This window comes from Centrocercus urophasianus, unplaced genomic scaffold (assembly GCF_019232065.1).
Source record: "Centrocercus urophasianus isolate 14NV4802_14NV808 unplaced genomic scaffold, USGS_Curo_1.0 seq_17, whole genome shotgun sequence".
NCBI lineage: Eukaryota > Metazoa > Chordata > Aves > Galliformes > Phasianidae > Centrocercus > Centrocercus urophasianus.
In genome coordinates this window covers 11747484-11887553 of record NW_024884722.1, presented here as the reverse complement: position 1 = coordinate 11887553, position 140070 = coordinate 11747484, and the positions used below count along the sequence as shown (strand labels likewise).

General features: G+C 43.8%; 9 protein-coding genes across 20 annotated transcripts in view; 3 read left to right on the top strand and 6 right to left on the bottom strand.

Moving 5' to 3' along the window:
• NT5C2 (5'-nucleotidase, cytosolic II) overlaps positions 1 to 46175 on the bottom strand; it is a 54478-nt gene extending 8303 nt beyond the window's left edge. The window contains exons 1-9 of one of the 4 annotated variants that reach the window (XM_042818061.1): positions 38146 to 38269; positions 35832 to 36036; positions 28697 to 28817; positions 18132 to 18205; positions 3790 to 3907; positions 2291 to 2386; positions 1182 to 1273; positions 946 to 1003; positions 129 to 222 (exon numbers count right to left, since the gene is read on the bottom strand). In XM_042818061.1, coding sequence (XP_042673995.1) covers positions 129 to 222; positions 946 to 1003; positions 1182 to 1273; positions 2291 to 2386; positions 3790 to 3907; positions 18132 to 18205; positions 28697 to 28797 — 633 coding nt within the window. In that variant the 5' untranslated portion in view covers positions 28798 to 28817; positions 35832 to 36036; positions 38146 to 38269. Of the gene's footprint in view, positions 1 to 128; positions 223 to 945; positions 1004 to 1181; positions 1274 to 2290; positions 2387 to 3789; positions 3908 to 18131; positions 18206 to 28696; positions 28818 to 29235; positions 29333 to 35831; positions 36037 to 38145; positions 38270 to 46100 lie in introns of those variants that run through there. The other 3 variants (XM_042818062.1, XM_042818059.1, XM_042818060.1) reach the window with 3 other exon arrangements.
• A 3597-nt stretch (positions 46176 to 49772) lies between these two features.
• INA (internexin neuronal intermediate filament protein alpha) lies at positions 49773 to 53827 on the top strand. The gene is made up of 3 exons (XM_042818463.1): positions 49773 to 50654; positions 52359 to 52483; positions 52660 to 53827. Exons 1-3 carry the CDS (start codon positions 49773 to 49775, stop codon positions 52922 to 52924), a joined length of 1272 nt encoding a protein of 423 aa, XP_042674397.1. The 3' UTR covers positions 52925 to 53827.
• A 5196-nt stretch (positions 53828 to 59023) lies between these two features.
• PCGF6 (polycomb group ring finger 6) lies at positions 59024 to 81194 on the bottom strand. 2 transcript variants are annotated; one of them, XM_042818135.1, is made up of 10 exons: positions 80811 to 81122; positions 79677 to 79776; positions 78953 to 79049; positions 78348 to 78403; positions 77179 to 77238; positions 76478 to 76586; positions 72520 to 72547; positions 69120 to 69218; positions 65794 to 65880; positions 59024 to 60656 (listed from the first exon to the last, which is right to left on the bottom strand). In XM_042818135.1, exons 1-10 carry the CDS (start codon positions 81093 to 81095, stop codon positions 60600 to 60602), a joined length of 978 nt encoding a protein of 325 aa, XP_042674069.1. In that variant the 5' UTR covers positions 81096 to 81122; the 3' UTR covers positions 59024 to 60599. The 2 variants fall into 2 exon arrangements, with proteins under 2 accessions (XP_042674069.1, XP_042674070.1); XM_042818136.1 differs by lacking the exons at positions 59024 to 60656; positions 72520 to 72547 and having other exon boundaries at positions 65795 to 65880; positions 80811 to 81194.
• Positions 81195 to 81883: 689 nt separating this feature from the next.
• Positions 81884 to 93105, top strand: TAF5 (TATA-box binding protein associated factor 5). Its single transcript, XM_042818465.1, has 11 exons — positions 81884 to 82397; positions 83583 to 83823; positions 84884 to 85199; positions 85817 to 85980; positions 86419 to 86554; positions 87028 to 87148; positions 88164 to 88293; positions 88939 to 89103; positions 89523 to 89700; positions 89834 to 90011; positions 91267 to 93105. The coding sequence occupies exons 1-11, from the start codon at positions 81884 to 81886 to the stop codon at positions 91482 to 91484; spliced, it is 2361 nt and encodes a 786-aa protein (XP_042674399.1). The 3' UTR covers positions 91485 to 93105.
• A 1025-nt stretch (positions 93106 to 94130) lies between these two features.
• ATP5MK (ATP synthase membrane subunit k) lies at positions 94131 to 96805 on the bottom strand. 3 transcript variants are annotated; one of them, XM_042818467.1, is made up of 5 exons: positions 96704 to 96776; positions 96139 to 96172; positions 95262 to 95359; positions 95083 to 95178; positions 94131 to 94214 (listed from the first exon to the last, which is right to left on the bottom strand). In XM_042818467.1, exons 3-4 carry the CDS (start codon positions 95346 to 95348, stop codon positions 95086 to 95088), a joined length of 180 nt encoding a protein of 59 aa, XP_042674401.1. In that variant the 5' UTR covers positions 95349 to 95359; positions 96139 to 96172; positions 96704 to 96776; the 3' UTR covers positions 94131 to 94214; positions 95083 to 95085. The 3 variants fall into 3 exon arrangements, with proteins under 3 accessions (XP_042674401.1, XP_042674400.1, XP_042674402.1); XM_042818466.1 differs by lacking the exon at positions 96139 to 96172 and having other exon boundaries at positions 96704 to 96805; XM_042818468.1 differs by lacking the exons at positions 96139 to 96172; positions 96704 to 96776 and adding an exon at positions 96364 to 96463.
• Positions 96806 to 96895: 90 nt separating this feature from the next.
• On the top strand, positions 96896 to 120480 carry PDCD11 (programmed cell death 11). 5 transcript variants are annotated; one of them, XM_042818552.1, is made up of 36 exons: positions 96896 to 96936; positions 97366 to 97483; positions 98034 to 98165; positions 98340 to 98507; positions 99393 to 99554; positions 100187 to 100310; positions 100670 to 100851; positions 101398 to 101505; positions 101969 to 102175; positions 102503 to 102627; positions 103320 to 103380; positions 103893 to 104039; positions 104167 to 104418; positions 104684 to 104827; positions 105469 to 105669; positions 106229 to 106399; positions 106784 to 107003; positions 108106 to 108258; positions 108897 to 109012; positions 109174 to 109697; positions 110185 to 110247; positions 110643 to 110739; positions 111242 to 111331; positions 111652 to 111754; positions 112281 to 112458; positions 113151 to 113207; positions 114470 to 114592; positions 114872 to 114994; positions 115181 to 115376; positions 115787 to 115909; positions 116235 to 116381; positions 117426 to 117670; positions 118302 to 118470; positions 118755 to 118908; positions 119300 to 119465; positions 120038 to 120480. In XM_042818552.1, the coding sequence occupies exons 2-36, from the start codon at positions 97376 to 97378 to the stop codon at positions 120207 to 120209; spliced, it is 5511 nt and encodes a 1836-aa protein (XP_042674486.1). In that variant the 5' UTR covers positions 96896 to 96936; positions 97366 to 97375; the 3' UTR covers positions 120210 to 120480. The 5 variants fall into 5 exon arrangements, with proteins under 5 accessions (XP_042674486.1, XP_042674484.1, XP_042674483.1 ...); XM_042818550.1 differs by having other exon boundaries at positions 96903 to 97074; XM_042818549.1 differs by having other exon boundaries at positions 96903 to 97084.
• Positions 120481 to 122075: 1595 nt separating this feature from the next.
• Positions 122076 to 128176, bottom strand: CALHM2 (calcium homeostasis modulator family member 2). Of its 2 annotated transcripts, XR_006168735.1 has the most exons (4): positions 127920 to 128176; positions 125579 to 126547; positions 124968 to 125500; positions 122076 to 124071 (listed from the first exon to the last, which is right to left on the bottom strand). XR_006168735.1 is itself a non-coding variant. In XM_042818306.1 (3 exons), the coding sequence occupies exons 2-3, from the start codon at positions 126119 to 126121 to the stop codon at positions 125084 to 125086; spliced, it is 960 nt and encodes a 319-aa protein (XP_042674240.1). In that variant the 5' UTR covers positions 126122 to 126547; positions 127920 to 128176; the 3' UTR covers positions 122076 to 125083. The 2 variants fall into 2 exon arrangements, 1 of the variants encoding a protein (XP_042674240.1); XM_042818306.1 differs by having other exon boundaries at positions 122076 to 125500.
• Positions 128177 to 131079: 2903 nt separating this feature from the next.
• Positions 131080 to 132925, bottom strand: CALHM1 (calcium homeostasis modulator 1). Its single transcript, XM_042818773.1, has 2 exons — positions 132369 to 132925; positions 131080 to 131559 (listed from the first exon to the last, which is right to left on the bottom strand). The coding sequence occupies exons 1-2, from the start codon at positions 132915 to 132917 to the stop codon at positions 131080 to 131082; spliced, it is 1029 nt and encodes a 342-aa protein (XP_042674707.1). The 5' UTR covers positions 132918 to 132925.
• A 4029-nt stretch (positions 132926 to 136954) lies between these two features.
• Positions 136955 to 139175, bottom strand: CALHM3 (calcium homeostasis modulator 3). The gene is made up of 3 exons (XM_042818775.1): positions 138889 to 139175; positions 138194 to 138449; positions 136955 to 137404 (listed from the first exon to the last, which is right to left on the bottom strand). Exons 1-3 carry the CDS (start codon positions 139173 to 139175, stop codon positions 136955 to 136957), a joined length of 993 nt encoding a protein of 330 aa, XP_042674709.1.
• Between the last annotated feature and the right edge of the window lie 895 nt (positions 139176 to 140070).

Below are 140070 nucleotides of genomic sequence, written 5' to 3'. Positions count from 1 at the left end.
ATCACTTGCTCACTAGGTGGCAAAGCAAGGCTCTTGCCCAAAAGTGGAATATCTTAACTGAAGAGTTACAAACCAGTCCCTCTAACTCATTTATGACAACAAATGTCTCGAGGAGTTCTTGCAATCACCTTGTAATGAACCCAGTCAACAGCATCTCTGACATCTTGGAACATACTCCTGAATGACATGAAGAGGTCTCCGTCTTTAAACCCTGTTTCACAGCTGTGGAGAGAAAGAGGAGGCTGCAGCCAATTGCAGGGTTCAAAACATATGGAGCGTTTTTATCTTACCACACTCATTTCTTATTGACTCTTTCACTGCAGCAATGCATATATTACATGATTGAACTTTTCCCTTCCAGTCACAAAACACGAAAAAATGACCCATCACAGAAGTCAGCTGCACAGTAGCACTCTCAGACCTGCAGCTTGTTTTTATGTTTACATCTATTTGAAAGCTAGGAAAATACAAACATTGCTGAAACAGCCTTTTAAACTACACTGAATATCTGAATATTTCACTTTTGATTACACAAAGTCCTCAATTATAACTTGTGGTAACTGGCTGAGGAAACTTAGCCTCTCAGCTACCTGCTCAAACGTGGATTCAAAGGACATGGGTTGAAAATGAGCTGTGCAATGGCTGTAATCACTCTTTAATATGGATGTGGTCTGGCCCAAATACCAGTGTCAGCCAGTACAGTGACAGTGGCATGCCCTATGAAGGAGACCCACATAACCAGCCTTGGCTGCACACATAGAGCATCTCATCAGCACTAAATTCCCTTAATATCAGAAGAATAACAGGTCTGAACATTTCCCCACTGACACCACTTGAGAGGCATCAAGTGATACTAACAGCAGGTGCATCTCTATTATATATATTGCATTTTATAACAACAATCTTACAGTATTATCACTGTGTCTAACCAGAGAGGACACATACCTAGTGTACCGGTCACAATTAGTAAAGAAATCCACGAGGCAAGCCAACAGGTAGGTCTCTGTAAAGAAGAAAAGCAAGACTTTAAAACAAGGATAACACCACACAGCCAGCTAAATCTGGGCCCTGTGCCTGAAAGAAGAAAGTTCATGCAAAAATAAGCAAATCAAACAGCTGAGTAAGACACTGGCAAAGCTTTACAGGCTTCAAAGATACAGGGACAGTCACACGGGACTCACCTGGTAGATTGAACAATGTGTTCAGAATGTAAAACCTATCTGTGTCATCCCTCTGGATAAATTTGTTCGGATATTGATCCCGTGTTTCAGGCCTGAGAACAGATAAGGTGGAACAGAATGAAGCCACAAAACATACTGAGGATACAGTAGCTGACCTGCAGAACATAGCTTTAGTAGGGTCCATTAGCAAGTACTATCTGTCTGCTTTAATCAACACCTAGCTTTCCTGTGTGCACTAGCAAAACAGCACCCACTGCACGTCACTGTCACTGTGCTGGCTGCAGCACCACTGGGCACAGAGCCTTCATCCTGAGTCAGCAAAGGAGCCAAGCCCCCAGAGGAAAACTGTGGTCAGGAGTCCGCGACTCGACCTTAAGCCCCATGCTGCTGGCTATGGGTATGCCTTACATCATCTGCACTTTCATTGTTTGCTTATCTTAAACTTTCCCCCACTTTCCATGTGCTGTTGAACACCCCTCTGAGCAGCTTCCGCAGGGCAGTGCAGGGCTGCACTGCAGGAGTCTTGCCTGGGGCCTGCTGCAATTAACTGGCGGTGTGGTAACGACTAAAGTCACTAAATTGTTCTTGTTTCCTTCATTTCTGGAGCTTCTGAAGATCACCTTTGACTCGAGGAGGAACTCGACTGCATTCATAAAGCCTTTTATAAAATGTTGACCTCCTGCTACAGGGACTTACATGCCTGCAATGACAGGCTCATCACCTTGAGGCCCCGGAGCTGGCTCGTGCTTGCCTTCCATCCCTCTGCCTTGCAGGTAGGAGGGGATTTGCTGGGATACATCAAGCTCGCAGCACTGCAGCCCCCTCTGCTTCCCTAAGCACCTTCTCTGGGGCACAAGGAAAGTAAGCAGATGGAAAAGGGTGCAGGAAACGGCATGAGATGCATCACAGAACCATAGAATCACAGGGGGTTAGAAGTGACCTCTGGAGATCAGCAGAGGTTCCTTACAGCAGGTTGATCAGGAAAGCATCCAGGCAGGCCTTGCATAATTTTCTTAGACGCGGCATCAGAAGTCTTCACAAGTCCTTATGCAACGAGTGCCCTACAGATCACATTAAGTCAAAAAGAGCAGTCAAGAGCAAGCACTCACCCTCTGAGGAAATTAAAGCCATGCGCACACACCAAAAGGTTTCCATAGGCATCAACTTTCAGCAGGTTTCCATAGTGGGTATCAAACACCAGGCCTCTGTTAAGAAAGCAATTAACAGTGAAGAGAACAGTGAAAGCGGTGACCATTTCAGTACAAGCTCTTTTCAATGCCAGCTCTAGAGCAGCTGGCTTGCTTGGCAGGGGGCACCAGACCTAAGCTGCTTTTATTGTGCAGATGGGCGCTCACTTTTTACCTGGGTGCAGGTATGCAACAACAATGCCCTGCATTGCCAGGGTAGAAGATACAGCTGATCTGCTCTGCATGGACTTGAAAGTGGAGCCGTTTAACCTGGCACAGGCTTAGCTGTGCATTTACCAGGACCTCTTCTACAGGGTCACGAATCTGACACCCGTGCTTGTGATCACTGACAGCCTTGCAGGGAGGTGGGATAAGGGAATTTCTCCCCTCCTTTTCATCTGTCAGTCATAGACAAGCCAGATGGGACACAGAAGTATGGCACAGAATGCTTGGGACAATTTTTCCAAGTCCAGCAAAACTCCGTCTCACTTATTTAGTATCTTGCTCCTGAGAAAGCAGCTTTCCCACAGATAAAACCTTTCTGGCCCTTTCCTGGGATGAACGGGAGGGATTTAAGGAGTCTTCATGATGTGCTCATAATGTTTTGTTATGGGCATGGGAGCACAAAGCACCAGTCTCAATGCAAATCATGCAGGCAGGAAGGAAGGAGGCTGCCAGACTAAAACTGGAGCACCAGGCCTCTGCTCCAGTCTTCTGTAAAAAAAAAAAAAAAAAAAAGCCCCAGAGGAGCCAAAAGCAAAATCCAGCAAAGACACAAGTGGAAATGGCTTAAAGGCACTGAGCTAGATTAAATGCCTTTAAAACAAGCAATATCCTTTTAATTTCTGCCACCAACAGACAAAAATGTAAGAATTCAGTAGCTTTGCACCGCTAACTTGATTTTCCATGTTTGATTCATCTAAGCAAGTGGACTGGGTCAGTCCCACTTTTACTGCTGGTTACAATCAGCTTAATTTTTCAGGATGTCTTATGCACCAGGATGCTGCTGCATCTGGCTTGACAAAACCAAAGGAAAACACATTAATTCATTAAAATAATTATAGAAAAATGTTCTAAGACTTTCTGGCCTCACGGACATTAGCGGCTCCTTCTTCCCAAGCTTTGATTTTGATTTTGTTCCAGGTCCCATTGTGTCTCTGCTGTCTTTGCTTTGAAAGTTATTTTTGGATCGTGACTTCAGCAGCCTCTCCTGCTCTCCTTCTCCTTGCTAGCATGGACTTCAGTGCACAGAGGCCTTCCGTGCACCCAAGCAGTCCGCTCTCTTCCCCATGACCTGTGGGAAGCCACAGGCTTCAAAGGCACAACTCTGAACACCTGGCCACAGTGTGTCACCTCTGAACGTAACAGAACAAGTAATCAAGGCCTCAAGCAGGCTGGGTTGGTATCTGTGAGTCATTTACCTGGTAGGGAATGCAGGATCATACACAAAATTGAGCAGCTCATGAGGGTATCCAATGGAAACTAGTCTTTCTACGGTCAGGTCAAATCCAAGAGATTCGTATTCAGGGGATTTATACACTGTACCAAGATGAGATTTCAGTTAGAAAATTTGCACACAGCTAGGGGGTTAAACAAGAAGGCAGTCACAAGTCCCGTTCCCATTCGCCCTCCTCCCTCCTCCACCTTACACAGATGCACAAACGCTCCCTCTTCCACCTGCTCAGATCGGGTTTGGTTTGCTGTGATTTCACAAAGCTGGCGAAGAAACCAATACATTTTGGGAGCACATGTATTTGTGGTTAGAAAGCCTGAAATTCATTGCTGCTGTGCTACTGGATACAATCCCAAAGCTTAGCATTGTCTTCAGATTTCATCTCAGGGGAATTTATGTTTGCTGCAGACTAAGTTAGCTTGAAGGTAGAGCTGTCAACTTAACATACGGTTTGTTTGTTAATAATACCATATGGTACTGTACAAATCTGTTAGCTATTACTCTTGTACCAAAATGCTACTCTTTTAGGCAAGCTTGCTGCTCCCACATTTCTTACGAGCTGCTCATCTGTGACATACACATTTGCTCAATGCAAAATGAATGACTAGTTCAACCAAGTCATTCCTACCTTCAGGACTGTCTTCTTCCTGCAAATGACCTTCCCATGCACTGGAAATGTTGCTATTTAATTAGATCATTAAATGACCATTTAGAAGGAAATTGCTGTGTCTCTGTGACAGATGGCAATTGTTGTGTTTCTGTCACAGTGTGTTGACATTTGTTGTATGACACTATCTTAAATTGGTTCTAAGATATAATGAGGTCAAATATAACCTGTTATTTCAATGAGGCCTATGGGGGTCCAATGGGTCCAGCTGTGTCTCAGATTCTTGAATAAGCTGTGTTTTACTCAGTTAAGTTAGAAAACATGTAAGCAAGCTCTTTAGAAGACAGACTGCTTTTCCTGAGAGGTAGCTCACAAATCTGTGGGCATCACAATGCCTATCAATGCCCTTGTCTATACTGCCCAGGTAATCACCACCGTATGTATACTGTGGAATACAAAAGCCCAATCTGAAAGGAGAAAACAAATGCATAAAATACTACAGAAATACTAAAAAGGCAAGAACTGTCAAAGAAATAAGACTCACAGTAGCCACATGAGGAGGATCCCATACCTATTAACAATCCAGAAGTATTCTAAAAGTTCAGTTTTCTCATTAAATTCAACATCATTCAAATGCAAAAAGCAAACCAGTAATGTTCTTGAACAGATAACCAAAGCCAAACAATTACCAAGATCTTCAAGCATCATTAGACCAGTGGCAAACATCGTATATCAATAAGAAGATATAACACACAGTGCACGTAGCCTTTTCTGTCCTTTAGGAAAGGAAGGGTTGATTGAGCTACAGGTAGGAATAAGCAATCAAAAACTACAGCTAATGAAGGAAGCAGTGACTGACAAGGCAATCCTGGGGAGTGAGCTAGAGTTGGAGGGAGCAAGAGGCAGTTAGGTGATGAACATTGTGAGAGTGACACCAGAGCATCATCTGGAAAAAGGAACTCCTTTGATGCAGGACAGTAGAGATACCTCCCAGGGAAAACAGTGATAAATACACCTGCACGTACTCTCAGAGGGCGAGAGCACGACAACGATCCCCACGGTGTGAAGCAGCCTCTATTCCCCACTCTGTCCATGCAGCTCCCTGAGACCACATTGCCAATTTATCCATAAACCATCACTTCCCAACAAAACATCTCTCCCAGAAATCCCTGCCCCTTCCGAACTCACCAACCGCCGTGGCACGGCCGAGCCATAAACAAAGCTCAAGGAGCAAGCTGGCATCTCCTCTGGACAAACAGAGGTGGTTTGTGAGCTTCTCCAGCAGAACCCTTCCAGGCAAACCATAGAGCTTTCAGTCACACAGCCTGTGCATCTGCTCAGTGAACAGCTGACGTGTGGCTGATCGCTTATGCCCTCACTCAGCTTCTTCCCTTCTGTATTTCTCTTACCATCACATTTATCACTGCAAGCCTCCACTGAACTTTCTGAGCCTGCAGAAATGAGCTGACACACCAGTAGGAAAAAGGCTGAAGAACAGGTTTCATCATTCCAAGTCTCTGCTCAGACAGTACTACAACACGGCTAATCTGAATTTTAATTTCTGTGCAAAGTAATTATTCCCCTTTACCTCTAAGCTACAAATAGTGCCCCCCGATTCCTCTTTGAATAAAAGTAAGCTACCAGCTCATCCATACCTCATGTCCCTTCCCTATTTTTCTACCGTTCCACCATACCTGGAAAACGAGAGCCCTCTTGTTGATACACAAACTACATGGGGACACTGAGCTCTTGGGGATGGGAAAAGGACAACAAGTGCTTCCCAGTTACCACGATACTGTCCAAGATAAACTTTCCTTTAATTACACTCAACTGGGAACAGACTGAGAGATGACTGAGCCCCCCTAGACTGCACCACAGCACTGCACCACAGCCCGCGCTGCATCAGCTGGTACCAACCACAGCCCACGCTTCTTGTAAGCTTTGTGAACACCTGTTAAAGCAACGTGAGCTTTCAGGCAAACAAGCAACCCATCTCCTTGAGACCAAACACAAATAGGCTAACAGTACTGCAATGACAGCAGCACATCTGGGGACAATGCCCCCGCCACATGCATTAAGAGACTGCTTAGCCTAGATAAAAAATGTATTTTAGTGTTGTACTTAGGGCTGGCCCTGCTTTCTCATCTTATCTTCAGGCATCCAAGGAGATAAAGAGAGGGCACAGCAGTATTTTATTCTGCAGTTGGACGATGAAAAAAGTAGCTTAAATCTTTCTGGGAGCTTAAACTTCCCCGGCCCTGAGCTGAAACACAAAGGGAGGAAACTCACAGGATGTGGTGCTGCAAGAATTGGGCAGTTTGCCATGCAGTGAATCCTGTGCTCAGCTCTCCCCTCTGAGCAGCCCCATCCCAATGAAGGTGAAGCAGAACCACCACACCACAGCCCCCAGTGCCCTCGCCATCCCTCGGCCCAAAGCACGCAGGGTGAGAGTACAATCGAAGCATGAGTTGCAACTCACCCCAACCTCCTTTCTGCCTTTTCACTGCTCGATGGCTGTGTCCCTGCCACCGTGCCAAGTCCTCTCCTCCAACGGAAAAGTTATTAAAATCATTTGAGCTTGAACACGGACAGATGCTCCAATGGCTCAGGGTGATGGACACCCCGTGCTTGTGCATTATGTAATTGGGCTTGAGAGAAAACAACCAAATCTTTAAAAAACTGCAGCATTTCAGCTTCTCCTTCACATCATCACTTAAAATGACACTAGTGAAAGTTAAAAGCAGGACCCCGGGAGTGAACGCTGCAAGCCTCCGATCTGTGAGGAGTGTTAGGAGGGAGCCGAGCTGCAAGGAGCGGGGTTGTGCAGTAAGGTATGCCATTCTCATGCATTTTCGTGGTTGTTTTTACCTTTGCTGCCAAGACACATACAGTAACAATTTTATAGCTCTCCTGAAAAGGAAAAAAAAGGAAAAAAAAAAGATTTCTACAGAGGCTCCAGCTTATGCAAAATGCTGCTGCCAGGATTTTAACTCACATGAGGCAGATGCAGATTCAGAGTGTCACTCCAGTCTTGACGGAGTTACACTGGGCTCCCCTGTTAAAGAAAAAAATCAGACTGATTTTAAAACTGCAACAGCTCTGTGCCACGTGGGATGGTGTCGCTGGAGCCGTGTCCTCGAGTAAGCTCGGCAGCCGACCTGGCAGCTATTCCAAATGCACTTACAGCTGATTTATAGAGGAGGCACAGTTGGTAATCGTGCATCCTGCAGGCAAAATTCTGTCCTCATATCCACAAAGCAGCCTTAGATCATCAGCTCAGTGGTAATTAGAAGGATGAGGCTACACGTGCATTGCCTGAGTGACATAAAACCTTCAGGTTTCTCTTGGACATGGAGCAAGTGACTCAAGAAAGGGTCTTGTGCTCTTTTGGGGGCTTTGCCATTATTGCCCATCCCTCAATTGGTGACAGAACACTGCTGTCAGGGCGCTCCACTTCTTTCACAGGATGAAACACCTGCACATATCAGTGCAGGGGACCCGGGAGACTGAGTCAGGAGCTACTCTGGGAACCTGAGAAGAGAATTTTGCCCTCCCAGCAAGAGCCTCAAACATAGAGTCAGTCTGATGCAGTACATCCAAATTCAATAGCGCCCTTTAACACTTACGTTTACATTTGAGCTTCTAAGTGTAAAGCATTGAGGGATGAACCAGTATCAATCCTGCACATTGTTGCAGTCTACTGCAGTGCTCTGGTTCGCAAGCACGCACAGGAAGAAGACCTCTTTGTAACTTACAGGTATGCATGGAGTAATCAGAAACAGCTTTTGAGATCAAATTGGCACTAAATGCAAAGCTGGGCAAGTTGGAATAACGTTGCAAAAAGGACCCACAGAAGTATGCAGATCTCCTGGAAGGCTGCTCTGAAGATAAGTGTTTAAAGCTTGTACCTGGGGGAGATAGCAGTGGGCTACCAGTGAGCAGTGGCTCAGTTTAAGCTGTGGAGAAGAAAGCCCTTTAAGGGCTGCCCATTTCTTTCCTTGTTCCTCCTCCCCACATACAAGTTTTCAATTCACAAGCAGGGCAGCTTCTTGTGGTTCCTTGAAGAGTCACCCCTCCATCCCCTCAGCCAGCCCCTCCATGCTGAGAGCCCCAAACAGCCCCAGCTGCCCCCTGCATATGGTGCCCAACCTGCCTGCCCCAACACCTGAACATATTCTGCCTCACATGCAGGTGTTGTCACTGTTGTCACTGTCCAGGTGGGCTTCCCCGTCCTTGGCCCTGGTGGCTGAGATTTGGGATTTGAAACACTTTAGCCTTCCCTCACAGCTTTGGCTGGCAGATAGAAACTGCGAGACTTCCTCATTTCAGGTGTTCAGATAAAATCAGCATTTCTCAAACTACAGGTGGTGACCTCCTCTGATGACTTGCAAGAAGCTTAAGGCACGCTCAATCTTCAGAAATTCTACCCTCTATCTGGGTTCTCTGGAGATGACACGATAAGTCAAAAAGCAGACAGATAATGTGAAGGGTTGAGCCTTGTCTCTGAAGCACGGGAAATGCAGCCCAATTACTTTGTGTTAAGTCTTGAAGAACTGAAAGTGAAATAACTAGAAACAGGTTATTTCAGCTGCTGCTTATCCCCCAGTGGCCGGGGCATGCAAATCCGGCAGTTAGGACCTATATGGGCAGGAACAATAGCCAGGTTTCTGTACTTCTATACAGGCACAGCATGCATAATTAAGCTTGTGCAAACACATTTCTGATGTAAAGAGTAATGATGCATGTAAAGAGTAGGATCAAAGTCCTGCTGATCTGAAGAATCGATGGCATTCTGAATTGCATCACAAATACATATCAGTAAGGCATTGTTATCAGTGTTGTGCTGATGAAAAGTGCTTAGTTAAAGCCCTGAGAATCGAGATGTCCGTTCACAACCCATCCCTCGTGGCAGTAAAAATACCTATGGAACCTGCCCCACCACGGTCTACCAAATGGGATCTTGGGTGAGCATCCCAGACCAGGACAGATCTCTCCCCAGTGTTCTCCATCCGTCAGCACGTTTTCTGCACACAGCCCTGACACCGGGCACACAGCCCCACGTACCACTGTGCTGTACCACCAGATCTCTGGTGTTCCACAACACCACCACATGCTCTGGCACTTCCAATTGAGAATCCAGAAGGAAACTAAGCAACCAATCCCAGAGGTGCTTGGCACCGGACTTAATTAAAAAATAAACCCCACTGAAGCGACAATTCCAATTAAACACATTGAACAATTAAACGGACTGGGCAAGCGTTCTACAGAGCCATGGAAAGCCTGTCTCAGCTGTAGGCCCAGAGGTCTGAGGCTCCCCAGACATAACCAGATAACGATCTTAATTTACACACCAAACCCCTTCTTGGGAATCTCCTACCATCAGTTTGCACACACAATTATTAAAGAACAGGATTAAGGCTCTAGGATAAACATGACATCAGCTTGCGTTGTGGGGCTTTTTCTAACCAGGGTAGCTGCAGTCAGGTGCTGGTCCTCAAAATGAAGCCTGAGCTCTGTGCTACTTCTGCCACAGTAAATGCAGGCATTTCACCTCCCAGCATCCCCACTCCAGCACAGGGAGCACACAGATACAGACAGGAAGGCCTGGTTGTGCAGAGCATGGATCTCAGGCCACCTCTGCCCAGCACAGCATGAGGAGATGGGCCTGCTCTGCTCACGCTGCTGGGGGCCCACATCTGTGCTGTGCTGACCTGGGGGCTCATTGCCTGCAAACAAACTGGTAAATGTGCCTGGTCATAACCTCAAGAAATCCCAAGGGACAGCTCGTACCTTTTAAGCTAGGAACGTGGTGAATCACCCAACTGTCATTTGTTTATGGACTTGGCTGAACTGTGACCATAAGAGATTCGTCTGAGGTCAAAACAAGTTGAAAAACAGCCAGGAATAGAACCCAGCTCTCTTCAATCTCACTGTTTGATTTTAACTACTAGACCATAAATAAAACCACACTGTATTATGCAAAACAAAATTGTAATATTTCAGCTTCTTTTTAAATTGAGACTGAACAAACAAAATGGCTACGAGCAGCCAATTTTTCAATCTGAAATGGGAAGAAATCACTGTCATATCGATCATAATTTTCATTTATCCAAATAAACCCAATTAAGCACAGCTCTGTTGTGTGCAGCAAGACAAAGCTGAGCTTTTAGCATGTTTCAGTACTTAACGCACCGCTTCTATTTCACTAGAAATTACGTATTTGAGGTGATCAGCAAACAAGAACTCAACAACACCTCCAGCTGTACTTTTGTATGCTTCACACACAAGCTGCTCTCTGCGCACGAAGAGCCAATCTTGCACTGAGCCCTGTGCAGCCACAGATGTTTGATGGTGAATCTGGTAACAGGAAGCAAGGCAAGAGTCACCGCACATTGGAGGGCCAAATCTTTTAGATTCTGTACATCTGAGCTTCCCAGTGCCCTTTCGGACAGCCCAGCGCTGGTTTTGGGTGGTAATCAGAGCACACCTACAGAGGAGAACAAAGGCTCTGCAGTTCGCAATTGCAGCAGTGCCCATAAAGCAGCTCCGCACCCACTCTGCAGCCTCAGAGTGATGGAAAATTCCTTACCTCTAATGCTCCTGCACACATTCCCAAGTGCACAGCACAGCTTTCAGCTCTAAAACCTCTAACCTGGAACTGTATCAGCTCCTGTGCTCCCACTCTGCATGCTAAAAGGATCTGTAAAGACAGCATTTGTTGTTGCTCTGAAGACTGACCCACCATTGTATGATCGGCTTGGCTCTGAATTGCTGGATTTGTACACTTCTGATTGCTTTAGTGCTGTGTTTCTACTTGTTTAACATTAAAAAAAAAATGTTGTCAAGTATCATCAGCTTAAACTCTCCCCAAAGCAGGTTTGTTAGTGTTCTCATTGGTAAATGCTAGATATTTTTAGCTTTCTGCTGCTGCATTTTATTTGCCTTTGATGTAACAAAGATTGGGGCTGTTTGGATATGCCTCAGAGGCCAGCAAAACAGAGCTTCGTCTTGGAAACATTGCTTCTACTGAATAAAAATACATGGCTTGAGGTAACAACAGCACCGAGGTGACATTCTGCATGTAGAGAGAAACAATTCAGACGGACTCTGCACTTCAAGAAAATTCAATTTCTCAATTTTAATCATTGGCATAACATTCCTTTGCTCTGGAACAGTATTTTAAAGATGACTGCACAGTCACCTGTTCTTTAGGGAAATTTTTTTTACAGTTTCCCTGGCACAAGAGAATCTTTTTGTGCTTAATGAGTGGCCTTCATAATTCACCTCTCTCAGATACAGCCCACTGGGAGTCATAATCCCATAATGGAAATATCCCACCATTTCCATGGAAACAAACTACTGTGCCAAAATATGGGCTTAGTGCTCAATAAAGACTTCCTGAACAGGGAAGAAATAGTTGCATGGGCTTCATGTTGAAAAATAATTTGGTTGCATCTAGAAATAAAATGACTTAAAGGCACAGCAGCCATTTATAGTCTATATCTAAGGCATTATTCAGGCTTATCAGCACTCAAGCAGATGAGACTTGTTTCTTCTCTCCATATCGTTTCTACTTGCCTATTGATGGCCTTGCTCACTTTCCCTTTGGATATGATTTTTAAAACAGAAGGAAACAAAACTCAAGGTTGGTGTAGGAGTCTCAAAGTCAGGTGTTCTCCACATCCTCTCCCCCATCTCTATCACATTCAGTGCCTGACAATATTCACTTAAGAGAGTGGTCCTCTAAAGCTACACTTTCAATGTGTTTAACGGTGTGCACCTGGGCATACATGTAGCACAAATGCCCATGCCATCAATGAGCCACATACACAAGCTTTTCTGCCACGTGCTAAAATAAAGCATTCACAAAGCACTAGCACACGTGACCTCGGAGTTAAATCCTGTGCTCTCAGCTTTGGTTCCTCCTACAGAGAAAGCCATCTGCTTCATCACTGGGGTATTTGCAACTTAATAGTACTTCTATAGTGGTATAGAGATTACTAGATAAGGGCATCTATTATATTGAAAATACCTCCATGCTTCTATCTGTCTGGCAAAAGCAGGAACTGCTGACCCAGCCAGTGTTATTCCCATATTCCTGACAGCAAGAGAGCAGAGTATCACAGCTTTTGAAACCTTCCTTACACTGTGAGGACTTGTTCCTCTCACAGCTTCTGTTTAATGCTCCAATTTTTCAAGAATCCACTGACGGCTGATGAACAGTTTGTCAGGAGGTGATTTACACATGCTTCTTCCTCTCCTCATTCCCAATGCCTGCACACTGAAAAGCCACAGCTCCAGATCTCGGGTTTGGAGCAGTATGCACCTTTACATGGACAATCTTCTGCAAGCAGCCACCCAAGAAGAGCAGGGACAACAGTCACCCTTAGCACTGCATCAGTATGTAAAAAATATCCAGCTCAAAGCATACTAGGAACAACTTGACTTCTCCATCTGCCTTCAGCTTTAAAACGCTAATGGCCAAAACAGCTTCTGAAATCTGCAAAATCTGCACCTGTTAAGACTGACACATGCAAACATGAAAATGTAGACAGCAGATGTGCAAGAGTTAAAGCATCTCTCAATGTCTGCTGGGACAGCTTGAAGGCCACTGTTGTCACATCTACCACTCCCCCTCCCTAGTCACCACACTTCTAAATGACACATGGAGCTGAGTTACTCAGAGACCCGGGATAAAAGTAGAACTGATGAGCTTTCAAGCCCAGAGTCCTTACACTATGATGGAACTGATGACAAACCTTTAACCTAAGCAGGAGAGCTCTGTTAGAACATTTGTGTTTGAGTTAACAGTCAACATGCAGCAGTGGCATCTGAGCAGAAGAACAAATATTTCTTTGTACCTACTTACATTACAAGCTTTGTTAAGTGTTCAGCTCAACCTTTCATGCGTAAAACTCCCACGTTTATACTCTGTTTTTCATCTGCGTAATCCAGAAACTCTTACACGAGGAACAAATTCGTCAGTCCCATTTCTCAGTTATGGAAACCGAAACATACAAAGTGATACAACTTAACAGAGGTACAAACACTGGATGGACTCAAGAACTGGTTCTCAGCTGCCACCTTTTCTTGCAGATCTGCAGCCATTCCTACTGACTGGGTGGATCTTTTCCAGAGCCATTATGCAAAGTCAAATGTTTCCAAATAAGATGTAGGTGTGTAAAACTTCCCTCACCCCCAGACCGCGCAGTTGGCTTAGGCATGAACGTGAGGAAGGGGCCAAACCTGTTTACGCATGTTGCACTTTGGAGCAAGTTGGGAAAGGCAGCCACAAACAATGACTAAAGCTGCCTTTCCCATGTGATGAGAAGGGAAATGCTGCAGCTGAAAGCATAAGCAATTTTGCAATAAAACATTCTCAGTGCACCAAACCTTGGCATTACATTGGCAACGTTTCCAGGACACAAGCTACATTCCAGATTATGTTGAATTAATCATATTTGCACACAATAAAAACAGTATTTTTCAAGCTTCATTTCCCCTTCTTTTTAATTGAAACAGTTTGCAGTCGCTACTGATGATTTCATTATAGGTTTATAGAGAACATGGAAGCAGCAGTAATTTAAGTACAGGGAAGGCCTCCCAAATGAAAGCATCCTGCTTGCTGATCTCATGTCTTATCCACTTTGGAGATGGAAGATAAAATTTTCAGCATGGCTCTAACGTCTGGACAAGGGCGGTGGTCACAGAGGAATCTTTCCAAGCACAACCCAGTCTCTCATGCTTACTAACTCCATCTGCCCATGGTCCGGTGTGAAATTACAGCCAGTCCAAAAACCTTGCTGCTGTAACCCTGTGCCTGTCAAGGGACATCTATCCACAACCTCATTGTGCAACCCATCCCATGTAATACTCAGGAATGCTAAGGCCTTCTGCATTACTCAGATCCAGTCCTAATAATTACAAGCGTAGCTCACCCTGAGAAAGAAGCAGCCAAACAAAATTTCTCCTAAAAGCCATTTCTCTCAGCTGCATTTCTGAAGGGCCACAAGAGGCAGGTGGAAAGGTAGAACTGATGTCCAACAAAGATTTTGGAGCCTCTGGTATTAGAGCACCTTGCACAACAACTCAGGGAGCATTGTGAGCTTCCATATGCATAGGAAACCTCGTTCACCCCATAAGGACTAATCTTTGAGGGGAAAGGCAGAATCTAAAACCTGCAAGAGTCATTTCAATTTGCTTCAATTTTATTTTGAGCTCCTAGAGGCCAAATCATTTCCAGCTGTAACCACAGTTAAATTCAGCAATTTAATGTTCATAATTTCTCAGAAGAGGAGGCTAAAACCTTCAGGCTCTTTTCTTCAAGAAGACTTTACTTGCCTAACCCACCTCCATTAACAGTATTTCTCAACCCTATGCAGGGAAAGAGACAAACATGACAAAACATAAAAGTTATTAACAAGAATTTAAAGTTCAACTTAATTTTGACTAGCAAACAAAATCATTGTAGCAGTGCTGTATCAGCACTTGAATCTTTTTTGTTATCAAGTCAAGTGGTCCTTCAATTTAATAAGGTTAAGAAATACTACCCTGTAAAACAAATGTCTGGAATCATATTTTATTTGCACTGTAACATGATGATACTAACACTGTTGTCAGATGGCGGGCTGATGCTCTCAGTCATGCAAGTAGCAAAATGCATGATCGCTGCAGCATGTGTGTAGTAGGTGTTACTACATCCATATACACTTGCAAATGGAAATATCAGATTCCTACCAAAATCAGCTCATTTCAGACAGAAATCAGTGCTATTATGAATAGGTTTGTCTGCTTAAACTCATACAAGTACAAAACCATCTCCAGCTTCTAAAGTTCAGAACGATTCTGACTTCTTCAGTACTGAACCTCCTCCTGAGGAGGCTTTTGAGGCTATTGATTTGGGAGGAAAGAGAGTTACTGTGTTCTCTTTCATTGACACATCCTCTTCACAAGATGGGCAATTCAGGGTGTTCAAAAATAACCAATCTGCTCCTGAGCTGTCAAAATCTATGACTGGCAGCTACAGCATGAATGCCATCAGGTTATAGATGATGTGAAAGCTCATGAAAGAGCGCAGAGCAAAAACACCACACACAGTTTTAGGCAGGTCTAATGGCTCTGACTGCTGTCAATCACTGAATAAGAAGATTATGCTTGGGATACTTCTAAACAACTTTACAATGTCTCAAAGTACAAAGGTAGAAAATCAGATGAGGATACTGGGGGAGCTTCCATTCTTCTTCCTTTGTCTATTCACACAAGTCATGAACAGGCCTCCAAAATGCATCTGCTCACTATACATCATCTGGTATGCAGACACTATTTCCAAGTGTTAAACTGTGTATAAACTAGCTTTTGATAGATGTGTGTATAAATAAATATACATATACAAATCAAGACGGTAAATATACCCATGTGAAAGAGTCTGTGGGGGATAATTTGCCCAGACAGAAAACATGATGGTGTCTTATGAATGCACTACAACATATTAACGTAATACTTGACCACTTCTTCATTATAATTCCAATTAATTAATTGCAATAATATTTTAACACTGTGTTTTTTAAAGCCCCTGCAATTAATAAATGACTTTTCTTGTGTGCCACAGTTACACATAGCAAATAATGGTCAAATAACAAAAGCCCATGTGGAGAAGAAAGGATGATGGTGAGACAGTAACAAGATGAAGACGTAGTTGATAGTTTTAAGTTGATTAAAACAGAAAGGGGAACTAGGTCTTAGCAGGCACAAGGCTTTTCATCTGAAAAAGGCTACCCAGCCTAACTATATTCTTACAACTCCCTGTGAAACGACCTACAGCTCTTTGTTGTACCACAGGAGAAGGCACAACTTACCCAAGAGCATCCCAGATTTCCTGTTTTCTGCTCAGATCCCATCTTGTTTCTTTTTTTGCACCATATCCTGTCTCTCAGCTCCCCTGAATGCACCGACTGCCTGCTGAACTGTATGGCTGTGACCTTCCAGCCCTGGAAGCCTCATATTTCCACATCCCAAGGAACCGATCAAGGATGCTTGAAACATTTGCATCTTTCATCAAACTGAGCATCATTTTGTGGATAGCAACACATTTGCTCTGTGTTTACAGGAACATGCAACACTTGAGTAAAACGAACAGTCGGAGGAGTGAGGACAGCGCTGAAACTCTCCTTCTGTCTGTTAGCAACACGCTTCTTGTTCCACTGGGATCACCCGCGTCCTTGGAAATGCTGCCAGTTTGTCAAAGTAAGTTGTTTTTTCAGTACGGAAGTGAAACCCACAACTTCTTTTTCTGTTGTTGTTGTTTTTTGTTTTTTCTTTAAAGCATTTGTTCTTGAACTGTTTTGCACTCCCTAAAAGCCTGCCTATAAAGCTGCCACAGCTGGGAAATGCAAACACGGAAAGCGTGCGCCTGCAGTCGTATCTGAGCCCTCTTTGGAACTGTATCTGGAAAATCCAGCACAGATTAACTGTGATACACTTTATGACTTAAAAAGTGGCAGGAACTTTAAGCAGATTTATAAATAAGGTGTTGAATAACCAAACCTTTTACATATAACTAGCGCCTCATTGACAACTGCTTGAAAATAAATTGCATCAAAGCAAGTGACTGAAATCTGAACCACAATGACTTGCCATAGCCTCCAAACCTGCTTTTTGAGCACTGTGTCCAACCATGTGAGTACAGGGAGCTTCTCCAAACTTTTGCTTACCTCTTGCGCTGCCCACAGCATCTCTCACTTACACTCAGTAGACACAGTAACTAGGTGACCATACTCGACACTATATTAACCTAGTATTAGGTGACCCTCTTATTCTACTTAATGTATCTCAGTGTATCCTCAGTATTTTAAGTTGAAATATCAAGAGTGATAGAAACTTTCTATCCATAACCTTGGGAGTGGTAGTGAGAAGGTAGAATTCTGTGTGACAGCCTTAGTTACAACCTACTCTACCTGACACAGCCTAGGAAAGTGGAAGTGGGATTTTTATCTTTTCCTTCCTTAAACTATGTAACACTATGTAAGTTTGATTACACAGAAAACTGTAACTTTACCCTTTTCTCCAGCAGAAATCTCGGGGAAGTTGCCTGTTGAGTGTTAGTATTTGAAAGATGGAGAAGTCCTGCAGAAAATTTTATGAAACTATAAGTCTTATGCAACCTCCCAAAAACTATCTGCTATTAAGAATGGGCAGTACTTTCTTAATTAACTTGATCAGCCAATACACAGTGCTCCCCTGCCTTGCTGCTTCTCTACAAATGCATCGCTGATGTGGCCAAGAGAAGAGTAGGAAAAAAGAAAACTTATTCCAAAATGACCCTCCCAAGATGCAAGAACATCTGCTGACTAAAGGTATAGCCCATCACATGCTCTAAGGATAATAAAATCACACAGTTATTCAAAACCGAGCTTTCATCAGGGACAACAGCAAACTACAGTGGAATATAAGCAAGTAATTAAACTTTTCAAGTTTCAGTTTCCTTTAAACTGTACTAAAGCTATGTGGCTCATGACCAAGTACAACTTCCAGATAACAAATTAAAGAGAAACACCTGAAATGAAAGTGGAACGAACAGCGAGTTACATATTTGCTAACACAGGAAACACCTGCTCACTGGAATAGCCCAATCAATTACTGGTCTTCTCTCAACAAGAAGTAATATTCCAAACTAAGTCAGTGATAAAGAGCAAGAAGATACTCACCAGCAAGCGTATAATCCATATCAAAACCAAAGCACTTGATCTTTTCCATAGCTAAACTTCTGTTTACAAAGACCCTGTAAAAAGAGAAAAAACAAAGCCATTGCTTTGAGTATTTTCAACACAACCATATTTTAGAACAAATACATTCTGCCTGGTGTCAGAATTCAGGTCAGAACCAGAATATACCCGAAAACAGACCCAAGATTCATTTTTGGCCATGAGTTCTCCTGAAGCAAAGCCATGACTTGCAGGGTTATTCTAATTATTGGTATGCTGTCTAGAGACATACACGCATGCATGCACACACACATGGTTTTGCATGTGACCTGCAAAAATTCCTAAGAACAGAAGTGCAGAAGCTCCTGAAGCAGAATTCAGAGTTCAAGTGGAAACAGAAGATAGCAAGCAATACAGCTTGCGTGATTAAAATCAAAAAACACAAAGAGGTAAGAAGGGAAGGAAAACAAAACAACATTTCCGTGAATAAACTCACAGCATTCAAACCCTTTTTGGAACTCTATCTGGAAACTCAAAGCAAATACTCATTATCACATTTACATCAATATGATTAACAAACATTTAACAGATCTCTGAAAAACAGAGAAAGAAATTTTCACTCGTATTATTTCTATTGTGAAAAATGCTATTTTTATCTGTCATAAAATCTGCTGCTCCTCCACAAAAGAGACTCGCTTTTAATTCCATTTCTGCTGTCAATGCCTATTGCAATGAGAATCTAAGCTGCATACTTCCAGGCTCTTTTTGATCACAACATTTTAATACACTATATGCAATTTAAATTCGAGTAAATACCACAGTAAAGAAATAGGTCAGCGAACGCAACAAAAGCTTCTCTTGCTTTCTGCTCCAACTACTGCAGTAACTAAGCTGCTCATGTTTCCCCACAACTTTACAGCACAGCAGATCTGTAATTCAGCAGGGCTTCTCCCCACCGCCCGTTATCGGAACGCTGCGGATGAGTCTGAGCGGCACAGGCAGGAGTTCGGTGCGGGATGGAAGCTGAGCTGCTCAGCATGGAGCTCAGACAGAAATCCCTCATTCTGCTCGAGCCGTGACGCCGAGGGAAAGGTCTGTATGAGAACAGCCACGAGTCCTCCACCTGTACTTCGCTTTCAGTACATGAAAAATTTCCAAATATTTAACATCTCTAACGCTCTCAGCAGAGTAATTAAAAACCAAACTCGGCAGAGGAGGATTGGCACGGAGGGACCCGAGCAATGGAGATGGTACGTGCAAAGCCAAGTGCTCAGATATTCTGGAAAGCTCACGGAAAGCCCGGCTGCAGGCAGGAGGCACTCAGTGCCAGCTCGCTGCCGTGCCGACCCCCAAAGCTGGCGATTTCACCGCAAACTAACACCTAACTGTCACGCTTCTATGCAAGTTGCCTTACCTCATCTCTCACTGATGTGCTCCCTGTTCAGCGCGCAGCAGTCTGATTCATCTACTCGCCTGAATCATGTTACACAAGTCCTTAAAAGCTGTCCTAGTACAGATGCAGTTTTGCTTGGATCTGATTTGACTTCAGAAGATCATTATGCCTCAACCGAGCCTTAAAGTACTGAGTATCTTCTTGGACAGTGCTATAGAAAACACATCTGTGGCTAATTTAACTAGTCACTGGATATCGTTGTTGTTCCACACAAATCCACTCGGAATAGTTTCTCTGGCAATAGCATGCTTTGCCCCTAACCTTGCACACTCTCTCTGGGAGTCACAGTTTCCTGGCACATCGCCTGCCTTTGACAATGGGGCTTGTCACCGAGGGGCCACAGAGGTTAGCGATGACTATCTTTACTGATAGATTTATGGATTACCTAAATGAGACAAAATTATAGGGGAAAAGAAAAAACACCACCCTGTAAACTCATAAAGAAAGGCCTTCCGGAAATAAAAGACGGGATCATAAATCACTCAAATTCACTCTTGGGATGCAAAAATGCACTCTTGCTTTCGAGTAGGTGGAGCACATTACCCAAATCCACAGCTTGAATCAGTGTTTGTTTGCCTTAACATCTCGACAGCTCTGATTTAGCAGAGGCAATGCAAAATGTTATTCAGTACTAAAGAGTCTCATAGTTTGTATAATGAAGATGACTGTTCTATAGATGTTGGTGCCAGGAAGCACTATTTATTATTTAAACCCAGCACATGATTTCTGACCTAATCCCTGCGCAGTTTGTTTCAAAAAGAGATATTTAAGAAGGAATAACATACCTCTGGGAACCGCTAGCAATATTTTTTGTCCAACCTGCAGAGTCCCATTTTCTTCTCTCCTTTAGGCTCAGCCCCTGGAGCATAGCTCTCCGTCCAAGCAAAATGCCCAGACCGCCCGTCCCCCTCTGGACACAGCAGGAATAGGAAGGGAAATTTAAAGAAGCTCGGGAGTCTAAAGGGAGACTCAGAATTGCAACATTTGGGAACAGTTTCCCAAACGAGGACAGAAAACAAGCACTGCTGAGACAGAGCTGAAGGCACTTATAAAAAGGGCAATACGACGGTGCCTGGGAAAGATGAAAACAAGGGAGCTGTGACCCAAGAGATCGCTTCCAGTCCAGCATGCCTATGTTTAGATGATGACGACATCAAACAGACCAAAACCATGGAAAGATCTCTAAGCTTCAGACATTTTTTCATCACTTTCTTTTGGAATATTTACAAACTGAACCCTGGGACTAAATAAAACACACAGCACATGGCGATACCGATGATCTGGGAAAGTTTACTAAAGGCAACGAAAGGAACAACATCTATAAGCATATCTTCTGTTCCAAAACAGGTCTTTGAACTAAAACAAGAAATTCACTATACCGGTCCTGCCTTGGTATCAGCTGGTGAATGCAGATCTTTCTCCATCAACCTGTAAATATCCCCCATGACCTAGAAACCGTACGTGGCAAGGGCTGATCGTACCCTGACAGTCTGTGGGACCTGGCAGACTTCAAGGTATCCACCAACTCATTTGGGCAGGGTGATTGCTTCACTCACCATGCTGGAGTGAAACTGAACAAATGTCACACACACACACACACACACACACACACAAAAAAAAAAAAGCTATTGCACAACAAGTTCAGGAAATGAGAACACGCGAATTAATTTAAACTTGGATTCATGAAGGCAGATTAAATGGCAGACTAAACAGTGGCAGAGCAATTGGAACCAATCTCATCTCGTGCAGGCCCAGGCAAATGTTCCATTCCTTTGTAGGTGCACAGTTCTAAATTCCAATAAAGGAAGATATCTCCTATGAATGCAACCCCCCTACGCACAAGGGGCTAAGCAGATAGAGGGGAGATTAGGTTGCATATTAGGATGAAGTGATGGCGAGGCACTGGCACAGGTTGTCCAGAGAGCTGGTAGTGCTCCACCCCCGGAGACACTCAAGGCCAAGCTGCAGGGGCTCTGAGCACCTGATGGAGCTGTAGGTGTCCCTGTTCACTGCAGGGGAATGGGACCGGGTGGCATTTAAAGCTCCCTTCCAACTTAAAAGGTTCTATGGTTCTATGATACTTACAAAAATTTACTCCCAGAAGCAAGCCTGCTTAATTCTGGGCATTTACTCAAAGTACTAAGTATCTGTGGTATCCTAGAAACTAAAGATAAAAGTTGAAATCAAACCACCAGGACAATTTCTGGGAAGAGCCAGATGTTGGCAGAAGTTGCAGATGCAGCCCAGCCCCATGCTTAGAGCTTAGAGCTGACAGAGCATAGGCTCAGCTGATCTCAGTAATACTGATCAGGTGTGCAAAAAATGTAATGTCACCACAGCAGCTTAGGTGCAGGAAGAAGTGACAAGAGCTTGTAACCCTGCATATTAATAAAAGGTCTGCAGAAGGAGTCAAGAGTAAGATGAAAACTAATATCACCCAACCCTTTTAGGAAAGCACATTTTAACCTCAAGTCATTTTTCCAGTTGCCAGAATTAGAATTAAATCATGCTTTCGCTTCCCCAGATTTTGGTCTCTGCCATTCAGAAAATAATTGTTTTAGCTCAGAGCACTGGAGTTAAAAATTAAGCTGATTCGAACATTCACCAGCACTGGACGATATGAGCAGCCAAATGCAGGCACCACATGAGATCACCTCCTGCATCCTTGTGCTGGTGCTGTTCCCAGCTCCACATCCGTCAGCAGCCAGGCATCTCCTTCACCAGGACACCACTTTTCTTTTGCCTTCACCTGTCCTTCCCTTGTGAAAAATCAAGCATCACACTTCTGATTGGAGGAATACCCTTGTCACTGTGTCAGAGATCTGCATCTCTGGTGCAGCAACTCTGGCAGGCTGGGAGCAGGTGACTGCACCCACAACAGATCCACAGCCTTAAAAAGACTTCAGGTGCTGTTGCTGTGCTAATTTCTCTACTAATGAGCTCTTCCTCAAAGATTAAACCCTGCAGCTTGGCCACAGCAGAAGGTGCTCAGTGATGACAGTATTTATTTTTCTTTTAAGCTCTAAGAATTGCGCTGAACAAGAAAAAAACATGTTGTACGGCAAGGAAGAAGGAACTGCTGAGCACGCATAACAGGAGTCACAGAGCCGTCATATCCTCAACACTGCAATCCACAGTCCTTCGTACTTTTTGCAAGTGAACTGATCAGGGCTTTGTTACTGTTCTTGTCAATCAGCTCTGAGGTAGGAACCTAAATCCCATCTCTTCTCGAGTAACACAGGGGAGGAGCACAGGCGGAGAGGGAGAAATGTTTTTATTTTGTTTGTGCAAAATCTCAGAAGCACGCTGTACCCTGAGTGCAACTTGCACGTATAATATTGTGGTAATGTGACCAACAAAATAAACAAAATGCACCAGAATTACACAGCTACGGAGGAACATTGGCAGACGGCTCCTAACTCCTGAGAGGTCTCAGATTCCTGCTTCCTCATGGTTGAGGCACTCTGTTTAATCTTCACTTTATGGACAACTTCTGTGTTTTAATAAGCAGGAAGAGTTAAAAAGAAACACAGGGGAACTAAATGGATTAGCTTTTGATAGCTTCCCACGTCCAAGTTCCCCAAAGCCTTTTCAGAAGGATAATAATGAAGAAGTATATCACCACTGATAGAATGAGCAGATGCTCTCTCTTACTGCTTAGTCCCCAGATGTGTGCTTAGAGGAGAGGTCCCAGCATATGACATACAGCTCTGGCTGCAGGAGACTCCACCAGTAGTAGTGAGAGCTCAGATGAACCCTTCAATGTTTTCAATGCACACATTGTGTGAGATACCTCCAGGAGGATTAGTGACATTAAATTACACTGAATTTTCAGTTTCATTTTATTCCTTCTTCAACCAAAGAGGAACATTCAGACACATCACTATATTTGTAATTGTGTTAAGAGGGAGTGTTTGGGCCCGAGATTTATTTAGGCAGGTGAAACAGTTTCAGATAGGAGACAGAGAAAAAAAGGCAACTTGTAGTAAGATTCCCAACATAACACCCAGCAATTTCCCAAGACTAACCAACCATCCCTGCATAATTTCAGTGCCATAAAACTGAAAAATCAGATTACAGCTGGAAGTCCGATGAGGCTGTATCCAGAAACACATCCATGAGTGCTTCCCTCCAAAATCCAGCAGTGCTCAGAGGGAAGCAGACAGCCTTCACCACTTCTATTTCCATTGTTTGGATTTTCTTCCCAGGCAACAGCAAAGTGCCAAGGAGCTCACGTATGGATTCCATCCCAAAATAACACATGTCTGCTCCATGAAACTATTACAGGTCACGGGACATTTTCAACGTAATTTCTTTATTATTAATTTGGCAAGTGTTCTGCTTTCTCATAAGCCCATCCATTCCACCGCCTTAACAACCCTCTCCCCCCTCTCTCCAATGTCGAAAGCACTAAAGCAAAATAAATAGAGAGGCACACGCTGCCTGCAGCTCTACACATGCCACTGCACGAGCCCACGGAGGCTGCATAAAGACATATGAGGACAGACCGGAGCCAGCAGTGCCCACAGAGCTACGCCATCTGAAGTTACATTGGAAATATCACCCACTGCCTACTGGAACACGTCTGATGGGAAGAGGTACACAGCATTTTCAGACTAATAAGTGTTTTTTTTCTCGTTTGCCACCTGATCTGACTGATCATTATAAAGGGACCTTACATACAGCTGACCTAATAGACAAACAGTTTCAATCTCTTATCCTACGCTACGTAACATTTCCAGCTGTTTGCAACCACCAAATCAACCCAGCGTTCACAAATTTGAACATGCTGAAACACATCTTAAATACATCTTTAAATCTAGAAATGGAAACAATCGATTGGTAATCCTTTTGTATTTTAACAGTTTAAACTGCATAACTCACACTAACACCACAAGATGCTTTAAAAGCAAACTGGAGCATGTAGATATAAAGCAACTTAGTTGAACGTCTGTGATCAGTCAGCAGCAGAATTAGAAATTGTGATGCCACATCCCTGAGCTAGCCAGTAAACAACTCTGCGACAAAACAAAGCTACGACAGAAACCCCACGTTCAGGATGAGAAGTCTCAAACGATTTTGGTGCAAAACGGCAAAAGCATCCCAAAGCCCACATGTTTAACATAAACACCTATTCCAACCTTGCTGCAAAGCCAAAGCCACGGAATAAAAGTAAATGCAAATACCTGTTTCCTGGATCTTGGGAACTGTCAGTACCAAGAGTGGATGGAACACCAACTTTTTCCATTATTTGCTTTAACTAGATGCGGTTTCTATTTAAACCCCACAGAGCTATGCGAGGTAATCCAGAGGGTGCCTAGAAGTGCTCACTCCAAGTTAAAAAATAGACACTAGGGCAATTTGGTGGCTCAGAGTCAACCTAGTTCTTGGTTAATTACAATCACGTTAAATGACAGTACTCCTCCAGAACAAATGCCCTAGTGATTATCCTCTACCAGGAAAAGTCAACAAGCGCAGCACGAGGGAGGTGGCCTCACAACCACACACACGAAGGAAAAAGCACCTGGCAGCTATGCGTCCATTTTATTTCTGAATTAAAATGTATGTTGCTAATAGAGCAGTGATGCAGTATCCTCTTACCAGTGACCTCTGCTAGAGAATGAATAACATCTAGCTTGTATATTAATTCATCTTTAGACCTCACCTCCAACAGGCGCCAACAGCGTTGTATAACTAGGTTTGTGGCTTACAGCAACACTACCCAACTTGTAGTCTTACTTACAGTGATCAGAAATACTCTCACAACATTAAACCACCCCTTTTCCTTCCCTATGGATTTTTTAATTGTTGATGTTGCTTATATGGCCCTCTAGCACAACAGCACAGCATGCATTTTCATGTTCTCAAGCTCTGCTTGCTTCCTCAGTAACCTCAATACTCTAATTTCTCAAGATGCTATACCAATTGATTCAAACACCAAGCAAAAACCTGGAGAGGAAAGCAGCTGTAAGTATTGATTTTGAGCATTCTTGCCTATGGCACGCAGACATGATTACGATATAGTCATTACACCCTGAGTCAGTACGCACTACACCAGTTAAACCAGTCTCAAATGGGATTTCTGCCAACAGCATTACACGTTGAGGATCCATCCATCAATACGATACAGTGAGAAGAGAAATACCTGAAAAAATGCTCTAAGAAAGAAAAAAAAAATCACAGTAAAATATGAATATTAGAATGGTAACTTCAGAGCTCATTTTTTGAGAAAGTTTTCTAAAAGTTTAAAGCTCAGGAGAGCATTTTTAAGGTACATTATACTGCTTGGACTGGAAAACTTCCCCCTCGCTTTTTGTTGTCTCAACATTTACAATTCAAGGATACCAAATTTGCTCTACTTCATGAGAACCAGAAAGTGAAATCAATTGGTTTAAGTATCTCCACTGATAATTAATTAAGCATGAAATAAATGAGCTGTGTTTTTTTTTTAATTATTATTATTATTATTTCACATTTTACACTTCAGAAAAGCAGTAGCGGCAATCAGAAAATCCCACTGAATGACTTGAAGCCCAAATGGGCGTCCAGCACAGAGGTAAGCATAGCCCCAGCCATGCTTATATCACAGTGTGGCACCGCTGCCAAATCCTGCCAGCCTTCCAGATGGGACCCATAAAATCACTGGGACAAGCTTAGGTAAATAGTCTTAAATTTGTTATTTTTATTGTGTTCCTAAATCACTTTGGATTTGCATCCTCAAGGATTTTTATTTTTTTGGCTGCTAAGATAAGAAGAAAAAGAGACAGAAAAAACAGATTCAAAGAGGCTGAAACAGAAAGAAGAGAAAGGCTCAAACATTCACCATTCTTAGCCACTGGTCCTTCCTAATGCTCAACAAAGTAACCAGAGGTACATGAAAAAAAGAAATGTGAATCTCGATCCCTTCAGTTTTCCACCTCTCTTTTTTATAAAATTGAAAGCGCTACAGCAATAACCAACAGTCAAAGCAAACTGGGATCCTACTGAAACAGCTTCACATCCTAAAACAGATGGCTGTGACAAGCATACATATCCTACATCTGAACAATTAATGAAACACTAAAAAAAACAACAAAAAAAAAACTAACAAACCACTCTGTCATTTAAAGCCTGCATTCATCTTTTAAGCAACAACACATCTGTTAGTATCAAGACCACAAAAACTACCAGAAATAGAAGTCTGACAACACTGCCTCTGGAATGAAGTTGTTTCAGATTCTTACAATACTGGATTATTAAAATAACTCCCATGAAACTGGTACACCAAATCCAGTAATAGCACAGATTTATACTACAGCCATGGCACTGGGTTCTCTCATTCTCTCTCAACAAAGTAACCAGAGTCCTCTGAAGAGGACAGTAATTTCAAAAAGAAAATGTGCCTCTCCTTAATGTATTTCAAATGCCATGCTTTCCATGAAAACCAGGAGAGTAGCAACATTTCTGCTCAACAAGCTTTGAACAAGACATTTCTAGGTTCAATAACTAGATATTTAAACTGTGAAAGACACCGATTTCAGACTACCTGATCCCAGCTCCTTTGAGAAACCCTCCTATATATGAGTGCATCATTCTCATTTACCGTGGGGAAATTGATTCTGGAAATACAGATTTTTTTGCATGAGTAAGGGTTAACATGAAGAGTACTTGAATGTGTGAGCTCTTGAGGACAAGTACTGCCTCCCTCGGATCTTGTACTACATTTAACAACCTGTCAGCACCTAACTATAGTAAACGTTGAGCTAAGATTTAGGAAATAAATAAGCAGGCCTTACTCTTATTTCATTTACATCAGTCTAAATCACAACTAAAGTCCTAGGTAAAATTATCATGCAAACTTGTCAATGACTTCAAGGTTATGATTTTTGCAAGGGAGCAGTACAAAATCCATCTCTTTACATGCTATACACAGTTACATTAGGACTGTTCATATCTTGACAAGCCAGCTGACACAGAGACTTAAATAATGTCAACATTTAAGACATATACCCAAACATCCTTCAGTGGAAATTGGAAAGCTTCAGAAGAACATCACAGGATCCATTACTCAGCCTTTTACATTGCAACTTGCACAATCTGGCCTATCACATCATGTTAATGCATTTTTCTCTAATTAGATTCCATTTGGAGATTCAAAGATATCTAACACTTCTTAAGCATTTCCTCTGAAATACCACCATGTATGAATCACAAACGCAACATGGCATTTAAGCATCAGGTTGGGAAACTTGACATCTTTTTCTATTTCTGTATCAGATTTCCATCTCTCCAACTCCTGCTGAACATACTCTGATTATCATACTGCAGGACTCCTCAAATTAAACAAGCTAAAATTTGATGGTACACCACCCACAGTCAGAATACTGACAACTACTAGATACTGTTGTTTTTAATGCTGTAACAGTCCAGACATCTGATGAGGATACAGACTGCATCCATCTTATGCTCAAGGCCTTGGACCTTGGGAGCTGTGGGCTGAATACTTGGCTCAACCAAACATCCAATGTGATCTTGTGAAAACAATCTAGCCTCTGTACTTTGATTCCTAAGTGATAAAATGAGAGCAACAACATTTATTTTATTCTGTAATCTTGTTTTTTTAGGTTTGTTTTTTTTTTTTTAAACAACAAAGACAGTTTTAGGCACCTACCATAGAAAAGGAGGCCAGGAGGCCAATATGTGGAGATATGATTCTGAAACACTCAATTGCTGCCCTATTTAATTCTTCACTATTTTTATTTGTGCATTCCAGGATCTAAGCTTATGCTCTCTCACTCTGTAGTGCAATTACTACAACATTTCTGTCACCTAGTATTTCTTGACTTCAAAGCTTCTATCCCAAAACGTAACCTGGAATTAATCTTTTGGCTACATTCAAAAAGCACACCTTCACTTGCTCCAGCACACGTATCTCACCTCTACTGTCTGTACATTCCTGCAGGCAAATACTGTGTTATATCCTAAAACATTTTCTACTAACACTTCTGGATGGGAGGTGGGAATGACCTTTCAGTTTGTAACAGCTTGTAGGAAACAACAAGAAAGGTGGAGATTACATTTAGTTTATTTCCCTCTCTCTAAGCACTTCAGCTGTGGAGGTCCAGGAAGGACTTACCGGTGATAGGCTTCCCGGCGGTACTTTTTCAGAGCATGCCCATCCATGTTTGCAGGGAGATCTGCTGCATTCTGGAGTCGGTCACTCCATGAGGTTGTCATCTTCAAATCCTTCTTTATTTCTGAAAGAGCCAAAAGAGAAAATCTTTCTTAAATTCAGGATCTGTTTCACCAACAAGTTGTCTGTTTCCTGGTGCTAAGAGATGCAATGCTACTCAGGAAGTCTTGTGAAGTACCCAGTGGTACTTTGCCTTCCTGAAAGGTCAGATGAGATAGGGAGCCAAGGCAAGAGTTGGGAGGGTTCTTCCATATGGCTAGAACTTCTAAGATATTTCTACCCACTGTGGTGAAAATGCTTTTAGAAACAAAGATCTTGTCTTCATTGCTGAAGTCACTTTTTTTTTCCTTTTTAAATCTTAGACTTACAAATATGCATAAGCTATAACTGTTGGAAAAGTTACTCTTTACACACGAGATAAATCAGGCAAAGTAAACCCTATTAAACTCCAGCAGGACCAACATTTATGTGGTCACATTTACCACAGTAAAAATGCAGAGCCTTTTCTCTGGCTTTGTTTCTTATTTGACCTCTGGGCAAAGACAGTACTTCAGACTGACGCCAACTTAGCAGAAGAAACTGAAGGGAAGCATAAAGATTATCTTTTGTTCTCTGCAGGTCAGACCCATTATGGCAAAGCGAGAACCCACTCAAAACTGTACTGTACTCATGCTGATACTCACACACCTCCACAACCCCTCAAGAAGTGGTTGTCAAAACTAAACCTGCAGAAAGCTTCAGGAAGGCGGTGCGGTGAGGCTAGAGGGGTACACTCCCCCTGTGGTATTCACACACTGGTGGGAGATGTGCCCCACGGGAACATCAGATGAGGCACAACACAAAACCACAGCTCTGTGTAATTGTGCAGCCAGGCCGCAGGACTTGCCTTGTTTGCTCTTCCTTAAAAGAAACACAGCCACCCACAAGTTAGATGGGTAATGACACTGTAACCATCTCTGGACACCTTGAAAAGAAGCCTGCCCTTGTTCCACCGAAGGAAAACATGATTTCAGCAAAGCAGAGAGTACAGCATGCGGTCACGTTACGACTTGAAGCCATTGTGCTTGGGTGTGCTCGCTCTCCTAGAGGCAATCTGCATCATTTTTTAATTTTGATTAAAGACCAACAGCTGTGATAATCACAGCATCTGTTAGTGCATTCGCCTACTCTTTGTTGGTCATAAAAATCAAACAGGAGTCAAATAGCTTGGCTGTAAAGAATACGTTCCTCCCTCCCCCAGCATTCCCTACCCGTCTCTCAGTTACTATAAGCAACGTTTACAAACGCATCTGATGCCACATCCTAAAGGTCACCAAATTTAGGCCCTGGCAGGCAGCCACAGGGATGCATTCCTGTGCTGAGAGCTGCCTGCCACCAATTCCCCACAGCACCCCAGGGAGGAGGTCAGCGCAGCCGGAGGGACATGAACACGTCAGCCAACCACAGCTTCCACAGCAGGGCATGCAGGGAGACACAGCTTCTAAAATAGCCCAAACCCAGGCCACTAAGGGCTTATGAGCAATTACCAGCAATTTAAGTAGTGCCCAAAGGCAGTAAGGGAATGAACAGCCTGTGAGCATCAACCTGTTTCTCTTCAAAGCGGGGCACTGCGCCCACAGCACTGCCTGCCAGGGGCTTTCTGCAGCAGCCCTGCTGGAGGAGAGGATTTAGGGAGTGCAAGGCCCACACAGCGACAAGCCTCAGGATCTTGTGGGACCCCCAGACTGAAAGACACAGAAGACTTATGTCTTCAGAAAGTGGAAAATGGGCTACTCCATAAGCATTTGGGATGGTTTATGCCACCACCACTGTGGTCTTACCTGGAGCTATTGTAAAGCTAGTAACCTTGAACTATGGATTCAGATCTAAAAGATATACGTGTTTAAGGCCTGTAAAAGGAAAGTCAAATAGCTCTACAAAACTGCTGCATGGTTGGTTGTGAGATCTTGGTCTGCCAGCTGAATGTAAACTGTCCACCAAGATCTGAAGACTTACATCCATGGCCAAAATCAGAGCCTTTCCATTATGCTAGCTGCTTCCCACTTCATCTGCTTACCATCACTATCACATCACATTAAACAGAGATGCTGACACAGGCGCTAAGACAGGACTGTACCCAATGGCCATCCACGCCGGACATCTGATAGCTCCCCAACAGCATCCTACAAAGAATCCTAAAGCCCAGATGGTAGAAGACCATTAGCAGGTTACCTCTGTCAGTGGTATTTCTAAAATGAGGAATTGGTGAAGCAGTGTGAGCTCCCGTGTGAAACCCTCTTCCATGCAGGGGAGATCAGACAGAATCATACCGAGCGCTAGGATTCAAAAATCCAAGCCTTGAGGAAGCCACAAAAATCCGAGTTTCCACAGTTAAGCAAGAAAGACATGGATTATTTTAATGTTCCAGCAGTTATTTTCTGTAGCTGTGATGAATAGAGTTCAAAGGGAGGACAAGGTCTGTAGACAGAGGCAATATCTTTTATTAGACCAACTGGTATGGCTGGAAAAAATAGACAAGCTCTTGGGCATACAAGCTTGTCTAAATTTTCAAAGTCTATCAGTTACTCTAATAAAAGACATTACTTCTGCCCTCAGGCATTGCTGATTTATTTATTAAAATTGTTGTTTCAATGTCCACAAAGCGTAAAATAAAAAAACATATTGCTGAAGTTTTGCATTACATAAACTCAAAGGCACTCCTACAGCTCAGCAGGCTGCACCACCACTCCGATGATAGCTTACGGCTCTGAAATAAAACACCAATCACTTACAAATTACATTGTGATGCCTCTTCACCACCTAGAAACTCCACTCACACAGCAAGTTTTAGTGACTTGAATGAAATTGTTCCAGTGCTCCGAGGTACCAAAATCAGCCTACCTGAGTGGGTAAGAGGCATGGGACCTGATCCCTGAATACAAATATTCCTCTTTGCAATGGTGCCAAATACAGGGAGAAAAATAAGAAGGGGTGAATCACTCCATACACTCGTAAGCCACAGGAATAAACATCTAAGAGAGCAGGCAGCCAGCCAGGCAAGATCCTCAACTCCAAATAACTGAAATATGATGCATCTTTCTTTAGTTACAGATCTATTTTTGAAATCAATAATCTGTAAATAGCTTCACATAAAAATAGAAATCTTTACATAGATGAAGCATGTTAGAACACCTCCCTGTAATTTATTGCTAACATGCTCCTTGCTGTTGCAGTCTTAATTAAACACCTGATAGCATTTAAGGTGCAGGATTCATTTTGAAAAAGTATTTTAAAACCCCACGTCAGTGCTTTGGCACAGAGCTACTATCCATTACACATGCTTTTGTCCAAAAAAACATGAGATTTTCAACACATATTTTGTAAGAAATTAATTTGCTTCTTTTGTTAAACCTCAGCTGATTTTAAGAATCACACATAGTGCATTTCTTTCAAATACCCCTACAGGTTAAATAACATGCACAGAGGCATTGCCCTTCAAGGAGTTTCACGAGTTAATTTCCTCACCTTTTCCGGCCGATGGTTAGAAATTTCTGCACCTCATAATACCTGATGTGTTTGGGTTAAATATACCACTTGTATTTTTCTTCTTAGTTTGTTTTCAACACTTGGATGATGCAATGCCAAATCAGAGGCATACACACCAAAATGTAGGGATAAATAAAATAGAAGTGGCGAGTCAACTCTTTCCAGGATCCTGTCCAAGAGCTTATGGAGCAGAAAACAAACTCACAGCAAACCAATCCCAAGGCACCAATTTGCCACGCGCTACATCTGTCCTTTTCTCACACATGCTGCTTTAGGAATCCTTGGTATCTTGTCAGCACGACCCACACGCATACATGCACGTGGGCAAAGTGAACAGGGACATCAGTGATCACAGCTAAGGTTTGGTACATAAAAGCTCTGGCCGGAGGCATACACAGAGCTCCTGGTGCCTTGCCGAGCCTACAAGAGGTTCCTGACCCGTGGCTGCTAGGCTGCTCCATCCCAGGTGACCTGGGGATCTCAGCAAGGGGGGAGTTAATGGTCCTGAGAAAGGGGAAAAGGAAAGGAAAAAGGATTGAGGTTGGTTCAGTCAAAGCACAGTTCAAATTTCAGGCTCAGGTCATAGCACAGCCTCACAAATTGAGAATGAGAAGGGAAAGGCACTTGCCTGCTGTGGTTCAGAATGAGCAGCTTGTTTGCCAGGAGCATCCTTCTCCCTCCACTGTGCACAGAATTAACTCACATCTACGTCAAGCTTAGGCTATGCACTTTGGACAACTAGCATCAGAGGAGATGAAGCCCACTCAGGCTAGCACCATATCCCCTGGTCCTCGAGCATCTGACAACTCGGATTCCACAATCCCCCTAAGCGGCCCGGATTCCATAATCCCCCTAAGTGGCACCTCCTGCTTCACCATGAGGGCAGAGCCTCATGCCTGCCATCCCAGAGCTCTCTGCAAACTCTCTTCCACTGTAAACACGTTTAGGGACAGCCAAAGGTGCTTTCCCCATATCAGCTACAGATAGCAGGGCATAGAGAACAGCCCTCAGACTTTCCACAAGCTCCAGCTCAGGGCGTCACAAACACACTGAAGCCCTGGAGGTGTTCAAGGCCCGGCTAGATGGGGCCCTGGGCCCTGATCTGGTGCCTGATGCAGTGGCTGGCAACCCTACTTGTGACAGGGGGTTGGAACTAGATGATATTCAAGGTTCCTTCCAACCCAACCATTCTATCATCCTGTGTTGTAGCAAACTTCTGACACACCTCAGGGCTGACAGGAAGCAAAGTAACAAAGAATTTCTAGAAACAGAAGTGCCAACTAAGGAGAAAAAAATCCAGTGGGTGGCATTTCTGAAACTCAGGGGAACTATTCATGTGAGTTCAATTCTGAAATCTCTACTCACACTCTGCTTAGGAAGAACAATACAGAGAAGTGGGTGGAGATAAGGGAGGACTCCCCAGTACGTATTTTAATGCTCCTGATAACTCAGAACTAGCTGGTCCCAGATGTACAGAAGTCAGAATAATCACAGCACCCAGAAGTATCAACAAACCAAAATGGAGAATGGGACAAACAACTCCTTTACCTCCTACCAGTACAAAACAAAATAAAAGAAAAAATAATCTTGTGGGAAACTAATTTGCAGTTTGGTGGAGGTCTCACTTTGGGAGAGCTAAGGACAATGAAAAGTTTTTAAAGTATAATACAGAAAAGAAAAATGTATCAAGGGAGCAGATTTATTACGGACCAGAGAACAGGAATAATGTAAAAGGGGTAGAATTCTTCAGGAAATATCTCTAGTAGTGTATTAAAAAAGGATGACAGTGCATCAAACTCTTAATAATAACTAAGACTCATGAACTTTGCAACCAAAGAGCATTTTAAACAATACACAACAGAGAGATATTTTACAGCAGACTGATAAAGTCTCCCAAGGAATTCTAAAAGAATTAGCCAAATACATTTTAGGCTGTTAGCTTTACCTGACACCTAACCTATGAAATGTAGTGAAAAGGGCAATTCTTTGATTCATGTAGAATTAGATGACAGAAGTACAGTCAGTCTAGGTCAGGCCATCAATAACATTACGTATTTAGTTCAAATTCTTGAGGACTGGGAATTCTCTTACCCACACACAGCAAAGGTCCCAAAGCAGCAGGCCTGTGCACGGATGACATGGATGCTGAATGATGCTCCACTCCTCTGACCAGCAGCCCTATACACCAGCTCTGGCTGTGAGTTCGCACAGCTCCTTCCTGTCCCGACAGCTTGAGGACAATTGAACCCACCCTGTGTGCTACTGTCAGCATTTCAGCTTACAGCCAAAGGCAAACCACATTCAAAAGGTGTTTCTAAATGGTGTCGCTTTTAGAAGATTAGCATGCGTTAGACTTGAAATATCTGGCAACGCTGAAAAGCCCACAGTCTCTAAGCAGTGATGTTTGTAAGCAATATGAACCAGAAAATACACTTTTTATTTTTCTGTTTGTGTCTGTAGTTAAGTTATTCATTTGAAGAATGCAATGCATATGTGCATCTTTGACACTGTAACTTCAGGTCATGATGGCAGGAAAGGACAAGATAGGCTCTTCCTATTTGAATTCTAAATTACTTCTGAAACAAACCTCAAAGTTTACTCAAGTTTAACTGTACTTGAGATAGGCTTTCAGAATGGTAACTGTAAGGGCATGACAGGGTACTAAAGAGGTAGAGATCTACTGTTAAGAACCTATTAATAATAAATACAGATGCACTCACTTGCGGTTTATTAAAAAACCTATTATATCCCATTAGATTCATAATGCAGCCTTGCCCTGTGGATTGCACTGATCTTCCCATCCCTAGCTTTCCCCTTCAGAACCAGCTCCAAGTTTTCCCTCGGCAGGATATGTTTCCCCAGTGCTCTAACGCAGAACTGACTTCAATGATGCTGCATTTCCAAGAGAGCTTTTAGAGAAACTGGAAAAGCATTTCCACTTGTACATTTACCTGACTACAGTCTGACTGATAGATGACAGTATTTCATGGGTTATTTCTCCATGGGAAATGTATAAGAAGGCAGAATGCTGCTTGTGTGGCTTGTTAAAGGATTTTATTTAATTCCAGGCCGAATTTTATCATGATTCTACATGTTAAAGTAAAGGCTATGTAACAATGAAATGCAATATATCTAACAAACCTGTGTCTTATTTTACAGGAGTATTTTTATCAGACTATTTCTAGTGACAATCATCTCCACAGGGTGCCTGTGCCATGCTTAGAGCCTCAGTAATAATCCAGTAAGCAAAAATGTATTAGATGCAGTAAAAAACGTAGAACAGATAAATTGGGAAGTTTTTTAGGGTTACCATCCATTTCTAACCAAGCAGTTCTGCTCATTCAGGGACTTCAAAGAGCAAGAGTCATTTGAAATATTCTTATTATTTTAAATAGGACTTAATTATCACCAATTTCAGGGTTGATTAGAAAGGAGTTCGGAAAAATACTCTGAAATCCACAGTGCTCTGTGAGGAGCAAACCTCAAATCCGACCTTCTCTAACTATCAAGAGACCATCTATTCACGTGAATCATCTGTAATTGAGTTTACTACCTTAAAATGGATACCACAAATTCTCCAGTCAGCTAATGAGAACATCCTCCAGCTTCCACACAGCTCGTGCTTCTCAGCATCTCCTGCAGAGCTGCCATTTCAGTCAAGTTACTTTCAACATGCTGCTCATTATACCAGCAATTTGCCAGAGGTAGTGCCAGCTCTCCCACTCTCTAAGCCCAGCGTGGCCAGTATTGTCCCACCACTAGAAAAAAAGAAGGCAGAGTACACATAAGGAACACAAGAGTTGATCCAGAAGAGCAAGAGCCATGCCATGAAGAACAAAAAACTAACACGAACTCTCTAAGAAATTCTGGGACTGCAGATCAAATCTGATCCACAAGGCCACCAAGTAGGAATCTATGTGCCTATCTGTCACTGCGACAAACACTGCTGCTGTCTTCAGCCACTTGTCCCCATTTAAGAGCAATATATTATTCTGTGATTACACTGAGGAAGGAATAAAGCTATGAGAGAAAAACTGGAGTGGGATAAGAGGCTGAGACACCACCAATCTTGAGGGGAAACCTTCAAGGTTTCACCTGGAGAGAAGGTGAATGGACAAACAAAGGTTCTTCTTGGGCCACTCACTTCCTTAAGAGGCCTTCTGCAGGAAAAGAGCCCAGCAGCCCGCAGCAACTGCAGCTGCAGAGGTTCCCAAGCTGTTGTCCAATTGACCACCTGCCAACAGCAAGCACAGACCTGGATAATAACATCATGTTCTAACTGCTGCTTGTTTCCAGCTGTTACATTCCAGTAAGAAACCCAGAAGATAGTTCAAATACTTTGCTCGTGCTGTTTTTCTTGTAAGCAATTGCTCTAGTTGCACAAGATCTTAAAAGGTTGAAATCCAGAGGTGAATTTGATCTCTCTGCTGTGATGAAGTCTACCCTAAAGGAAATATTTAGGAATTCCCATGTGTATGCTTTAGCTTAAAACGGAGAAGTAAGCTTTGATGCAGATGCCCACTATAATGGGGATTCAGTGTCAGATATCTGCAGATCCTAATTTTATTACTACAAAGATGAAGCATACCAGAGTGCTAACTGAGCTGCAGGTTAACACAAATAGCACAGAAGGCAGAAATGTCAGCACAGAAATGAACATGCTGAATTCCACAAATCAAAAAGGAAAGCCAAAATAAACTTTTCTATTCTACCTCTACCGCTTTGCTTCTGAACAATCTGAAACACTGTATGTACAGCTATCTTTTTATTTATTAACAAGCACTACCTCTATGCAACACCCTTGGTGTTCAAACTTGTGAAAGAAGCTGCTACCAAATCATTGATGGCTCAACCATATGAGTTTGTGACTCGCAAAGAGAATGAGCAAGACGAGACGTGCCATCCCCAGTGGGAAAACTGGAAGCCATCACTTCACGTACCGATTTCAGACCAAGGAACAACTGCCACTCCAACCTGCTAACAGGGATTATACAACAGCAACTCCTTTGGCGGCAGATCACGGTATTTCAAGACAATGATGCTTTTCATTCGATTCTGCTGTGTCTCAGGAAGCAAGTACAGCCTTAATGAGCCCTTTCAGCAGCGTGGTGGTAAAAACAAAGTATTTGAGTTGCAAAGCTCAGATCAGGCACACAGTCATTCTGAAAGCATGCAACTGGGTCAGCTTGGATAACGCAAACACCAAAAGCCCTCTCTATCTTCTAAACGCGGAAGGTGAGGGAGGACAACATTTTTACTGGCTTCCCTTACTGACAACGCTTACTGGCATAAGTAAAACAAGACACCTCTTGTCTTTGAAGAGCGTGGTCCCGGCTTCATTAAAATGTTATAGAAAAAGCGAGGATCCTGAAAGCTTATTCTGACTTTTTTTCTAATCTTTCAAAGTGGAAGGGAAAACAAGGATGATTTTCTAAAAGACACTTGAACTCTCTTCCACTGTACATGTTTACAGGCTGCAAAAGCAGATGCAACAGCAAAATCAGCAGCTGAACCATCTCTGCAGACTGGAGACTGTTCCCATCTCTGCGGGCTGGAAGCTGTCCCTGCCCAGCCCAGGTGCAGGGAGCCAGCTGGCTGCTCCGCACCGGTCCCATGGGCACCGCATGCAGCCCTAGCCCAGGGACGTGCTGCTCAGCAAAGAAGCTGGCGAGCTCCAACTTTCTTTCATAAAGTTACTGAAAATAAACGCTGAGATCAACAGCTAAGATGACTTGGTAATCTCTAGAGTTGCCCTGTCAAAATCAGTTAGAACTCACTTTTTCCCACTGCTACCAGTTCTGTTTTCCAGTACCATTCCCTGCAACCCCACTTACACATAAATTTGGTCTCTCCTTTTGAGTTCTTACCTATCAATAACAGGCAGAGCAGCCACGAGGCAAGCAGCGTGAAGTCTGAAGGCGTTTCAAAGTTCTTCTAGCAGTGCACAGTTCCCCTCTGCATACAGAGAACACAATTTGTTCCTTTTTTGACCTGTTTTTTTAATCAGAGGGAAATGTAGTAATTATAGTCCGTGTGATTGCAAGTGAAATTACAAACCTATCCTTAGGGCACAATACTGTCCCCACCTACATGTTATCGGCCCCAAATCTCATTTAATCTTGACAGATATGTAGTACTGAGGCATCACTTCAGGAAACTCAGTGAGTAAATCAATTTTACGAACACCTTCTCTGCAGTATTCCTGTGCTCTTCCCAAAGTCTGCTAATTCATACAGCACTTCTTACGCAACCTATGTAACTCAATTCATCAGCAAAGTAACCCAACACTTCTGATGACTGAGCTTTTGCTCAGTCTCTGGCTTTCCTATGATAACCTAACTGTCTCAGCTTTATCAACTGATACCAAAGGCCTACATTATACTGTTCTCTAACAGCATCAACTTCTTTCTTTTCTTCACAAACTTTTTGTAACCCTGCCCAAGCACAACACAGAACACTACATTCATTTGGGGAAAACAAAACCGGACTTCCATGGACCCTTCAGTTCACTAGTTTTTAATACACCAAATCAATCCTGCTGACGCAGGAGATTGTTCCCTGGCAGGAGCTGAGGAGGGTACACACAATGTTCTCCCTGTACTTGTCCCAACACAGACTGCGCTCAGAGAGGACACGGATGAAGCAACAGATCCACTCCTGCAGCTGTAACCTGGAAGAAACATTCCAACCTGAAGGGTGAGAGAACATTAAAAAAAAGAACTAAAGCAGCACTAACAGCAGGTCCTTGTTACCCCAAAATCAGAGATGAGAGTTACCAACACTGAACTCTCCTTTGGACCGTGACTTCTCTCTTCGGGGAACATGAAGTAACTTGTTAGTGGAGACTAGAAGACCCACAACACCGGGCTTTGGGAAGACAGCTCTCTGCATGTCCCACCCTCACCAATTATTTGTTCTCAACACCAGAACACACACATTTATAAAGAACTGCAAGTGCTTTTTATTACTTTGTTAATATCTACCTGCTACAAGGCTGTGAAGAAAAATGAGCAGCAGACGAGTGAAACTTTGTTGAGTTTTATCATCCCTACGCTCATGATTGCTCAAGCACAGTTAGCAGACTTCTTGGCCTTGGTTCATCAAACTGTCAGTGCAGTATTGCAAGAGAAGTTACAATACATATAACAGAAGAGGTTAATAACCTGCCTATTCTATTGCCCAGGCAAAGGAAAATAGGGAAGGTTAGACCACAAATGTGTTTTTAAAAAACTCTTAGGAAGGCCACACTGCTATTTCTCTGAACCAGAACCGACAGAAATCCCCAGCTTACTGAACACTGCATACTGTAATTTCTCCTCAGATCACAGCAAGTAACACTCTCCCCAGCTTGTACACAAATTGCTCAGAAGTATCACACACATCTGCTAATGATTCCAGCACCAGACATTTTTCTGAACATACTCATGCTCTGTGAAACTGCTCCACTTCAGTGCTACCATCAGAAGATAGGAAGAAACACTGAAACATGCATAACACACATTCTACCCAGTATGACTGCAGTCACCAAGCAGATAACAGTCCAGGTAAGCTAAATTTCTTGACTGAAAAGGATTCAGTGGAAGATCTACTGGTACACCAGTCATTGCTTAGCACTGACACTTCGGGGCAGGGAAGCATTTTGAAGAACTGAGCAGAAGGATTCTGCATCTACTTACCTGTATCATCCACAGATTTAATTAGCAAACCTTCATTTTTATCGTTTTCTCCTTAACAGTCTCTACTTGCTGGCAGCCCTGCACTGGATTATAGGAAAAGAAATGCCTCTTGAGCACTCTTCCCTTCAGAGATACCCTGTTAACATGTATTTGGCTTTCAGCAAGTCTCTTTTTTTAAAAAAAAAATTTTTTTTTTTTTAAACAAAGGAAATGTGGACATGCAGTACCCAGCCCTAAGCACTCAAAGACACAGAACAGGTACTTTCCTGGTGCCCTTAAGCACCACTAGAGCACCAACTGACAGAGGCTTGCAATGTGAAGTGGAAACTGAAATCTGATTCCTGCCTCAGTTTCCAGACAGCAGAATGAACAGATGATTTACCAGCCTGGCTTGCTTCTATCTTCAATTCCTCTTTCCAACACCACTCAGCCACTTGGATTACAATGAGGGCAAAGCTATAGGAACTGAACTGGAAGGGTAGTTTCCAGGGTCAGCTTCAAGCAAACAGGTGCTCGGGGCACCTAAAATTTATGTTCAACTAATTGGTTTTCTTCAGGGAGAGAACTCATCCCAACCTAGCAGCACATACATAGAATAACATGAAATGACTTGAAATGAACAAGCAATGAAAAAGAAACAACTATGCAAATACTACAGGTATCTGTACTTAAAGACTCCCAGTGAACACTGTAACATGTCAGAAACCAGAACACTCAGGACTCATCCCCACAGTCATCTACTGTGACTTCAAAAGACACATCTTTGCACAGTCTTGAGACTGAATGGCTTTGTAATATCCAAGCGAGCGCTGCAAACATCAAACACACACAGCTCTTCCTTAGAAGAAAAAAGAAAAAAAAAAAAGGATGAAAACCTATCTCAGAGAAAACTAAGAACACCAACATCCTGAAAGACTATTTGCTTTTAACTGCAACTGGTTCTACTTAGCGACTTCCAAAATTACCTGCACTTACCCTTTAAAGCTACTACTGGTGATGGCTGTGTTATGTGTACAGAGCAGTGGCATACAGCTCACTCAGCACTTCTTCGGGTTTCTGAGGGCAGAACATTCACATGCTCTCCTCTGACCCCACGTTCCTAATCATTGCTGTCCATGTCTATATGCAACTCATCGCCAGCTGAACCAACCCAAACACCAGCTGAATTCAGCCGGTCTTGGGATTTTTGGCATGCTTTATACTGAGCCATCAGTCTTCTCTCTTTGGAATTTACCTTCTGTTATAGGTTATTTTAGAAGCTGAATAGAAATCTCATCTTGTTATATGCCATGGCCAGATGTGCTACATTTGATGGAAAGGCCAAGAAGAGCTCGGTCCAAGCAGTAACATGTGAGTTGATTCCACCCATTACTACTGTTCTGCAAAGGAGATGAAGAACACCAATTTAAGCTGCAAACCCTACTTCACCAGCAACCCACTTCCTCCTGAACCGGATGCACAACGCAGAGATGCAGCTGTTGCTACTGCAGCAGTGCAGAAAGTCGCTGCTGCCTGGGGAAAAGGCAGTACTTCACCCAAGGAAGGGGCAACCCACTCAGTGGGTCCCACAGTCCAGAGCTGCCTTGCACAGCTGCCAAAGCTGGACCATCCTGGCTGGAAAAAGATTTTTTGGAAATGCACCTTCACGGAGGGTTCAGCGAGAATTTGCTCCCTGAAAAATCCAGCAATAATGTGTCTCAAGTGTTTTATGTATTATGCCAATGTTAACACAGAGAAGTACAAGGCCTGGGTCAAAGCCAGTTAATCCAAAGGGCTGTTCTTAAGTAAACAGTGGAAAACCACTCTACTTCAGAGCCTCTCATAGAAACGCACACAGGAAGCCTCTCTTCCCCCTTCCGCTAAACCAAATGTGCCAAGTAAGTTAAATGATAATCTAGTAGTAAGCATATGCGCAAAATAGTAGGCCTTTGTTTGAAAATATCTGAACCACAGCTGGGAGTTGTGAATAGTCTGTAACTAAATTAAGCTAAGTTTAGAACTGCATAGTGACCTCCACCTTTGTTGAAGGAACCTTTATTTTTAAACAAATTGCAAGTGGTAAGATGAGAGGGAGTGGTAGTTTTAGACACTGAAACTTCTCAATTACAGTTTAAGTACATCACATCAGGGTACAGTGTCCCCGCATACCTGTCCAACTTACTTCACTTTGATGCCACCTTCCAATCTCTAAAGATTGACAACTGACCGGGCCTCCCTTTCTCCCTATTGCTCTACAGAAGCAGTGCATCCTTTATTTTCAAAAGAGAAATGAACAGACCATTCACGTCCCAGCATCACCACTACAAGTATTTCATTACAGCAATTCCTGCTCTCCACATTTAATGCACCTCACACCGCAGAATTTAAAGAGGTTTCCACTGGTAAGAGGCACAGGATAAGAACCCACCTGCCTTCTTTACTCGCACGTTAACAGAAAGCAGCATACAAACAAGCTCAGTGGGGTTTCCAACTTCCCTGACTCGGAACCCGATGAAACTACCAAAAAAGGGCTGGCCGTGCTGGTAAAGCCCGTAGCAGGTATTCACGCCCTGAGAATGATAACTGCAAGCAACAAGTTTACCTCTGCCATTCTGCACCAGACTTGAAAAAGCGGCAGGAGCGTGAGGGCTGGCATGCAGCCATCAGTGCTCACACACGTGGGGACCCAAGCGTTCAGGAAGTAAGAGCAGAGCGGCTCCTGGCCTTACCGTAAGGAGCACACACTGCTAGACGTTTGGGCAGTTGTCAGATTTGACAGATGGGGGTTTTTAGGCTGAATTACTCAGGCTCCCTTCTTGATCCTGCACCATCATACAAAATTAAGTACTTCCCCCATCACGGCTTTGCATGCCCAGGTCTCCCAGGCACCTTTTTAGCCGTGCAAAGTCATTCATAAGACTTAGTAACTACCCTCATGTAGCCAGGTTTCGATTAGCAATTGCTTACAGTGGCTACCTGAAATACCTACGCAATATTTTCCAGATGTTGCTTAAGGTCTATTTACTGTACATTAAGTTCTATTTATTGTGCACACTGGATTGTCTCTGCGGTTGTGTTAAGCAGAGTCATGTTATACGCACTCTCTATGCAGAGTACACAGTCCAAGGTTTTAGGAACCATTCCAGTAAACGAGTCATTGTGATTAAAAAGCAAAATACAGATCATTGCTACGAGCATCACAACATGACACATAACAGTAATTTCTTTAGAAGTATGAAACAGATGTTTTAGAAGAGACGTAAGAAACATTTATATGAATGCACAATTTGCAAATATGTGAAGATGTGCTTAAACACAGAACAGCCTTAGAGACTTAGACTGCAGCCATTCCAAATGTTTGTGCTGCTGACATAAGAAATAAAACTTAAAAAATAGATGGAGTACAGACAATAAGCAAAGAGTTCCCACGCGCTGACTTAGTAACATCTCATCTCAAAGAGCCAGACAAGACTTCCACTCCCGGCACATTCTGTTCAGTTTTCCATCCCATTATTCGTATTGCTAAAAAAACCACAGCTGTTTTCTATCAGGACACCCACGTTGGCAAGCCACCCCGAGGCAAGGACACGGCGCAGAGCAGGCTCTGTGAACTCGTCCCAAGGTGCACCACTTGCGCTGCCCTCAGCTTCCTTCGGGGTAGAGCCCACGTGCCTGTCCCCTCCATGGCTCTGTGCAGAGTGGCACACAGGCCCTTCTTGTCCCGAGATGATCAGTTACAGAGGTGAGCTTTTAGTGGACTGAAGACAAGGCACGGCCCTGCCAAACAGCAAGCCAGTTCCTATGACAACTTTCCACTGCAGCCTGGCTGGAGAGCATTAATCCACCTTCCTCAGGCGAAGTAGCTCCTACACAGAACCAGTTCTGTGGATCGTTACAGACTTCCGCAGGACTTCCAGCAGTGTTCAAGCAATGGCAGGTTGCACTGTACCGAGCTACCCCGATCCCACAGCATCCCCTCATTTTCAATTTATACGAAAGAAGAGGTTTGCTGAGCACACCCACTTCTGTCTCTCTCTCACCATTTTCTGGGCAGAGCTGCAGCCAGCCCTTCTTCCTGCGCCTCCTTGTGAGTCAGAATCCAGAATCCACAACCCATGCGGGACTGAAAGGCTGTGGGTCAGCTCACTTTGCCCCAGGGAACCAGCAGCCTACCTTACTGCCAGCCCCAGGCCATCTCCTGATAACAGCTCACTGCAAACTAACAAGCCACATTTCATTTTTTAACTGAAGCACTATTAAGCTGAACCACAAATCACAGGTAGGAGGCGAGCAAATAAGCCCATCTTCTTTTTCTATAAGCACCACTTGAACATCATATTTAAAGAGTTTGTTTCCTTTTTACTTTAGATACACAAATAACGTGTGTAATTTTTAAGGGAAATACAACATTCCTAAAAGAGTACAATACTGCAGTGTTTACCAGCAAACATCAAACTGAGGATTCTGGTTTTTTTTTTTCAAAAACAAACATACCCTGTGATGTTAAAAAAGCGTAGGACAAATATTTCTAGTTGTTTTAGGAAGGGTTTATCAACTTTCAACTTTGCAAATGGTAACAACTAAAGGGCTCCTCTTTTTGTTACTATTACGAGTTGCCTATAAACTGGAAACTTGCCTGAAAAAATTTCAGCTTGCATCTGATTTTTTTGCTAGCATATATCCTAGAAACAGCGTATAGAACACTAATGCAACCAAAGCAAATGTACTAACAGGCTCCAAATTTCAAACCTCAGCTGAAAACAGTTGTCCCATTCTTACAGTTTTTCTCCCCATTTGTCTCTGCAATTGTACTTCCCTCAATGGAGCATTTTAAAGGTAATTCAGCGGTGCATTTTGCAATACAGTTTGCTTGAATGACGCTATACAGAGTAAAGGTTGTATTGTACTATACAATGAAACAACGTCCATGCTTGAACAAACTCCAACTGCTGTTAATCAAACCAGCAAGTTCCTGAATGGTCTTTTGGAGTCAGGACTAATGGCAATAGATTATTTTAAATAGCGCCCCGCTTTAAAGTATGTTTAGGTTGATGCAGGCTGACGGGCAGTGACAGACCCCACAGCCAGGCTGACCAGCTTGCAGTTAAAACACAACGCTTTGCCCTCTGTGCCATCACGACAACTGCAGCATACAACCTGAAGATCAACACGTAGCTTTGAGTTTTGCTTCTGGTTTTCAGCAAAGCCACGCAGCACCTGAGAAGGCTTGCAAGTCTTCCTATCCCCCATTTGTTCACTAGTCACCACATTCTGCCCAGTTCTGAAAGCAAACAGCTGGATGGATCAATGGAATCTAGAATCGTTAGGGTCAGAACAGACCCCTGAGATCATCTGGTTCGATTGCCAACACGGCGTGTTTGAGCCAGCGATAAGGTGTTATTCTCAACCGAGGCAGACAGGTAAGACTACATCTTTATACACAGAAAAGCGCGTTGCAATCTTTGCGGTTTAGACCCTCCAGAACTAACAAAAAAATAAAAACTTTCCCAAAGTCATCATGCCTTGGGGGCAATGTTCTCAAGGCCGTTGCCGAGACGCTCCCGGGCATCACAGGCAGCCCGTGAAAGCCAGCACCGGAACGAACGTGAGCGTTCCACCATCCCACAGCCCAGGAACGCCTAAAACATCCTGCACGGCACGAAACCGCGCTGCCTGCTACGGCACCCAGAAAACGGAGGGAACCGCTTCCACCGTACGTTGTACGGCATTATCTCTGGCACAGAACAGAGGCACGAGCGCGGCTCGAGTCAAGCAGCCGCGCGCCGCTCGGGCTCCGCCGCCGCTACGGCCGCGGTCGGAGGGGCAGCGCGGGGCTCAGCCCGCCGCAGGGGGTCCCGCACTCGCGGGCCGAGGTGACTCAGAGCGGCTCGGGACGGGAAGGCGGCAGCGGGGCCGCCGAGTGCCTCTCTTCAAAGGCTGAAGGGGAAGTGCCTCAGGAGCGCCGCCGGAGCCCCGCTCTCGGCGCTCCCCCTCCACACGGAGCCCCCTCCCCGGCTGCGCGCCGGAGAGGAGCGGCTCCCCCCACCCGATTCCCCCCCAATTCCGAACGGCCGCTTCCAACGGTCCCCGCCACGCGCCCGGCGCGCGCGCGCGCACGCGCACCCGCACGCGCGCACTGCCCCCGCGCGCCCGGGGCCGCTCCTCACCTCCTGCCGCGCTCGGAAGAACTGCCCCGCACGACTGCCGCAGCGCCGAGGCGGCAGCATTGCGCATGCGCGGCTCCAGCCCCGCCCCCTCCGGGCGCCAGGGAGTGGGGAGAGTGTGCGAGGCCGGCGGCCGGGCGCAGGCGGCAAGGGAGCGTCGGCAAAGTGCCCGCACGCAGGGCAGCCGCACGTCCAGAACACGGGGACCCGCCCCAGGGAAGCGCCTGGGCCGCTACTTCGCTCTTTCCCAGAAAAACTCTCACTGTCCCAGGCAAACTCCTGAGTTGCTCCTCAGCTGGAGGCAGCCAGCAGAGCCAGCCTGACGTTTTCATCGGTGTTGGTGTGTGTGTGTGACCCACCTGTGCTGGAAGACTGATGGCAGGCACTCGGATCTGCCTTTTTCCCTCAGACTCCCTTGGTTCAGCAGCCAGCAACCGTTTCTCCCCCGGGCCACCAGTGAAGCAAAGCCAGGCAGTGAAACCCATACCCACAGCGTGATTCAATGGGCTGTGCTGGGAACCGGGCTGGAGGTGTGCATCCCAGTGCTGTGTGTGCACGGCTACAAGGACAGCTTTTTCCTTTCCACCACAATCCAAAGCTAAACGCAGCTTCTGAGATAAAACAATTAAGTCCCATCAGCAGGTGAGCACGGTGCAAAGTCACAAAGTTTTAAGGCATCCTCCTGCTGTCTCACAACAAAGACCTCAGTTTGGAAGCAGCTTCTTGCTCTTGCAGGAACCCAGAGTGCACCCTCACCCCCTTTGCCAAATGGATTCTCCAGGCCTTTACTGTACATTGAACAACAATGTACTATAGTACAGTGTGATATATAGAGATGCACAAAACAGTACAGTGATACCCCTCTTGCTCCCTCTTTGTTCTGGTAGGTTTAGGAAGTTTGTGCTCATAAGGACACACTAGACTTCTGGGACCCAGCTCCTTGAGAACATGGTCACAGTGAAACTCAGGTCAGCCCCCAGGATCTTTGCCGGGTATTAAGGGGCCTCAGAAGGGGCTTGTGTTGTTGTTGTTCGGGTGCCAACAACCTGGGATGGGTTTCGACTCAACTTGATGGGATCCCAAAGTCCCTGCTCCTCCTTCCTGCTCTGACAAAAGCAGTATCCGATGGGCTGGAGCCCAATCTTTGCTCTGTGGGAAAGAAGCAGTTGTTATCATTTATTGACTCAAACTCCTCTGAGTCAATAAATTCAGAGACATGCTCTCAGCAGTTGCACTGGCAGCTGGCTCAGATCCCACCTAATTCCTGTAGCCTCATTCCCTTCTGACTCAAGAAAATCACAGAATCACAGAAACACCAAGGTTGGAAAAGATCTACAGGATCATCCAGTCCAATCATCCACCCATCACCAATAGTTCCCACTAAACCACGTCCTTCAACACAACGTCCAAACGTTCCTTGAACACCTCCGGGTTTGGTGAATCCGCCACCTCCCTGGGCAGCTCATTCCACTGCCTGACCACTCTTTCAGAGAAGTAAATCTCATCTACTTGGAGGCAAAGGGATCTGTTCCTAGGATCTTTACTTATGGATGGTAGCAGTCCTTGCAGAGACCCTTGCAAATTTTTTTTTTTTTTTGTATTATTTTTTCTTTTATGTAGGAGAATGTGATACTCCCAACCGCTTTTAGAGCACATCTGTATGTCAGTACTAAATCAGCACAAGTGGGAAGGCCAGGAAAGGTTGCACTCTGCTTTACCAAGACAAAAGAAAGCCAGAGCAGCACTCAACATCATCAGTAATAAACACCATAGCAAAGTTGTAACAATGATACAACTTAACTAAGCAGAGCTGGTGACCTCCCAGTTACTCAAACAATTACTGCTGGTAGAAGAAACCTCACTTGCAATACGGTAATGCAAAACAACAGAGGTCAAGGAAGTGGTGAAACACATTTGTGTGTGAGGATGTGAAAGACCTGAAACAATCAAACCAGATCAAAGTGAAGATTTCTGCCTAGTGGGCATGGTGGGGCATAGACTGAGGCTGCAGGGTTTGCTCTACCATCAGAACATATGCACGTGGGTCACAGAATCACAGAATGGTTTGGGTTGGAAGGGAGCTTAGAGACCATACCATTCCAACTCTCTGTTATATCCAAGGACACCTTGCATTAGATCAGCTTGCCCAAAGCCCCTTTCCAATGCTGCCTTGAACATCTCCAGGGATAAGACAGGGCAGAGAAGGTACAGGTGTTGCAACCTCACAATGGCTGCTCTAAAACGGGCTTCAGGAAGACAGAATGCTTCTAGGAAAGCTAGCTGTGAGCAGATCAGAGTCCTGGAAAGCAGTGCACAAGCCAAGTCTCTTGTATTTATACTTCCTGGCTCTTTTCTTTGTCAGTTGGCTGACACTTCTTATTCCTCCCATACTCTGCAAGGCAGATGCACAAGACTTAGGCAGGATTTATATGTATGCATGTGCATCCCATTACCAATCCATGACAATATATCTGGACCAGCCTGCTGCAGCAGTAAGCAGTGGTGTGTGGTGCTGTACCCACCTGACTCACAAGGAAAAGGGATGTTTCTGCCTTGTAATCCCCTTCCAATTGTGCCAGCTGGGATGTGGGCTCCTGTACAAGCCACAGCTATTGCCATGATTGCAGGGCTTCCTCCAGACCAATCGTAGTGACAAGGTTCTGATCTTGAGGGGATTTGAATCCCAGTGCCATCCCTCCTGCTTTAGTTGATCCCTTTGAAACAGCAGCAGTTATTATGGAAGCAATGACTCTCTCCAGTCCTGGCTTGCTTGCCCTCTTGACTCACCAGCTGGACTTTGCTGACATGATCCTCTTGTCACCTGAGAGGACAAATGGGGACAGGCGGAGTGGGAGAAGTAGGCTCCATCTCATTGATCAATGCAGAAGGGATGTGCAGCAGGAAGTCCAGCTGCATGTTTCATCCTGTGCGAGGCAGGGACTAGCACCCAGGACACTGTCACCCTGGCACAAACACACAGTGTGGCTTCCCTTCAGAACTGGTGGTGATGAGTGCATGTACATGGTGTGTGCCCACCCGTCAGTTTGCATGTCTGCCTATGTTTCTCCACCTGCCCATTTCTAACCACTTCTTTATGCATTTCTGCCTCTCTTTGCCTGTGCGTCTATGCACGTTTCTTCGCACGTCTACTCTTCCCTTTGTCTGCCTCTCAGCATGTATACGTGTGTGTGAATGTGTTCATGTCTTTCTGTGTGCCTGTGCAACCACCTGGCTCTTTGTGTGCATTTGATCGTACCTATCTTTCTGCCCGTATGTCCGTCTCCACTCCTACACCCACTCATCTATCCACTTATCTGTTCATCCACCCACCCACCCATCCATCCATCAACCCAACGTTCTACCCCCGCACCCGCCCGCCCCAACCTTTCAGCACCACGCCTGGTGGACAGCTCCTCCTCCTCCCTCCGCGGCGGCTCCGCCGCAGCTCCGCGCCCCACTCCGCCCCGCATCCCACCGCCCCTCCCCGCATCCCACCTCTCCGCTCCGCTCCGCTCCGCACCCCCCCGCCCCTCCCCGCATCCCACCGTCCCTCCTCGCATCCCATCGCTCAGCTCCGCACCCCCCCGCCGGAGCTTTCCGCGCTCCGCCCCGCCCCGCACCGCAGTACATAAGCGCTCCGCCGCCGCCCGCCTCGCTTCGCCTCTCTCCGCCGCAATGAGCTACAGGGTGGAACAGCCGGCGCTGGCCGCCTCCTCCCGCCGCCTGCTCGCCCAGGCCCCGCGGCGCACCGACGGCGTCGAGCAGCGCCGTGCCAGCGAGAAGGAGCAGCTGCGAGGCCTCAACGAGCGCTTCGCCGGTTACATTGAGCGTGTGCGGGCGCTGGAAGAGCGCAACCGGGCGCTGGCCGGCGAGCTGGCGGAGCTAAGGCGACTGCCGCCCGAGCCGCGCCGGCTGGGGCAGCTGCTGGGAGGGGAGCTGCGGGCCCTGCGCGCCCGTCTGGAGGAGGCACACGGCGAGCGGGCGCAGGCCGCGCTGGAGCGGGCGCGGCTGGCCGAGGAGACGCAGCGGCTGCGGGCGCGCTGCGAGGAGGAGGCGCGGGGTCGCGCCGAGGCGGAGCAGGCGTTGCGCGCCCGGCAGCAGGCGGCCGACGGGGCGGCCCGAGACCGCGCCGATCTGGAACGGCGGGCGGAGGCGCTGCGGGAGGAGCTGGCGGAGCTGCGGCGCGCCCACGCCGAACAGCTGGCCCAGCTGGGAGCCGCGCTCCGCGCCTCCGCTCCCCCGGCCTCTGGGCCCCCGACGGCGCGGCCTGACCTGGCGGCTGCGCTGCGAGAGCTGCGCGCTCAGTACGAGGCGCTGCCGGCCCGCAACCTGCAGGCGGCCGAGGACTGGTACCGCGCCCGCTGCGCCAGCCTCCACGAGCGGGCGGCCCGCAGCCAGGAGGCCGTCCGGGCCAGCCGCCGCGAGGCGGGCGAATGCCGCCGGCAGCTGCAGGCCCGGGTGGTGGAGATGGAAAGCCTGCGCGGAGCCCACGAGTCCCTCGAGCGGCAGCTGCAGGAGCTGGAGGAAAGGCACAGCGCCGAGGCCGCCGGGCTGCAGGTGAGCGGGTCCCCTCCGTCCCTCACTGCCCTCCCCAAGGATCTCCCCCATCGCGGCTCCTCGTACGGCACCGCCCCGCCCCGGCACCGGTGCCTTGCGCCCGCTCCTCGCGACTGCGGTGCCCCCCCGCTCTGCGCAGCGCCTCCATCCCTGCAGCCTCCTCCCGGTATAGGGCTTCCATCTGCCCTGCTTGGGTATTGCCTGCTGCCTTCATCCTTCCTCCGTACTCGGCGCCCTGGGAAGCAGGAAAGACCTTTCGGAAGGGACAGGCATGGACACCTCTCTACAAAGCCGATTGTCGCAGGGACAAAGACCTCTGTGCACACAGCAGTGCTGCTTGGAGATATCACCCCATCCCTGTCCCCAAAGTCCGCTGTCACTCCCCATCACTGTGGGTAATTCCTCGAAGCCCACAGTTGGCACCTCGCTCCGGGGCCTGGCTCTTGGCACCGGCACTGCAGAATTTGGAGCTCTGCAGATGTGAAGGCAGCCAGATCCCAGCATCTCAGTGGACACTGTGCACATTGTATCTTTTATTCCATTAATACAATATGACTCCTTTTTCTTAGTACAGGGAAAACATCTGTGGTTTAGAATGAAATAAATCCAGAGATTGTTGTATTATATGGCTACTAAGTGATCTCTGATTTCCAAATCAAGCCATTTCGCTATTGATAATGAAACAACAGCCTTACATCATACCTGAGGACTGCTGTTGTTCCTCTGCCAAGTACTGCTGTGTCATGGAGCCCACATCCAGACTGGGTCTCTAGAAAGCTGGTTTGCAGCTCTGTGCTGCTTGCAGTCTTGCTGGGTCCTTCAACAAATATTGTGGAAATGGACAATATGCAACATTTCCTGCAGTGGATGAAAGGATTACATGTAATAATGTTCCTGAATAGCCTTAATGCTGAGTGAAAAGGATAATTCCGGGAGCAACCTATCTTCGGAATAAGATTGGAATTAAAAAAACAGTAACAATGCAGCTGGGTTAAACAGCACTGTATTTCAAACTGATTTAGCTGCAGAACAATGGTTTCTTTCTATGTGACTCACAGGCTCTGTTGTGAGTGTGACAGTGCATGGGAGTTTGTTGCACGGTGTTCCTGATTAGGAGCTAAATGATGCTCAGTGCTACGGCAGAGGCAGTGGAAAAGGCTGGCTGTAGGAGATGGGAGCTGGCATTTGCAGTGGCCACCACAGGTTCTGCAGGCACTTGCTGCAAACTGCTTACTCATTGCCTGTGCACATCATGCAGCCTCAGTGGCACAGCAGAGCGACCAACATGGGAAAGCATTTGGCCTAGAAAGATCCCCCACGGGAGTGAGTTTTGCTGCTTTCAGGCCTGCAGCTCAGGGGATTTGCCAGGGCGGATTGAAACTTGCCCTTCTGGTGCAAGCTTTTCCCTCCCATTGCCCTGCAGCTGTGTCCCAGCCACCCGCTCGGTGCTCTGTCTGGTCCCACTGAACCCCATACTTGCTCTGGTGCTGTTTAAACCTACTGAAGAATATATAAAACCATCAGTGTTTAAAGCCCCATCCCACTGCATGCTGTTATGAGCTGTACCCAGCACTCCGCCTGCTTCAACCATCCCTGTTAGCACCCAAGCCCCTGTTTGGGATGTGCAGAGCAGAACAGCTGTGGGGAAAAAAACAACAAAACCAAAACACAGTCCTGGGAGCCCTTATCATTGCCTCTCTGCAGGACACCATTGGGCAGCTGGAGGCTGACCTGCGCAACACTAAAACCGAGATGGCTCGGCACCTGAGGGAGTACCAGGACCTGCTGAATGTCAAGATGGCCCTGGATATCGAGATTGCTGCCTACAGGTAGGCTGCTCTGGCCCTGTCTGAGCCCAATCCAACACCCTTCCCCATGCTGCCAAGCCTGGCACCAAAATCGGACCTGGGTCTGTTTTCATCCAAATCAGCTGCATCCTGGTGCTGTGATGGTGTCTTGTGAGGTGACCCCCACCTGAACTCCTTTGCTTGTGCTGTGCTTGCAGGAAGCTGCTGGAGGGAGAGGAAAACCTGTTCAGCATGGGGAGCGTTGGCCTTCCAGCCATGAACCCCCTCCCCAACCCCACCTACTCTTTCCAGCCACGCTCCTCCACTCCATCCTTCAAGAAAGAGGAGCAAAGAGAGGCGGTTAGAGCAACCTCCAAGATACCGTCCGGTCAGGCTGGGATGCTTGACAGGAGCATAACCACTGCCAAGAAAACAGAGAGATTCAGCGTGCGTGGAGGAATCATTGCAAATGCTAAAGTGTAATGGTGGGGATCCCATCCCTTTTGCATTTGGGAGGGAGCAGTCTTCAGTTGGCCCTTTAATTGCCTCTTGGGCACTGGGTTGTGCTCAGCAGCTCCGATTACAAGGACTCCTGTAGGGTCAGGGCTCAGCAGCCTCTGGCAAAGTAAGGGCCGAGCTCAGCACACTGCTCCCTCTCAAGTCAGGTGGCGGCCACACGGGTCGCTGGGTGCATGCTGGTGGGTGTTGTGGGTGCACGGGAATTTGTGGCAGCGAGGAGAGGACTCACTGCAATGAGGGGGTGGGGGTGGCGAGGTCAATGGAACTCAACTACAACTAGGGTTAAGGCCCTTTACCTACTGTCCAAATCCATGTGTAGCTAAAGTGTTTCCTCTTCTTCAAGGTGTAGCCATCCACTTTTAACTCAGAAGCACAGAAATAGCCATAAACACACCTTGCTTCTGGTCTGTGAGCCACTTATATTTTAAACTATAAGGAATGTCTTTTTTTTTAGTTCTGACAACTCTTTCTGTTTCTCGGTAGCGTTAGTCTGGCCACATGCATGGGGTTTGTTGGTTGGGAACCAACACCCAGTGCCCGTCTCCATGTACAGCAGGGAGGGCTGGGTGCTGCCAAATGCCACATCCACACTTGAGCTCCAGCCTTCCAACATGTGCCAAATCTGATGTAGGATTTACAACTGTAGTTTTCTTTCAATGCCTTAAAATTTCCAGCTTCTGCAAGAGCCAGAGACTGCGTGTGTGTGTGCTACATGTCAGTGCCCGGGCGAGGTTGCCATCACAAGACCTTACTGCCCTCTCAATGTTGCCAGAGTAGTTCCTGGAACCAGCAAACTGTTCGCTCACACTCTTTCCTCTTCTACCGTAAGGCACAAGTTAATAATTAAAAAGAAAGAAAGAGTTACATGAACCAAACAAAGCTCTTCTGTCTTCTTTCCTCCTACTTCACATGGTGTGCAGCACCATTAATCATAGAAACATTAAGGTTGCAAAAGACCACTAAGATCATCCAGTCCAGCCCCAGCCCATCCCCACCATGCCCACTGACCACATCCCTCAGTGCCACATCTCCACTGTTCCTGAACACCCCCATGAATGGTGACCCCACCACCTCCCTGGGCAGCCTGTGCCAATGCCTCTACAGTCTTTCTGAGCAAAAATCTTTCCTATCAACCAATCTGAACCTCCCTGGCACAGTTTCAGGCCATTCCCTGTTCCCAGGGAGATAGTACCCCAGGAGATAGTCATGATCAAGGATATCCTGTCCATGATGGTTTCAGTGATGGACCCCACGGCCAAGGTCTCATAAAGGCTGGCAGATGAGAAAGAACTTCATGACAGGGAAAACCCCATAAAGCTGCTCCTGTCATTGGGTTGCAGCTCTCTGGAGGCAGCACCGGCACTGCTGAAGCCATGGGATATGTACTGATCTCATCTCAAGGTGTCCACCGCAGTAGCCACACTTTGTGGAGTTTGTGGCAGCCCAGTCAGGGAGAAAGGCCTCCCATGGCAGGGATTGCCCTTGCTTTCCCCAAAAATGAACACTGAGGCTGTAGATTATATCACAAGATGGCTGGTTGCGCCTCCTACATGCACTCAGGGGTTACAAACAGCTTGTGTTTGCACGGCCAATTGAAGGTGACACAATCTATGCCTTAGCAAAGTTAACAGAAGAGCAGAGGGTGCACCCGTCTCCCAAACAAACCCCGTGAGAGCAGGGACAGAGCTGCCAGCAGGGCCTTGCAGGTAGCAGCACAGGAGGCAGTGTCCCACTGGTGGCGCTGCCATAGCAGGGTTTCCCAGCTCTTTCACTTCCTGCCACCTTACCAAAGCCTGCCTCAGCCATCCCAGAGACACTGGGATGTCTGATGGTCACCAGCATCCCCATGGGCCAGCAGGCATAGGGAGAAGAGAAGGCAGATGGGATCAGGCAGCTGATACAACAAAAATCTGAAACTCAGATGTCCTTCAGCGCAGCTTTGTGTCTGCCCCTTGAGTACAAAGGGCCTGACCTGTCCTTTATTCTAAGCCTCAGTCCGGTTCCCTGCCCGCTCAGCTGGCTGCATGCTCCCAGCAAAGCTGGGATTTGCTTTGGTAGTAACGATGTGGAGGGTCTGCATTCATGGAGGAGAACAAAGGAGCCTGGGGGAGGACAAGGCATTGCTTTGGAACCAGATGCAGCTCTTTGTAAAGGGGCTGCAGCGGAGATTTCTTGCATTTCCAGATCTCTGAGGAGGTTGTGGTGCTGGAATAGGGCTTCTGCTGCAGCCCAGTGTTTTATTGGGTTAAACTCTCAGGCTGCTGGAAGAACACTGCAGCTGCTTAAAAGATTTATACCTCTGCAAAGCCACGACCTCTCAATAAAAGGCGGCTGCAGACACTGACTGTACCATCAGCCTGGGAAGCAGCACTGAGTGGCTGTTCTTCTGTCACGCTGCCTTGCCTTTATATTTATGCTGGGGAGAACGTCAGCCCCCATGCAGGGGTGCAAGCTCCTGCCGCATGCCTGGGTGAACTGCATTTTCCTGGAAGAAAACACTGGCCCTGCAGCTGCATTTTGTGGCTTACTGTCTCATTTCATTTCCATGAGGATGAGACGGGACAGTTCATGCAGCCTGGGATAGGCCTGGGTCATATTCCTGCTGCTTCAGTGATGGAAGAGATTGTTTCCATCAGGATCTTGGATTCAGGATCCCTTCAGCACCACTGGACGTTGTGCAGTAACTGTGCTGAGATGTACAGCACCTTAAACGCTGGGAGAACCACTATGCACAAGGAACAGTTTTGTCAGTTACACTTGTTTAGATGCTGGAATCCATTAAGGATTAAGCCAAAGGAAAACAAGCCAAGGAAAACCCAATAAGCATTTGCATTCCTACAAAGGGAAAACACCTCATTTTGAGGCTTTGGGGAAGAAGCCTGTTATTCCACAAGAAGGAATCAATGGCAATTTAGAGAAAAGCCTCTTCTGGCACCTAGGGCTCGATCTGTCCCATTCTCTTCTTGCCAGCTCTTAGCAGAGACCTCTGCAAAAAAAGCTTCATCCTCAAGTGAGCTACCTATGTACAGCCCTTAATGCCAGCAGCCAGAGTGATCAGATGTCTGCATCGTGGGACCTGACTCTTTGAATTCAAGTTAGTATTCTAACAGCATGAGCAATGCAAGTCTAGCTAAAGCAGAGAGGAACATGAAATAGGATTTTAAAAAACCAAAAACCAAAAAACAAACAAACAAGCCCTCCTAACTACTCATTTCGTCAATGCAGCTGATTGCTTTTGATGAAACTCTCCACAGATGGATCTACTTACAGCTGGAACAACTGGTAGCCAGAACAAATTCAGCGCCTATGTTTATCATTTGACAAAATTTTGAACACAACTTCAGAAGGAAAATACTTAGTTTGGTAATAGGTACTGTTACCAGTGCTGCTATACGTGCATTTACAAAGAGGACCACAGCAGCACCCTGCCAACTGCCTGCCCTTACGTACCCTGCAGAGCACGGAGGATGTTAGGATTCCCACCCAGGGAATTCTTACCTCAGTCCTCATTGTACACAAGAAAGGACCACCTCCAGAAAGGCATACTGCAAGCAGCAGGCTCTGAGCATGTTGTGGAACTGCTTGGTGCCTTCTCAGCAACACATGGGAAGAGTTGCAAAGGAACTCACCCAAGAACATGTTATTTTCTTCATAATCTCTGCCAAATCCTCACCATTCCCTTTTCTAGTGGTAATGCTTCCCTTGGAAGAAAACAGATGTTCTAAGACTCACATTTCCAAATTGATTGTTTTATCAAGCAAGTAGAAAATATAGAATCTCCCTTCCACTTGGGGAAATGTTTCTTTTGCAGATCACTACTGCTTTGACACAAATATATCATCATACTAAATCAAAACACAATAAAGATGGCGATACAGCCTCACAGGAATTCTGCAGCCACAAAGCAGCACATCAGTATCACATTTCACAGCAGGAATTACTATTCATCTCAAAAAACAACAGAATTTGACCAGCTGACCTGCATGTATGGTCCCTTTCTGAAACTTAAGCAAATGTAAGATTTGCTGGCTCATTTCTCATTTCAAGAGAGATTCCAAAGATGACGTGCAAAATTCAACTTACAACCACCTTTCTTCTCTTTGTGTTGAAATGGTTACAGAAAAATGTAATAGGGAAAAAAAAAAAAAAAAGCTAGTGATGGGAAGGTACTGTTTGCAACATTCTCCATTTCTCAGAAGTATCCATCACAGCAGTACAACAGCATTTTAAACATAAACATTCAGGTTGGCACCTGGTAACCTCTCTCTGTTGAGACTTGTGTGGATAATCTGTCCCTCCTCCCTGCAAAGCAAAAGATAATACACAGTAACAGACAGCTGGAAGGATTTTTTAGTGAAACTCGTTGGCTGCTCTGTATCTTTGGAAACTTGGAAATAAGTGTTAAGGCACTTCCTGGCTTCCTTTTTGCTCGTCTTGTGGCAGCACAATTCAGGTCCAAGCATAACAGCAATATTAAGAAAATAAATAATATTTACGCATCACCATCACACTCTCTCCAGCTGCAAGTTTTATTAGTCTCCTGAAACTTACCATATTACACTAAATCCAGATTAAACACAAGGAAAACAGAACCTACATGGCTCAGTGCTCATGACTCGACCACAGCTTGACTGTGCGTTTATGAGAGCTCCTGACATCACAGCTCATAGTCTTCTCCTGCTAGGAGTCAGCAGAACTGTAAGCTCAGCATCAGCCATGTCATCTCTAAATAGGTAACCATAAAATAAGACCAGAACTATTTCATCACGCAATGAAATGATACAGTGTCTGTAAATCGACGCACAAGTCCAAGCCCACATTCTCTCACCTCCTGAGCACGAGGCTGGCTCATCTCCCACAAGGGCAGAGACGCCATCCCATAGGCGGCCTGTTGTTACAGAAGCAATTCTATCATCAGAACCACAAGCGGCTGGAGGAAAGCCAAGGTTAAAAGGAGACCAACAGAAATAAAACAGCAGCAGCAGAGCTGCAAGAAGATTGGCACATTTTTAAGCAAGCGGGCTGATTATGTGGGGAACTGCACAGCCCACGTTTCAGCCTCGACAATTGCCAAAGGTCAGCCCCACTGCACACTGGTGTGTCACAGCAGAACCCCAGGGGGTGCAGCAGGAGCTGGAGAGCAGGTAAAGCATCAGTGCCTTGAGGGTACACTTTAAGGTAGAAGAAAGCAAAACGTTCAGCCAAGACAACTTTGCAAAGAATATGCTGTATGGAGGCAGCTGAGGAAGGGAAAGAAAGAAGCAGACAATAAATTATTGGGAAATAAAATGTCACTAAGGGCTCATACAAAATATTCCAGGCAACACTCCTGTTTCTGAATGCAGTTTTATGCACTCTACCTGTAGATCTTCTATCATTAAGTGACTGGAAGATTGGAAAGTCTTGACTTTTTCATTTCAAATGGTACATGGTTTACTCTATGGATAAACTCAGTAAAGATAGTGCAGAGACCTCTGATACTGTTACTGCTTCAGTCGGAACAGTACCAATTTAGCAGATGGTTTAGCTAGATTATGCAAAAGTCAGCATTATCCTAGACAGACATAAATTTGAATTAACTATCAGCTTCTGTATGCCTGTTAAACTCTGCAAAGCCCTTTGATAGGCATGATGTTTGAGCCCAGACTAGGGAAGAATTTGCAACATAAAACACAACTATAATAGAGCTACAGATAGAAAACAAAACAGTAAGTAGTGATGAAACAAGAAGTGGCAGTATTGTCAAGCCAGACACCTTGTGTACAGCTGGGATCAGAGTGGCAGAGAAAGACCTGGTTCACAGGGGGCTTGATGATGCCTCCATTACAGGATTATTTGTCCTGTATCTGTGTTGATAATTCATCTGAGATTTCATTTTATTCCAGGTAATGATACCAGTTAGCTCCAGTAGACATTCTGATATTAAACCATCTTTCATAGTTAAGCTTTCTCACTGAAATGTGTGATTCTAGCAACACCAGGGCACATCCAGCACTTTCAATGTTGAACTGCTACAACTTAGAGGCTGACAAAAGGGAAGACGAAATGGAAACAAGTGTTCAATTTAAAATTGGCTAAAATAAATTTTATTTTACCATTACAATATATAGTCTCTTATCAACACAACTCACAAAGTCTTTACAAAATAATTCAATCAATTTTCTAATGTATTTTAAACACTACTTTTGTACAAACTTCGAAGGGAAAATAGGCAATTATAGTTAGACATGTCTTTGTTCTTTTTTTTTAGAAGCATCACAAGAACTACTTCAAATAAGACTTTTTTTTTTGTGGTGTTGCCTTCACAGGCAAAACTTAACACTTTCTGTAAAGAGCTGAAGAAGGATTCATGAAAGCTTTCTTTAGACAAGAAATGCCAGTATTAGTATGCTGACAGCACTGCAGCAAATAGGACAGTAAGCAAACACATTTGAGCTAACTTAAGTGCTCTAAAATGCCTCACTAAGGAATCTTCTTCCCTTCACTACGCTGACTATAGAGGCAGCCTGGTTCTTAACAGTGGCTTTCATGAATCCCCACACATAAGACAGAACGTGCAGCAAGAGCATTGCACAGAAAGCTCTGTTCCTTAATGCTGCACAAGAGACCATGAAAAACTTCAACAGGACAGAACTGGAATACTACAGCTGTCCCAAAACCTAGTAATTTAATACGTTGAAACAAATGAACAAAAATGTTACCTACTACCCTCCATAAAGGCGGTATGAAGAGGCACACACTATGCTATTTAACCCTTCAGACCCACTCTCCACTACAATTCACTAACACATACTGGGAAGAGTGGAAAAAGCTACCATTTTTCACTACTGCTAGAAAGCTGTGTGCTGGAATGAAGGAAACTGTGCTCCTGCTAGTCAAGTCATATGACAGATTTTACACGACAGCAGAATTAGGCTATTTTAAAATACAGCAAGCAGGTAGAACGAGGTGATGCTTTTTTTTCCCCCTCCATGCATAGTTTAACCAGCTTACAGCCAGCTCACCTCCATTCAGACTAGAGATGCGTGACCCACAACTTGATGTAAGTCAAACTACCAGCAAATATTTTTCAAGTGCAATCAAAATTGTTTTTCTTCAAGAAAAACAACCGAATAAAGTTTGTGAGACATCATTTCCTACCTATTTTGGTCTCCATTTGAAGAGTCTCCTTCCTCTCCTGAATCACATCTGAAGTCAGATGATCGCTACAAGCTTTTCTGCACCCTATGACTGTTTCCACCCCAGAATACAGTGTACTGCCCACTGAAGATCATCCCTGAGAATACTGTTCTAGCTAGACACTTAGGAAGTAAGCAAAATCCCATAGCTTAAGGAAAAAGCCTGTTTACCCTGTGAGATCTTGTGGTTTTAAGAATTATTTAAAGAAATGCAGCAACTCTGAGCATTTAAAGTCCCTGAGCTAAGTGAAAATTGATAGCTGTATGTACTGAACACTTAAAAAACAAACAAACAAAAAATAGTGCTAAAGTCAGATGTAAGTTACAAGCATACAGCAGTCAGTGATAGTTTCTTCTACTTGCTTCCTGTCACAGAAAACATGATGGCGTTCTTTGGTGAGAAACAGCAGTGAAGGAGCTTCATGACTTTGGATTCTTTCACATCCTGATAGCGTAGCAATCTAAGGAATGGTGAGGGGAGATACCACCAGGCCATAGTGCAGCACAAGCAAGCCATCCTAGAGAGAGGAGAGAAACTGTGTTATCGGATCACTCTGCCTTCTCCACAAGGCATTCCCATCACTGCCTGGTGTGGCAGTCACGGCGTGGTTTCAATCTCACTCATTCCATTGCACTCCCCCTCTCGTAACAGGGATACAAGTTTTATAAAATACCAAAGCAGATAAAAAACTTCCCCCTCTCACTTTACTTTTATACCTCATTTCCCATATGACACAGCAAGGCAGAATAAATAACTTCATTAAATAGTTCTAGAAGCAGCTACCAAATTCTGGCCATTAACTCTAGGCACCAAAAGTCAAACAGACATTTGAGGAAGAAGAAGGAAACGTTGTTGCCTGTTGCACAGAACTTGGATTCCAACTCCTAATGCTAATTTCAGTACCTTTACTGGCTGCTGCAGCTTACTGTTCAGTGGCTCTGTCACTGTTGACAATTGGGATTAAGATAGAAAGACAACAAAAAAGATCAAGTCACTTTTTCTCTCTTTTTTTTTTTGAAGTACAAAAGCACTGTCTTTACATTTCTACAAGTTAGCTGGAGTCCTGCATATGTCAGTAATACATTCAAATAATTCCACCAGCTTCGTTAAGCCACACTGCCAGCTTACCATGACATCCTACTTCTTGATGAACAACACTGTTTAAATCCCTGTGCTTCTGCTGAAGTTAATAAAAAACCATTTCACCTGCAAGACAATACTTCCTGACTCATTACAATAAATCTTACTTATGTAACTTAAGTTGCACAGCTGGTGAAAGATCTAGTAGTTAGTCTTCTTCCACCTCTGAAACCTGTTCCCACTCCTGATCCCCCAGGGATCTGACTTGCATTAGAACTAATTATGTGGACAGGCTTTAATAAATGTTTTCTTTTGAAGAGAGAAACACATTAATCACAGACAACATATTAACATTTCCTACCATATTTTACTTTTGATGTTTTTAGCCATTAACCTTAGGACTTAATATATGTTCCAGAGAAGTCATGTAATTCAGTGCGAGGGGGCACATTTTTAAAAACAAACAAACCATCACAGCAACACAAACTTTAAAGATCTAAAGGCCACATAAAGACCATTCCAATTATATTAAAAAAAGTACCAAGACTGTCTTCACTTTATGCCACCGCTGCATTATACTACAGGACACATGAAGTATGACAGTGGTCTAACCAGTGTTTTGGGAGAATATTTAATATTTAAAAGCTCATTCACTGTATAAAAATGTTTTTGACAAGTTGGTATCCTTTGCTACCCAAAACTCTCCGAGACACTTTGCACTGCAGGAAATCTAACATCAGGAAATCGATCTCAGATGCAGGTGAGTAGATGCCCTTGTCCACATCTCCATGAAATATTCTTTTTCTTCCCTTAGGAATTATTATCAGACAGCCCCTACCAACACCCTGATGTTCTGTCTAAAAGATGTCTGCTTATTAGAAAATAGCTTTGTTTTGCTTCCACTGCCACAAAGAAAAAAATAGCAGCTGCAGCTGAGCGTGTTTAACTCTCTCTTCTACTCTTATTTTCTTTAGTTCTGGCAGGTAACTGCATAACAACAGGTGATAAAAACAGCTTCAAAGCAACAACAAATACGCACTGAATTTCATGCAGCCATTTTACTTTTCTTTAAAGGATGCTGACAAAAGAGGGCCTTAGTGCAGGGCAGTGGCCAACCAATCTTAACTTTAAGGAATGAGAATGCAAGAAACCTCCTATTTCACTGCTGTTTTTAGTACTGCCAGGTTATTTTCCTTCATCTTTTCATTCTGTTAGTAAATGGAAATTCATTACTAATTCAAATAGATATGGGAGGAAGAACGAGCTTCCATTGCCTCATTTACTCAGTGCCTAACAAAGTGGGATGACTATGTTGTAACGTGGAGACAAGATCCTGTTTGTCTTCACTTTTTGTTAGATACTTCAAAGTCACTTATCAACCTCTTGGCACGGAGTGTCATTATACCTTCACAGAGGTAATGTTTGCTGCTCGTTGGCTACTTCCACAGGGAAAATGGAAGACTAACTTCCTTTTTTTTTTTTTGGAAAACTGTGATCAACACAGCTTTTCCTCTATGGAAACTTTTCTTAAAGTAAAGAAATACAAGACAGAAATGCTACAGTGTGTTTTTTGATTAATGACTTACTTACATGGGAAATACCATTCTCAAATCAAATGCCAAACCCACTGCAACTACTTCTGCACAAAGAGAAGCTGAGATATGGCCCAACAGTGGCGCTGCTTACCCTGTACTTATTCACTTTCTAGGTATTATACATTTCTGTGTCTGTTCAACTGCTTTCTCTAGAGATAGAATAACAAAGAGAAGGAGACCTCACTGCTTATTACAGATCTCAAATCAGAGTACTCAGATGTGTCCATCAGAAAAGGAAAGTACGAGCTCTTCTGACAGCAGCTCCTGCCCCTAGGGCTTTTTGCCACACATTTGTGAACCTGACCTAAATTGGAAAGGATTCCACCTGTTAAACCCAAATATAAGTGTTAGAGTGAGTTGACTGACAGAAACATCATGGCATATGCACCTTTTGAAGTTGTAAGAGCAGCAGTAACAAGAAGTGCCCCACTTTCCACATTCAATATTCCCACAAAAAAAAGAGTAAAAGAAAAAAAAAAAACTTCCATGGCAGATGTGTGCTAGAGGGTCACACTAATTAAATTAGATCACAGCTCTTACAGCCCAGTTCAGAAAACACTGGCTAAGAATGCTTGTTTAAATTTCTGCCTTTGGCAAAGTGAAACTTACCTGCATTTTTTAAACCCCTTTTCCTCAGCAAAAAGAGTAACTGCTGACATGAATGAACATGCACATGAAAAAAAAATGGGACTCAAAACAGTTACTTTTCTCCTCTCACAGTAACTGTACTTAATAAATCAAACCCCAAGTTTACTCCCTGAAAGGACTACTCTGTTTAAGTAACTATGGAAGCTATTTTCTCAGTGTGAATAATCTACAATGAATATCAGAACGTGGTCAATGACAATGGCAGTTTTGAAAAACATCCTAGTGAAAGCTGTTAGGAACAATTCCAGCAATACTGGTTTGCTGAGGCAGGAAGGTTATGATGATGCCCCAAGCTTAATTAGAAAAAAACATAAAAAACCTGCCAAACATTCCTGTGTACTTGCAGTCTCACTGGACCTAGAAAACCATTGAATTTTAGGTCTAGTGAAAACACAGGACTTTGCAGAAAGCAAAGATCTTCCTTCTGTTTTCCCCAAGAGAGCAGGCTTGCTAGAAATCATTACTAGCATACTTATTTTGTAATAATGAGATTTGATATACCCTTCGAGAACAGATCCTTAGACAACTGTACTCTTTGTGGAGTTGCTGACTGGTGCTTAGCACTGAACATCAATCAGGAAGACCCTATTTTGACATGAAAGCACAGAATTGCCAGGCTTGGAAGGGATCACAAGGATCAATGAATCTCCAACCCCCCTGCCACATGCAGGACCACCAACCTCTCCATTTAATACTAGACCAGGCTGCCCAGGGCCCCATCTAATCTGGCCTTGAACACCTCCAGGGACGGGGCATCCACAACCTCTCTGGGCAGCCTGTTCCAGCACCTCACCACTCTCTCTGTGAAGAACTTCCCCCTGACATCCAACCTAAATCTTCCCTCCCTCAACTTAAAACCATTTCCCCATGTCCATGACAAACACAGAACTTCAATCAGGAAGATCCACTTCTGATAAGAAATGAAAACAAAACAGTTTTCATTACAGTCATTTCCCAAGAGCACTTTCATACATAAAAAGATTTTGTGCAATGACAAAGTAAATAACTACATACATTTAATAATTCCCCTGCTATTTCCTGAAGCTTTTTAGTATAGAGTATTTCCATCACTATTTTTGTTGATTGCTCCATGTTGTACTTACCATAAACTCATTATGTCAGAAGTGTGTTTGTTACTAGTGGTTTCTTCCTCCCAGTTTCTATACTCCCTAATGTGGGTTAGGTTAAATCTTAAGTTTTTCTTCATATTATTAGATGAACAGCCAAGACATCAAGTTTGACATAACTTCCTTTGGCTGCAGAAGCCATAATACACACCACAAGCCTTAAAGACTTTCCCTTTCTGCCAGTAGCATGATCTGTACCATCCGCCCTGACTATGGGATCTCTCCTGGTTAGTCAAATTAGGTACAGGTGCTGCATTACCCAGGACACCTTGAAACTGGCTTTCCACCCATTGCCCCTGACACGGAATCCCTCTTATAGCATAAAAGGGCTCAACATGAAATTTAAGTGTTCTGGATTGTGAGTGCACACAGACATACAAGTCATGAGAACTGAATTTGCTAATTTAACTTCTGTGTCATCTACTTAAGTTGCTTTCCAAATACAATACCAACCTAAACCCCATTCATCCCCACTGTAGTTGATGAACCAGTAAAATTTGTTCAAACTGCCAGGTTAGGATTAATATGCTATTTACACAACATGGTTTTACTTCTATATCCTACTAAGCACTGCGGAGATTATTTCATTGGCTTTGTTGTACTTATGAAATGGTGTGACCCTTGCCATTATAAAGATGTTTGGAGAGATTCCCAAGGAAATAAAAGGTTTTCTTACTTACAGAGCCAGCAGCATTTAACATAGTAAATTACTGATAAAAAAAATAGTTGGCTACCCTCAAGCTCTGATCAGGACCTGTATAATATGCATCAAGGACATTAACTGCACTTACTATCATGCATCTTTGGTTTGTGCTTTTATGAGCAACTGTTCCCCTGATAATCCCTTGTACAGACTCAAGGTTATCCTTGGCCTTATGTGGGATACTTCAGCACTCTGATAATCTGCAGCAGAGATGCAATCACCAGGAAGAAAAACAAGAAATGTTACTTAAAAGAACGGCTGTATCACTGGTAAGACAGCAGCTTGTTTCAGAATAGAACAATTTTGTACCCAGAACATCCTCAAACCGTCGAGAACACTTCTGTTACCTGATATATTTCTCAACTACATTTACAATATAAAGAACAATTTGCATAAGATGAAAGTTTTTGTAAGTAACTTCTTCTGCTAAGTTGGTGTTACCTGATAGAATATTTCTTAACCTATTTTAAAACAGCACAAAGCCCCAGCTGCCACACATACCTGTACAGCACTCTCTCCTATGACTTGCCGGATCTCCCTCAGTGTCTGGTAGTGCTCTAGCAGGTGATCACCACATATTATGTCTACCTGTGGAAGAAAACAAACATTGTCAAGTTTAACTTGACTTTGGACTAGCAGGACAATATCTAAGCCATTTAAATTTGATAGTTCATAAAGTAAAACTAAAGCTGCTTAGAATTCCACCATAGCATGTCTGACCCTACAGAAATCTGTAACTTTGCTGTCAAAATGCCTTTAGCATGCACAACACTATGCTTTGCCCTAAAGCTCCCTTCCATCCCCCAAGTTGGGGCTTAATTCTGGAATGGAGGAGATAGTTTGCTTCACTTTCACTTGGGTGAGCCCACTGTAAAAAAGAAACAAACCCAAACCATTTAGGAATAGCTGTGACGGATAAAATAGGAAGTTATATTTAAACATTAAAGTGATCACACAAACACCCAGAGTCATTCATTATCTGCAAAAAAGGGCAAGTTGTCAGTGCTTATGGCAAGTAACGGGCCAGTACTACCCTCACTCCTATTCTGAGCAACAAAACACATGAGTAAGTTTGCTTAAGACTGCTTGGAAGAAAGATATGAATAAAAAACATTAAGCTCACTGTATACCACTAGTATACTAGTATTGTCAGCAAGTACTTCTCACACTGTCCTTCTTTAAAATGTAATCAATGTTTCTGTGATGGAAGAAACAGGGATACTCAGCAATCCTAAATAACATCCTCAACTGCAGCTTAACTACATCAACAATGTCTGCAATTCCAGAGAAAGCACTTTTGTTAAGTAGCTGTGCACAAGAAGTGTTACTCTGGGGGAAAAAAAAAAGAGATTCATAGTGAGGCACTCCAGATTCCTTTCACCTTGTCTATTACAAAAAAATAAGCTTCTCTATTAGAAGCAACCAATCCAGCACTGTTTCCTCTCACAACTGCAGCTTTATTCTATTCTCATTCTCAGCAATTCCTAGAGAGGGCTTTCATTTGTATTACAATGATCAAACCTCAAAGATAAAAGCATTGTCAGCATGTTGTTACGTAGCTTTAGGGAGGGACAAGTTTTTGCTTTGCCACTACAGTGGTCAGGGAGTATATACTGCAATATTGTTACCTGTCCTCTTACATGGTTTTACAGCCACTTCCCACTACACTTTGTGCTTCAGCTGCTCAGTCTGTCTGTACATACACTCCTTTGCACACTGACATCTCTCTCCTACTCTTCATGAAAAAAATTTAGAAACATTTGTGTCTCATGCTTGCAGACTGTATTGTTCTTAGCTTTGGGAACAACAGAATTCTAATCCTCAGAGATAAATTCATTTATATACTATGAGAATGTTGTGAAATACTCCATTTCTAATAGAATAAATCTTAAATATTGGTTCCAGAAAGCACACATGATATAAACTGCTTAGTATTATTTCTGCTTTTAGCTTCCAGGAAGAAGCCAGCAAGTAAACATCAATCTGGACGTAACATTAAATGTTGATATCATATATATAAAAAATACATACACAGTTGGATATGTTTGTTAAATACCTCGAATCTTGTTTTGCTTTTTTTTTTTTAGTGGTTTTCAGTTATTTCTCCAGTTTCCCTGGCATTCTAGACTCTACAGTTATTACTATAGGAGGAGAGACTTGCCTGCCTTGTTTTCCAGTGATGTATGAATTTAATGACTTCTCCTTTAAAAGCTATGTTCACAATTTTCATACTCTAAATGAAAATTCAATCTTGTTCTCACTGATATAAATATTTACATGCACACTTTATATTTTCTGTAGAAAGAGAAAAAAATATTTATTTTCTCAATGTAGGATGTAAACAAGGTGGCAACTGCTGACTGTCTTTCAAAACAGAATGAGAATTCTTGATTCAAAATATCCCATAGTTGACCCTCTTGCTGCCCCAGTTTCAAGTAGCAGTTATTAAAGATTCAGTGTCTTCTAACAGATTTTTTTTCCCCCACATTCACCTCCTCATATGCTCTTATTGTTATTTCCTAATCCTCTCACTCTAGCACCAAAGCCAGAATTCCTGCCTGCTAATTGTTACACCGATTCATTCTGTAATGACAAAAAAAAAAGCCACAAAAGAAAAATCCGAGGTCAGTGTGGAGATCAGTTGCAAAATCCATGTCTCTAAGGAATCCTTGTGCCTTAGAGAAATTACTATATTCTGTTATGAAAGAGGCACCAGCAACACAAGTGATGTGAGTCTACTTTAGTCTTGACGAGCTGGTAAAACTGTTGTCAGTACTGTTAGCTGACAAGTGAGACAGCACTGAATACAGCTTGGCCTTTTGCTTAAGGGAAAAATGAACGGGCAGCTAGTTAACTCAAACACAACTTCAAAAATCTGATTAAAACAAAGTAGTCTTTATGGGCATCTGTTAGGTGACATGTTTTCTGCACTCAAGAGCCATTTCCCCCACAAGAACATGGTAACAGGCAATTACAAATTAATACTCACCAAGTAAGATGAAGTTAAAAAGGAAAATGGTCGTATAAGGGACAACCCCAAGAGAAAATTTGGCCTAGAAAGCACTAGATCTCAATCAATGGTTTCTATGACAACCCAGGGAAGGACAAAGAAAACAGTTTTGGAGGTCACCATGAGTATTTGGGAGAGTTGTTCAAAACCTGTGATTTGCCTTTCTAAGGTACCAGAAACATCTGTTCCAAGGGATAAGACTGGCACTAAGAGGCTGCATCAGCAACGACACTGTATGAGAACAGACTTTCTTCCAATCTTACCCCACAGGCTGCAGTTCACACACATACCTGCAGGAATGCAAATATGATGCAGGATGACTTCAAAAGAAAAAACCACGTTAAAATAAACCTCATTTTCTCCTAACTCAAAGTAATGAACAGAAAAAAATATATCTCAAGTTTAGTGTATTAGATGGGCTCAAAATCTAAATGATTTGCCTACCTTTGTATTCATATTTTTCATTCTAACACGTCCATTCACAACTTTCAAACCCTGTTTGCTTCCTTCAAAGTACAGTTTGATTTTACTGACATTTTGCTCCTCTCTCAGTTTCTGCCTTCATATCCTCTCACACTCATACACTTCCCCATCTACCTACTCAATTTTATCTTTGAAACAGCAGGTTATTCTTTGCTTTGAATTTCACCTGCTGAAATCTTACATGACACTATAGAAACTTCATACACAAAATAATGATAATTTAAACACATTGCAAATTGATTGGGAAAGTTCCTCCTACTTCTGCATTAACAAACAACAGAGGCATAGGCATTAGATTACAGTGAACTAGCAAGTGCCCCTGTAAGTGCCGTACCTGACAAGCAGGATCCAGATCCATCTTCCTTCTGAGGAATTTCTCCACGTGTCCAATCGTTGCCTCCCCTGAAACACGCACAAACTTCTTTTCCAAAGGCTGCAAAGAATAAACGCATGATCTTAAGACCCTGTATATTTCCAGCCATCATTCCTGGCAATCCCCAACCTAACTGAAGGCCCACTAATTGCAGAAGACAGCTCATGTTTTGGAATTCTCTTGGATCTATTTCCAGATTACCCCACAGGGAAAGGACTGTGTATTAACAGATTCTGCACTCAAACTTCCTGCTGTTTGAAACAACTCTTAAAAGTAACTATTGACTTCAGCCCTATTTCACTACTGAAATAAAGGAGAATGGGATTTCCTATTAATTCACATAAATTGGTATTACAGAGCATTTCAAGAACTCTTCCCTTCAACCCCTCTCCGCTTCTAAAAATCATTTATTCAGAAGCACGAGAGATTTCCTAAGATTTGCTTTTCTCCATGTTGTGCTTGCACATCAGACATGAATTTAAACAGTTAAATGCTATCATTTTGTAATGCAAGGAACTTAACTTGCTTAACATGTTAGAAGTATTGTGGATTGGGTTGGAATTAACAGTCCATAAAATACCAGAACACTTAAAATACTATGCAGAACACAAGGACCAAAATAGTAGAATGGGCTTTTCGTATAATTTCCATATACTTTCTTAGCAAGGACTTCAACAAGAGTACATTTATCATGTCAGCCTCAAAGATTTTAATGGGCTTCTTGTCTGTGGATAAAATTTTGAACAGCTGACTGATAATATGGGCAGCTAAGCAAATGGGCACAAAGGCAGAGCAGATGACTGCATTCAGTATGATAAATGGATTCCATTTGTGTCATTTAATTGAATTTACGTTAGCTTCTGAACAGTTGTGGTTTACTATTTAGCTTCATCATATTCTTTCAATGTGAAAAACAAGTCAGAACAGAGGGTCAAAGAGTACCCCTTAATTAATCGATGAATTAAAATAAACACTTGATAGAAAGCTCAGAGAGGTCTAAAGACTACCCTTGAATTCAATCATGAATTAAAATATCTATCCATGATAACTGTATCCATGATAATTGTACTTTTGGAGCAACAGTTTGATTTATTCATGTGTAAGAGCTAGAAATGCCAATAGGACCAGAGTAGGAGCCTAAGCTGGCTGAAAGCTTGACGATACCAGGTTTACACTTAGTGCACAAAGGTTTATGGCCATGAGCCTTATAACTTGTTCTCTCAATCCACCCCAGGGAAAAAAACTAAACAACAACAAAAACCACTTTCATCCATTAATTTCATGTCTAATCTAACTTTTTTTTCTGAATAAGTAATTGAGGAAAGAGTAATACCAAGAAGCAATTAGAGTATGTTTTGTGAGAAATGGATAAGAGACGGACTTGGAAGGTAGATGAGTAAACCTCTCGATCGTGAAACAGAAATAGAGAACAGGAAGATACAAAAAGAAAAAAAAAATACATTGAAGCAGGGAGGTAATATGCAGGAAAAAAAAAATTGGAAATGCCGTAGAAGATACCTGTTAGAAGATGTGATATTTCTATAAAGAACATACAGGAATCTAAATAGGCACTTGTGCAGAATGGCACTTCAGTCTATGGATGGTGGCATTATGAGCAGCACACAATGATTCCCTGAGAGATCAGGTGGGCAGCCTGTGGCCTTCAACATCCTCACAGAACTAGAATTAAACTGAGTAGAAATGCACTATTTATTACTTAAAAGGGAAGAATACGCATAAAATCCCTTTTCTGAGTCACTAATTCATTTTTTTAATTATGTTAAGAGCTAAACATGTTTTAAAAGGCAAAACAATTCCTACTGGAACAGCATGAGGAATATCAGATAGAATAAATGCCTGACACAGATTTTATAAATGGAAAACACTGGTTAATAAAACATTTGAATTGCCCTACAGTCATTTGTGGCAGGCCCAAAATGGAGAAGACAAAAATCAAACAAAAAAAAAACAACAGAAAAAAAGACAAATAGGAGACATGAAGGATTGGAGGTGATGTAAAAACAAGAACATTAAAAAAAAAAATAAAATAGTGTGATAGATAAGGAGAAAAAAGAACATACAAAATGCTGGCTGGTGCTTGGAAAAACAAGTGAATAAAATTGGCAGGTACATTTTTAGAAATACTGCTTCTGTTCTATAGAAAAACTTCTATTTGTGAAACTGGACTTAAGTTTTCACACTTTGTGCACATGAAATCTTATTTACCTAACACTTTGAGATTGCCTCCCAAGTTCTCTCATACCAAGTGTCATTAGTATTTAAAAGTACCAGAAATAACTGCTGTCATATCCAACACTTCAGATTTGTGCTTGAAAATATATTGATTAGAAATCAACTGAGCTGAGAACAAAGGAAATCAGTAAAAAAAAAAAAAAATAGGACAATCCATATTTCAGTTAGCAATACGATTCTATTGAAATCACTATAGAGCAAAATTGGAGTTTTACTGGTGCTGCTAGCAGCAAAACATCTCATTGTTATTCTGTGCCATTCCATCTTTTGATTCCTACAAGCCCCAAAACAATGAAATGCAAAATACACTGTGTTGTTTTGAATTACATCTCCTCCTTGCCCTGAACAGACTTTTCTTTTCTAGATGTTTAGCCAAAATAGTGGAAGAGCATACTCTGCAAATCTCTAGTTACAGCCTATGAAATAACACAGGCATTAAACAGCGAGCAGTGCATCCACAGATGTCAACCAATTCAGTTCAGTATAACGATGCACAGCAGAAAAGATACCCTTCAGGATGGTAGGAATGCTATTTCTTACTCATCAGAACTGCCACTGTTGAGACAACTAGCTTTGTTAGTGAAGGGATGCAGGAAAGCCGTTTGCTGCAAGCTATGGAAGTGCTGTCTAGAAAATTTGCATTGTTTTTTGTTGCAATTTCAACCATGTAGAAAAAGTTACCATTTTTTATACCTTGGGTAATGCTTCCTCTGAGTAACCTGGCCAAGCTTTGAAGTATGTCTAGCTGTGAAAAAACTTTTTTAGAGAAGGACTGCACTTCTGCCTAGTATTCCAAGAAAAGCCATAGTAATGCACCTTTTGGTAGGAAATGCAAGAATAATAACCTAGAATTACTCAAGTGAAGTTTCATTGACATCATTCCCACTCTCCTGCCATATCTAATTCCTCAGCCTTGGAAGCATTCACTTTCTACTCTGTGATGCTATACAACAACAGGTTTGAACATATGTTGTATTCCATTATGCTGCTAAAAGTTCAGGCCGTACTCAACGTAAGAAAAATAAAGACAAACTAAATTAAATACATTCAGGTTGTACATATTTCTGAAGTAAATCATGTAAGAGAAAAGTTCAAATCACATCTGCACCTTAAAATTCCCTGTGCCTTCGTTAGCTCTGAAAAACAAGAGAAAACACAATCAATATTGCTAAGGTTAACAATTAGTAACACCCTCAAGCTCTTTATTGTAATGACTATTAAATTGTAAGCCTGGCATATTAAGCTCATGTTTAAAATCAGACTTTTCCTTCCATTAAAATCAAGTATATGAAACAACATTAGCCAAAAGTTATTCATCTTCTTCTCCCAGCCTTCACTTGGTACCCCATTTCTTTCTTTTGAATTCAGTTACTTAGGACTTTGATAAACTTTATCTACGTGAAATGAAAAAAAGCAATACTCACTAAAGCCATATTTTACATGCAATATAAGTTTTCATAGAATAAGTTGTAATATCAATGCTGTTTTAATATCCATACTTCATCATCCTCAACAGTTGGAACCTTAATGTACAGTTCCTAGAAGCTACTGACAGAACACACTCAAACACCAAAGAGGCTTTCAGTGCTTTCCAGACCATAATTACAAGATTACTGGTAATGCTGTCTAGGAACTCAGGAAAGCTGCAGGAACTTCTCTGGCAGGTCAAACATACACAGAGGTGGAAAATGACCAAATTCCCAGCTGCCCACAATGGAGGTTCATTGATTTGCACTGCCTGAGCATGTGAGCTCCCACTTATCTACATACAGCATCCCCATCTCGTAGCACAGTATACAAATTTCTCAGTGAATTAAGCTCAATACATGACGTTTCACTACTCTTGCATTACTTTAGCAAGTGCATATGTATGACAGAGGTAAAATACAGTATTTCACTGTGCTGGAGAGAGCTAAGAAGAAATGTCACTATAAATTGACAATATTTCTCCTGACCATTTAATAGAGCAAACAAATGTGCAATGCTTGTGCAGACCACAAATTAGCATGGCACTTCAGATTACTGTAATTAGCTATCAAACAGATTTAAGTAGAAGCATTACCAATTTTTGCCCCTGAATTGAAATGTAAAGTTACCAGGAAGCAAACAGACAAGCTTTTCCACTCTTGCTATTTTGATACAGTTACACTGTTTCAGGAGATGGTTTAACACATCTAAATACATGCATAGTTTAAAGCTTACAAAGTAACAATTACTGCTGGATTGTTTCATCTATTCCAAGTTTCCCTTCTCCAAAGAGCTTTTTTAACATCTCACTGCCAAGATAAGCTCTTTGATTTTGATCTTTGAAGAAAACAGATTAAGCCTTAAACATTAAAATAAGATCAAACATTTAAAAAAAAAAACCAAAACTTTAACATAAATTGCAAAACAGACATTAAGTCAATATCCTTCTGAATCTTTCTGGGCATCACTCCATCTAAGTAATGAAAGCAGAGGAGAGTTCTGCATACTGTAGATTGTATTTGCACAATTGCACTTGCCTTGGTGCTAGACTACAATAGAAACTTGACCTAAACCTGCCAGAATAACAAATGCAACACAGATTCAAAAGCCATCTTGTTCTACACACAGGCATGTAAATGTTTAATTCATTTTGAGGTATAAATTGCCCTTCTATTTCTTCTTACTCTGCAAAAAAGAAAAATGTACCTGCTGAGAATCACCAAGGGCCACAGTGGGAGTAACCAGGAACCATGACAGTGGAGCTCTAAATCACAGTACTTTCACCACAATTAATTCAAACTGTATCTGATCCTGCAGACAAGATAACGTAACAAAGCTTTCCACACAGTGATCAAGAAACAGCGTCCCAACCTGAAAGGGACATAACTGGAATCCAATTTCAGTTATTTGAAGTCATTTTACATGGTAACTGGCAATAGGACACCTTTAAGTGAAGGCACTGTTGGTGTGAGCAAGTTCCTTCTGCCACCTGGTGGGCCAGCACAGCACTGGCTGCTACCTGACAGGTCCCAGAACAAGCTGCTTTCTATACAACACACGTCCAACAATCATGTCTTTGCTTCACTCTCCTTGTACAATACATGACTCTTGGTTTACTTGTAATGATCCTGCTCATAACAGAAAACCATTGATTTCCTCCTCATCTCGCTTCTTCCAACTCAGGGATGTGTTCCACACCATCCTACTCAACAAAATAGCAATGTAATACATTGTTTAAAAAGAGGAATCTAAGACAGAGACTGCGTTGAAACATAACAAAGGACTGCACGTGCTCAATCTGAGACATCTGAAACTGAATGTGTTTGCAGAACACTTCATAGTACAGCCTTAGTCATGACTCTCACTGCTTTAAAATGTACATGTGAGCACAAAGTGCTCCTGATAGTCAAGCAGGTAGAAAACTAAAACGGAATTCAACTAAGTGGAGATAAAAGCATATTCTATAGCAGTGGCACGGATTCTTCTGCAGACATTTAGCTCAAAAACTTCTCTTACTGCGATCTCCTGTCTGAGCTATCCAAAGGATTTAAAAAAAACAAAACAAAACAACAAAACCCACATGATGGGCAACACAAATAATAAACAAGCCAGAACAGCTACATCAAAGTTCTGCACTCTGAATTCAAGAAAACACAGTAGAAACACTGGACATAAGAAGCAAAAAGGCAAGGACACAATCTCGACAAAAAGTAAGCTCAAATCAGGTTGGTATGCTTTGCTGCTAGAGTTTCCCAAGTTCTGAACACTTCACCTCATTTGTACAAATTTGCAACAATTATGTGTGCAAGTTCTCAGAACACTGTGTCAACAATCAGGCCAAAAGCAGAGGCCACCTGCATGTGTTGTACAAGAATCAAGTCACTTCCTCCCATCAATTCAAGTTCTGTGCAGTGCTCTCAGTTGTTACAGCTTTTATTCCACGCATAACAATTTCTCAGTCGCTGTTGTGAAAATTTGCAGATAGGCAAAGCAATATAATTCCTGCTTCCCATGTTCCTGAAAACAGCTCCAATGTTTGGGCTGGAATTTCCCCTTCCTGAGCTATGACTAAAGTTGATGTCCCATAAAAAAAGCTTCAGCTATAAGTCATTCAACTCTGAGAAACTGTCAGGCAGACTTGACAGCAGACTACATTATTAGTCCCACCTAAAACATTTAGGGGAATGCCACTCTTGCTGCTCAGGTTTCCTACCTTGTCTTGGCCAGATACATTTAGAATAAAATTTCCTGTGAATTGTCTAACTGCCACTGATTGCATTTAACAAACTCATTGTAGGTCTCAAGTTCCCAGCACGCTGTCAGAGATGCTCTTAACCCCTAAATGTTGGAAAACATCCCATCAAGAACACATTTCTTTTACTGAAGCAGCACCGTGGCTTTGTGCACACTGTCTGCAAATACTGAACTGCTAAAACTTAGCTACAGTGAGCTCTATATTACTCGGCAAAGCAGAAACAGGACTCCCCAGGCACATGTCAGAGTTACTCTACAATTTGTAACCAGGACCAGTGTTCTGGTCACTCATCTGCATGTGCTGTTACCCTTTAGGAAATGTAATGCCCAAACACTAATACTGTAACCACAGTGATTTCAGAGATGTTTCTTTGCTTCCCTTTCCCCACACCCCTGCCTGGTGAGCCATCCTTAGAATACAGTTTTTTGTGGCTATAACAGAATGTCATGTACAACTGCAGTCCCCTAGTTACATGACCAAGACCTAGTACAGTCATCACTAACAGTACTGCCACCACCTACAGGGTGGAAGGAACCATAAGAGACAGGAATTTTGGTTATTCCATTTACCAAGACTACACTACTTTAAAAAAAAAAATAAAAGGAATGCAAATTTTAAGGCTCTAAGCTTTTTTGAAATCTATTTTCATAAAAAGACATTTTAAATATCTGCATCATCTAGATATGCAAAACTGACTACTGCTATTATACAGTAAGCTGAAAACTCCCATCTGCTACTTGAGATGAAAGTAGTAAACACTTGAAAACAAAGAGCCCAAAACAGTTCAAGACGTGAGCAGAAGCCTTGCATCAGCAATTTGCCCATACATTTGTCCACAACTTACCCAATGAATTCGAGCAGTATTGAGATGTCAAGTTCTGGTGGGATCCGGAACACGGAGCCCAGAACTTTTCGAGGTCTTCCTCTGCTTGCTGGAACTGGCTGTGGGACAGCTACAATATTCAAACAGCCAAAATGCAAACACAGCTTGAAATAAAAACAGAATAAGATGCTAACATGTGCCAACCAAAACGGATGAGCTCAAAGGGAAAAAGTGCCCATGACACTCATCCTATTTTTTTTTTTTTAAATAAACTAAATCAGCTCTGTGTACATTTCTTGCTGTGTATGTGAGCCAGCATTTTGTTAGCTTTCAGCACAGCAATTCTCAAAAGAGATGTTTTTTGTCTTTCTATCAAACAAACAACTAAGATAATCCCTCACCTGTCAACGGACATTCAAGTTCTTATCCTATTAGACTTCCTTAACTCATAATATTTATTAGGGGCTAGAAAATACAATTAGCACATTCTTAACAAATTTTCCTGGGCAAAAGTAAAATATAAACTGTAAAAACACCCAAACACAACCTTGGTTTAAGTGTTGCTATTTTCCACGTTCTACTTTAGTAACTTGAATCTCACATTCCCTACGAACACTACAAATTTACTTTAGTTGTGAGCTAATATTTCAAGGAAAACTACTAAAAATAAATGGGATAGTAAGTATCTCCTTAATGACATCCTCTAAATGATTATAGCTCACCTGGTTTGGGCACTTCTAATCCTCTTTCTTTATAGAAGTCATGCATTTGTTTTTTTTCTCCTGAAAAAAACAAGAAACAAAAACCACAGAATAGATTGAAATATTATTTCAGATGCTGAGAACATACAGTTTCCAATGGTTAGAACTGAAACTGTTTCCAAGTGCCAACAAGTGTTCATTATCATTAGTATTCCATTCAAAGTTCAGCTGCTTAAAACACCCACACTTAGCAAAAAACTTGAAGTTGGACAAAACTCATACTGAACTATGTGCACAAAGCAGTATCCTTCTGACTGTTACTCCTCTTACATCTATACCACTTACAGTCCATACACACAGTCCCCCTGAGCAGACAGCATAGATTCAATGGCTCCCCAAGCACAAGTTAATGGACAGTGAATGTACATAATCAGAAGGAAAAAAAAATAAAAATCATAGCTTTGATGATTAAAAAAAAAAAAATAAATAAAAACATCAAACAATAAAAAACGATTTCAGAGAATCTGTCAGTCCCAGCAGTTTTTTTTTCCCTCCTGAGACAAATGAACTCACAATTAGACAAAATAATATTTTCTTTATTTGCTTGAAGCGTGACTGTGGAAAATGATCTGAGTGTGTACCCAGAAACAGTCACAGCTGCTTCACATGAGATAGAAAACAAACCAAAACGTCTTCAGCACAACTGCAGTGTCCAGCATCTGAATTGAGGCTTTTTCCTGCTGTGATGTTTTTCAGGAAAAAAAAAAAACAACAACAAAACAAAACAAAAAAAAACCCACAAAAAAATGAAGTTGCTATTTTAAAAACAAAATGCACATTAGCTTGCAAATAACCAGACCTAGAATAGGAATTTAGGACCATTAACAAGGCTTACTTAAGCACCACAACTGTTTTATTGTAGTGATTAAAAACAGAACTTCCAGATCACTGCTGTATATGTGTAAAATGTAACACGATATAGACCTGTCCAGGGTACACACAGCCATGTGTAACAGAACTTAGCAGCCAGAAAAATGCCAGTTTGCACAGATTATTCATTAGGATTGATAACCAAATGTTGTGAAACTGTTTCTAAGGAGCTCAGAGTTAAAATGGGACTTTGAATTACTGCCCTTTCTGCTTACTCGTTCCAATCTCTAGATGGCAATAAAATAAAGAAATGGACTTACTTTCCTCCAAATTGACAACTAATTTATAGACTATGTCTTGTAGTTGCCTGTCCAGTCTATCAAAGAGAAAAAAAGAAGTCTTTAATGTAAAGTATTCTCTATTTCACCAAACTGCAACAAAACTGCTAAATACACTGTTGAAATGATGTATGTAAGAGACAGAGCAGCAACTCCACCTGCCTAAATTCATGTCCTGCCAAGAGAGCTCTGATAGAAGAAGCCATGTTTAAAAAAAAAAAAAAAAAAAAGCAGCAACACCCTGCAAGAACAGTTCAGTAAATTGAAACTCCATTTTCAGAATTAGTAAATACTAATGCCGTGCCAACAAAGATGGGTCTATCCAAAGCAAATAGCTTGAGATCTTTCTCTCATAATCTACAACACTGTACAAATACACAACATTACCCAGGGTGGAAGGGTAAACAAACCCTGGAAAAGAGAAAGAAACTGAATAATTTTATTTTCACTATTGAGATGAAACTTACAAAAACAAATGTCTTCCTTGTAACTGTATCTTCACTCTAAACTGGAAAGCACTACAGGCAGTAAAATCATACTTTCAAAAGCAAATGCAAAACATGATGTTATGCCTACAGAGTTATTACCTGATGTTATAGAGGGGCTGTGTCTGATGTACAACTATATTGCATTTTGGACATCTGTTGCTATAGTAGAAGTGTCTCACTATGCAGCTTTTACAAACTGTAAAAGAATAAAATAAAATCCTGTTAAGTCACATGTCCATTCTACAATGACATCTGCTTAAGCAAGAGAAGCATTCACATTTGTCAAATAGTTTGTTAGAAATAAAATGAAGTATTTCAGCAGCACTAACAAACACTAACAAACTGCCTGTACCGTTCACAGGATACAACACGTAGGTTTATAATCCTACTGGTACAAAGGTAGCTGTTTAATGTTCTAAGTGCAATACCCAGGACAAAAGCAGAGTTAAGTCAACAGACTGACTGCTACAGATAAAAGGTTTGCTGAAAAGCATCCTACAAACAATTTCAGACGAACAACCAAGGTAAGAAATAATTCTGCAATGTGTTTTATGTATACCTAACATATGTAGCAGTTCTATTTTCATTTTACTTGGGCTTCATCCTTCCCTACACTTTCTTCCCTACCTCCCTCCTAACCTAGTAAGCAGACTTCATCTTTGAGTTAATGATTTTCTGATGTTTGATATAAGCATCAACATGTTTTCCTTAAGGACAGTTAGCTTCAAATAGCAGATTATCTTTGTGAAGTCAGAACACCTGAATATCTGTTTTTTGGTCGCACTTGCAGCTAGGTTCTTAGAACGGAAGCACTGGTACTTACAGGTGTGCAGACACTCTGTAATAGTTGTAGCATCAATAAAGTAACCTTTGCAGATGGAACACAGGATGTAAGGGGTCAACTCTGCCAGGTTTATCATACGCTACAAACAAAAACAGTTGACAAGAATTTAAAAATAGAGGTAAAGCCATGAAGTTACACAATTTCAGCTTCCAAAATATCGCAAACTGAAATAATGAACAATTAAAAAAAAAGAGGACTAACACCTTGGATGTCTCATCCCTGAAGGTATTTAAGGCCAGGCTGGAGAAGGTTCAGATCTGGTGTGCAGTAATCCAGCCCACACAGCAGGGGGCCGGAGCTCAATGATCTTTGAAGTCCCTTCCAACCTAAGCCATTCTATGATGCTAAAGACTTTCGTCTAGTCTTCAGAATCAATCTTTTTGTGAGCAGTGATTTATTTCATTAACCGTACCTTAAAAGCAAACAAACTTTTGGGATGAGTTGTTTTGAATGAGCTCTGTAACAAAACAATCCGTAAGAAAAAAAAAAATCACTATTTGAAATAGATGGAGGCCCTCAGTCAAGAGGCAGATTTAGTGCTGCCTCCTGCTGCTATACAGCTAAATACTGAAGCAAGGAATGAAGTTTCACTGCCCTATATTCTGGTAATGAAGTACTTCATCGGGAACGCACACGAGGAGCTCTCCCAGCTTTGCCCAGAAGCCCATTACTTTGGGGAAGAACAAATTTCTCCCACGACAGTGGCTTTGACAGCAGCTTTGTACCTCAGAAGGCCAACGCGTGACATTAGCACGCTGTTTGCTCCAGTCTTAAAGCCAGATCTGAGGGCTTTCCGCGCTTTGATCACGTCTGTCATTTTGCATCCACCATTTCAACAACACCAATTACGCACAAAAGCATCGTTTAAAGCAGACAGAAGGGATCTGGCTAATAACGAAAGAGCCTCTTCGCACCCGGCAGCCTTCCCAAGCCCCCAGCAGCAGGCAGCACAAACCCGCTGCTCCGCGCCTCCCCCCCTCAGCGCGCGCCGCCGCCTCGAGCAGCACGCGCCGCGCGGTGCACGCCGGGAGCTAGGCCTGCCTGCTGCGCCTACGGCCGTCGGACGCCCGCAGCTCAGCGCTCCCCCGCCTTTACACCTTTCCTCTTCTTTACCTCCCGGTCGTCGTCCGAGTCGAGCTCGCCGTCGTCTGTACCAAAGCGAACCCCGGAGTCCCCCTCGAGCTCTTCTTCCTCCATCTCCTCCTCCTCGTCATCTTCATCGTCCTCATCGCCGCTGGATTCCGAGCGGCTCCGCTCGAACTCGAAGGGCAGGGAGCGCGACCCCGAGCAGCCAGGGGCTCCCTCCATCTCCTGGTCCTCATCGGCGGGGCCCGCGCCGGCACCATCCCCTCCCGACAGCCCCGAAACCACAGAGCCCGCATCCGCCTCCGCCTCCATGGCTCGGGCTGAGGGCGGGGAGCGAGCTGAGCCGGCGCCGGGGGCGACAGCGCACGCGCGGGCAGCGCTTGTGGCTGCGGGCCGGCGGGCGCGGCGCATGGGCAGTAGGCGTGCTGGGAGCTGTAGTTTTAGCGGGTACGGCTCTCGCCGTTGTTACGCTTGACAGCGTTCTTGGCTAAGGACCTTTCTACGCTCTTCGCTCCTACTGCTAAGAATCGAGTGATTCGCTACCGTGGTGCGGCGTGTAATTCATCTAGAAAGCACGTCAGCCACAAGATAGGGGATTTTTTTTTTGTTTTTTTTTAAGCGCTTATTCTGTAATATCAAAGAATCCTGATTTTAACAGACAGAAAGCTGGGAAAGCACGTGACCGGCTGTAATTAATTAGGAATCAACCTCGTAATGGCACAGTCTTAGAGACATCGTTGGTCTCCTCCAAGCAGGATACCAGAGGCGGCATTGATTTTTTAATACAAAATCAATGTCACTTTGAATATGATCTCTCGCATACACGCACAGAAAGCAGCGGTCCGTCCCGCGGTTTGCGCCCATTCGATCACCGGTCCGTGTTTGCTGCAGGACGCCCACGGAGCATCACCGCCGAACGCGGCGTACTGCGCTCCCAGCCCACCTCGCTGCCGTAAAGCCCTCCCGGCAGCGTCGCAAAATGAAGCTACGAGCGCTCTGCCAGTCACAGAGGGCGGTGCCCTTCCTTTGCCCTGACTGTTGCAAAAACATCCGCGCTTGGCGGCAGCCGCCTGCCACCGGCGAATGGGGGGCGATGCAAGATGGCGGCGGTACCTGAGGAGCCGGCGGAGGTTGCCGCGGTGAAGCCGGACCCGGAGGCGGGGACGCCGCCACAGCCCCCCGCCGCTCCCCCCGCCACCGCCGCACCCCCCGCTCCGTCGGCCGCGGCGGCGGAGGGGGAGACGGCGGGGAGCGCCGGGGATGCATCGTCCGGTAAGCCCTCGGCACCGGGCCCGGCCGCCTCTTCGGCGGCTCTGGACCGGCAGACGCTGGTGGCCGTGCTGCAGTTCCTGCGGCGCAGCAACCTCCGCGAGTCCGAAGAGATCCTGCGTCGCGAAGCTCGACTGCTCGGCGAGGACCTCGGAGCCGCCGCCCTCAGCCCCGCCGGTGCCGGGCTCCCGGGAGCCCCGGGGGGCGAAGGGGATGCCAGCAGCAGCGAGGCACTGCTCAGCCGGGTCGCCGCCGCCGCCACCATCGCGATAGGAGGCAGCGTCGCCCCCGTCGCCTCTTCTAGCCCGGGGGTGGCGGCAGCGGCCGCAGTGCCACCGGGGAAAGGTGAGACGCGCTCGGCAGCTACGGGAGGGGGGGCCCCGCCGGGAGGGACTCGGTGTGCTTCCCGCTGCCTCGGAGCTCGGTGATGCTGAGGCACGGGCTGCGCTCCCCTGGGTGGCTCCTCCGGGGACAGATAAGGCTGCACCCCACTCCTCGGGGAAATCGGTGGTTCTGGCAGTCTGCTGTGCAACTCCAGAAGAGATCGCGATTTTGGGGTGCACCTCTCAGAGAAGGGGACCAAGGATAGGCTGTCTGTTTTACTTGCTGGGACAAGTGCTTCCCGTTGTCTTTGGGTACCATCTCAAGAAGGGCATCACGTGAGGCTGAAGATTCCCTTTGTAGTTGTGATGTGATTACCTTTGTAGAGGTGATGGCTGCAGGGATGTTGCCAGAGCCCCGATGTACAAGCTGCTGCATTTTGAAGAAAAAGCAGTAGGGTACTCGTGGAAAAGGCTTTATGCATTTCTAGTGCCAGCTGATAATGGCTTTAGCTGTTCCTCAGTCCTCAGACTGTAATAAATTTTAACCTGGGCAGCTTTACATAATATTGGAAGTGTTTCAGGAACTTATATGTCTGAATGGCAGTAAGAGTACAATATGAAGTCAGCTTGTTCCTGGCATCACCTGATAGGAGGTACATATATATTAAGATAGAAGACCAAGAGACAAAAGTGTTTAATGACTGCTATGAGAGTGGTAGGAAGTGGCAGAAAATCACTGCCCTGTAATGGCTATGAAGTGGTCTTGGTAAATTGTTCAGCTGATTAACTTAATTTGCTCGTTAGAAGCAAAATAATTATAGTGATTGTATCTTACAGGCTTAAAAATATTCAGCTCCTCATTTGACAGTTTCTAGCCCTTGCAGTGAAGGATTCTGATGCGACGCTAGCTTTTTTTTCACTTAGCTGAGTTAGGCACTACGTTAAATACTTTGTAGGCAACTTTTGGCAGGGAGGGCACAAAAAATTAAGAACTGTACTTGAAGAATCAGTTGCTGGGCTATAGTTAATGTGCCACCATCCTCTCAAGTGTATCACTTAAAGGTAGGGCTGAACAGATGCAAAACAATGTTCTGTTTTGTTCTGAGCATCTTACCTCAGCATAGGTGTTGTTAGCCACTGTGTTTGCTATTTGTGTATTGCTCTTTGAGGCAGCATTACAATCTGTTACATGCTAATGCTTTTGCAGTTGGAGGAGGTGTTGTTGTGGAGGATCAGCCAGATGTGAGTGCAGTGTTGTCTGCCTACAATCAGCAGGGGGACCCAACGCTGTATGAGGAGTACTACAGCGGTTTAAAAAACTTCATTGAGTGTTCCCTGGACTGTCATCGGGCTGAACTGTCTCAGCTGTTTTATCCTCTCTTTGTACACATGTACTTGGAGTTGGTCTACAACCAACATGAGAGTGAAGCTAAGTCTTTTTTTGAAAGGTAAGTGATTTTAATTTGTGTAATTCCATTATGTGCTGTCTGCTACTTTAAGTCCGTTAGCTGTAGTGGCTGGCATAGGTATGTGTACATATGTACATATACAAACACATGTTCTTCAGTAATGCTGAAGGGACTTACAATCTGTGGTTTGCTGGAATTGTTAATCCTTTTCCAATCTTCAGTGTTAGAAAGATGTGCAAACTCCATGCTTTTGAACTGTACACTTGCAGATTTTAATGGTGTTTATGTTGAGGTGGTGGGTTCCCTGCTGCAAAGTATCAATGAGAAGATGCTGCTGCTTTAGGGAAAGATTGTGGGCTCATTTTCTAGCACTTGGAAGTTGCACTGAGATCCAAAGCAGTGCAGTCTATAAATGTTTACTAACATCATACTGTATATATTTAAATTCTTCTAAGATTAAAGGAAATTATCATTAATCTACATTATTATATTCTGGGATCAAACCAATTAAGAAACATTTCAATCCGTGTTTATCCCTCAAACATGGTCAGAAGAAAAGTTCTTTAAATAATTAAAATGTTCCCTGCCACAAGTATCTTATAAATGATTTGAATTAAAAATGGAAGCTTATTTTTTCTAGATGTATGTCAGCTATTAGGTAATGTGAGTGGGAAGTGAGGAATGTATTCATTGTTAAATGTGCATATTCATATGAGTCAATTACAAATACATCCAGGTAGTCTTACATAATAAGAAATGCCTTGTACTTTATGGTACCACTAATTGAAGTTTCATTTATGTAGATAGATGTATTAGTGTAACTATTTACTGCAGGCAGTAATCCTTTGTGCTTATGCATTTCTGTGTATTCTCTTCATCTTTTTTTTTTTTTTTAACTCTTAATTAATTTTACTGTGTACAATAAGTCGCTGATTCCTTGCGAAAGGAATTTTATTCCAGCACAAAGATCATTCCATATATAGTTGTTGAGGAATCTTTAGAAGCTACTGTGTTTCATGTTAAAGTGATGTAATTAAGTGTGCACTTAGGAGATGGTGTTTTCCTAATAAATCTTTTACCTTGTGTTGAATTTCAATAGATTTCATGGGGATCAGGAATGTTATTACCAAGATGACCTCCGTGTGTTATCTAGCTTAACCAAAAAGGAACATATGAAAGGCAATGAGACCATGCTGGATTTCCGAACAAGCAAGTTTGTTCTGCGTATTTCCCGTGACTCTTACCAACTCTTGAAGAGGCATCTTCAGGAAAAGCAGAACAACCAGATCTGGAACATTGTTCAGGAACATCTCTACATTGATATTTTTGATGGAATGCCTCGTAGTAAACAACAGATAGATGCTATGGTTGGGAGTTTGGCTGGGGAGGCAAAACGAGAGGCAAATAAAGCAAAGGTAGGAGGAAAAGATTATTGCTCTTTATTAATGAACGTTTCCAGAGTAGTTTTTCAGAAAGTGCTGACTACTGCTACTTGAGATCTTAAACAACAACACGAACAAAGTGAAGGAAGAGTTCAGTACAAATAGATGTTATCAGGAGTAGAGAAATCAAAGTGTGTCACTGACCAGTAGAAGGAACTGTGATAGACAGCTCTATATTCTGTTTGCTGAACTGGATTTAAACTCATGATTTTGCTGTGTAGTTTTAAAATGGACCCATCTGGCATCCTCTCTAGTACAGCAACAACGGTTCTTACTTCCAGTTGTTACTGCAAAGACTGTTGGGTAGATCTCAACAGTAGTTGTAGTACTATATAATGCCACACAAATACATTATGTAAGTGGTAGGGATTTTGCTTTAGGGAAGCACTAAGAGGTTATGGGAGAACTCACAGTTGTCCAGATCAATTGTTGGGTAAAACAGCAGAACATGTATTACACTTGTGACAGACTAATCAGTAACGAATGCAGTAATGTTTAATTTAGTAGAGCTGTCCCTTTCAGACTGAAAAATTAGTGTTCAGTAAAAGAAACAGTTGCCATTATGTCGTATGTATCTTATTGGCTTGCAGGTTTTCTTTGGCTTATTGAAAGAACCAGAGTTTGATGTGCCTTTGGATGATGAAGATGAAGAGGGAGAAAATGAGGAAGGAAAACCAAAGAAGAAAAAACCTAAAAGAGACAGTGTGGGGTCAAAAAGTAAAAAACAGGACCCTAATGCTCCTCCTCAAAACAGGTACCAAGGGAATGATGTGCAGAGAACTCCTGTTAAATCCAGCATTATCATGCCAAATGTGCAGTGCTGGTCACATGATGCTTTAGCTCTTTGTCCATTTCAGCTGTAGACAGCTTCAGCCATAAGACTTCAAGGCAGCTAATGCGAAGCTTAGCATGTAGCCTTCTGTCTTTACCCTTCATATCAATCTAGACTTCCTGATTTTATTTGGTTACCCCCTCATCTTTTCTGGCCATACTCAAATAGTTACCTCGTTTCACCACCTGTCTGGAATTCTTAAAGCTACTGCTTCTTTTTCTCATCAATCTTTACATAGTATTTCATTCTTCTGAATTTATTTTGATATTTGAATATTGAGTTATAAGGTTGCATGTGAAGATTCTGCTTTCTCTGTTTAAATTGACAATATGGAAAGTTCATAAAAATGTGTGCTTCTAGAATTCCTCTTCCTGAACTGAAAGACTCAGATAAACTGGATAAAGTGATGAACATGAAGGAAGCTGCCAGACGTGTGCGTCTTGGGCCAGAGTGCCTGCCTTCCATCTGTTTCTACACGTTCCTTAATGCTTATCAGGTTGGTAAAAGAAGAATTTGGGTGATATGAAGGAGGGAATCAAAATGATAAACTTCACTCTTAATAAAGAAAGAAGACTGAAGAGTTAACGTTGGTTGTCAGAGCATTTGGAACATTCAAAATTCTACTTATAAACTTCCTTAAACTAATTTCTATGTTCCTTGGGTTTGCTCTGGTTTTGCCTTAATTCTTTCTTTCATTTTTCCAATGTGACCCCGAGTGCATTGTACAGAATACAGTCGATAGTTTGCACCAAAATGCTGGGAAGCAGTGCTGCTTTGTCACTATTAACTGTACCTCACCTATGTATCTTTCTGTCTAGTGGTGCAAGAATTTCAAAGATGTGTTTGTCCAAACTATTCTATTTCTTTTAAATGAGCATAGTTCATTCTCCTTTTGGTGTATAAGGTTTGGTAATGTTTGAAATACACTGTGGAAGCTACAAACAACATCAGTGGCTATTTTGTCTATAGGGTTTAACTGCAGTGGATATTACAGATGACTCTAGCATGATTGTAGGAGGCTTTGCTGACTCCACAGTCAGAGTGTGGTCTGTGACTCCGAAAAAGCTACGTAGTGTGAAAGCAGCAGCAGGTAATTAAGTCAAAGAAAATTGAATGTCAGTGTGCATTGTTTGTGTCACGGGTGTTTTGTGGGAACAGAAAATTGTGTCTGTCAGGAGAGTTGTTTTGAGCAGTTGCATGTTGTCACTTTGAAGAAACACTGTGCACAGTTGTATATTTGCATCTTATCATTAGAAATATGTATTTGTAAAGGAAGGAGATATCTGGCTGTGTACACCTACTGCCAGGCAGCCTGCACACAAATGAACAGTTCTTAGTCTTGGTGCTGAAATGAAATGTGGTGTTCAGCAAATGGTAGCCTACAGATTGGAAGTTATTTTAAGTTGTGTGTAGCGGTGTATAATCAAAGAATACTAGGATGTTAAAATCACAAAATAAACAAGAGAGTTAGGCAAAGCAGACTATGGTAACAAAAGAGAATAAATACAAGGCTTACCCTATCCTGGGCTCACCCACAAAACACCAGAAGGAGGGATCTCCAGACAAGATCCTTGCCTGCTGGTAGCCAGCTCTTAAATAGGTCCAGGAGGGATGCAGCCTGGCTCCACCCCTTCTGGCAGCACAGCTGAATTGCCTTCACCTGTGCTCCTCTGGCTGACTCATGGCTCACCTCAGGTGATCAATCAGAGGTTCAGGCCGTGACTCAGCAGTTCCCATACAAGTGGGAAGCTGTCAAAAAGACCTGGGAAAAGACATGAAAGTTTGTCATCTCAAAAGTGTGTCTTAAGGCTAAACAATACATGTATGAAAAACAAACCAATCAGGATTTTATCTATTATGAGTTTTTATCGATTTTATCTATTATGAAGACTTGTGAAAGAGTGATTATTTATGTGAAGTATTATTGTCACCTTCTACAAGGGTAGAAGTGTTGTGCCGTTGTACACACTTCACCATGACCTATTTCAAGGTGCTTTTGTTTGTGAGTTACTTATCGACTGTGGAGAAGATGTTACTTGTCTTCATGGCATTTGTCTTTGAACCTCTGACAGTTGTTATGATGCATGAACTTTGAAATATTGCAGACCTCAGTCTGATTGACAAAGAATCAGATGATGTCTTGGAGAGGATCATGGATGAGAAAACTGCAAGTGAGTTGAAGATTTTGTATGGTCACAGTGGACCTGTCTATGGCACCAGCTTCAGTCCCGACAGGTAAAATAAAGTTTACAAGCTAATTAGTTTGCTTATCTTGAGTCTTAATTGTACGCTATGAATGTGAACATGTTTTTAATGCGGCTTCTTCCAGAAGATTAAAGTAACTCTTGTGTCTTCTTTAAAATAACAGAATTTAAAACGTTTTGTAAGCTACACAAGAGACAACCATCACAGAAGTACAGCTGAGAAGTAAACTTTGTGTGGAACATGAATACAGAGTCTATATATGATCTATACTCTATACATGGAGTCTGTTCATAATTTCTTATGAATTAAGAAAAAGAATTCATACTGAGATCACATTCAGGGAATCGTACCATTTAGTTCAGAGTTACATTAAGATCATTTTAAAGTAATATAGCATAGCAATCTACTGTTTGGTTTTGGTTTGTTTTTCGTGTGAACGTAACGTGCCCCTCTGTATTGCTGTGTCATGAGAATTAATCATCAGTGTTCAAATGTCTCTTTTGCATAAGGACTGAGGGCTCAATTCTTCCTGAACACTTTACTGTTGCTTACTTCACTGAAATCCTGATTTATATGGGACATACTAATTGGTAGCTGCCCAGTGGAGAGTTTTATGTATCATAGAATTATGGTGTGAATTTGATATGTAATATCCTATACTTTCTCCTGTGACAGGAACTACCTGCTGTCCTGTTCTGAGGATGGTACTGTCAGATTGTGGAGCCTCCAAACATTCACGTGTCTGGTGGGATATAAAGGACACAACTATCCAGTATGGGATACACAGTTCTCTCCTTACGGGTATTACTTTGTGTCAGGGGGACACGACAGAGTGGCTAGGTAAGAAATTAGATGAGTTTTCTACATATCAGTTTTGTGGTGAATTAACCCTGGAAGAGATTATTGGCTGATGTACTATAGGCTAACCTATTTTGGGAAATAAATTTTATCACACGGGAGTTAAAATACTGAGCAGCTGTTTTAATGTACATATTTTTTTCCTTTCAACACACATCAGAGATAGCATCTCTCCTTCGTGGTCATTTAATTAAAAATATTTTCTCCTGCTCTTTATTAACCATGACAGAATATTCTTTATTTCTCCCTTCTGAGAAGCACAGTTTTCCAGAACAGATCCTGCTAATTCAGTAAACTTACCAGTGAGAAGCCATTCATTAATTACTTCCTTTTTTTATTACTGTGCAATAGATTCTGAACTTCATGGGGGCTCCCTTTATTAACAAAGCTTTTCTTTTCAGACTGTGGGCAACAGATCATTACCAGCCTTTACGGATATTTGCTGGCCACCTTGCAGATGTGACATGTACTCGATTTCACCCCAACTCCAACTATATTGCCACTGGCTCAGCAGACAGAACTGTACGGCTCTGGGATGTTTTAAATGGGAATTGTGTAAGAATATTCACTGGACATAAGGTAAAGGCACATCACCGACGTGACAATTTCTATGGTGGGATTCTGAAGAATACAGCGTTTAGAATACAGATTGACTGGCTAAGAAGGCTTAATTAGCTTGTTTGGCTTTCCTCTCTGCAAATGTCTTTTGTAGGGTCCGATTCATTCGTTGGCATTTTCTCCTAATGGACGATTCCTGGCTACTGGAGCAACAGATGGCAGAGTTCTGCTGTGGGATATTGGACACGGCTTGATGGTCGGAGAACTGAAAGGGCACTCTGACACCATCTATGCGCTCCGATTCAGTAGGGATGGGGAGATTTTAGCATCAGGTAAAAGTCGCTGGAAGCAAGCAAGTTTCCGTTGTGTTCCGTCTATGTGAAGTGGGATTATGTAATGGATTCCTTAAGCTGTGGAAGACAAATTAGTCACTGTCTTAAGCAGACCCAGCAAATTAAAACTGGTGGTAGCAGGTATTCTGGGAACTGGAGGAAAGGTGTTACACAGTTAATTGATAGTGAAGGTTGGGCTCTGTACATAGTGCTGGTGTAAACTGAAGTCAGAAATACTTCTGGGGCAGACAAGAAATGGCTGGTCTTAAAGATGCTTGGGGTACTGAGATGGGAGGAGAGGTGGGGGGCACATAGCAGGACTTGAAGAGAGGGCAAGAAAATAAGTAATCTGTAGCCTTACTGTTATTTCGTGCTAGATTTTTAATATAAAATTATGTATCAATGATCAGGTTTATGAGCAGTGGAACTTGTGAAGTTTGCTTGGTTTTCCTGCTTGTCCACGTGGATACTCTGGTGGCTGATTTGGTAGGGCTCCTTTGGTAGGGCCACTATTTTCACTCTGTGGAGGCACAAAGTTTCATCTCTGTGAACTGTTGTCTTAAAATGCATAGGAATTTAGGAAATTCCAAATTTGCTCTGTTCTGTCAACTAGTTGAAGTTAGTGAAAAAGTTCATTTTCTGATAGAAGAAATAATGTACAGATACTGTAAGCTGGATTCTAAGTAATTTCCTTACGAAATCAGGCTAGGAATTTATTTAGTTCCCTGTTCCTAACTGCAGTGCTTTAAGAATCCTGAGTGAGCCGCTACCACAGGGTGAATGCTTCCAGAGTGCAGGTTTGATCCAGCCTGCATGGTGGTTCCTTCAGCTGACCAGTGCTCCAATGAAAGCACAGACCTCTGGGCCTGCAAAATACCGGGGTCTTCCCTCTATCAAAGAAAGTATTCAAGTATCAGAAAAAAAGTTACTGTGACTTAGAATCATAAACATCTGGTGGAGTTGGGATGTAGCCCTAAGGTTGTCTTGCCTTTTCAAATGCTGGCTGATAGCATGGAAACCCAGATGTGTTTCTTTGCACTTTATCCACAGTGTGTCCCTGTTAGATTACAGGTGATAGCTTTTATGTGTGCTTTTGCTTTGTTAAAGGCTTGTTTAAAAATGCTTCACTGCAGGATGAGGGCTTACTATTCAGTTATGAGTAATTCTGCTTTGTGAGTTTGAATTCCTATTGTGTTTACTTGCTGTCTAGTAAGGAAAAGACTTTTAACTGTTACTTTCCTTTTTTCTCGTTTAGGTTCAATGGATAACACAGTTCGGCTGTGGGATGCAGTGAAAGCATTTGAAGATTTAGAAACGGATGACTTTACTACAGCCACGGGACACATAAACTTGCCTGAAAACTCACAGGACTTGTTACTAGGTACATACATGACCAAATCAACTCCAGTTGTACACCTTCATTTTACACGCAGGAACTTGCTGCTCGCTGCAGGAGCCTACAGTTCACAGTAGATCAGGAAGATGTGAGACTGGCTGGCTGTGCCAAGTTGTTGCAGCAGTGACCTCAGAATGTGAGATGAAGAGAAATGTCTTGTATGGGTGGACTTCACCAGTCCAATGCAGGAAGAAACAAAATTGTGTAAACTAACTCAAGCAACATCTCTGTTCTGCTCTCATAATTCACATGTTCTGCTCCCACAGTTTGAAAATGCTGGAGCTTGACAAGACATTGTGGATTTAAAGGAAGGAATTGTTTCGTGGTGCTTTTGGTAAATGTATACGTACGTGTATATATATATATGTATGTATATGGAAACGGCTGTCTCCTCTCAGAGATGCTATTGAGCTCTGCTGAAACTTCTGGAAAGTTAACAGCCTTGGTATTTGTTCTCAAATGACTTTTTTTAAAGCACTTAATGTATGGTTTGGTAACGTTTAACCAGTCTCAAACACAGGTAAAAACTTCAGACTCAGAAAAGAAGAATGTAGTTTAACTCACTATAGCCTAGGCTGGGCAACAGGTATGGTGAGGATATTACAGCAACAAATGGGGCATTGAAAGAATAAGCCCAACAGGCAGAGGCTTGTGGGGAACTGCAGAGAAGTTACATGTAGTTTTTATGCATCTAAGTACCAAGTCCTGAAAAGATTTCAAACTTCTGTGCTCTTTTGAGTTATTAGAAATGCAGATCTTGTTATTCTGTTCTGACAAGTAGCTGCTGCTGTGTGATAAGCAACACAAGTTGCAATGTGAATTCTTTGGAGGGATGGTCTGGGGGAAAGGGACAACTGACATGCATCACCCAATTTTAAAAACATTATACTTAAACCCTCATGTGTTTTATTAGATTTGAAAAGCTTCAAAAACCAGCATCCTTTCAGCACATAGTTCAATACATCACACTGTAAAAACTAGTGAAGGATCAAGAAATTGCAGAGCAAAAAGCTTACTCAGTCATCAGTATGCTATCAGTTTGCTTTTGAAAGGCTGGCTTGTCTGCTTGTGTGACAATTGCCACCCAAAAAAACCCTGCTATACTCCAGTAAGTCTTGCTGGACAACCAGTAAAGCTCAGAGCTTCTAAGGAAAAGATACAAAATACTGGGAGGATAGAGCATGTTTTGGGGTCTATGAATGGAAAAGGAAAGGCCTCTTAGAATCTTCTACATACAAGGAAATCTGTTTGTATTCCCTGCTACTTGCAGTAAGGGCTCAGGCACTTAAACAATCTGCTGGCTCTCTACTGAAGATGCAGAAAACCAAGACTTGACATTTCTAAAGTAAACAAAGAACTACCTCCTATCTCATCCTTTTTCTGACTAAGCCTTGGAGTAAAGGGGCATTGGGGCATTAAATGTCAAAATAAGGGTAGAAAATTCATAAGGAAACTAATTTGGAAACTTTCTTTAAAGACAAAAGGTTAAAACTAAACTACTGTGGATTTTATCTGTAAAGGTACATCAAAATTTCCTAGCACTCAATATGACCAGCTAGACTTAAGTAAAATTGTAGTAAATTAAGTTACCTAAAAGCACATACAGCATTGAGAGCTTGAAGAAAACACTGCCACATTCTGCCTTTTTGTTTTGTACAGTTTTATACTTTTGATAGTATAATAAATACTAAAACCACACAGCTTGTGTCTGTACACTGTACGTTGGAAGAAGATGCTTTCTTTCCCTGACAGCTGCAGTGGATGTGAGAGCAGTGCTTTTAAATGTGAGTACTGTGCTAGGAGAAACAAAGTAGTTCAGCAGTTGATGACTAGTTATTTAACTTACATTTAGTTCTAACTGTATGGGATACATTTTAGCCAAGTGTATGCGAAAGTCAAAAAGGACGGAGGCTGTTGATGTAAACAGGACAGAAAGACTAGTTTTATGCAAAAGGATGGCTTCAATAATAAATTAAGGCTGGAGGGAGAACATGAGAGCCTTGTGTAATTTCCTCTGACCTACACTTTTTGCCAGCAGTCATGCTTACCTCCTAAGTTTAGGGCTTTTTGTCTCCTACTTTTGTGTCCCAGGTCCCACGTTCAACCCTTGTTGCTGGTGACCTGCCAAAAAGCACTGTGCTGTGTAACCACCTCCATTGAAGGAAATGAATTTTACTGAATTTTGTTGTAGAAAGATGGAGTAGAGAGCATGATATACCAGCTTTAGGGGTGGGCAGAGAGCTGGCTGTATATACCAGTCAACTAAGGATCACACTCTGTTGGGATGCTTTCAACTCAAAACCAGAAAGATTCTATGCAAAATACAGGCAACAGAGGCAGCAGCTGACTGCTGTTTCTGTACTGCATTATCATTAATGAAGTAATGGTTTCCATGTAAGTTAGTAGCTGGAAGTGTTAAAAAAAAAAAAGTAACCAGCACAACCAAGTATTGCAAGCCATGCAAGTTTACTGATGTCCACTATGAGACTCAGCAACACAGATGCTCTGCGCAGCTGTAAGCTCTGTGCTTGCTAAGATCGTGCTGCTGAGATCTTCCCTAGATTACTACTAAGTGCTCAGGAGGATGTGTTACAACAACAGATGAGATCAAATACTCAGGAAAGAGTCAGCTACTCCATCTCCACTACAGATGATTTTTGAAATAGGAAGAAAGTATCCCACTTCTGCTTCTTTGCACCATGTCAAATTTTCAATAAAGCAAATAATTGTTTATATTTTATTAGCCACCACAGGACATCAGTCTCCTTTAAAATGACACAGATTGGTGCTTCAGACATGCCAAAAACCTGCCAAGAGATGAGAGAGCAAACATATTAGTACCGCTGTGCAAGGCTTGCTATTTGAGCATCATCCCTTCCCACAGTCCAAACAGTTTTACATAAAAGCAGGCAAATTTCAACATTAAAAAAAGGAAGTAGTGTCCCTTTATCATAAACAGTAGTAATAAGCTGAAGCTTATTGTTTTCTACCCATTTTGCAGGCTGTGAGGACAACACAAAGATTTTTTCAAAATGCCATTTCAGTGAAAATGTATTTGAAAGTGGACTATATATTGTAACACTTGGTTTTTGCTACATAAGAACAAGCTCAACCACTTCCCTATGGTCCTTGCCTACTCAGCTCTCAGCGCATTGTGTATAGGGCTCCTTTTCTCTGTTCAAAAGGTCTTAATGCAGCGTTAATCTCCTCATAGAATTCTCAGATACAGTTAATAACTAAGTCATTACCTATTACTTTATTTCAATACTCAAAGCAGTAGTAGCAATAGTTATTTTTTTTACAGCAAAAGGATAAATCACAGGCACACACTGTGTAGGCAAAACCTGACACGCCTAGATGCAACATCCATCCATTCCTCCTTCCTTGCTTACTCTGCATGAGGATCCCTAACCCTGTTTGGCATGTCTGAAGAATAAAAAGAACAGCAGTAACCCATGATTTCTGAACAAATTAGGTCGTTACTGGGGTCTACAAAAGGCCCTCTCCCACCCCCTCCAAATTACTCTACAACATAATTAAGGTTTAAAATTGTGCACAGAATTCACATGCCTGTGCTTCTTCTCCTAATTATGTTTTGTTATTAGCAGTTTCTTTGTCACTCTTTCTTCCTGAGTTGGAATTGAACCATTTTCTGGAAGAAAACTGGCCGCTTACCATTTATTTATCTGCCACAGCAGGAGTTTTCTTTTTAGGTCTGAGCTTGAAATACAAGACGAGCATTGCAATGCCTGTATACGTTGCTATTACATACTGTAAAAAAAAAAGTTTACTGTCAGTCTAAAACTCAAAAAAACACATTATTACCAGACTACAAAAGTTGTCATGATACGTACATTCCTCCTGCCTGTGATGGTGTAGGAATTGAAGTACTTCTGAAATCCAGTGAACTGGTGTTGAGATCCTGAGTCATGGCCAGCCATGGTTGCTGGTTCTAACAAGCAATACAAGACAGTTAATAAGTTTTACAGTCAGTTGGACTGTAGAAGATCAAACTGATCTCCATGCTGTGCCTAGTTCTTCCACTGACAAAACTATTACAATGTTTTCAGAACATTTAACAGACTAGATATACACTGAAGAATGGGCATATTCAGAGCACTGCATTTTTAAAGGCAAGAAAATAAGGGGCTTTAAAACCTGCTCTGCTCACAGCTGCACATTACTATTGTATTTTACTTGACCAGACTGGGCTAAAATACATATTTCTACTCAGTTTTCAGCTATACCAGCAAGCCAGTTGAGGCAACTATAGGACCTTATAAGTGTTTTCACAGATACAGTGAAATCACCAAGCATGAGAGCACACATTTGCATTTTGTCTGCACCTAGACCAAAATCCCAGGTCTACTGCACAAAGTCAGTTAGCACAACAGCCTACCAAACATACAGGAACATACTTGCAGAATCACTCAGTAGCTGATGCTAGCACCTCTAGAGATCATACAGTCCAACCCCAACCTGATCAAAACAGGGTCACTCATGGACTTGTCATTAGATTTTTGAGTATCTCCAGAGATGGAGGCTCCACAAATGCCCTGGAGAGCCTGTTTCAGTATCTGACCTTCCTTACAGCATAAGAGGTTTTAATGCTTAGAGGTATATTTTTTAAGAGTATCCTTCTCTTATGCTTAAGGAAGCCATATTTAAGACAGACACTTGTTTACTTTATACCTCAGCTCAAAGGAAGTACACGTGCCGCACACTACCTACCAAGCTTAGCAGAGATGCTGAAGCCCCTGGCACCCTATAAAATAGATACAGAGAATGGCTGTAGCTAGTTCTGCATTCATGAACACAATCCTTGCACAAACCCGGCCCTGTAACACCTCTGCTATACAGTTAGAGATGCCTGCCTGCGTTCAGCTGAGGGTGAAACAGTGAAGACCTCAAAGAAACCTCCCCAGACATTTGCAGTAGACGACGTGGAAAGCCAACCTGATCTTTGATTTACACAAGACCGAAGCAAAACCCTGGAGAAGAGTCACTGGGAACTTTCCAAGGGCGGCTCGGAGCCCAGACAGCACAATGCAAGCTTTCCTTTTCAGAAGAACTCCCTGCCCTCGGCACGCCTTTCACAGATGCTGCCTCGCCACGGGCCGGAGCTGAGGAGGCGACACAGCGATTGAAGGTCGCGGGCACCCTTGAGAATAACCATAGCCCAACACCACGTACAGCTACCCTCCCACCCAGCGGCAAAGTCCACCAGAAAGAGCAGGAGACAAAGACCCGCACTCAAGCCAGACAGGCTCCCTCCCACCACAGCTGCCACAACTACCTTGGCTGCCTCCTTCCTCACCGCCTCGCTCTGCCCTTCTTCAGTGCCCTCCCACAAGATGGCGGCCACCCAGCTGCGCGCGCAGCCACCAATCCGCACGCTGATTGGTTGTCCACGGAAGCAGGACGCCCCCCTCCCGGCCTAGAGGACGGCTCGCCGCTTCCGCCCGCCCTTTGACCTTTGACCTCCTGGAGTACCGCTTCCGGGGGCGCGCGGAAAGCGGCGCACGTGAGGTTTGGAGCGGTGCGAGTGGTAGCTTTGAGGCCGGGCCTGGGGTGGGGAGTCCGGGTCTCTGTCGGCTGAGCGGTGCGGTCTGTGTCAGTGGCTGCGGAAGGTGTTTGCTGCTTACCGCGCCTCGCTGGACTTTCATTGTACGCTTCCGTAGGTAAAGAGGCGTTCGGTATTTGACAGACGGCTTTAAATGTGATTAATTAGCGATAAGGCACGTGTTTAGATGGCCCTTGTAATGCTTCAGCGTAGTGAAACGTCAGATACGTTGTGAATTTTTTGTTTTTCCTCACTGACCGCCTGGGAAGCAGCTATCTGGATTTTTTTCGTAGTTTCTTGGATAATGCAGTCTTACACCTTTTCAGTGTCAGATCTAACAAGAAACAAGTCTAACAGCTGCATGTTTAACTTCTGTTTTGTCATTTGCTCTATAGAAGCGCGGGTATGGCATCCATAGAAGAAAACTTTCCTCGAGGGGGAATCCAGAAGAAGCCCACAGAGACAACAGGAAAAAAAACAAAACCAAAGTTTGAGCAGGATAACTTGTTTGATGTATGTCAAGAGTTCCATTCACTGTCAGAATATGACCTAAAATTCTTCCTGTCCCTTACCTCTATAGTAACCTCTAGAAAAGACTTCTGTGAAGAGATAACTGCTGGCATCGTCCTTGCTACTGATCTCTTAAAGATCCCAGCTATCTGATGCATGTTGAATGGAATGTCAGGGAAGTGCAGTGAAAATTACCAGAAGATGTTGTACAAGCATCTGGTGCTGAGATACTTGCATTGTTCCACTAGAGTTGTTGCATGCAGACAAACTAAATTTGGTCTTCCTCTGTTCCATGGAGCATGGTGCAGTTTGCTTTTACTGCTTCTCTCTGCTCCCGTGATTCACGATTTTATAAAAGATTGGTCTCAGCTTGAAAGGGGATATTTTAAAAGACTCCCATGAAGGCCTGTAGGAATTAACATGCTTATTTCATTTTTTCTCCAATCTCATGTTTTCATCTAACTTTATTCCTGACAGTTGAGTTGTGCCTTAACATGATGTTCATCTTGTTATCGACTTTTATTCTTTTCCTCTCTACTTATAATTAATTCAGATTCACCATGAAGAACAAACACAGAAAAGAAAAAGGAGTGAAGGGGATCATAGGAAGCAGAAAAAATTCAAGGCAGACAAAAAGGCTCCTGCTAAAGACATTGCTGTTAGTGTTGAACCTCTCACAATTCAGGTTTGTGGATAAATGTTTTATTTTGTGTGTCTCCCCCTTACTGACTTTGGTAAAAAATTTGTGTTTTCCCTCATTAAAACCTGTAACATACAGCAGGAATTCAGGATGTCTACCACACTGTTATCACTGACTTGCCAAGGTAACCACTGTGTGCTGTTCTTTCTGTTTTCCCAGGAGCTCTGTGAGGGGATGCTGTTCCTTGGTTGTATAAAAGAGGTAACTGTCTTTGAGCTTGTCATCAGCTTGCCCAATGGACTTACGGGATTTGTTCCAGTCACGCAGATCAGTGACGCCTACAGTGAATTGTTGAGCAAGCAAGTGACCCAAGGGGAGCTGCTGGAGGTGAGACTGTGGGTCAGGGCTGTGATTTCTGTCTGGGACCTAGGGGAAAATAAGTCAGAATCAACCTGAAGACTTGCTTAGGAGCCTAGTTTCTGGTGTCTTACAGATAGCTGAAGTTTGATTGCCTGCAGCAACGTAGCCTTGGTTAAATATTGCATGAACTTCATAGACAGCCTGTTAAACTTGGATAGATATGTGCTTTCTTTTTGCTGCTGTAGTTAAATACTGATCCTTGGCTGTAGGCAGTTAAATGAGGAAGCTAATTAAATGGTTGGAAGATGGTGTGAGGATGCCAGTGTCTCACAGAGAGCTTGGAGAGAATAGCGTGGTCCTTATAATATTGTTGTGTTTCTGCATACAGAGTCCTGCTGCATAGTGCTAATGTGTATTTTCTCTGAGCCCAGCTATTTCAAACTATATTTTCAGTTTCCTGATAATGCAGCTTCTTGGAAAGAAAGAGGATGGAGTAACCTGCTACTCTGTCTATCCAGTGTCAGCTCTCCCTAAGTTGTTGTGGAATATGCGATGTGCTGGATGCTAGCCACTTAGTGGTGATGTTTTTCTTTGTCGAAGAGGGTGGTGAAGTTGGTGTCTCACTCTGATGATGTACTTTGGTCCTCAGCTGCAACATCTTGGCTCTGTCCTGCCTGGTATTTCTATTTAAGTAAAGCTTAGCAGACTTTGCAGTATGTCTCTGCCTCTATATTGAGATTGTGGTGTTTGTGATATTTCCTGCCTTTTATTGTAGTGTTGTCAGAGATCGAGGACTTTCCTATAGGATTTTTATTTCAAAAAACTCATTCAGTAACTGTTTCTGGCCTTCTTGCATGAATTAATGTTGTTGTATTTGTACGCCTCCTTACTTTTGATCATGTTTCTGGGCAGGATTTGAATTCTCTCTCAGACCTGTACTCTCCAGGGATGTTGGTCAGATGCGCTGTGACCAGTGTTGAGAAAAGTGCCGATGGACGTCGGAGTATCAAGTTGTCCATCAACCCTAAAAATGTCAACAGGGGTCTGAATGCATCAGCACTAACATCAGGCATGGTATGTGTTCACAGCCTTTCTAGCCTTTTGAGGTGCTTCTTGCAGTGCATGAGTGGAACTCCTCAGTTTGTCCTTGTATGCTATCAGAACAGAACAGGAAGCTGCTGCCTCCAGAGGAGTAGACCTGGGAGGAGAGGGCAATATTGGATTTTGGTTATGTTCTTACAGGCTGTCACCCATGAAACCATTCACCTGATTTTTATTTATTTATTTTTTTTATTTGAGCAAATTATGCAGTTACTTCTCTCTGCATAAGTTTGTTTATTTAACAGCCTATCTCTTAGAGGTGCTTGGTTGTTTAATTTTGGTGTTTCCAGCTTTATGATTGCAGGTTTGTGTCTGCAGTCAGAGCACCTGCTATAGTTGAGCATTCCATTTTTATTTTCATGCTACTTGTCCGTTAACTCCAAACATACATACATAGCTGGACAAGGATAGAGTTCAGACTCCCATTGTCAGGTGAGCTATCTAGTAAGAAAGAATGTTGCGTTTGTTCTTTGCTCTGCAAAACTGTTCTCTGACCTCATGAAACAAGTGAGTACTTGTGTGGTAAATCTCTCCTCAGAGGTGCATTCTCTGCAGATGCAGCTGTTTCTTCACATTACTGAATTGCAATGCTTCCCTCCCAACAGCTGCTCTCTGGATTTGTGTCTAGTGTAGAAGACCATGGCTACCTCATTGATATTGGAGTCAGAGGGGCTCATGCTTTCCTTCCTCATCAGAAAGCCCGAAGTTACATCAAAGCAGTCAAGAAAGGTATGTAGTATTACAGTAAGAGCTGCTGAAGTTAAAATAGATGTGGAGAATGAAAGGGATTGAAGCTCGCTGTATCTGTGGTGTTAGTGCTCCTCAGTGAGCGCTGGGACATGATGGAGTCTGCAAATTGTTGAAAACAGCAGTGGCTGATAAGCAAAAAGCCACTAGGTTCCCTGTTTTCTGCCAGGCCATGTTGTTGTTCCAAGCCCTCTGACCCTTGCTGGCTGTAGACCTCACTTTGGTGAGGTCTTTTAGCTTCTTAAAATAGAAGGAACTCTGAAAAAGCTTTGGAGGAAACTACAAAAGGGAACTCCTTAGTGTTCCTGGAAGGGAATTTATGCTGTGGCTTGCCTTTGTAGGGTCTGACTTGAAAATAGGGCAGAGCCTGAACTGCCTCATTGAGGAAGTAAAGAATGAGGGAAGAGTGGTCCATTTGTCTGCTGATCGATCAGAGGTTTCTGCATCCATTGCAACAGAGCAACAGAACTGGACACTCTCTAATCTACTGCCAGGGCTGGTGGTAAAAGCTCGAGTGCAGAAGGTAAGCTGTGTTTTTGTTTGTGGGTTATTTTCTTTTTCATTATTCTTTTTGGGGCCTTCCTGAAGAGATAAAGGTTTAAGTGGACATGGTAGTTGGTAAGCTGGAAAACTCTGTTTGGGTTCAGTTACACGAAAAGAGCAGACACTGTTTTCAGCAAGGTGCTCCCGGTGGTTTCACCTAAGGTTTGATCTTTGCCATGCTTCTGATACTGTGAGTACAAAGGCTTCGGCCAGGAGATGGCAATAAACCATGGAGAAGAACAGGATGATTTTTTTTCTGTGGTCTATGCCTAGGAAAGTATTCAACATTGTTGCAGCACTCTCAGAGTAAGGACAACATAGGGGAAAATCTGAAGGGTTGTTTTTACAAAACTGTAGAAAACAGGGTTGTTAGCAGTTGCCTATTTTGATGTGCTTGTTTAGTGCAAGGTGACTTCTTGTGAAATGTGTGAATTGCTCTCTGTTTCTGAAAACCAATTGACTTCTTAATTATTTTTTTTAAGTATTTTTTTTTCATCTTCACGTATAATTTCCTTCACCCTTCTAGGTGGCTCCCCTGGGTATCAGTCTGACCTTTCTGTCTTCCTTCACTGGCATTGTGGATTTCATGCATGTGGACCCAGAGAAATCCACAAATTATTCTCCTAATCAAGTGGTAAGTAAGAGGATGAAACCTGGCTGGAATTATTATGTTGCTTACAACATCTGTTATTTTCTTCAGCAGCATTTTGAGGAAGGGTGTTTTTCAGTGGAATCTTTTCTGTCTTATCTTTCATTTGAATTATTATCATAGCTGCTTTAGGGCTGTAAAGAGCATAGCCATTCCTGGGGTAAATGGAAGACTTGTTTGGAAAGCATGAGAGACTTGTGAACGGTGGCAAATGAGTTCTGTGGTTGTCTTCTGCTCATTGCATTGGTACCAGACTAGGCCATAAACAACGAATGAATGCAACAAAAACTCTGATCTATGGAACTGTTGAAGCTGAGAAGATGTTAAGTGTTCATATGTGAGCAGAGTTCAGGCATCAAACGTAATGTCTAAAAACCACAAGCAATATGACATCCTTCAGTTTGGTATGTATAGTGATGTTATACTGATAACAAACATCATCTTCTAGGTGAAGGCCTGCATCCTCTCTACCCACCCCACCTCCAAGGTGGTGCATCTTACTCTGCGGCAGGCCTTCCTCCACCCTGGAGGATCCCCAAACCAGCTCTCCAATGATCGCATGGGGGCCGTAGTGGAAGAGTCTACAGTGAAGGCTTTCTACAAGCAGTTTGGTGCTGTCTTTGAGCTTGATGATGGCATGCTTGCATTTGCACGAGTAGGTACCGGGGCAGTGAAAGGAACTCCTTCAGAGATCTCTTAGCCTCTTGGGGAAGGAAATTAAGATTAAGTTTTATTTCCTACCTTAGTGTTCTTTGTGAGACAAATTAAAAAAAAATATCAAGATAATGTGGAAGGTGTTGGCTAAATGCAGCCTCCCCTGTTTGGGTTGGGATGTAAGTGAGTTGTTGCACAAGAGCTAGTACAAGTTGCTGCCTGAAGGGTGCGTTAGAAGAATGATTTTTGTCAGCTGCTACTACTTCAAGCTAAGGGCCATACAAGTGTTGCCATTTTCTAAACACTGAATTCCCATTTGTTTTTCTAGTTGAAACATCTATCAAAAACCAGAAAATCTTTTAAACCTGCAGCGTTCAAGGCTGGATGTAAGCATAAGTGTCGGATCATTGACTACAGCCTGATGGATGAGATGTGCATAGTATCTCTGAAGCAGTAAGTTTTACAGACTCTTCCAGTAAATTTGGTTGAAGGATCAGAAGGGTTTGGTCAGTGTGGAGAGTTTTGTGGAACTGGAACTTGCCATTTGAGGTTTTTAGCTTTTATCTGTATTGTATCATGTCAGGTTGTGTAGATATCACATTGCTCTTATCCTAACTGTAGGAACATACACATACATACATATATATATACATATATGTATATATAGCATACACATACATATATATATACATGTATATATATGGTGGGCTATAGCCCAGAGAGATTAAATGACTTCTGTTGTGATCATGTCAGAAGACAGTAACTGAACAAGAAACTGAACCTTGGTCTTCCAAGTCCCAGCCCATTTTGCTTCTCCCTCTTAGTATTTCTATCTGTGGCTTTAGGCAGTGCAGGTTATGGGTTCTCTTTCCATGCAGCCATGCCTGGTGGTTGTCACCAGGAATGGAAGCTGGTGAACCTCCCTGACCTTTATCCAGAGTGCTGTCTTGCAAGGTGGGTCACTTGGGTAAAGCACAAAACTTTGGTGATGTAGAGTGTTGGGTATGTGTGGTATAAAGGATACTTTGGAGAAAGTGAAAAGGAGAGTGAAAAGGATATTGTTTCTTCTTATCCTGGCTTTTTTTCTTTCTTTTTTTTTTTTTAAGTTGCCTGACAGGTCACCTCTTGTTCTCTCTCTTTCCTAGTCAAATTATTGAAGCTCGTTTCCTGCGATACCAAGATATTCACACGGGGGATGTCATGCAGGTGAGCTCCTGAAGCACTGATGCTATGCAGCAGTTATACTTAGAGAAATTATCTAGATAGTGTACATTTTTCTTTCTGCTTAATGTGTATATTCATTCAATTTCTGATCCAGATTTGTGGTAGGTAGAGTAAGAAGAAAAACTAAGGACTTCAATATCAAAGTGTGATACTCATCTTTCTCTGTTTTGTTCAGCTTTTTGTTAATGGTGGCAAGGCAATCACAGTCATTCTTACGTTTGTGTCGTGGTGTGTTGGTTGTATCTCTGGAAATAGTTCCAGTTTACCAGAGTTGATAGGAATTCTAGAGAAGTAGACTGTTTAGGTTGTAAAACAGCATTATGCAATATGTAAAATGTGTATTAATTTGGTGTGGGTTAGACTAAGATTTCGTTCTATGTAGCTTGTCAAATTTTGTAATAGTATGTGGTGCAGTGTCCAAATTGCTTCTTACCTGTGCGTAGCCTACTTTTCATGCTGAATTTACTGATCATTTTCTCTCTTTTGGTCTCTAGGGCAAAGTAGTGTCTCTGAAACCCATTGGGATGCATGTGAAAGTTGCTGATGGAATTAAAGGGCTTGTGCCATCCATGCATCTTGCTGATGTGATCCTGAAGCAGCCTGAGAAGAAGTACAATGTAGGAGATGAAGTCAGATGTCGGGTGAGAGCTGCTTGAAAGGACCTCCAGCTGCTTTAAATGGCTGTATTTCATTCTGACTACTTAGCTACTGTGTTGGTTGGAGAACGGCAGAATGCTTTTTGAACCTTGTTTTACTCTGCTTTTGTAGGTATTAGAGTGCAATCCTGCAGAAAAGAAGCTATTCCTTACTTTAAAGAAAACTCTTGTGCAATCAAAGCTTCCAGTCCTCTCCAGTTATGAAGATGCAGAACCAGGTCTGATCACACATGGCTTTGTGGTGTGTGCAAGGGAATTTGGCTGCATTGTGAAGTTCTACAATGATGTCAAAGGTCTGGTACCCAAGAATGAGCTGAGCTCAGAGCCCATATCTTGTCCAGATAAAGTCTTCCATGATGGCCAGGTAATTAATTTACTTATGTCAAGCCTTGTGTGAATGAATACAAAAGAGAAATCTGCAATTGTGAGTTGGCTTTGGTTTGAGTTTTTTCTTGGAGAAACCAAGTACACCAAGAGGTGTTCACCTTTCTGTTTGGGTAGTAGTTAGCCTCATCTATTTAAAAAGAGCATGAAAAAGAAACAGCTCTTCTTTGACTATCTCACATAGCTTTTTCTTTTTCCCAAGGTGTGTGGTTTCCTTATTTGTTTTTGTTTTGTTTTTGCTATAGGTTGTTAAAGTAATGGTCTTAAAATGTGAGCCCCAGCAGGGAAGACTCTTGCTGTCCTTCAGGTTATCAAGCAGGCCTGTTCCTGAAGGCAGAACTGAGTGTACTCCAAAGAAGAAACAGGAAGTGAAATATCAAATAGGAGAGGTATTGAATTCAATGACTATTCCTTTTTTTGTCTCTAAGTGTTCTCTAAAAAAAATCTGTAATCACTTTGAGCAACTGTGCTTCAAAGAAAAGCTGCTGGAGGTCGGGAACCAGCGTTAAGTATGCATTTCTTATTTTGCAGTCAGATCAAAAACAAGGTCTGGATAAAGGAAACACAGGACAGTCTTCTAGGAGGTGCCAAATAATACTTTTGCTCCTTGATGAAGTTCTTTTTCTTCTGGGTGCTGTTAATGTTCACTCCAAAAGCAGCTGATTTTGCACTTCAGAGAAATGTTTCTTAAATGCTTGCCTGTTGTATTGTGGAACGAACAGCTTCCAACACCCTATGGATGTTACTGTTGCAGGAACGTTACAGTTGTTGTTTTTAAATTGTGATAAAATGATTCCCTTCACCCTTCAGACAGAAAGTGATAACCAAGAGAGTCTCTGTAGTCTTTGATTTTGCTGGGAACTGGGAATTGCTTTTGTTTTACCATCAGAGCTGGCATGCTTCTGAGGCTCAGTCCTATTGATGTGAGATTGCATGGCTGGGAGGCCTTGTCAAAAACCAGCATTTCGTACCCTGTGCATACTTCAAAGGCACTTCAGTTTTTATATCACTCTATTTCTTCTCTTTTCAGATGGTTGATGTGAAAATCTTGAAGAAGAATGAGAATGGGCTCGAGGTTTCTATCTTAGAAGATGGAGATGATGTGATAGCCTGGCTTCCTAAAGTGCACCTCTCTGACTTCGTTGCTAACTCTAAGCTCCTGTGGCATTGCCTTCAAGAGGGAGATGTCTTGCCCAGAGTTATGTGCCTGAGTGACAAGGGGGACCGTATTGTATCCTTTGTTATTTCAACAAATCAAATGATGGTGATGGAGGACAAGAAAAAAAAAATCTGTTAAAAATCTGGAGTATCTGCAACAAACAAAATATTTGCTAGTTAATCTGTTGAAGCAGAAGTGCCTATTGATGCTTCAGAGAGCTACTATAATTTGCTGGTTGAGTGATGCTCTGCTGCTGTTAGAATCCCATTGAGATGAGGATTTGGTTGTGAAATTGCTGAGCTTCCCGATCAGCTTCTGGAAATCAGTGTTAATCTTCTCGTAACCTTGGAAAAAATGTTGCAGTTTTTATACCAAAAGGAGGAACTTAAATATTAGGAAGTCTTCAATTCAGCTGGACCAAGCATGCATCATTAATGCTGAGTAACTTAAGAGATAGCGTTTGTTAAATTTTAGTGTAGGGAGATCAATATGACAACTGAAATTGCAGGAATTTGGGCTTCTGTACTGCTTAGTGTGTAAAAAATGCTGTAGCTCAGTGACTAGCAGCATCGAGAGACTGGCATCGGGCTCCTTTTATTCATCTTCCTGTTTTTCCTAACTGTCTATTCAGATCTTGTGCAGGAAGTCTGCAGTGATGTCTGCTGTACAGGAAGAGCAAGTTGTGAGGAGTTTCTCTGAAATCCAGCCTGGGGTGCTGCTGACTGGTTATGTGAGGAAGGTTATGCCCTTCGGAGTGTTTGTGGAGTTCCCCTTTGGTGTGACAGGACTGGCACCTAAAGTAGTAAGTCGTGCATTCACTTGACTTCAGAAAACAGCATGGGTGTAATCATCAGGAAAGGCTGAAACACAGTTTTTAAGCAAGGCTGGAGGGAGCAGTCGGACTGGGGGTCCTGTGTTTGGACAGCTTCCTCACAGTGTGGTAAATGCTGCCCTTATGTTTGCATTTTAATTCACTTGCCAAATGAAGTAAAGGACATTATTCAATCAGAGATTTCAAGTAACTTCAATAATTCATTTTAATTGACAGCTTTTTGTTAATTTGGCTAATTTCACTTGGTATTTTCATTAAGTCTTAACTGAAACCCTTCTCTTGAAAAGCACTGCCAATGTCTGGCAGTTAGCAGCTGTGTCCAATAATCCTTGCCACTTTGTTTCCTCTGCACAGAGCATGAGTGACAAGTTTGTGACAGACACCAAGGACCACTTTGTGGTGGGACAGACTGTAATTGCAAAGGTGATGAGCATTGATGAGGAGAAGCAGCGTGTGCTCCTCAATCTGAAGGTGTCGGAGTGCAGCTCTGGTGATTCAGCTGCAGAGAGCTTTTCACTGCTGAATCAATACTTCAAGGAGATGGAGGAAATCAAGAACTTGTTGAGGAGAAGAGGTAAAAGATTGCATATGTTCTGCCAAAGAGGATCTTATCTTAAAAAAAAGGTCTTCAGATGAACAAAAAAGAAAACTTTTTTTTGTAATGAAAGAAGTTCAAGCAGAGATTTGGCTTTTAAGAGGAGCTGTATTCCAGCTGGAATTAGAGCTGTAACAGGACCAAGAATCTCTTTTCACTTGAGTCTGCTAGGTTTCTTACATTGATTTGGAGTTGAAACTTGAAAAGTGAGGGTATAAGTAGATGAACCTTAAGGCCACTATACCTGAAGAGTAATGAAGATGCAGTGGAACCAGTAGATGGGTGTCTCAAAAGACTCTGTGAAGGTGAAAATGAAACAGGCCAGGGTGAGATTGGATTCTCTGTGGACCAAAGCCTTTTTCCAGCACTGGGGATGTTTCTTTTTTTTTTTTTAGTGCGAAAATTTGTAATTGATTTATGAATCAGTCTGAATGTAAAGGAACTGGGGCATCTAGTAGCACTGATTTCACAGTTGTATCATACAAATAGTTGTCTGTTTTCTTTGAATCTGGCAGTGGTTAATTTTTTGCACTGCATGCTCTTTCATTATAAGATCCTTAGCATACTGACCCAATTTCTGTGCTCAGTAATCAGATGTTAAACTTCACAGGGCTTATGGATATACGAATATTGTGCCAAGCTCTGAAACTTTTCTCATGTTTAAACAGAGTTGTAAGCATGTAGTTTTTCTTTTTTTTCTTCTTCTTCTTTTTCTTTTTTTTTTAATGGAAAAATGACTCTTGGAAGAACTGACTCGTGGAAGTCCTGAAGGAGTTTTTCTGTGTGCCTGGGTGAATGGCTGCAATGTACAGCGAAGCAAAACAGTGACTAAACTTGTATTTTTTTTTTTTTTTCTGGAGTTATCAGATCCTTAATGTCATGAAATTTTCTGCTTTCTTTAGATCATAGAATTTACATGTTTGTATTTACTTGTACTTACTTTACAGATCCAGGAACCTAAACTGTGTTTTCTGCTGTGGAGGATATAAATGGATATAAATGTTTGTTTGTGCTATTCTAAGGAAATGTGAAAATATTTTATTAAGAAATTAACTTGCCAATATTTCTTGTCTTTTTCTAGAGGAGTCTGGCTTGGCCCAGAGCTTTTGTGAGCTGGTGCCTGGGAAGGAGCTGCAGCTGGTTGTGCAGGATGTGACAGAGGACGGCTCAGCACTCTTCAGTGGCAGCTGTGTCAGAGGCTGGACTGTAACAGCTACTCGCTACCACTTGGGAGGTAGGGGTCCTTTCTTTGCTTGCTTTGGGTTTCACTCATGTAGTATGAAGCCTCCATCTTGAAATTAGTTATTCAGGAGAGGAATCAACCTGGTAGGGATCTAACCAGAGCAGGGACAACTCAAAGTTTAGTTTACCTTTCTGCTATCTCGCTTGAGTAACTTAGTTACAACTAGCAGCTAAGTAGTCTTTTTATCACTGCAGTTTTTACGAGTTAAACTTGATCCAGAGGTGACTGTATGGGGCTGCTGAATCACGGCCTGAACCTCTGATTGATCACCCGAGGCGAGCAATGAGTCAGCCACGGGAGCACAGATGAAGGCAATTCACCTGTGCTGCAGGAAGGGGTAGAGCCTGACTCCACCTCTCCTAGACCCATTTAAGAACTGACTGCCAGTGGGGGAGGATCTCTTGTGGAGATCCACTCCACCGGAGTTTCCTATGTGAGCCCAGGATAGGGTGACTGTCCTTTTCTGCTCTAGTATGGTAATTACATAAGCCAAGCTCTCGAATATACTATATCATCTGTATATTCATTGATGGTACAGGTGACCCTTCCTGCCTGCCATGTGCCACAAGCTAAGTTACTCAAAGTTCTTTACTGTCATCAGGAGACAACCTCTTTGTTCTTGTTTGTAGGCAAAAAAGTCGTTCCTGGTGAGAAAGCAAAGGGACTGGTTCTTCATGTGGATGCCATCGCATCCAAGGTGCATGTTTCTCTTCGAGAAGAACTCTTAAAAAAAAGAGCCAAGCAAGTAGGTGTTCAGTTTTAATGTTTCTGTTCCTGTGTCCCACCGTAAGGGAATAATGAATTTTGAGTGGGGGGAGGCCTTTTCCTTCCTTTAGAGCTGCAGGAGATCGAGTAAAGGGAATCAAAATCTCAGCAAGGGATGTCATTATCTCCATTTCTGTTTAGCGGCTCACAAAGAACTCCCAGCACCCTGCCATCGTGCAGCACATCGCAGAAGAGTTTGCCATCGTGTCTCTGTTGGACTCAGGCTGGCTGGCAGCTGTCCCCATAGCCTCTCACTTCAATGATACCTTCCGCTTTGACTCAGAAAAAATGAAGGTGGGACAGAGAATCTATGCAACCTTAAAAATGGTGAAGGCAAACGATCTTGGAGTTGTGTTAGCAGTACAAGACCCAACGAAGAAGAATGTTTTTGTAAGGGACCGGAAAGAGTCTGAGACAGCCTTAGAGGAGACGCTTGCTGCTGCTGTGAAACACTCTCTTTCCCTGGGTGATATTGTTACTGGTACTGTTAAATCTGTCAAACCAACCCACGTCACAGTTGCTATTGATGACAAATTGACGGGTTCAATCCATGCATCCCAGATTCTGGATGAAGTGCCCATACACTCTTTTCCAACGTACACTTTGAAAGCTGGACAGAAGGTGACTGCCCGGGTCATTGGAGGCAGAGATGTGAACACTCACAGGTGGGAAAATAAGCACCTAATATCACTGACATTAGGGGAATGTGAAAGGTCAAATAATGGCTTTAATTCAAATGGTCTAGGCTGTTCTCTTTGTTACCAGATGCTGTTGTGGCTATCCTTTCTGGAGTAGTGGAGAACCTCAGGAAATCTGCAGTTATATTCTATCTCAGACCCATGTTGCAGTGCATCAACTCTTTCTACCTCTGTCACTGGATTTGTCTTGAGCGTAGATTGCAAGAAGGATGTCTAATCTTTTAAGGTCCAACAGAAACCTTAAATGCAAGCAGAACTTGGTTCCAGAGATTAAATTTGCTTAAATACTTTGGGTACCTAAATTGCCACTGAAATAGTACTAGGACGGCTAAAAGAGAAAGGCCTTTATAGTTTTAAGGAGCTTACAGTTGTTTTTCAGCAGTGCAGGAGGGAGTACGGGTGACTGGGGTGTGGTGAAGTGATGAGAAACTTTGATCCTATTTGTATTCTTTAGGTACCTGCCCATCACCCATCCACACTTCACACGGTCTGTTCCAGAGCTCAGCATTCGACCAAGGTAAGTGTTGGTCTTTGTATTGTCTATACACCCTTTCCAGACCTTGTATCCATGTAGCTTCCCTGTATTGTTACATTCCTTTTGGTAATGAGCTCACCCATTCAGTAGTAAGGAGCTTTACGCACAGTATAGCATAACATCTTGCTCATTTTTTCACCCTAACTTAGATCTGTTAACTGTATGCTGTGAAATGCACACCATGCCCTTTTAATGTCCTTGTGCTGCCAGTCTGAATAGTGGTATGTCCCATCATATTGAAAAGATTTCCCCTCTTAAGCCCAAAGAAATTGTCACACTAACATTAACTTGCCACAGTTTCTTGGGTTTCTAATTCCTATCTGCATTGCTAGGACCAAACCTCCTAACCAGTATCCTCTTTCTTTATTTGTGAACAGTGAAATAGAAAGGAAAGTTGAAACAGTGAGAGATGACACCCGTGAGAAACTTGGACCCTACAACGTTGGACAGACAGTCACCTGTTTTGTGAGGAAGGTGAGGTCAGAATCTTCCTAAGAAGTGTGCTAGGAGGAGACAGCAGGTGGAGGTAACCCCAGAGGCTTTAGCTTAAACCTATGAACAAACTGACACTACCAGACTCTTAATTGACCACGAGAGTGGCCCTTGCAAAGCATAGTGTCTTATGACTAGAGAGAAGGTGCACTTTTCTATATTTGAGAGAATTGAGTTGACTGGTGGTCTTAAACATGCTGGTTTGTTGCCAGCAGATGCTTCCTTACCTGCGATCTAGCAAAACAGCCTTTGATAAATTATTTATGCCACCAGCACTAAGTATGCTCACTGCTGATCCTTTGTGTGTGCTTGCACGTGAATCACAGCAGCATTAAGAATGGATCTGAAATAACCGTTTTTGTTTGATGCAGGCGCCAAGGCTTAAGTATTCCTTTCTAGCCTTGAAAATTAGTAAGCCCACTGAAGAAGGGATGTCATTCACCAAAGGTCTCATGCTGTTTTTGGCTGTTTACTGTCTTTTCAGTATAATATCCTGAAAAACTGGCTGGAGGTAGAAGTGACCCCTGAGATTCGAGGAAGAGTTCCTCGTCTGCTGCTGTCTCTGAACACCAAGGTAAGAGGCTATTACAGATAAGCTACACAATTTTCTTCTTTGTATGTCTGCAGGTGACTGCCATTGACACTTTTGACATCCATGTGAACTCAGTGCAGTGACATGCCCTTCAGGCATAACTACCCCTCAGTGATGAGTACGATGCCTGAAGCTCATTCAGTCTGGGTTTACTGAGCCACTGGGGGAAAGCTGAGCTATCTGTCATGGGAACGCATCAAAGATGCCTTTGAAAACTTTAAAGCTTCGTAGGAGTGTACACAAGTCAATGCTGTGCAAAGCTTCTTTTCTGATAATAGGTGGAGATCTGTCTTCCCTTTCAGGTCTTAAAACATCCAGAAAAGAACTTCAAAAATGGCCAGGCGTTATCTGCTACAGTGACTGGAACAGATGCCACCGAAACAAACCTCTTCTTGTCACTCACAGGTATAGTGGAGCCTTAACAACAGGACACAAGTAAATGTAATGCTTTCCTCAGAATTGGACCTTCACTGACCTCCTCAGTGAAGGAAGCTATTACACTTGAGAGCTGAGCTGTAGATCCTTGTAAAATGGAGCTAACCCCTTGGACCCTGGCCCAGATGCAGCAGTGTGCAAGGCGAGAGGTGTCAAATCTTTAAGGAACTGCTTACCTACTGTCTCAGACAGAAATCCTATCTGAAGCACATATGAATATATTCCCTTCTGACCACAAAAATGAGGTGGTACATCTGCCAATATCTTTAAGTTATTCTGAATGTTGTAACTGTGCAGTTAAGGATCTCATCTCTGCTCTCATGACGAGCTTGTTGCTGTAGACTGAGAGAGCACAGACTGCACCTTGCCAGAAGCTAGTGGGTTTGGTGTGTGACCTATGCAACTAAAACCAGCCTCACTGGCTCAGTAGCCCTGTTACTTTTGTTACATGCTTTTAGAGTATTATGAGGACTTTTCCTTCCTTTGCCCTTTCCAGGAATTCAGTCACTGGAACCAGGTACCAACACTGTAGGTGTGGTAGCAAAAATGATTCCTCACATTGGTTTGACCATCACTCTGCCAGGTGGGAAGACTGGCAAAGTCAGTGTCTTTCACCTAAGCGATAAATACACAGAGAGTCCTCTGAGTGACTTCAAAATTGGCAAAGTTGTCAGGTCAGTAACTTTTGTTATTCTTTGTTTTTCGAGCAACAGGGCTTAGAAATATATTCCTATCTGGTGACAGTTTTTTCACTACCATAAGATGATGATAGATCTGTAAGGTTCAACTAAGATGTAATGCTTGCTTTTTGGGTTGTCTGTTTAGAAGAGAAGGCTATAACCTCATATGTGTTTGGCTGAAACATCACTTTTCAGGAATGAGAAAGCCCCTTTTGATTGCCTTCTTGGACTGTCATTTGAGAGAAGATAATCTTCTAGTTAAGCTGATGATGAGGTTGAGGGAGATCAGTTATCCCAGCTCTGGTATAGTTCTGTGTGCTATTTGGCAAACCAGTTGCCTTTAATTTGTAATGTTTGAGTAATTGCCTTTCTCTACTGCACAAACTTGTTGGGAATGCTGGAGGGTGAAACAAGTCAAGTAATTCAGCTGTAACAATCGTCAGTTCTTTTATGCGTCTAATAGAGACTAGGTACAGCAAATAGACTTGTTTCAAAATGCCCTTCAGACAGTGTCATGAACTTTTCTGTCATGCTGCTTTGTGTTAGGCAATGACTACTCTAAGGGACAGAGTGTTTTTTTCCATCTGGAGCTTCATTGTACTGGTGAAAATATCTGTTTCCGTGTGTGCCTTTATTTAAGGGTAAAAAATAATCCCTTTGTTTCCTCCCTTCATTCTCCTATGCAGATGTTACATCCTCTCCAATGAGAATGGCAAAATCCAGTTATCTCTTCGGCAGTCCAGGTTGGTCTCTTCCCTTCAAACTGTCTCCTACCAGTGAGGAAAAAAAAGATGTGAAATCCAGTTACTGTTGCTTTGTATAGTTCATTGTGAAGTGTTCAGAAGACAAGAGCTAGATTTATTTATTTTCTGTAAAGGATGAGTCTTGTTTCCTGTATATCAACAAGGCTGCAGTGTCTGACATTTAATGTAGAGCTGATAAAAAGTGTTCAGGTGGCATTTTTATTTCTCACTGTTTATAGATTTGATTTGACAACTATTTTTGTTTAGGAAGAAAGAAAAAGTTCCTTCCTGGAATTTGCAATTCAAAATATGTTACTTTCAGTGTTCTGCTGCATTTTAACCATTTCAGGTAAAGAACAGAGTGTGCTAAATGCCTTCTTTAAAAGCTGAGTCTCTTGTGTTGTCTTCTCTGTACAACAAAAATATGCAAACTGTGTTGGAATGAACTATCTTGAAAACAAAGCAGAAGAGGAAAAAAAAAACCAAAAAAACAACCACGGCCATTCTTGCACAAAACTTCAGACAGCATTTTGCATTTTACATTTTTTTTTAGTGTCAGAGTAAGCCATGCTGATCTGTTCATAGAATTGCAGAATATCCTGAGATGGAAGTGGCCCACAAGGATTATTGCATCCAGCTTCTGGCTCCACATCAGACCTCCCAAAATTCAAATTCTGTGTCCTTGAATGTTGTCCAAACAGTGCTGCTGTCAGCTTGGTGCTGTGACTGCTGCCCTGAAGAGCCTGTTCTGGTGCCTGACCACCTCTGAGTGAGGAGCCTTTCTCTGCTCCCAGCCTGACCTCTCTTGGCCCAGCTTCATACCATTCCTTTCGGTTCTGTTCCTGTCACCAGAGAGCAGAGATCAGTGCCTGCTCCTCTGCTCCCCCCATAAGGAAGTTGAACAAACCAACTGACCTGGGTGCTCCTCATACATCCTGCCCTGTAGACCCTTCATTATCTTTGTTGCCCTCCTTTGGACATTCTGTTACAGTTTTATATCCTATTTAAATTGTGGTGCCCCAAATTTGTTCTGTTTGACTCTATCTACAGCACCACATCTGTTCTCTAATGCTATGTGTAACTTGGCAAAGATGCAGTGAGCCAATTAGTGCATTTGAATTAAGTGAAAGATGTTTCTCTGGTATGTTTTCCAGAACATACTAGCTGTTCTTAATGCCGATTTCTTTGCTTAATACCTAGAGCAGAATGTGGTACTCTCAAATGAATGAGTGCTTTACTTTCTTACCTCTCTTTTCTTCTAGATTAAACCCCAAGAACAGCAGCAAAGTGGAGGACGCTGAAATAACAAGTATTAAGGATGTTAAAAAGGGCCAGCTATTGAGAGGCTATGTCAAATCAGTTACTCCGTCAGGTGTATTCTTTGGGTGAGCAGCAAAATAAAAATATACTGGGAAGTGGGGGGTCTTGGCAAACTCTGTATGTACGGTTCTGGAGTCTTTAAGGGGGTGTCAGATGTAGTTTTATGTTGCAAAATGACATTCTGATTTCTGAGATTAAATTTATTGCTACATTCCTGAGCCTGTGAAATTGAAATATGGAAAACTTGAGTGATACTATACAGAACTTGTGGTTCTACAGATAGAATCATTTTGCTTTTTCTCTTCTGTTATTGACCATTTATTTACGTGTTTTCTTCTTCTCAGCTTGTCTGCTTCTCTTCTGGGCCGAATTCTGTTCCAGAATGTTTCCCCTTACTTTGTACAGAAACACTCCTTATATGAGAAATACCTGCCAGAGGGAAAGCTGCTCACTGCCAAGGTCCTTGAGTAAGTCCAAGATTCTTGAAAAGGGGCTCTTAATTAGTAGGAGGGAGATGAGGTAGGAAGTGGGAATAGAAGGAGGGACAGTAAAATGTCAGAAGATTATTGGGAGTAGCTCAGATAATTGCAGTCATCTTAAATGTTTTTATGATTATTTTCTTCTCTCTCATTGCTCCTGGCAACGCTCTGAAGTGTAAATAAAAACGAAAATCATGTTGAGCTCTCTCTCCTGCCTGAGGACACTGAGATGCCAAGCGTCCTGCCTGAATCCCTAGGCTTACCACGCTATGGTGCAGAGGAAGAGAAAAGAGAAGAAGATAACAAGGAGAAGAAGGAAAAGGTTAAGAGGAAGAGAAAACAGAGAAGAGTGAATTCTGAGAGTGAGCAGGTATGGATGTGATTGCTCAGGATATGCTAAAGGACTTGTTTGGCCCAGATGATGACTGAAGATCCTCTGGGGTCGGGAATTCAAGTAGGGGAAAAAAATTATTAAATTTCATTGGAGATCTGTAAAGATGAGAAACTTAAAGTTTGGAGTTTACTGGAGTTTACTGAATAAGCAGCTCATCTATGTTGCTTGTGTGAGCTGTAATATTGATTTTGCCAACAGATGTAGGTGAGCATGATTTTATTCATTTGTTTCCATTATATGAGAGCACAGTGGGGGAAGTTGTGCCAGGGCACTGTCCTTTCTCTGCCGCCAGACTCATTACTGTGGCTTCAGAATTGTCTATAAGACCATTGTCTATAAGACTCCAGCTGTCTTTGTTCACCATGTGCTCATTTCCTCCGTTACAGGAAGCAAAGCCAAAAAAAAGGAAGCTTTCTCCAGCAGATGAAAATGACAGTGGAATTGAAGTGTATTATCGGGAAGAAGAGGATGGTGACCAGGAGGGAGAGGCAGCTGAGGAGAAATCTAAGGTGAGAAGTTGGAAGGAGTACATGAATTGGAAACAACTTTGCAGCTCTATGGTGATATATCAGTTCTAACTGGGATGACAGTGACTGTCATTGCCAGAGATACAAGGGCACAGTTTGTCAGCTGTGAATGGTGCAAGATGTGTACTGGGTTTGATTTACAGCAAATGTGACCACAGCAATGTTTTTCTGGTGAGCTGTTTGCAAGTGGGAGAAGCCAATGGTAGGCCGTCACAGTAGGCCTACCAAACAACCAGCATCTGTCTCTGATTTCAGTGTAAAATCTTAAGATTAAAACCTAGAATGTGCTCTGTTTTCCTCCAAGCAGATAAAGAAATGTGGTGAATTTCCCAGGCTGCAAGTTTCCACAGGCTTCACCTGGGATGAGGACATAAATGCAGTGGAAGTGCCTGTACTGAATCAGAAGGAAGAGAGCTCAGAGAGTGAGGAGGAGGAGGAAAATCTGCAATCTAAGGTACTGTGTGCTGGTATCACCTGCACAGGAGGCGCCACATGGCGGCCATCACGTGTTGTCTTGATACTTGCATGTCTGATTGTCTGGGAGCAAAGCCTCTTAACCCAAAGGATGATCTCTGGTGACTAATACAGAAATTTCTTAACTACACCAAGTGCTGGGTTTAGCAGCAGGTAATCTCTGAAGCGGAGAAGAGAAATAGGGATTCTCACATAGACATGTAAAAAAAAAAAAAAAAAAAGTTACGATCGAACACTTTAATGAAGTTTAAATACTTGTTCTGGATTTCATCTTTTTTTTTTTTTTTTTATAATATTGCTCTAAATTTAGAGGAAAGCCTGGAGATGGAAAATGTTGTCAAATTACAGCCCTCTTAGAATACAAAAAAATGCTTCTTTATACTGTGATTAAGATTTTTTTTTTTTTTTTTAAGGAGGCTGTTTCAGTATAAGCAATCCAGCAAAATTGGAAACAAGCTCAAAAATGCTTTCATATTTACTCTTCAGGATTTCCTGTCCCTCGAAACTTACCTCTTCAGAGGCTACAAATGGCAAATACTTTGCCTAAGGCGTAGTTGCCTTGTACTGAGAACTATGCTGTCGTTTATTTCTAGTTTAGACCTGAGTCACCCTGGTGATCCAGCAACATACCCCAGACTTGCACAATTTCTCCCCATGTGTCCTGGATCTTTAGAGTGGAAGATGGTGGCGAATGCCAGCCTGAGGGGTTGAGGTTAAAGAAGAAAAGCAAGGGTGGATGTGAAAGTGTGGATCCTGCAGTTGGGATGCAAGGCTAATGAAGCGCTTTCAGCCCTTGATGTATTTCATTAAAAGAAATCAGATTTAATGTAGCTCTTCTTTTTTTGGAGCTATGAACTATGTTTGTGTGGAGGGTAAGGGTGTCGTTCTCCTCCTCCCTGAAAAAATTGGCCCCTTTTCTTGAGAAACCTGCCTAGCCTTGGAGTATTGGGGTCTGGCTGTGCTTTAGCTGGGCCTGCCTATTCTGACATACAGTATCTATTCTTTCCTAATCCTTCATCAAAAGAAACAAACAAAGAAGGAGAAGGAGCTGGAGAAGCAGAAGAAGGAGAAAGAGCTATGCAAATTAGAGGCAGCCCTGATGGACCCGAGTCGTCAGCCCCAATCAGCAGATGATTTTGACCGTCTGGTGCTGAGTAGTCCCAACAGCTCCATCCTCTGGCTGCAGTATATGGCTTTCCACCTCCAGGCTACTGAGATTGAGAAGGCCAGAGCTGTGGCAGAGAGAGCACTTAAAACAATCTGTTTCAGGTAATAGTGGAGCTTTGCCTTTCTTTGCCGCACAGAATAATTAGTGGCACATTAATGGTGCTGGAAGAAGAACTCTGGTAGCGCCATCAGTGTGTTGTGTGCATGTGAAGTGGGAAGCTCTGTTTCAGTGAGCTCAGAGGAATTAAATGGTAGCAATTGTCGGCTGGCCCTTTGAAGGTATGATGTGAGTCACTACGCTTGGCCTGCAGCTGGATTGCTGCAGCTTGTGGGTACAGTAGCTCCCCAGGGTATCACTGAGTACACAGACGTACCTCTGAGCAGTTGGAAGGGTTTGGAAAAGTGTAATGCTGTTTGTGATGTCCATAAATGAAGTAATGAAATAAACTGTGAAATTCGCATTACCCATTCCATAGGGCTACACCCTCGGGTATTAAAGCATCTCCACAACATGGTGAAATTCATTGTGTTTTCTTGAATCATCCTTGTGGTTTTTAGTTACAAACAACAGCGATCAAAAGTTGTAGGATGAAACAACTGCTGTGCTTATTCTAAGAGTAGTTTTTCACTTGTCTTGATAACGTGATGCAAGTCAGCAAGTCTTCGGGTGGCTTGCAAAAAGCTGATGTAGGCTGATAAAAGGCTGTATGTTCTTGTTCGTATCTGCTTTAAGGGAAGAACAAGAGAAGCTGAATGTCTGGGTTGCTCTTCTAAACTTGGAGAACATGTATGGCACTGAGGAGACACTGATGAAGGTCTTTGAGAGAGCTGTTCAGTACAATGAACCTCTGAAAGTCTTCCAGCATCTGTGTGATATCTATGCCAGTTCTGAGAAGTACAAGGTGAGATTGTGCAAGCACTTCCCGGGCAACTATCCTGTTCTGTCATGTCAGCAAACCACCAGCCCTGGCTGTGTAAGCTTCTGGTTCTCTGATGTTAGCCCTGTCCTGTTCCTAGCTGGGATTAATAGTTGTTGTTGGCATCAGACGAAGAACTATTGGTACTTACTTCTCACAAATGTTCAGAGACACCTGGGCCAGGAACAAGAGTTTCATGAGCGAGGGTTTAATGAGCTATAGGGCTCTGTTATGAATCCGTGTGATCTAACCCAACTTTGCCATTCCAGCAAGCAGAAGAATTGTATCACACAATGCTGAGGCGTTTCCGTCAGGAAAAATCAGTGTGGCTGAAGTATGCCTCTTTCCTCTTGAAGCAAGGCCAGACCGAAGCTACACACAGGCTTTTGGAGCGTGCTCTCAAGGCTCTGCCCACCAAAGAACGTAAGCACTCGTTGCCAATCATCACTTGCACTATGCATTTATAGGTCTCCAGTAGATGGGCTGCCTTCTGCATGTGTCTGCATGTGGCAGTGATTATAATAAGTGAAAACTGCAGCCAGATAGTGTTGAATCTGCTTTCCTTGACTGTAAGGGGAGGGGAAATTTCAGCCTAGATAACAATAGTAAAGCCTGTTGTAAAACAAACAAAAGTTAAATTGCAGCTCCTTCACTCTGACCCTCCACCTTGGACCAGAATCACTTTACACTCATCTCTGAACAGAGATGATGCTGTCTCTGTGCTTGCCATTTCTGTGTAATTATAACTCAATTTGTGTCCCTTCATAGGAAAGAGGGCTGCTGTGATCCCCTAACATGTCATTACTTGTTCCAGATGTGGATGTCATTTCAAGGTTTGCACAGTTGGAATTCCGTTTTGGTGACCCAGAACATGCCAAGGCCCTTTTTGAGAGCACCCTCAACAGCTACCCAAAGCGAACAGATATCTGGTCCATCTACATGGACATCATGATCAAACAAGGCAGCCAGAAGGAAGTACGGTGAGTTGTGCTGTAGGTGGCTGGGAAAAAGGACAGTATAGTGCTTAGGGTAACACCTGAAGAGAGCACAAGTGGTACTGCCAAGGGCCTCCCAGAGCAAAGGAAAATTTGTATCTCATAGAGAAAGAAAATAGCAAAAGCTTGTCCTCCCCAGGTCTGGGAAGACTCCAAGGAGATCTGCATGGCAGTTAGTAATTAATAGTAAGGAGTGACCTGCAGAGCAAAAACTAGAGGGCTTTCAGTAAGGTTCAGCCCTTTTATCTCTTGTAGCGTGAAACTAAGGAGAATGGTCTCTTTTTTGCTAAGATGACAAAAGGAAGTTCAGCTTCTCACACTGTAGATCCAGCTGCAGGCATTTCATGAACGTTGGGTCGAATACAATGGCTGGATCTTTGTGTAAACTGTCTAATGAAGAAGGCTTCTGCTTTGAGGCTATCACCAGTTCTCATGAACCTCTTTCTTGAGGCATTAGGATGTGTCTCCTATGAGTTTCTGTGCTTTGCTCAATGTACAGGGCTTGTGTTGAGTGCTGTCACCAACATAGCAATCTGAATCACTTCGGTTTCTTGCAGGGACATCTTTGAGAGGGTCATACACCTGAACTTAGCACCAAAGAAGATGAAATTCTTCTTTAAGCGCTACCTGGATTATGAAAAGAAATATGGTACAACAGAAACTGTCATGGCTGTTAAGACAGCAGCACTGGAGTATGTAGAGGCCAAGAGTTCCCTCGCTGACACCTAAACACAGCACAAGTAAAAGCAGAGAGATTCCACTCTCCATTGCAAAGTGGGAACTGAGAGGTGTGGAGTTTCCATGGACAGTGAATTTCTGAAGAGTGTTGGTCTATGACCAAACTGAAGTAGAAAGATCAAAGAATCTAAAGCTTACAGATGTTTGCAGCTTTGTCTGAATGTTACAAATAATCTTTGTCTGTTGATGACTAAAGACAGTTTTATGTACAGATTGTTTTATAATCAATATAAACATCGCTCCTACCTGGTCTGCATTCCTATGGAAATGGTGCTGTTGTGGTTCACTGCGTTTAGGTACAGTGTGTTAATGATTTCTTTCTCCGGCAAGATAGCAGAGAAGAATCTTGCCTTTCACTTTTTTTGATACTTTGATTAACCTGAAGTTCTTTCATGCTTCTAACAATTGACAGAGCAATGTGGAACTGTGGTGTGGATGAGGTTGGTGACTGCTGGAAATTATCTGGTTCAAACCCTTGCTCGAAGCAGGGTCAGCTAGAGTAGGTTGCCTGGGGCTGCATCCAGTTCCAAGGATGGAGATGCCACAGACTGGCAACCTGTTCTGGTGTTTGACTTTTTAAAATATTTAAAAAAAAAAAAAAAAAAAAAAAAAAAAGGAAAAAGTAAAATGAGGGTATTTTCTTACATTTAAATAGAATATCTTGCATTTCAATATGTGCCCATTTTCTCTTGTACTGTCCCAGAGCACCACTAAAAATAGTCTGGTTCTACTTTTTTTTTTTTTTTTTTTTTTTTTTTTTTATGCTCTCCTGACAAGTATTTACACACATGGATAAGATCTGGCTTAAGCCTTTTCTTCTTCAGGCTGAAGGCTCCAGCTCTCAGCCTCTCTTTGTATGATGGATGCTCTCTAGTCCTGTTGCCATCTTCCTGTTCCTTTGGAGGATTCACTCTGGTAAGCCCAGTGACTGCTTCTCTGTATCGGGGAACCCAGCACTGGACACATCACCCCAGATGACTCACCATGGCAGAATAAAAGGGAAGAATTACTTCATTTAGCCTTCAGATAAGGTCCTTCCTAATATATCCCAGGATGGTCTTGGCCTTTTTGGCTGAAAAAAACTTGTACTTTCAAAGCATACAATGTCCAATTACAAGGGATCCCACGATAACAACCATCCTGTAACAAATTGCCAGTGTCTGATGACAGAAGAAGTCAGTGATTTTCAGTACTGGGCATCTTTTAAGATACTTCATTGAAGTTGAAAAGAGTGTTTTTTCTGTGCTGGAGAAAAAAAAAATCCCCAGCTAACCTTCTGCATAGAAAAAGCCAACTATCTTTGATACGCTATCACTGGTGTTGGTGTCTTATCCTTGGTCTTGTATTTCTCCAATAAGGTGTGGATGATGTGATGGGTTTTTTATAGACAGAGAACTGAAAGTGAGGGAAAAAGCAGGGGGTGCAAAGAGGTGATTATCCAGTGTGGACACTGGCAAGTGGTTGTCCAAGTTTGAAACAATAAACTTGAATAATCTCATTCATTGTAGGTGCTCTGAACTTGAAACCAGAGTTCTGCAGGACTCGGCCCTTTTGCCTCTCTGAATGCCCAGCATGGGCGAGGCTGACTAGTTAAGCGTTCAGTTAATTCCCAAATCCAATGGGATCTAAAAACAAGTTGTTCTACTGCTTATCCCCAGGGGCTGCAGGGTGCTGGACTCATGCTTAATGCTCTTCTAGAAAAGGACGATACTTTCTTGCAACATCCAGTAGCAGCTGCTGCTATTCCTTTTTTTTTTTTTTTTTAAACAGTGCAACTGCAGTAATGGTGGTTTTCCTTTTATTTTTTCCCCCAAATGAATTAGTTACGTAATAGAGTGTGTAAATAAGTGTCTGAATTGAAACCAAGATCCCTTTGAAGTATTATTTCTTTATGATTACAGGGGCTATTATAGTCTATACAGTAGTCAGCAGGGAAAATGAAAGGGCTGTGTTTAACACTGTGTACTGGAGCCTGGTTTAAGTGTGGCTTGCTGCTGGAAAGCGTGCCCTAACTGACAGCCTGTAGGCTGCTCTGTGGCAGCATTGCTTTCAGCCTCTGCAGGAGGAGCACAGAGCACGTGAGCTCAGCCTTCATGATCCAGCATGCCAAGAAGACAGGCGCCTTGGCTTCCCTTTTGGTATTTTTCTTGCTTACGCTGAGTTGGAAAGCTGTGTGGCTTAATGTCCTGCTTTGAGTATTTTTGCAGAAGTTAATCAAGTCTACTTCTTCCCCAAATGCTTTGCTCCCAGCATTTCCCACACATTGGTAGCTCTCATCCTGATTCCTTTCCTCCTTCGGTACTTTCTTCCATCTGCTGACTTCACCTCACCCTCACTGGGGCAGGGTGAGTGACTACCTTGGCAGGGTTATAGATAACCCTATTAATTGCAGGGGAGTTGAACTAGATGACCATTAAGGACCACTTCCAGCTCAACTGATTCTATGATTCACAAGGGCACTGTTGGGCTATGAGGGACAGAAGCCCAGAGCTGCGTTATCAGGGACCATGCTCAAGGCTCTGGAAGAAGGGAGGAAAAACAGGAAAAAAAAATCCTCACAATTGCATTGTTTGAGATTTGCTACATATTAGAGAAATACTACAGTGCAGTATTTCTGACAGCAGTAGTTTGCTCTGCTCTTTGCTGTTAGCTGCTGGCCCAAATCTGCCTCTCCAGGAAGATGGTGAAAAAATGAGCAAGCTGCACAAGTCTCTGGCCCATCACAAGGCATGAAAAGCAGCTGGGGTTAATGGAGAAGAGAGAAGCTAAACAAAGCAAAGGCCGGGCTGTACACATGCTGTATTCTTAGGATAAACAAATCCTTTAGCAAGCATTGTGTCTTGCTGTTCTCCTTCAAAAGGAGGGGAGAGGAGGAGAAGGAAGTGGAGGTGGTTCAAAGGAATTAGGGCTGTCTCAAAGGGAAGTAAGAGGAATATGCTCATGCTACTGTTTCAGCAAGTTACCTTGCATCTGCTGACTTGCATGCGGGGGTGGCAAGCGCATATGCGTGTTCACCCCTCAGGGCCTGTGAGGAGAAATGCAAATTTAACTTTTTTATCTCAAGTGAATGCAGTTTCTTTTTTTTTTTAACTTGCATATGATCATTCCTGAAGATTAGGTCAGTTGGTAGCTGAGCCTTCCCACAGATGAAAGGCAAATTATGGCAGAGCTGATCATGGGTCCTGGGATACCTCCTCCACCAGTTTAATATATGATACTTCAAAACATAGTATCGTGGTGTTACCTGAACAAAAGAGGATGTAAACATTTAATAGAAAGAAAAGTTCCCAGTTCTTGGCTTCAAAAGGAATATTAAAACATGCCTTCTATGACTCCCTTAAAAATGTCAAAAGGCAATGAAAAAGAACTCATTTAATAGTTTATTTAAAATCTTCTTGTGTTGAAGCCTCTCTGAGTTCAGTGAGCTTTTTTTTTTTTTTTTTTCTAACAATTCAAGGCTTTTTGGTAAAAGGCACAGTGTAAATGGAAGTTGTGTCTGTAGAGGAACTGTACAAGTAGGAAAACCAAACTCCACTGTCCTGCCTATATAGGTATATAGGTCTGACTCTCAGGTAGAAAGGGGCACAGTGCCAAAACAGTCAGCACAGTGTCAGCAATTGCAGTACTATAACATCTCTCTTGTCTTGCTCTCTCAGTACAGCTGAGTCCCTAAAATAGCCAGTTTGCTGCAGGGACTGTTTAAAGCAGTGGTAAGAATTTAGTTCAGTGGTAGAGGAGTAGAGAGGGCTGCTCCCCTCATCCCATTCCCACAGTCTCTTGTGCTGCAGAAGCAATAGAGCAGGTGAGTGCATGTAACGTGGTCTTTTGGCTGGCAAGTTTTTTGCCCCTTTCCCTGGAAGAAATATGCTCCGTTAGTACAGCAAAATACTATTTTATACATATAGTGTGTGTGTATGTATATAACATAATTATATGTATGTAATTCTGTCTGGGGTTTTGTTCCAACCTGTCAACCAAACAAGCAGGACTCTCATCCAATGGTGGATGAGTAATGCAATGAGCTGCACATGGTGCTGTGGTTCACCGTGGATGCTATGCTCCCTTTGAGCCCTCCACTATGCCACCTCGCCTGAAAACTATTCTGCTGATGGTGTCACCTTCCAGGTTTATATTCTCATGGCTGCGACCATTTGGGCTCATTAGAGGTTGCCAGATGCTTCAATAAGAACAAAGGGAGTTTAGTGTCCTACCCAAATTTCAACTTGGTAATTACAGAGTGTCTTTCTGAATGCCTACAATATTGGTGATTCCTCCTGCCTTAGTCTCTCAGTTATTTGGTGTGCTGATGTAGTATTGACCCACTCCTTCCCAGATGCTATTGAATCCTTGTTGCTACAGGAATGTGCTCACTGCTTCTCTTTCCCTCTGAAATCTGTAAAGTACTCCAGGACCTGTCAGTGTAACTGGCACTGCAGAACTGCATAAGAAGATACTGGTGTTGATAAAAAGGTGGGTGTGTAGGATGGCTGGGGCTAGCCCTGCCACAGGGGAGACAGGTGGGACTGCAAGAGTCAGAGCTAGAAATGTTCCCAGCTCTTCCTCCCTGAGGTTTCTGATGGTGCTTAAGACAGCAGGGCTCACCAGCAGCCTGAAGGTAAGGTGTGCATCTGCTGTGCTCCCCTTATCCCTCTGGGAGCACCAGCAAGATGGTTGTCTCCAAGGGAGGGGTTCCTCAGCTCAGTGCATTGCTTATCAGCCTCTACCTGGAGGCTGTTGATTCTTTTTTACCTGCTGAGAGTAGTAATCCTGTTGGCAGGAATATTCCCAGCGAATCCATGAGCTGCACACCAATACTGATAGGCCTGCCAGGCAGACTGGGGAACTGCTTCCAACATCCGTCTGTCTTAGGAAGCCAAGAAGAGCATTTCATGGCCCTCTGGGGTTGGCCCATTCCCTTCCACCCCTTTTGCCCATTTGTGGAGTCGGCTATAGAGGGGGAAGCCCTTGTTCTCCCGGTAGATGTAGACACCCGTGATGGCGTTCCACTGGGGGCTTGGCTGCACGCCCTCCACTGGGAACTCCTGCACCAGCTCCTTCTCCTCCTTATCAAGTGCCACAAATCCGAAGAATTGCTTCACATTCTTTGCTGCCAGGATCCTGGAGTGGACTTCAGCCGTGCGGCGGAAAAGCTTGTCCTCGTTGGAGCGGTACTGGGCCCAATAGGCCTCCTGCCGGTAGCTCAGCGGTGAGCAGCAGTGCTTCAGGCACTTGGTGAGGAAAACCAGGACGGCGACGATCCCAATGAGCAGCCAGCCAAAGAGCTGAGAGAGAGAGTTTGCGTTAGGGCGTGTCAAAATGTTCTTACCTGCTCCGTGCAGCTCTGCTCCCAACTTGCCTACCTGGGATTCATATCTCAGCCTCCGTGTCACCTCATCCCGGAACTTGGTGAGGTTTGCTGGCACATCTTTGCAGGGGAATCTCGCCAGCACCTCAGCCCCAAACTCAGATGGGAACTTATCCAGGGTGGATGGCCTGACAAACTCGCTGAGGGCACAGATGTAAGCCTCCCCACGCAGCAAGGAGATGACTGACCAGGTGACGGGTGCCACGGCTGCCCGGCCCATGATGGAACCGAAGAGGAGGAAGGTGGCGGCAGTGGAGAAGTTCTTGGTGCCACGCTTGTGGCACTCAGCCACTACGTTCCAGGTGTGGTTGTTCAAGATGACGCCGATAAGGAATAGTGCCAGGGCTGGGACACCAATGGCAGCCAGCCCATAGATGTAGTTGCGGGCTGGAGAGCAGGGGCAGTGGAAGGCAACAACTGAGAAGAGCTCCTCGCTGCCCACTGTGCCCAGAGCCACCAGGCCATTAAAGATCATCACGTCTTTGCTCTTAAAGAACAAGGAGAGGAAGCGGAAGTTCTCAGCGATAAGGGCAGCCATTTTATCCTGGAGATGGAGAATGAGAGGAGGTGCCTACTGCGGTGGGGGGCTGTGTTGGCCCACGTCCCAGCACTGAGGGACACGATGAGGGAGTGAAATGGCCTTGGGATGACTGAAATGAAAGGGAGCACAACACCTTCACTGCAGTCACTGATAGCTGGTGTCCCAGCCTCTGGAGCTGGCTGCTACCAGGGATACTTCGGAATGGATTGAGGAGGAATTCAGCTTAAGCAATGAAGGAAACCTCAGGCTCCTCAGTTTTTCAATAAACTGTCCAAGAGCATTTCTGTAGCAAAGATTACCAAGGGGACGATCATTTCTACCCTTGTCATTAGCACATTCATAGTCTTTCGTTTGGCTTTAGTCACATCCCACAGAAGCGATGACCACTGGTGATGCTGCTGGACACTTATTGATCTCCCAGGCCTGTAATGAAGGAGGACGCTGTGTTACTGGGGAAACTGGACCAGAGCAGTGGGGCATGGATGCGTCCCCAGCCCTGCCAATGACTCACACTCTAGCCCTCCCTCCTTAGACCTGATGAGTTAATATTTAGTAAAAGCCTGAAGTATGCCAGGGAGACAGCAGGAAATGAGTCCCATGGGTGCTGCAAGTTTGCCTGGTAGGTTTGGGTACAGGGAGATGCTTCATGGGAGGATCAGGTTGGAGAAACATTAATGGGAAAGCAGCAGCTAGTGGCTGAGGACCTACTGGAGGATGGTGTCCTGCTGCTCTGCATGTGCCTTCCCTTTTACTGCACATAGTGGCAGCTGGCCCCGTGCTAATGCAGTCCTGTTTCTCCATCAGGGGTCTCTGCAACTGGGCAAGGGGCTGCTGGTGCCAGCAAGAGATATTACTTTCTGGGAAAGCAAAGCTTATTGTGATCCAATGTACAAACACTGAATATTGATAGAGCTGGGCCTGAAATTACATAGAAGTTCCTGCTAGCAAGGGATGTGGTAGGATGATTCTCTCCCACAGTTGCCTTGCTGTCCCCTTTGCGAGTGTTGCTTAGCTGATTTCTTTGTTTCCTTTGCATCTGCTCTGCACCCCTGTGTGGTTTAATTTCAGGAAGCTTCAAGTCTGACAAAGCCTGCAAGCCTCGGGGTTTGCTGGAGGCATGAAAGACCTGGACAGCTGACTAACAGTCCCTGGTGGTTTGTGCAGCACTGGCAGCATGCGTATCGTTGTACAGAAGTTCTGGGGGAGACCTGACACCCCAGCACAACTGTCCCAAAATCCAGGGTGAGCTATCCCTGTGCTAGCCCCAGCTACAAGGAAAAGGCTATGGGGGCGTTTGTGCAGGTGAGAGAAAGACGCCATAGTTCATCCTCCTCTAACAGAAGCACCCAGTGCCTTTAATACCTTCCTGCATCTTCCCAGGTTTCCATATACAAAATTCCCTCCTTAAAGCCAAAACCCGCAGCCACGTGACAGCAGCTCCGGCCTGCAGTTCTGGCTGCTGTGCTTTGTGATGCAAGCAAGAACACTAAAGCTCCAAACTTGCCCTGGTGCATGGTGTTCAAATCCCTTTTATTAGAAAAAGCTGATAAGCAAGGCTTTGCAACCTCTCTTCCAGATCCTGGTGCCAGGCAAAGCAAAAAGAAGAGGAGCTGGCAAGGAGCATGCTATGTTGGCCAAGGGGTTACCCTTGCTTTGCTGCTGGGTTATGATGGGAGAGATGGGTGGGTAGGATGGGAGGGGAAAAGATGCTTTCAGCAAAAGACTTTTTTAGCAGGCAGTGTTAGTCTTTTCCTGAGACATCTCTGAAAGAAAGTGAAAAAATGCCATCACTTACTTGGAAAGCCGTTGAAATCCTTCTGGAACTTTGTCTAGCTGGTTTCACTCAGGCTCCAGGAGTGGGGCTCTCCCAGCAGCAAGGGGGTGAGCAGCAGGGAGGGTCCAGCTGAGGCCAGGAGGGTGGGCGAAGCAAAAGTGGGTAAAGCCGTATTCAAGTTCGCATTCAAGTTCGGCAGCTTCCTTTGCAGTGTGCCCTGGGCTGTCAGCTTTTGGGAAGGAGGGAGGGAGGGAGGAGGCTGTTCTTGGGGCCTGCGCCTGGGTGGGGCGATGAGCAGGCGCGTGGCTTCTGCTGGGTGCAAGACTGAGGTTGTGCCTTTAAAAAAAAAAAAAAAAAAGAAAGGAAGGAAAAGCCGAGAATGAGTCAGTGGAAAAAGCACGTTGGTATGTTTCAGATCTGCGATGCAGCTGTGCAGAGGCTGGCTGTGGGGAGGACGGGGTTTGCCTGCAGGACAGGAGCAATGGATGCCTGGATGGAATGTGAGGGGGAAATTCTGGAGCCCCTAGTCTGGTCTGGATGTGACCCCCATGCTCCCTAGAGGATGCTGGTGGGACCGAGGCTGGAACCCATGGGAATGAGGATGGGACCCCAGCTGAGCAGGTTGGGGCAGTGTGGGAGAAGCCCTTTCCTCGTCTCAGGGGAAGGGGTGGAAACTGCTGTTTTTGTGACTGAGAGCTGGCTGAGCCTGTGGGGATAATGCCAGTCTGGCTGGGTTTTCGAGAGGAGCAGGAACCCATCACCACAAACTCTGTCAGGTTTTGCTTCTTGCCTCTGAGATGGACCCACTCTTGTGGATCGAGCAGAGGGGTGTAATGGCTGCTATGCAGTGCTGTGGTTTGCGTGGGACAAGCTGTGTGTTTGGGGCTGAGTGCAGCCCATGAGCTGGAGATTGCAGCCATGTTCCTGTCTGTCTCTGCCTTTTTGCTTTCTACTTCCTCTGTAGACTGATGCCTTGCTTTCTCCTCTCTGCTGCTTGTCCCTTGGCTCCAGTTCCAGCCTGTCGCAGAGACCAGAGGCTCTGTCCCTTTTCCCCAGCCTCTTTGGCACTGTGTCCCTAGGGTTAAGCTCAGTGCTCTCATGATAATCTCTTCAGCACAGGCAAACCTTCAAGTAACACTCACGTTCTCCTCTGCCCAGAGCAAACCAGTGCTAAGCCAATGACTGTGGTCCAGCTGAAATCTTTGTCTTGAGTACTCCTCATCCTTCAGCCTGGTAAGGCTCTAGCCTTACCCCATCCCTTTGTGCTGGCCCTGGTTTTTGCAGCAGTGCAATGCCGGAGTGCACTGCATGCATGGCAGTCCCACAACTCCAAGAGCCCCACTGCCAAACATACTCTGTGCCAGGACCGCAGCCTGTGGGAGCCACTCTGCATCCCCCAGTGAGGGGTCTACTCCCACCAGTGATGAGATATGTCCCCAAAATCCAGAAAAGCTGCTGGGACAAAGTGTCAGCACAGGAAGATCACCATTCCTGCTCTGCAGGGACTGCCAAAGTTGCTACATGGGACAGAGCTTTGATCTCAAAGTCTAAACTGAAACTCCAAAAGCTTTTCTTTGCAAATGCACGTAGGTTCCTTGGTATGTGGATGGAGCCGGCTGGCCCCGCATGCTGATCACAGCTGTAGTGGGACTTGGGGTACAGCTTTCTTGGTGAGCCATGAACAGTGCTGAGCTGCAAGTAATGGGAGTGGAAACCGCCTTTATCTTTTAATCTCCTTTGCTTGTAAATCAGGTTTTGTGTCTATTAATTTCTGGGCAGGTGCTTTAATTACAGTTTGGGGTGTGAAGATTAATGATAAATCTGTGTCATGCTCCTTTCTCCCGGGAGTCAGCCACACTCAGTCTTTGACCATGGGCTGGTTCATGCTACAGAGCAGACTGAAGAATTCCATTTTCGTTTTGTCCTTTGTTCTTCTCTCCCCACAGCCTCTGTGGAGTTAGACACCGGTAATTAAGGTTTATGTTCAGAACAGTCACCTCAGTTACCAGTGAGCCATAATGGGTTAGTTTAAACAAGAATGCGGTAGGAGAAATTTCAAGGGGATGAGCATTTAGAAAGGGACGCAGCACGGGTAAAATTTGTGTTTCTAAAAGCTTTTTTTTCTCCTGTGTGCTGCTAGTGCAATGAGAGCAAGGAGTGAATGGAGAGATTTCCATTGCTGCCTCAAGGCCCTGGGTTCTGTCATCCCTGGGCTGTATGGAAATCAGTGCCTGCCTGCTGTTGCAAAAGGTTGGGTGCTGCACCCTGCAGCCATGTGGCTGACCCAACTGTTCCTCCGTGGGCTGTGGCTGGCCCATGCCAGTCCCACATATTGCCCCAGCTCCTTGTCCCTGTACTGAAATAAAGAAACCCCGATGGTTTTATAAACAGCCTTTATGACTCTTGTGCATCGAGCCTGAACAGTAAGCCTGAGATATTTATTTGGAGCTGACTTCTCAAACAAACACCTGCGCTGATGTATAATGTTTGTCTTCATGCTGGAGAGGAATCCAGGTGAAGCTGCAAGAATGGAACATCCTGCAGAAAGTTCTTGGCAGGAGGTTCAGCCTGGCCTCCACCTCTCCTGGTCCAGGCACCCCGTTTCAGGAGTTTCCCCTTGAGCCATACTCATGATACCACCTCTTCCCTCACAATGTAGGATACCCCTTTTCAGGTTTATCTTTGCATCGCCTTTATTTTAAATCTTCTCATGGCCTGGAAACTGTATGTGTGTGTAGGGGTCAGTGCACGGGGGGGCTGATGGGGAGACAAGCAGCCCAGCTTGATTCTTTACTGGGGATATTGCAATGCTGCCCAAATGCACAGCAATCCTTGGTGTTGCAGGGAGCTCTGCCTGCTCCAGCTCTGTCACAGGCCATGAAGTGCATGTGAAGAAAGAAAGGAAGTTTTGCACATATGCGTCAGCAACTGCTTCCACACAAAGCTGTGGCATGGTGCCACGGGATGCACAACGTGCCCCAGCATCCCCAGGGCTCATCTGTCACATCGAGCCTTGGCCAGCTGCATTGTTCAACCCAGAGCTCATTGTCTGCATTACGCAGGCTGCAGGGCTGCATATGGGGAGCAGATGGGGTCACCTGGGTGTCAGTGCTGCCCTATGGGTGCTCGTGCACCCTTTGGGTGCTCATCACCCCAGCCAAAAGTGTGGCTCTGCTTCTGCTCACACCCTGCTGTAGTAGACTGCAGCCTCCCGCCGGGGAGCAGGGGGCTGCATGTGGGGTTGTGTGGGGGGCTGCCATTCCCCAGCCCAGCCATTGCTGCTGTGGGGTGCAGTTGGGTGAAGGTGCAGTGGGGGCTTGCACCTGTGCCAGCTTTTCAGGGCTGTGTTCATAGTGCCCCAGTCGGTGATGCCTAAAAGTTTCTCTGAAGCTTCCCCAGCATCTGTGGGGGCTTTTCTGGGTGGGTGGCAGTGAGTTGCCACCAGGTCTTTGCTTATGCTCCGGAAGAACTGCTGGATGCAGACCTTGGCAAAGCTCTTGGCATGCTCTGCACATGTCTCATCAAACAGCTTGCGCTCGATGTCAATGTAGTGGGACCAATACCTGCTCTTCAGGAAGACAGTTTGGGTGAAGCAGGGCCGGAGAGATCTGACCAAGAATGCCAGCGTGGTCATCAGCAGCACGAAGCACCAGCCTAGGGCCTGTGGGGATGAGTGGGAATACTAGATCCATCATGAGCAGACCCTAATAACCCCTTCTTCCCAAGCTTCATTTCTCTTCTAAAAATAGGAATGATTCCTATCTGTCCTAAGGAACACAGGAAGAGCAACTTTAAAACAGAAAACAAGTGATGAGAGAGTATTGGACCATCCTGATTCTAGCTGTGGCCAGAAGCAAAGGACTTGAGAAGAATTAAGCACAGGACGAGGAGTTATTGGAACTTTTTCATCTGTGGTTACCTGGTGTGGCTAATAAACACAAGCAGCAGAGGCAACTGGTTATCAGCCCATTGCTTACATGAGCTATAACTAGTGCCCAGAGCAGCCACAGGTTAACAGTGGGTTACATGAGGTGGTGGCAGTCATGGAGTAACAACTACATTTACTCCTTCTGAACTTGCCCTAACTGATTCTTGGTATACAGCTCCGCTGTGCATCACCATCCTGGGCTGGTCAGCCTGGACCAAGTGGGGTCAGGACATGGGTCCTTGCTCCAAAGCCCTGCCCCATAGTCACCTTCTGCTGTTCATGGGAATGCTGTCAAGGTGAAACCTGCCACTATTGGGATGGAGCAGAGGGGTGCCTGTGGTCAGGGAGCCAACACCTGGACCAGGCTTGGTGGAGAGGAGTCCGAGAGGCTGCTGTGAAGGGTACAACTTGTCCCCCTGCAAAACAGCCCATCTCTCCTCCTGAAGCTTTATTTCAATGAAATCCCCCCTTTAAGACAGAGCTAAGGCTGTCAGCACCTAACCCTAAGCCATCAGAGAGGACATAGCTGTGATGCCTCTTACCTGTGAGATGCAGCGCAGGTACCTGATGGCCACTTCATTGGCGACGAGCTCCTGCCCATCATAGATCTCCTTGCAGGGGATGCGGGCAAGGACTCGCTTCATCTCTCCCTGGGAGAGGCTTCGGTGGCTGGCATTGCCCAGGGCCTCCATGGGCAGTGCGGTGCAGAAAGCACACGTGATGCACTTCCCGTCCAGCAGTGTCACTGACACCCAGACAGCTGGGGCAATCATGGCCCTCTGTGCCACGGAGCAGAACATGTAGCGCAGGACGGCCGCATCCTTCCTCCGCTGGCCCTGGGGTCGCCTCCACTCCTCAGTCAGCATGGACACGTTGTTGTTCAGCACGAAGCCCAGCAGGAATAGGATGAGGGGAGGCACCAGGAGGACGCCCAGCCCATAGGCCAGGTTGTAGCGTGGCAGGCAGGGACAGTTGAAATCAAAGGCTGAGTACAGCTGGGCGCTGGCCAGGGCCATGATCCCACAGATGCCGCTCATGAAGGACTCCTGGTTGGACTGGAGGAACTGGAAGACCATCCGAAACTTGTCCATCTTCCTCCTGAAACAATTCCTCCCCTATTGTGGTCCAAGCTGAGTCTTTGGTTTATTTCATTCTTTCAGACCCTTTCTGCAAAGATGGACATCAGCAAGTCTCTATAGAGTTCAGCAATTTACTTACGCGCTCTGACAGCCCCAGTATTTAATGCAGAAAATGCAACTTTTTATTTCCTGTTTATTTTGCTGCTTGCAGAACTTCAAGGTTTGTGTCCTTTCACTCCTCCTTGTGTCCCCGGGACCTGGGTTGTTTCTCATTTGCTAAATCTGTCTCCATTCTTCTCTATGTCCTCATTTCTGCAGTCTCTCTGTCACCAGTCCTCCTGGCTGCTGGGCACAGGTGCTGCCTTGGCTGTGCTCTGCCCAGAGCAATCTGTGCCCTGGCAGGAATGGGACTTGCTGGTTGGGCTCTGTGAACCTGCTTGCAAATTCAGCAGGGCAGCTGAGTGCCTCCCACGCTGGACAGGATGCCCCACCTCTGCTCTGCTAACATAGATAGAAAATGGGGCTTCAGATTTTCCTCCTCAAAATCGGCATCAGCCAGAGCTTAGCTTCTACAGAACAAACCAAAAACAAGTGGATTTTATTGCTGCTCTCATACATCTTGACTCCCATCTCACAAAGCAGCTTCGGAGCACCACATTTCACCTTCAAGCTGCCCAAAAAATACTGGAATATTTGGACTCTAAGTGGCCTTAAACATACTGCTGCAGTGCTGACCACCAGCAAGGCATTCACTCCCTCCAGCCTGTCACCACCTGTGCTACTGACATGAGTGTCAAAGTGGTACCACCACAGAGGTGATCACAAAGCACACTGGTAACACCCAGTGAGTCCTAGCTTTGCCTGCTGCAAAGAGGTTAATTGCATGATCTCATCAAACGGAAAGAGATTTGCCTGCATGAATACAGATGAGGATTACTGTATCTCTAGCTAGGAGAGCCAGCTGGCTTCTCTGCTCACCTGGTGCGTGGCTTTCTGAAGGGCAGTTTACATCAAAGCTGCCATGAATCAGCCTTGTAAATGCAGAGAACTATTTTTGATCTCCAGGAAAACTTTCATTAAAGATGAATGAGGAGCCTGAGTCTGTTTGGTGTGCAGCAGCAACAGTTCTCATGGAAGCCAATAGCAACTCAGTAGGGATCAAAACAGGGTTCATATATGTCGATCTTGATCTCTCCTTATTTTTGTGTGAGAGAGTCTTTTTTTGTGAACTTCCAGCAGGAAGCTCACTCCAACAAATTTTCTGTACAGAAACAGCATGACCTCATCTGCTTGTGCTTTGGAAACCAGGCCTGGCAGAGGTGGTGCATGTCCAAATCCATCCCGATCTGGGGTCCTGCACCCGGATGCCCAGTTAGACACCATAACAGGGAGTTGCGTAGGGCTCTGTGTGCCCCAGTGAATACAGGAGATAGAGAGGAGGGACAGGAAAGTGGTCACGATTCCCATATCATTGGGAACATTGATGGTGGGATGGGGAAATCTGTCCTTGCAGTCAGCATCACTGTTTCATGGACTCCTGGTGGGTGAAGGGCCCTGAGGACTTCAGACACATCTGCACTCTGGGCATTAGGACAGCCCTGAGAGACAAAGAGCTGCTAAAGCTTGTTGGTCACCCTCTCCCTTCCTACTGTCGTATGAGAGCACAGTTTCCTAATAAAGCAGGTGGAAAGGGACCTCTGGGCATCGCCACTGTAAGACCAGTTGGAATCCAAATATTCCCCCATCTCTTGGCCAGCTTGAAGGAGCAACCTGGTGCTTCAATGCTGCTTTGTGAAATAGGAAGAGAGATGTAGGACATAAACAGCAAGTCAGGTTTTAACTGAGCCAAACTTCTCAGGAACATATCTGGAACACAGACTACTGTGTGTGTAATCTCCAAAATTTCTGCATCTGCATAACAGTCATAGTACTTATGCACAGTACTTATAGGTCAATATGCAGCACACTGGTAGTACACACATACTTATGTGCTACCAATGGCTACTAACTCCAGAAGTGGGTAGTTTGCATGAGCATAAACGCCTAATTTGCACTTGCAGGTGTCCGGGTATGAAAATCAGATGCAGAGAAATAGAGAGGAAATTGTGCCTGGCTGCAGTAAGTTTATGTAGTTGTGTTGCAGCTAGATCACTGAAAGCTCTGAGCAGCACATTTATTTTTGTTGGTGACTGATCTACTGAACTTCAGCTTAAACTGGTTCCCAATGAGTTTAAACTGATTCAAAATAAGCTTCTCTTAAGTGAGAATATGTCTCCCTCAGACTGGTTTCAGCTAAAAATAAAAAATCCATATCCAACACTCAACAGTCAGGTGCCTAAAACAGCACAACCAACTGGTCAAATTAGGTGATCCTCCTGCTGTGATAAATGTTGGGGTAGTCTCCCCTTGAATGTAGCTGGGTTAAGTCACTTAGAGATTGTTGGGTCAGCTGGTGACTGATCAATAGGTCAATATGTCAATAGATATTAGGTCAGTAGTTCAAAGGTCAATGGGTCAAAGGTAACCAGGCCAAAAGTCAATGTGTATTAGGCTAAATGGTCACTAGGTCAAAGATCAATAGCTTAAAGGTCATTCTACCTGAACTGAAGGACTGTTATGACAGATTGAATCCAGAGTTAGGAACTAAATGAGCATTATCAGCATTGTATGCTGATGGTCCATTGACTACAGGAATGTTATGTGTGTATCAAAAAGCAAGATACATGTTGGTAATTAGGATGTGTAGAAACTGTGGCACCTGAACATGATGTAAAAGGTATGGATCAAAGGGTGGATCTTGTCTTGAGTCCCGATCAAAAGCTAAAAAAAATCATTGGGTCAAAAGTCAGGGGGTGAAGGTCAAAGGCCAAGAGGTCACAAAAAGACTGAGTGCCTGAGCACATACAACTTTTCTGACAAGGACCCCCCTATCAACCAGAGCTACTCTGTGACCAGACTGATCCTCCTGTTTCCTCCCAGCACAGCTAATAAAACTACCCCACACCTCCTTCTTTGCATTTTGTGTTTTGTGGCCACTCTGAGATGGCTTAAAGCCTGAAAGCATGGAAAGTAGCATGCAAAGTAGCATGCAAAGGAGAGCTGCAGACCTCGGGACTGAGTGAGGCTAGGAAAATCGCTGATTTGACTTGTGTGGAGTGGTGAGTCTGCAGCAAAGTTCAGGGTGAGATTTGTGGTGTCATGCCTGGTGATAGTAAACCAGAGCTGAAATTCAAAGTGCAATGTTTATTTTGAAGGAAAGCATAGCAATCACACCCTGGAGCTAAAGAGCACGGGAAGAGCTCTGTGCTGATCCCAGCGGGCACTGCACACACGGCTTGGGGTGTGCCTGGGGTATTTCTGTGGCATTTCAATATCTGGCAGAGCTGATTTTTTTAAATCAAAGTCAGAAAAGTTCATAATGGCATGAAAAGATGGGGAACAGAGATGAGGGAAGGAAGAACAATGCAGCATGGGGTTTACAGTAAGAATTTTAATGCAACCAAGCAGCACTGCTGGACAGAAATATCAGTCAAACCCATATCATGATAAACATCTAAAACAGAGGCTAGAAAGAGTGGATGAGAAAGTAATTGGCATTAGAGGCTCAGAGCTTACATTCAAATGGTGCTGAAACTAAGGATGATTATGCCCAGAGATGTAAGGATGATCCTTTGGGTAGATTGGTTTGTGCTAAAATCTACAAGAAGTGTGTAAAAACCAGGTGTGTCCTGTCCACGGCATGATGCTGGTGCATGCAAAGCCTTCTGAACACCAACCAGCCCAGCCAGAAGGGCTTTGTCACAGCTACAAACTCTTCAAGATAACAAAAGCACAATTCAGAGCCCTTGGATGAGTATTGTGGCGAATGCTGACTCCGGTGATTCTGGAACTCTGGGATTTTGGGAGCTGAGTCTTACTAATTCTGCTAGGAGGTTCTGCTGGGTGCTCCAGAGCCCAGCCTTTGGACCTGGGGTTCTGGAAGAAGAGGTGAGCACTTTGGCCATCCATCTGCTAGACACACCTGGATTGACTTCGGGACAACCTCCTCTTCACATATGGGTGTGCTGGGTGAATTTAGACCTGGCACTGCAGCTATCTGCCCAGGGTGGAGATCTCTCTTGCTCCAGAGGCTGTCTGTGGATCGCCTGGCTTACATCCAAGGAAGGTTTCTCATAGTACCACATTTTCAGAAGTTTGTTCACCTGATTGTGGTCTGTGATGCCCCGGAGAAGATCTTCCTCTCTCTCATTCTCTCCAGGCAAGTCAAAGCTGTGCTGTCTGATTTCTTTCCGCATGCTTTCAAAGAAGTGAAGGATGCATTGGTGAGCAAAGAGCCGGCTGTGCTCACAGCAGGTTTCCTCAAAAATCTTCTGCTCGATGTCGATGTAGTTACTCCAGTGACGTGTCTGGAGGAGGGCAGCCTGGTTGAAGCAAGGTGTGAGCCAGCGGGCAAGGAAAACAGCTATGATGAGGATCAACAAAATGCTCCAGCCGAGGGCCTGGGTGATAAGAAACAAGCAGAGGAACAGGATCAACATAAGCATAAGGACAGACACAAGCTGTTTTCTTGTACTGCTGAGAAAGGACTTCATGTAATTGTATACTGGGACTCTTGTCTTTATCTGTCCCTTAAACCCAGCTCCTGAAACTGCATTTAGGCTGAGAGTGCTGGGGAGGCAGTCACCTCTTTCCAGTGAATACATGACATTTATCTGTGCATCAGTACTACAGTAGAATAACTCTTTGCAAGAAGTCTGGAGCATTTGTTTTAAGCATGGGAGCCTCAGATAAAGGGGATTTGATGCTCTTCTGCTGGCACCCACTTATCTCCACTGAGAGCCACCTGCTATCTATACATGCTCTGAAGCCAGGTGTCCTGCTCTCACATTGTTCCTGAACAAACTGCTTTCACCTGTCTCAGCTTTCACTGTCCTTAAAGCAGTAGCTCCTACCTGCTGAGTTAGAAAACTTTGGTTCTAAGCAGGCAGGGTGTTAGCAGGCTCTGATATTCTTCACAACCTGCTTTTTATTAAATGGGTTTAGAATGTGCTGGTTCTTTTAGAAGCAAAATTATGCTAATAAAAAAAAAACAAAACCAAAAACTTTCCTTCCTTCTTTTTCTCTTCTGAGGTGACTTTGGAGATTGTCACTGAAGGCAGTGGTGTTTTGGGGTGTAAGACAGCAAAGAGCAGCCCTACTCCCAGCCAGACCACAGCAAAGCTGTGCTGAATGAAGAGTGGGTGCCCTGAGCACATCCCTGCCATGGGGCTGAGCTGGCAGCCACTCACCTGGGACCAGCAGTGCAGGTACCTGGACACTGCCCTGCGGGATGTGCTGTTCCTCATCAGCTCATCCTCCTTGCAGGGCACCCTGGTGAGCATCTCCTGTGCCTGTGCCAGGGTGGCATTGGCAAAGCCCGCAAACTTCTTGGGGTCTACAGAGCTGCTGAAGGCACAGATCAGGCATTTGCCATCCAGGAGGGTAACCACGATCCAAACAGCTGGGGCAACCATGGCTCGCTGCATGATGGAGCAGCACATGTACCTGAAGCAAAAGAGAGACAGGAGCTCAGCTTCTCTCTGAGAAATCCCATTTCTTCAAAGTCATTCTCACTGTGCTGTGTGTGACCTCTGTTCTGGACAATGGTTTGTCTGTAAAAGGGTGAAACTGGTTCTCCTTGCCATTTTACTGGTATGTCGGCAATAACTGAGCTGAAGGGAAGGAAATCACAATGCTGGTGATAAAGAATGACCACAATGGTAATGGTACTCTTTTTGCACATACAAGCATATCATCTTGCACATTTATGCCCTGGTGGAAAACCCATGCATGCACTGACCATGTCCCAGACTCCACACTCGTGGGGTGAAGTGTGGAAATGAATTTAGAAGAAGTTGACTTACCAGGAGGAAGAGAGATACAGAGAAAAGACAGGATAGAGGAGAAGTGGAAGGAAGGGCTCTGCTCCTGGTGCAAACCCCACCTGATGACAGCCAGGTCCTTCCTCCTGTGTCCCTGTGGCCGCCTCCACTCCTCCATCATCACTAGAGATTGTCTGTTGAGGATGAGGCCGCAAAGGAAGAGGGCGATGGGGGGCACAAACATGATCCCCAAGCCGTATGCCATGTTGTAGCGGGGCAGGCAGGGGCAGCTGAAGTCAAGGCAGGTATAAATCTTTACACTAGCTAGGGCTAACAGCCCACAGATTCCATTCATTACAGACTCTGAGTTGGACTGGAAGTACTGGAAGATCATCCGGAAGCGGTCCATTCTGCTCTTTTAGCCAATTCTTCTCCAAGGAAACTGTTTCCCTTCCTTCCCCTCTCTGCTCCCTTGGGGATGAAGAGAACGGAAGAGGATGCACAGCTTTCAAAGCTCCTTCTTTCACCCTGTGCTATCTTCTAGTATGGCAGTTGGTAGTTTCTGTATGCGATCAGGGGAAAGGAAGAGAGTCCAATTTGCTGGTCTTCGCCACAGCTGCCACTGTTTTTTTTTGGTGAAGCAGTCCCCCAGCCCTGGGAGTACAGGGAGGAGGCAGGAAGAGCACGCTTGGCTTTGAGCCCACCCCATTACCACTCAAACAGATTTCCCTAAATGAAAATTGCCTGAAAGGACCAACCCTGCAGTCCAGCGGCTGCGAGAACTGATGGCTTTCCCAATCTGGAACGGCACCTTGTGGCAAAAGCTTTGTACTGCAAAGACATTTTTGGCATACTCACATCAATATCTGAGACCTTTACACTGGGGCAGCTCACATTTCCTATAAATGATGCTGGTGTTGAAGCAGGTGAATGATGAAAGATACCACCTGGTATAAGAGAGGGTGTTGTAATGAGAAAATAGTTGTGTTTGCTTCTAAAGCCTCTGCTGGTGTTGTTGTGTGTCGTGCAGCTCTGCCTGCCAGTGACACTGCTTCCAAAAGGCTTTAATGCTTGTTGGGATTCTCATTTAATGGCTCTGTGTTTATGTGCTGACTGGGGTAGGGAAAATTTTACATGTGTTGTAGAATGATTACTTTAGAGAAATCATTTTGCTTTTCCAGCACTCCTGAGCAAAAATATAGAAAAGGCTGAATATTTCTTTACAGCTAAAAAAATAAAAAATAAAAAAAAAAAAATATGAAAAGAGTAGCAAGCATCCTCTGTCCTCTGTGTGCTGGAAGATG

Excerpts from the sequence above, each read along its gene's own strand:
- INA (XM_042818463.1), top strand. The coding sequence starts at position 49,773 with ATGAGCTACAGGGTGGAACAGCCGGCGCTGGCCGCCTCCTCCCGCCGC. Across the intron at positions 50,655-52,358 it reads CCGAGGCCGCCGGGCTGCAG|GACACCATTGGGCAGCTGGA; the intron begins GTGAGCGGGTCC and ends GCCTCTCTGCAG. Across the intron at positions 52,484-52,659 it reads ATCGAGATTGCTGCCTACAG|GAAGCTGCTGGAGGGAGAGG; the intron begins GTAGGCTGCTCT and ends CTGTGCTTGCAG.
- PCGF6 (XM_042818135.1), bottom strand. The coding sequence starts at position 81,095 with ATGGAGGCGGAGGCGGATGCGGGCTCTGTGGTTTCGGGGCTGTCGGGA. Across the intron at positions 76,587-77,178 it reads ATTAGAAGTGCCCAAACCAG|CTGTCCCACAGCCAGTTCCA; the intron begins GTGAGCTATAAT and ends TGAATATTGTAG. Across the intron at positions 65,881-69,119 it reads ATCTGGATCCTGCTTGTCAG|GTAGACATAATATGTGGTGA; the intron begins GTACGGCACTTA and ends TTTCTTCCACAG.
- TAF5 (XM_042818465.1), top strand. The coding sequence starts at position 81,884 with ATGGCGGCGGTACCTGAGGAGCCGGCGGAGGTTGCCGCGGTGAAGCCG. Across the intron at positions 82,398-83,582 it reads CGCAGTGCCACCGGGGAAAG|TTGGAGGAGGTGTTGTTGTG; the intron begins GTGAGACGCGCT and ends ATGCTTTTGCAG. Across the intron at positions 89,104-89,522 it reads GGACACGACAGAGTGGCTAG|ACTGTGGGCAACAGATCATT; the intron begins GTAAGAAATTAG and ends TTTTCTTTTCAG.
- ATP5MK (XM_042818466.1), bottom strand. The coding sequence starts at position 95,348 with ATGGCTGGCCATGACTCAGGATCTCAACACCAGTTCACTGGATTTCAG. Across the intron at positions 95,179-95,261 it reads CCATCACAGGCAGGAGGAAT|TATGTAATAGCAACGTATAC; the intron begins GTACGTATCATG and ends TTTTTTTTACAG.
- PDCD11 (XM_042818552.1), top strand. The coding sequence starts at position 97,376 with ATGGCATCCATAGAAGAAAACTTTCCTCGAGGGGGAATCCAGAAGAAG. Across the intron at positions 111,332-111,651 it reads TGCTGTCTCTGAACACCAAG|GTCTTAAAACATCCAGAAAA; the intron begins GTAAGAGGCTAT and ends CTTCCCTTTCAG. Across the intron at positions 112,459-113,150 it reads AAAATTGGCAAAGTTGTCAG|ATGTTACATCCTCTCCAATG; the intron begins GTCAGTAACTTT and ends TCTCCTATGCAG.
- CALHM2 (XM_042818306.1), bottom strand. The coding sequence starts at position 126,121 with ATGGCTGCCCTTATCGCTGAGAACTTCCGCTTCCTCTCCTTGTTCTTT. Across the intron at positions 125,501-125,578 it reads GGCTGAGATATGAATCCCAG|CTCTTTGGCTGGCTGCTCAT; the intron begins GTAGGCAAGTTG and ends TCTCTCTCTCAG.
- CALHM1 (XM_042818773.1), bottom strand. The coding sequence starts at position 132,917 with ATGGACAAGTTTCGGATGGTCTTCCAGTTCCTCCAGTCCAACCAGGAG. Across the intron at positions 131,560-132,368 it reads ACCTGCGCTGCATCTCACAG|GCCCTAGGCTGGTGCTTCGT; the intron begins GTAAGAGGCATC and ends TCATCCCCACAG.
- CALHM3 (XM_042818775.1), bottom strand. The coding sequence starts at position 139,175 with ATGGACCGCTTCCGGATGATCTTCCAGTACTTCCAGTCCAACTCAGAG. Across the intron at positions 138,450-138,888 it reads AAGGACCTGGCTGTCATCAG|GTACATGTGCTGCTCCATCA; the intron begins GTGGGGTTTGCA and ends CTTTTGCTTCAG. Across the intron at positions 137,405-138,193 it reads ACCTGCACTGCTGGTCCCAG|GCCCTCGGCTGGAGCATTTT; the intron begins GTGAGTGGCTGC and ends CTTATCACCCAG.